This window comes from Primulina eburnea, chromosome 12, assembly GCF_022965805.1.
Source record: "Primulina eburnea isolate SZY01 chromosome 12, ASM2296580v1, whole genome shotgun sequence".
NCBI classification, from domain to species: Eukaryota; Viridiplantae; Streptophyta; class Magnoliopsida; order Lamiales; family Gesneriaceae; genus Primulina; species Primulina eburnea.
Genome location: NC_133112.1, coordinates 7763836 through 7908014, shown reverse-complemented (window position 1 = coordinate 7908014; position 144179 = coordinate 7763836). Strand labels below are relative to the sequence as shown.

The following is a 144179-nucleotide window of genomic DNA, read 5'->3' as shown; positions in this document are numbered from 1 at the left end:
TTAATTTATTAAAGTTATATTTGTGTGTTAAATAATTAATTTTCGCTGCCGTGTTGTGTGTTGTGTTGACAACACCGGGCACAACACTAACTTCTGATACACACATTATAATGTTTTTATTTTAATTTTAATTTCCTGTACAACAATTCCTTACAGAGTTCTGTAAATTTAGTTGACTGATATATAATTTGTTTTATTTTAAAAATAATAGGTTGTATTAGTGGACTTTTATAGTTTATAATTGATTTATATTGTGTAACATTTTTTTAATAAATAGTTATTTGTATGAGTCGAGTTTGGAGTGGAGTTTTATGTACAACTTGTATATGGGTCTTGTTCGAGGTAAAGTTTTCAGATGGGTCGAGTTTGAGGTGGAGTTTTAGGTAGAGTTTTGTTCTAGGTCGCGTTTGATGTGGAGTTTTTGACGTGGAGTTTTGGGTCGTTTGATGTCGAGTTTTCAGATGAGTCGAGTTTAAGGTGGAGTTTTTGAGGTAGAGTTTTGGGTCGTATTTGAGGTAGAGTTTTCTGGTGAGTCGAGTTTAGGGTTATCAGGTTTAGGGAGTTAAGGTTTTAGGGCTTAGGATTTTGGTTTTAAGGGTATATAGATGGATGGAGTTTGAGCCGAGTGTTGGTTGGGTCTTGGTTGAGTTTTACCCTTAGGTCGTCATTGGGTCGCGTCTAGGTCGGGTCTGAGTCGAGATTTACAAATGAGTCATTTTTTGGGCCGGTTATTGATATATATTGAATTGAATGTTAACATATGTATTATATGATATGACTTTATAATATATATGTGATATGTCATATCATATCATATGTTATAATATTTACTCTGTAAGCGATATTGTATGATATGTGTAGGCTCGATCTCCCACTAAAATGCTTAAGACTAAATTCATGTTCTTCAAGTATGGTGGTATAAATTTTAGAGCAATTGAGGCCAGTGAACAAACAATAATCCAACAACAAAAAATATACATGCCTCTTGCAACACACTATCCAAAATTCATCACTCACACTATCATATGTCTGTCTATTCATCAAAAACCACAAAATCTGATTCAAATTCATATATTCTTTCACAAATCTAATTTAATTACCGAATTGAGTTTGTTGGACCAATTGCTCCCACTCATTTTCATTCAAAAATGAACTTATTTTATTAGACATCTCAATGTAGTGAGACCCCAATATCAGCTTACACTCGTAAAAATGATTTCCTTGAAGTTTGGTGGGGAAATAAATCAACAAAAAAAAACAGGAAATTATTATTTGGCATGGAAAAAAAAGGAAAATATGGGTCGATTTTTTCATTCTATGTCATTCTGGTCAAGCTACCCAACTAAAACTGGTATTAAAAACTGGGTTGTGGTTTCGTTTTAGGTCGAGCATGACTTTTATTAAGACTAATATTAAAAACGTAAGTGTGGTTTAAAAAAAGTTTTAGTTGTTTGCAATATCTGGGTCTAGTGTTTATGAATCTAAAACACAACCATATTCATGAAATCTCGACCCAGATTCATTAAATCTCAACCCCACACACAATCATATAAAATTTGGTTTCTCTGGGTCGTGTTTTGATGGGGCTTGCTTAGGTTTTCATAATCTGTGAGTCGAGTTTCAGAACACAACCTAATTTTAAAAAATAAATCTACCTTAATAAGAAAAGCAAAAGGGCGTTGTTGATCATGAATGGACAGGAAATAAATTATGATATATATATATATATATATATATATATATATATATATATATATATATATATATATATATATATATATATATCAGAAGTTAATGTTGTGCTATGGTGTTGTCAACACCAATACACAAAATGCAACAAAAATTAATTATTTAACACACACATAAACTTTAATAAATAAACACCATATTTAAATTATGCACAAGTGCGGATACTTGTACAATGCCTCATGGTAAAAGTTCACTAGAAAATATGTAAAGCGTTTACACAAAACAATACTAATGAGATTAAAAAAACCAAATTCCTTGGGTTCAAGGAATTAAAATGCATCAAAAACTCAAACCAAATACTAGATGCATAAAACAAAAACGTATTGTTTAAAACCAAACGAAATCACTCTTCACCCAACACTCCATGCAGTGTTGTTCTTGAGTGTCGTGAACACCAATCAGCAACACAGAACGTATGTGAATCAATCACACAAACTCTTGACACGAAAATCTTCAGCTCTGAACTCTATGTATGCTTAGAGAAAACTCCAGCATTTGCACAAAGCGATCAACCGATCACACGAAAAACTTCAGCAGCTGCACAAAGTGATCAATCGTTACACGAAAGAACTTCAGAGAAACTATATATCGAACTCTCATAATATCTTCTCTGCAGCCCTCCTCTTCGCAATCACGTCCCACGGGCTATAAGGCACTACATATCCAATACTTGACCTAAAAACAATTCTATAAAATATTCCTAGAAAATATGGAAACAATATTTTTATTAAAATAAAATATCTTAGACATAAATACCATATTAAAAACAAATCTTCTCATAATCTAGAAATAAATCAAGCAAAATCTTATAATCTAAAAAATCAAAATCTTAAATTCATATATCAATTTAGCAAAATAATAAAGGAATCAAATATTCTTTTCAATTTTTCTTTTTTTTTTCTTTTTGGACAACACATCCAAAAATGATAATCTTGGTCATTTCATCATTCAGTTAAGCTCCCCCTTGCATTAAAGTGTATCTCCCCCTGAGTTAAAGTTCTCTCCCCCTGAATTAAACATGTTAGATCACTGGTGTTGTTGACAGTATTATCAACACTAGCTCAGAACACTGGAAAACATAAGTAGTCGTATGAAGACATACGAAATCAAAATTCATTAAACAATAAACATATATAAGAGCGAACCAACAAAAGAAAAAAAACACAGCATTACAGAATACATAAAATCATCTATTCTTTATCTTCTTCGGTGTCTATAAGCCCATCAGTCTCAGCTCCTCCAGATTCTTCAATAGGTTCATCAGTCTTAGCTCCTCCAGCAGATGTTTCAATATCATCTCTCTCTGTTATTTTGGGTTCTTCTGCTCCCTCTTCCTTTTTGGTCAGAATTGAGGACAACTTCCAGTAGCATCCTATACTCTGCCACTTGTTCTTCGTAGTAGGCAATGACATCTTTTGCCTTTTGAATCTATTGAAAATCAAAGTCAATTTGTGACTGTAGACGAGAGGCAGAGAGCATGACATATCCTTCGGGAGTGGAGGCGGATCTAGACGACGTGTTGCCAGCACCAGTGGCAACACCAGTCACTGACCAAGGTAGGTCCAGTTTCCTATTACCCTTGAAATAGGCAAGAGCGGTCTTTAGCGTTTTGCTCACATCAGAAAAGGTCTCATCATATTCTTTGAGAAACCCATGTGATTCCAGTATCCCATTGATCAGAGATGGAAAAGGGATCTTTGTTGACATCAATCCTACTTCGGCAAATTGTAGGACAATGTTGAAAACCAGCTGTCCAAAATTGAAGGGGCGACCAGTACCAATAGTGAACAAGATGATGGCCTGTGGTTGGATAACCACAGTGTTATTGGAAGAAGGAGTCCAATTATGAATAGTTGTCTTGTAGAGGACAGAGTAAAAAGACGTCAAGTTGGCTGCATCAAGTCGCTTAGGACGACTCGAAAACTGAGTGATTAGGCCACCAATAAGGACAGATGTGATGGTGTCAATATCAGGAACATCATCCTCCTCGCCTTCCATCGGGTGTTATAAAACTCATTGATGGTATAAGGCGAGAAATCATATATGGAATTTCGCACAAATACGCGCCCATACTTGGCAGAACTCCCGTTACCAATGCTGAACACCAGATTGCAGGTAAAATTCAAGGAATGGCCTTTTCACGTAGGGCATTACAGAGTTGATTTTTTCGCTTAATCCTCGAGCTTGGAGGAATTCAATTAGATTATGCCTCTCATAAGCCTCAATGTCAATATTTCGCTCTTCGATGAACTCTCTATGGGCATACAATGACCATTGAGACACATCCGACTCAGAGTAGAACTTGGTTGAGAAGGAGGTAGTAAAATCATAGTCTTCAAAGTCGGTGTTGTCCTAAGTGTTGACAACACCAGCCTCAACTTCTTCATCAGTATTGTCCTCGAATTCCACTTCAGATACTTCTGTTTCAAAATCAGATTCAAACGAGGAGATCCCAGATGACTCAGGACGATTCTCTTAGAATTCTCGCATCATCTCCTCATCGGGTTCATTGTCATCAGAGGAAGTTTTATTTGCATACTTTTCTTCCTTCAGATGAGAGAGGAATTCAGCCAGTGATTTCTCGTCTTCAGAGGAGTAACTGGGATCACCCAAAGCATCCTTGTCTCAGCTACGGTCGGTGATGGAACTGCAGAAGAGGAAGCCAATGTAATCTTCGCTGCAACAGAGGGTCGAGGTCTTGCAACCAACTAAAAATATTCGTCATCCGAGTCATCTCCAGATGAGAAGTCAAGGTCCAGAATTTTTGTTAAGAAGGAGGCAGAGCAGGGATTTTTTTCAGGTGCAAAGTCAGGGTCATACCATGCTTGTTGTTTGGAGCGTCTATGCATAGGTTAATGAGGAAAATCCCTTCGATAGGCCTTGCAGTCTGGTGGATTGTCGATGTCAATTGCATTTTTTGGCTCACCAGGAGCAATGGTTTCCAATGGAAAGGCCTCCGGAGCAGCAACAACCATTTGTAGAGGGTTCTTAGTGGGGGTTACTGTTCGTGGTGTTGAGGGCGGTGTTTCCACACTTGAAGGAACACCACAAACACCGCCCTCAACACCACGGTTGGCAGCCATCTCGCTTCGAATATCCAGTGGGTCAAATTGATTGTCAGCCATCTGTAAAATATGAGAGGAGGTTACGAGAGAGTTCAAGAATTACGCAGAAAGAAATCACGAGAGCAATGACTGATTTCCAGAATAAGTGAAAATAAACAAGAGTAATTAACAGGGATTAAACGGTAAAAAAGTACAAACACTCTTACTCTAACGGTAAAAAAACAGACCGATACAATCTTTCAATTCTGAAAAATCTTCATGGTAACGGTAACAATTTGCAGATTTGATTTGCAATTTTTCACTTCACTTCCTCATCCAACGGTAAAATTGATTCAAACTCATGTTACGAAGATTCCAGAAATCCTGTGAAAATCCACGTCGATTATAACTCAATGAGAGAAATAGTCGCTTAAATTCAAAATCTGGGTAATCAAGTTTTTATCAACTGTCATATGTCAGACACTGATATGTTATTGTACATGATGAATTCTAAAAAAAGAAAATCAATATGCATGTCCTAAATATGCCTTCAATATGATGAATTATCGAAATGTTAGGCAGTGTATAAATTGTGCTTGTTGGCACTTGGTGTAGGCAACACCACTGGTTATGAGTCAATACTTCCACAAAAATGTTTTGGTTTAGATGGTAGCTCACAAACTAGAAGAACAGTCTTCAAATGACTCCTCTAGGTAGTTTTTCTATCTCTATTTTGACTTTGAAGTGGTATCTTCCACACTAGAAGAACGGTCTTCAAAGGACTCCTCTAGATAGTTTTTTCCAATTTCTTCTAATCTGATTTTTTTTCCATATTTTTTGTTTCTCACCAAACTGTTCAAGGTTTTTTTCTTTTCAAGTCATCATTTTCATATTAGACATGATCAAGAAGATTTAAGATTCCTCAATTATTTGATGATTGAGATTGCGTACAAAAAACCTACAAACCTTAATTGGAATATTGATCTCTATCAAGGTTCACACTAGGAGATTGTCATCATTTGTACACCTAACACACTAAAATAGGATTATTATGATTATGCAGTATGCCTAGTATCCTAAAAATAGACATGCATGAATGGTGTTGTCATCGGTGTTGGCAACACCAATGACAACATAGGTATGTGATTATTGTATGCACATGCTGAGAGACTTCCGAAAGTTGAAAAATCTCTCAAAGTCCAAAGATTTCGTGAATATATAATCCAGCTGGTTTTCATTCTTAATAAATTCCAGACGAATTATGGATTTCTCAACCAAATCTCGAATACAGTGATGTCTTATGTATGTGTGTTTTGTTCGAGAGTGTTGAACAGGATTCTTAGAAATGTCTATAGCACCTGAGTTGTCACAATATACAGTCATGATGTCACTGTGAAAACCATGATCCTCAATCATTTGATTCATCAAAACAAGTTGTGTGCAGTTGCTACATACTCAGACTCAATTGTGGACAGGGGCACACAATTTTGTTTCTTATTGTAAAAAAACACAAGGTTATTACCTAGGTAGAAACACCTACCAGATGTGCTCTTTATATCATCTAGGTCTCCGGCCCAATCAGCATCAGAAAAATCTACCAAATTTTTGTTTGTCTCTTGTGTTTACCATTGTCATAACTCTAGTGTACCTGCAATGTATTTAAGTATGCATTTCACAACTTTTAGGTGTGATATTAGTGGATTTTCTTGGTACCTAGCACACAAATAGACAAAGAACATAATATCAGGGCGTATAGCATTTAAGTACAAAAGACTACGATGATACTGCGGTACATGGTGTTGTCAACACCATTGACAACATCATGGTGTTGACAACATCATCTTTACACAGTTTTTCACCCCATGGAAGTTTTCATATTGTTAGAATTATCATTTGAGAACTTTTTAACCAGATTCTTAGCATACTTGGATTGACACAGAAATATACTATCGTGCAGTTGTTAACTTGCAATGCAAGGAAGAAATTCAACTCTCCTACCATGTTCGTTTCAAATTGCAATGACATGCACTCAACAAAGTTATCAAGAAGCTCTTGTAATGAAGCACCGAAGATAATTTAATCTACATAAACTTGGCAAATCAAAATATCATGTTTCAATTTTTGAATAAAGAGGGTTTTATCAACTTCACCTCGTTTAAAGCCCAAGTTGATCAAATAATTATCCAACCTACCATACCATTCTCGTGAAGCCTGTTTCAGTCCATATAGAGCCTTTTTTAGCTTGTAGACATGGTCCATGTGATGTGGATCTTCGAATCTTTTTGATTGGGATCAGTGAGACAACACCCAGCAAAGTGTATGTGTGTGTGTGTAAAGACCTGGGCCTGCCCCTTTTGGGCCTGCTTGGACCGAGCCAACGCTTCCCTCATGATAGCCCAAGTACCTTACTCACAGGACTCATCACCCCTGGCAGTGGTGTCTGTACCTCCCCAAGTTTGAATGATCAATGTACTTGTCCTGGAGGTCATTGGATCGAAACCTGGGGAGGCACGTACACCACTTCCAGGGGTGGTGAATTCTGTGAGTAAGGTACTTGGGCTGTCATGAGGGAAGCGTTGGCTCGGTCCAAGAAGGCACGTGTCCTTACACACACACACACACACTTTCTCACACACTCACTAATATTTACACAAACACACATTTTATCACCTTCTTATTTCATTTTTTTAAAGAAAAACCTAGGGTTCTAAGTGTAGCAGCAGCAACCCCTCCCTCTCAAATTTTCCAGCAATTATTATCCATTTTTCTTCAAGAAAATCATGACATATTCGTCTTGCATCAACCCTCACACCTTCCTCGCTTCGGTATAGCCGTTTCAGAATTTTTAAAGATCAAAGGCATGCATAATATTTTGTTTCTGCATCGATCTCATTATAGTATGTGTTGTGATGTTTATTATGCGTAAAAATCAATGTATGTCGTGAAAAGTTTGAGCAAAAACGTTTGAATGATTTTTGGATCAAAATTTTTAGATCTGAAAACGTGTCTGCTGTCATTTCGATTTCGGTGAAAAATCGGTTGATTTTCTGGAAAAGTTTTCCACATATAAAACGTAGAAATTTTTTATATCTTCAATTTGACAGTAAATTAAAAATTTTTAGAAAAGAAACCAATGAGTTATGGTTGTTTTCGTGGGACTGCTCAAACTGCGATTTTAAGAAAAATGTGTTTTTGACGTGTTTGTGAAGTTTATTATTGCAGGCTTCGTTGGGTACCATTGGATGATCCTTGCTGCGTTTAGGTATATTAAGTATTATGTGGGTTCTATTTTTGGTGCTTCGTTTCGTGTAGATAGGCACTTGGTTGCATTAGAAGTTGTAGGAAAAAGCTTTGGTGTCAAAATGTCATATTCATGAGTTGTGTTACATTGCATGTCGTGCTTCATTGTTTCGGGGCATTTGTGTGAGTTCAATCATTGTCATAGTGTCCTAGGATGAGTTTTGAAGTGTTGGTTCGAGTTCATTGAGTGTGGCATAGTGTTTGCATCAAATTTTGTTCTTTGGAGTCGAATTTCCGCAGAGTTAGCGCCGCAGCGCTCACCAGTGAGTGCCGCAGCGCGCGTTCTGCGCAAGTCTAGCGCCGCCCAGCGCCTAGGCGCTCGTCCGTGACAATTAAACCACTATTTTTAGGTTCATGTCTTCCATGTTTGGGAAATGTTCACACTTAATATAGAGATTGTTTTGGGGTTCGATGTCATGATTTATTACGATGATTAAGCGAGGTCAAGTCACGAGTGATTTAGAACTTCATAAGTAAATTGTCATTTCGGGTGGTGAGCATGACTAATACGTCTAAGTTATGGAAGTTAAGTGCTTGAAATCATGTTAGTATGTGCAGCAGTGGTCCCAAGCGAGATCCAATGAATCCCTCAACGCCATGTAAGTATGTTCGACGTGCAAATGAAAATGCTTTATTTTTTAGGTATGCTAAATGCCTTGTGACCAATTGAACGGGTTTGGAAGTCGGTGAATGTAGCCGAGGACCTCAACACCTCGGTAAAGCATGACAGGTTTAGATCAGGATTGAGCTAAAGGATGACCAAGGACCAATCCACCTGGTAAGCATGACCGGTGATCTCATGTATGCGGTAGTGGATCTTTCTTAACATCCCAGTATTGTGGCTTAGTCTGATCAGGCGCATTCATGTACGGGTCACTTGCTTTGAAACATATCTCTACGTAAAATGATGAAAGTTTATGCATGTTCAAGTATGTATGATGCAAGCATGTTCACGAAAAGTTTTATGATGATAGCACGTCTACGTTTATGTTATTACGTTCAAGTTTATTTATGTACGTTATATTTTAAAGATGCACGTGGTTTAATTACGTATTACTTGTTATTCCCAGTTTATACATATTGAGTCTTTAGACTCACTAGACTTGATCGACGCAGGTGAGGACAAGTGTGAGGAGACAAGGGGTGGGGACCAATAAGCCGGCTCGGTCTGCGTAGGAGGATAAACCCGAGGACCGCCTATGTTTTAAGAACTTTATGCATGTTGTTTCAAATACTCTGATTTTCTACGAGATCGTTTACGTTGTTTAAATGTTTACCTTTTTGCAAACATACAAACTATGTTTATAAATGTTTCTATTTCACATTATTTTAGACGAACAGATTATTTTATCGCAATTTGAATTATTACTATTTATTTAAGAAAATTTTTATTTTTCCGGAAATTTTAAAATAGTTTAAAAGTATGGTACATTACAGTTAGTATCAAAGCGGTGTTCTTTTAAAGGGTTATGCCTACTGTCAGTTGCGAGAAGATAACGAGGTCACAACTCAAGTCTGTAAGTTTTAATGTTTTAAATTATTTTATGTAATAAGCATCAAATCACGATTTTAGCATGTACATGTTTTAAGTTCAAATTACGTGCATCTTATGATATTAATATTATGTTCATGCATGTTGGGTTTACAAGTTGGGTATATATTGGAACAGTATGCCTCCCAGACGTAGGATTGTGCGTGAAGCAGGCGATGAGAATAGAGAAGCTTAGGATGGGTAGAGGGCCACTCCTCCTCGTCCACCCCCAGATATGCAGGCTCAGATGCTTGTAGGGATGACTCAGTTCTTCGCACAGTTTGCGGGAACCAGACTGCATTAGACACAGGGGGAAGGCCCAGACCAGAGGCAGTCTACGAGAGGTCTAGGAGGATGGATCCGAAGGAGTTCTCGGGGACTACTGACCCAATGATAGCTGAAAGATGGATTAAGTCCATCTTTTGCATTCATGGAACTACAGGATGCATACCGGTTTAGATGTACCACATCCTTCCAACAAAAGACGCCAGATTATGGTGGGAGAGCGCATCTGTGTCAGTGAACCTGCAAACACTGACATGGGATGGCTTTAAGGAGGTCTTCTACTCCAAGTACTTCACTGAGGAAGTATGATCCAAACTTACCAGGGAGTTCATGACGCTGCGACAGGGAGACAGTAGCGTTGCAGATTTTGTTATGAAATTTGAGAGGGGTGTCACTTTGTGCCCATAATTGCAAATGATGCATGGGAGAAGCTGAGACATTTTATGGGTGGTTTGCGGCCGATTTTGTACCGTGATGTGAGGGTTGCTAGTCCTACCACCTATGCCATGGCCGTGTCTAGAGCCTTTGTAATGCCCGAGATTTAATTATTATAATCAGACGTTGATTAATTGATGTGATTGAGGTTATAAGAACTCAAATGACAAGGCCGGGCGTCGGTGCAATAAAAATGAGATTGTTGTACAGAACTCGTGGCGCCCGAGCGGTAGAAAGAGACCGCCCGAGCGCCAATGCACCATGGATGTGGATTTTGGACAGAAAGTCTGGCGCCCGAGCGGTAGAAAGTTACCGCCCGAGCGCCAGTGTTCCATAAGAACATCACTCGGACAGAACGTGTGGCGCCCGAGCGGTAGAATATTACCGCCCGAGCGCCAGTGTGTGATAAAGAAAGATTTCGGGCAGAAACTGCCGCGCTCGAGCGGTAGTTTCTTATCGCCCGAGCGCGAGGCATGCGAAACAAGAAATTGCCACTTGGTCACTTGTATGCAAACGTGTATGTATATAGATATATATATGTACAAACATTGAAAATGCATTCGGGAGAAATTGAGAGAAGCCACGAGGGAAGCTTCAGAAATCCTTACGTCTTTTTATTTCAATCCGTCCGTCAGATTTTGAATCTGAGTACAGTATCGAGTTCCTATCAACGTAGGCTAAGTTTTGCTACGTTTTGACATGTTTTGAAATTATGATGTTGTCAGAATTGAATAGAATTCATATATGATGTTCTTGTCATGTTAGACATCATAGAGTCGAAGTCAGATTGAGAAACAGACTGCTTATGAAATTGTTATGATTTTTGAAGTCGATTTGACTGAGAATTTATATCAGATGCATATGGTTATTGAGATTATAAGTGATATCGATATTGATTATGAGTTCTGGTATTATATCTGTGATGTTTGGACTGACGGGGTTATCCAGACAGTATTGTTATGACGTCGAGACATCAGTTGATTGATATTGATCAGATTCAGTAGTGATTTCGATTATATCGTGATATCGTTGATATGGATTAGATTGTGTCTTGAATTGACATTGATCAGATTATGTGTTGATTTGAGTATTGATCAGAACAGGTATTGATTTGAGTTGTTTATTGATATTATATCTGTTCGGTATTGTTATTACCAGATTGAGAATGGACCGAGATAGAGTCGGGAATTCTTCTTCTTCGTCAGATCATGAAGACAAAGGTATAAGTCAATGTGGTATTGGGAGATGGACTTGAGTCAGCTGAGACTTGAGTTTCCCTAAATCACATACTGTACTTTATTGCATTGATACTTGCATTGATTGATTGATGTACTTGTTTTCTTGAGTTATAGATTACAGGTATTAGAAGAGTAATCTTATGACAGAAGTGCCGTTAGTGGTGGGATCGCCACGGGCACATTGCACGATGTCATAAGATGGTGTATTGGCGGTAGTGCCAAAGTCTGTCATTAGATGATGGATTATCGATGTGGGTAGACTGATAACTTCTTCTATTACTGTTAGTTGATATTATATCGATGTGGATAGATGTATAGCTTATTCTATTACTGTTGATTGATATTATATCGATGTGGATAGATTCATCGTTCCTTCTATTACTGTTAATCGATGTTATATCGATGTGGATAGAATCAGACTTTGTTCTATTACTGGTAATCGATATCATATCAATGTGAATAGAATCAGGGCTTGCTCTATTACTCGTAATCGATAATATATCAATGTGAATAGAATCAGGGTCGTCTATTACTGTTAATCGATACTGTATCGGTGTGGATAGAACTGGAGTCTTTTCTATTACTGTTAATCGATACTATATCGGCGTGGATAGAACTGGAGTCTTTTCTATTACTGTTAGTCGATATATGCAGACCGACGTCTGGAACCGGGATCCCTAGACTAGGATTGAGTCTAGTCTGAATTTTGTAGCTACGAGTATTGTTGACAGTGTGTTATTGATTATGTTTCAGATTTGTCACATATTGTTGATACCTGATTACATGCTTTATATTTGTTTATATGATTGCATGTTTCATTGATTTATACTGGGAGTTATTCTCACCGGTTTATCCGGCTGTTGTCTTGTCTGTATGTGTACTTGACAACAGGTGGGACAGGTTCAGGGTCGAGGAGATGAGGAGAGATCGAGTTAGAGTGGAGACTTCGGACTTTGATCTGAGATAGGGTTTGAACACTTGACATGAGTTGTTAAACTCTAGTTTGAATAAATGTTTTGTAATACAGGATTTGTATTTTATATACTGAGATGTATATATATGTTTTATTTCACTACGTTCTGCAATTTAAAAAAGAAAAATTTTTAGACCCTGTTTATAATTGATTAATTAGTCTCAATGATGATTAAGAACTTGATTAGCGTCCGGGTCCCCACAACAGGTGGTATCAGAGCATTAGGTTTCAGAGCCTTAGGTTCTAGAACTGTAGGTTCTTGGACTAAGATAGAAGCTAGTGAGCGGGGTAGAATGAGTTTTCTTTCCTTGCATGTGATTGCTAGCATGTGATTGATTATAATGTGGAATTACATTGTGTATGCTAGCATGATATTATGATTTACTGCCTGGATTTACATGGCATATGATTGAATATAATGTTGAAATTACATTGTATATGCTAAGATTTCAGTATGTTTTTACTGTATATCAAGCTACATGTTACCTGAATATCTGAGTTGATTTGGTAATATGTATTATTTGAAACTGGATCAGAACCAATTCTTGATCAGAGGTAAGCTGATCAGGATTGGGATTGAGACGGATTTGTCTCTTGTTACTACTAACGTCTGTGATTATCAGATATTCCTCCTAGAAGGATTCCAGAAAGGGGTAGTACATCGTATGATCAGATGGATGTGTCTGAAACTCTGATGGAAACACAGATGATAAGGTTTCAGTCGTTTCAACCACCGAGTTTGAGGGGTGTTGAGGCACCAGCTGATTGTGAGACTTGGCTGGAGGAGATTGAGATGCTGTTTGAATTTCTGGGATTCACCGATGAATGCAGAATTAAATTGGTTGGGAATCAACTACGGGAAGTCGCTAGGAGTTGGTGGCTGATAACCCGGGAATCCATAGCACAACGTGGTTTCACGATTACGTGGAAAACTTTTCAAAGTGGAATTTTATCAAAGGTTTGTACCTCTATCATATCGAGAGGACAAAAGTGTAGAATTTACAAATTTGAGGCAGGGTCCATTGAAGATTGATGAATATTTGGCCCATTTCTTTACCTTGTTAAAGTTTGGTCTGCAAGTTGCTAGAAATGATACAGCTGTCGCTGATCAGTTTATCAAGGGTTTGAATCCAGAAATACGCACCTTGGTAACTGTGAGACAACCGAGTAATTTTACTGATACTCTGAATCGAGCCAGAAGAGCATAAACCATTCTAATGAGACAAAAGGAAGCTTTATATGTTCTTCCAACACCGATACCACAACAACGGCCTTCCAGAATCGAGATTGGCAGTAGCAGTGGTGGAAAGAAAGAGATGTTGAAAGTTCAAAAGAAGCAATTCAAGAAGTTTGGGAGCGGTTCATCTAGCTCCAGTGGGGCTAGTCCGAATTATACTGGAGTTTATTGCAGGAATTGTGGTGGGAGACATTCCCCGAAGCTATGCCATGGAGTGACTGGTCGGTGCAACTTCTGTAAACAGCAAGGACACTTTGCTAGAGTCTGTCCGCAGAAAGGTTCCCGAAGATTTCAGGGAGCAGGATCATCTGGGGGTGGTGATCGAGGAACAGACCCAGGACATACTGGATGATACAGTGACAGGTACTGATCTTTTATGATTATATTGCATATGTATTGATATATACTAATGCATTATTTACGATTATCTTTGACTGAGTTGCATTGATATACGTTGTACCTGTTGAGTCTGTATTTACTGTAGTATTGATTCTTTACCAGTTTGGGGAAAGAATTTGATATCAGTGATATTCTGTAATATAGTGTATACTGCAGTAAGTTGAGAATGAGATTGAATTAGACTAGCTTGTACTTGTAGTGTCTGATGATGACTGCATGATTGATATTGATATATCGAACAACTACAGAGCTATTATAGAGTTTTTCCAGGAAATGGTAAGATTCGGACCTGAAATAGCCAAAGAATGAATGATATACGGTAAGGATTCTTGATTTTGAATTCCTTGATATCCATATTATATAAGATTCGATGATTATCGAAAGGAATGGAGTAATTCCTCGTATATTCAGTTGATTACTGAAGATGAGCCTATCAGGGATTGATTTACTAGTAGCAGGAAGTTTGTTATAGTCTTGCAGATGAGATTTCAGGTTTGTCCTGTATCAGGGAGACTGATTTCAACCTTGATTTGATTCCAGGTATTGGTTTCATTTTAGAATTTCTTATAGACTGATATTGATTGAATTGAGAGAATTGAGATATCCGTTGAAAGATTTACTGCCTGAAGAGTTAGAGTTACATCTGATTATATGTTTCTCTGTAAAGTACTTCAGTTCCAATTATGGGTTGATAAATCCTGTGCTCCGAGATATTCTCATGATATATGCTCGTTTTATCTATGATATTTTGATATATTCGCAGCGTATGATTGATTGAATCGAACAGTTGAAAATCGTATTGAACATTCTGGGAACTTAGATTGTTATATACAGAATTGTTCGGATATGAATCGGGATCAGGAACTGGGATATCTGAAGATAGTATACTGATTGATTGTGCACAGTAAGACCGTGATCAGTGGCTGAGAACGATATTGAATATAGCAGAATTTTCGAAATGTCAGAAATTGCGTTCTATGCAGTTATTAGATCAGTATTGCGTATTGATATTCTGAATCTGATCTGATATGATTATCATTCTGAGTCCGTGTTTGATACCGATTGATATGAACAGTTGAGTTTATATACAGTCTAGTCGATTCAGAACTGATTTTGAAGATTAAAGCAGTTTAGAAATTTAATCAGACTGTTCAGAATTTGATTTTGATAGTCAGAACAGAATATCAGGTAGGTATTTTTCTTTAATTTATATTATTAACTGATTTGTTTGGGTCAGATATGCGAATTTGAAATGACAAGTATTGTCAGATGCACACAGTAGTAGATTTAGTATTATTCTGGTAACAGAAAAGGTGTGATAGTTCGAATAGATAGTTTTGATATAAACAGATGAAATCAGTTGTGTCAGAATGTGTATTGAAATGTCTAAATCGCTGACAGATGAAGACAGAAAGATAGAAATTGTAGATTAATGATCTTGATTATTGATTTCTAAATAAAAATGGGAGTACATTTCTATGGACTGTATGATGACACTACTGCAATCTTGCCAGGATAGTGGTTTTGATTGAATGATTGTTCAAATCTGTATAGGTTATATTGTACAGAATGATGTACAAATATGACCAGAAGACTGAGAGATATGTCAGAAAAGGAGTCAGATTGTATTAAATGCCAGAGTTGATTTTATCAGACTGTGATTTTAGTTTGATTTTATACTTTTGGCGGAATGTATAACCTGATTTTTCATCTATGATTTATAGATTGACGGATAGTCGGAGTGAACTATCCTGATACTGGAGGATATCCAGGAAATGTAGTGCTGGATTATAACACTAGTTGACATGATTCATTGTCATTCTTGAACTATTGTACGATAATAGCTACCAGATGAATATGGGAATAGCATTAGTCAAGGTATTGTACAGTGAGAACGGCAGATTTCCTTTGAAGAAGGATGATATTGCGATAATACCTGAGATCGGATTTGATAAGATCAGATATCTGATACGAAAAAAAAATGAAACTGATTCAGAAGCAAATGAAGTTAGCTCGAAAAATTATATGAACTATGCTAACGTCGGACGATGACTGTTAGTATTCGAAGCCGAAGATTGAATATATCTTTGGCTAAAATTAACAAATTTGGTAGCATATGCAAATACTGATTTGTTATGAACTGGAGATTGGCATATACGGATGTTGTATAGCTATTGTTCTGAGATTGATTTTATCACAAGTGATGTTGTTGATATGAGTTTATTGCAGTCTTGTATATCTCCTTCCTGTATCTGATGTGAGATATGATATGATTATCCGTATAACACGAGTTGAGTGTTTGTGATTTCGGGGACGAAATCATATCTTAGAGAGGGAGAAATGTAATGCCCGATATTTAATTATTATAATCAGACGTTGATTAATTGATGTGATTGAGGTTATAAGAACTCAAATGACGAGGCCGGGCGTCGGTGCAAGAAAAATGAGATTGTTGTACAGAACTCGTGGCGCCCGAGCGGTAGAAAGAGACCGCCCGAGCGCCAATGCACCATGGATGTGGATTTTGGACAGAAAGTCTGGCGCCCGAGCGGTAGAAAGTTACCGCCCGAGCGCCAGTGTTCCATAAGAACATCACTCGGACAGAACGTGTGGCGCCCGAGCGGTAGAATATTATCGGCCGAGCGCCAGTGTGTGATAAAGAAAGATTTCGGGCAGAAACTGCCGCGCTCGAGCGGTAGTTTCTTACCGCCCGAGCGCGAGGCATGCGAAACAAGAAATTGCCACTTGGTCACTTGCATGCAAACGTATATGTATATAGATATATATATGTACAAACATTGAAAATGCATTCAGGAGAAATTGAGAGAAGCCACGAGGGAAGCTTCAGAAATCCTTACGCCTTTTTATTTCAATCCGTCCGTCAGATTTTGAATCTGAGTACAGTATCGAGTTCCTATCAATGTAGGCTACAACTGGACGTAAGTTTTGCTACGTTTTGACATGTTTTGAAATTATGATGTTGTCAGAATTGAATAGAATTCATATATGATGTTCTTGTCATGTTAGACATCATAGAGTCGAAGTCAGATTGAGAAACAGACTGCTTATGAAATTGTTATGATTTTTGAAGTCGATTTGACTGAGAATTTATATCAGATGTATATGGTTATTGAGATTATAAGTGATATCGATATTGATTATGAGTTCTGGTATTATATCTGTGATGTTTGGACTGACGGGGTTATCCAGACAGTATTGTTATGCCGTCGAGACATCAGTTGATTGATATTGATCAGATTCAGTAGTGATTTCGATTATATCGTGATATCGTCGATATGGATTAGATTGTGTCTTGAATTGACATTGATCAGATTATGTGTTGATTTGAGTATTGATCAGAACAGGTATTGATTTGAGTTGTTTATTGATATTATATCTGTTCGGTATTGTTATTACCAGATTGAGAATGGACCGAGATAGAGTCGGGAATTCTTCTTCTTCGTCAGATCATGAAGACAAAGGTATAAGTCAATGTGGTATTGGGAGATGGACTTGAGTCAGCTGAGACTTGAGTTTCCCTAAATCACATACTGTACTTTATTGCATTGATACTTGCATTGATTGATTGATGTACTTGTTTTCTTGAGTTATAGATTACAGGTATTAGAAGAGTAATCTTATGACAGAAGTGCCGTTAGTGGTGGGATCGCCACGGGCACATTGCACGATGTCATAAGATGGTGTATTGGCGGTAGTGCCAAAGTCTGTCATTAGATGATGGATTATCGATGTGGGTAGACTGATAACTTCTTCTATTACTGTTAGTTGATATTATATCGATGTGGATAGATGTATAGCTTATTCTATTACTGTTGATTGATATTATATCGATGTGGATAGATTCATCGTTCCTTCTATTACTGTTAATCGATGTTATATCGATGTGGATAGAATCGGACTTTGTTCTATTACTGGTAATCAATATCATATCAATGTGAATAGAATCAGGGCTTGCTCTATTACTGGTAATCGATAATATATCAATGTGAATAGAATCAGGGTTTCGTCTATTACTGTTAATCGATACTATATCGGTGTGGATAGAACTGGAGTCTTTTCTATTACTGTTAATCGATACTATATCGGCGTGGATAGAACTGGAGTCTTTTCTATTACTGTTAGTCGATATATGCAGACCGACGTCTGGAACCGGGATCCCTAGACTAGGATTGAGTCTAGTCTGAATTTTGTAGCTACGAGTATTGTTGACAGTGTGTTATTGATTATGTTTCAGATTTGTCACATATTGTTGATACCTGATTACATGCTTTATATTTGTTTATATGATTGCATGTTTCATTGATTTATACTGGGAGTTATTCTCACCGGTTTATCCGGCTGTTGTCTTGTCTGTATGTGTACTTGACTACAGGTGGGACAGGTTCAGGGTCGAGGAGATGAGGAGAGATCGAGTTAGAGTGGAGACTTCGGACTTTGATCTTAGATAGGGTTTGAACACTTGACATGAGTTGTTAAACTCTAGTTTGAATAAATGTTTTGTAATACAGGATTTGTATTTTATATACTGAGATGTATATATATGTTTTATTTCACTACGTTCCGCAATTTAAAAAAGAAAAATTTTTAGACCCTGTTTATAATTGATTAATTAGTCCCAATGATGATTAAGAACTTGATTAGCGTCCGGGTCCCCACAGCCTTGGTGGCAGAGCAGGACTAGAGGGACATAGAAGTTGACAGACAGGGCAAGAAGCCCTACCAGGCACCTCAGCAGCAGCAACCGCAGCGACCCCAGTTTAAGAGGTCTTTCCAGGGACAGCAGGGGAAGAGGCCATTTCAGGGACCGCCGAAAGACAAAGGTCATATCCCTCAGCAAAAGGCTCCTCAGAGGCCGGAAGAGCACCTGGTGTGCCCGAAGAGCAATCGTCAGCACCCGAGATAGTGTTTATGGGGATCGGGCAAATGCTTCAAATGTGGAGTTAGCGATCATATGCTGAGAGAATGCCCACAGTGGAGGCAGCCGACCCAGGAGAGAGTGTTCGCCATGCAAGAAGAGGAGGCGAACCCAGACACGACCATATCTTGACTAATAAATTATTTTATTCAACACCGGATTATCTTTGGTATGCATGTTTCGAATTTTTATTTAGGATTATTAGTGTGATAGATAGTATTTTGACGACTTGGGTAGAGATTTTCTACCTTGCATGAGGTTAAGGTTAGAATTTTGGGATATAAGTTTTATGTTTTGTTCTAATGTCTCTCAGGAAATATTTTTATTAAAAGAGTCTCCACGAAGGCCCTGATAGATTCTGGGGTCACTTACTCTTTTATTTCTTAGACATTTTGTAGAATCCGTAAATCAGACTACGTAGAAGACATGCATAATTCTAGTATTTAAATTAAAATAACTTTTATTGCTTGAGTATAGGGATGGCATTGGTCCGGGGAGGGGGCGGGTTTGCCAACCCCATCCCCATCCCCGAATGCCATCCCCACCCCCATCCCCGTCCCAATCCCTGCTTTTTCGGGTTCGGGGAATCCCCGAACCCGAAACTTCGGGGATTAACTTCTCATCTCCGCCCCCATCCCCGTTTCAAAAATATTAATATGGTAAGACGATGACGGATTCGGAGATTTTCTCAAACCAAAAATTATTATTATCTATTATTATTAGAGATAATTTTCATATTAATATCAATATCAATATTAATAATAATAATATTATTAATATTTTAAAAAATAATATTATTATTATATTATTAATATTAATAATACTATTATTTTATTATTGATAATATATTTTCGGGGCGGGTTCAAGGATTTCGGGGATGGGGATAATAATCTCATACCTGCCTCGAAATACATCGGGGATTTTTTTAAATCCCCGAACCCGAAAAAATCGGGGATCCCCATCCCCGTTTCGAGTTTTCCCCGCGAAGCCCCAAACCCATGGGGAAAATTGCCATCCCTACATGAGTATTTAAATTCTTTTCTTTAAATTTATTTATTTTACGCAGTAGTTTAATTGTTATCTTTTCAGTTAAATAAGTGAGGCCGGACTGGAGATGGAGTATTGAGATAAGTTAATAAAGATTTATTTAAGAAGTGGTAATTTAGCATGTTAGTAAATATAATTTAAAAAGTTGGCATGTATGCAAGTTATTTAACTTCTTTGGTATTTTATTAAATTCTTTTAAAGCATAAAATGCATGTTTATTTTATTAATTTGTGATTAATTGTATTCATGCATTTTATTAATAATTATTGCATGATAGAGATTTATTTCATGAATTTTATCACTTCGTACATTAGGGTTTCTAGATGCATTTCACGCTCGAACGAGGAACGGAGACCGGAGGATTTTCAGGAAAATTATTTTATTACATGATCTATTTTATAAATTTATTTAATGCGTTTTTAAGTGTATTTTTCGGAAATAGGATTTATTGAGTATTTTACCCGCAAAATTTTATTATTTAACAGTACACAAATTTTATCGAATCGGAGGACTTTTTAAGGGTTCGACTAATATTTTCACAAACTTTCCAACACAAAATATTTTTTGGGAGTGTGTTTGGATTTAATGGGCCTACTTTTAAGTTTATTGGACTTAATTATCTTTTTAAACTTTTAACTATTAAGTTAGGGCTCATTATCTATTAGTTTATTATATAATTATCACCTAAACCTCATTTAACCTAAACCTAATGATTGCATCAGCCGAAACCCTACATTTCAGACAATTCCCCCTTGATTTTTAGCAGCAGCACTCTCGGTTTCAGCAAATCTCATCAAGGAAGCCACAGCCAAGCTCATTTCTTGAAGGAAAAATAGTCTCCAGCACTCGTTCTTCGGCCTATAACATCAAAGGCATGCTTTGTATCATCCTTTCTTGCATCATACACGTTTATATGCTGTTGTTTTGGTTTCATTTACGAAAATTTTTTATCTAAGCTTTCCATGAAATATTTTCGGTTCTCATGTGCTTTCTTGCATCTTCCAATTGTTGTTCACGTTTTTCTGAAATTTCTGTGCAAATGGCGATGGGTTGCTGATGCTAGGACGTTGAATCATGTCACGGTTTAATGAACTTGGTGCTAGAGCCGAGTGTGAGTGCAGGTAGCCATCGGGTTTGGAGTGTTACGTTTGGGCCGTAGCTTGTTGTAGGCAGATCGGTTGTTTGGAAAGTCCGGCTGTTCAAAGGGCGTCCTAAGCTCTGAACCAGGTCCTAAAGGGTCCGAATCTTGGCCTGGGAGGACCCTAACACCGCTGGTCGGGCCCCTAGAGCAGCACGAAGGAGCTAGACGCAAGAGAGTTGCGATTGGGGGGTCTTGGTTCCTAGAGAGTGTGTTCTGTGTGCAGGCTACATGGGGCTGGTGCTGTGAGTTCTTTGGAGTCTGGTCTAGGTCCACAATAGGCTGGTTCATGGTTGGCACGATGGGGGTAACTTGAGGTGTGAGTTTTTGAGAGATATGTACACATGAGGTGGGGTGATGGGATAGGACCGAAAGTGGATTTTAGATTCTGGAAGTTTGCAGCCGTGGGGTAGCAGCTTAATGACATTTGTTTAGGGCCCATTAAGTGTTTTATAAAATATGGTAAAAGTTGGGAAAGATTTAGATAAATTTTGAATCGAATCGGGTTAAAACCGGGACCCCGGTCCACGCTTTAATACGAATCAATTAAGTTTGAGTATGAGCTCGAGTTTACGTCTAGGAATGCTTTTAAATATGTTTTGGGACATTTTAAGGAGTTTGGTAAGCTTCGGGTCAATTTTAGAGGTCCAGGGTTGAAACGATAATTTTTGGGTTTCCAGAGGCAAAATGGTCATTTTGCACCTGGGGTGAGATTTTGGTGCTGGCAGCGCCCTGAGCACAAAATCATGATATTTTTAAATGTTCATGCATCACGTTTACCATTTTTACGCTATTATAATAATTATGGTGCATGCTTGGTTTAAAGGATTTAAGAGAGAAAAAGTGAGAAAGTGAAGAGCACTCCGTCTCCGCCGCGCCGCGTCGTTATTTCATTTGTTTTCTGTCAAAACAAACCAAGGCATGTTTATATCTTCTTTCACTCTTCAATCAAGCCATATAGGTATTTTTAAATATCGCAAGTACATGATTTTAATGCAAGAAGATCGAAATTGTTCATATTTAATTATGTTGGTTAATTATATTACGTGAAAACATTCATTAATTTGAGATTTATGCGATATTGCTTGTGGCCATCTCACTATCATGGGAGCATTATTTCACCCGGTCGCCTGTTACCGGTCAGTTCAGTTATGTACCACCCTGTATACTATGGCATTAGTCTGATCAGACGTTCATTACTTCACCCGGTCGCCAGTTACCGGTCATGGGAGCATTGTATTATCCGGTCGCCAGTTACCGGTCAGCTCAATTAAGTGCAGGGGCCACTTGCGTAGACCATAATCTCAACAGAAAATTTACGACATGCTATTTTATTACAAGGCTCCAAGGAACAAACATTTTCACTATGATTTTCAGTTCAGTTATGCACGTATTATAATTGCTCATGACAAGTTATTTTCACATTATGCCTCATGACATGATATTTTTACCCCATGCAAATTTTACTATATTATTTACTCGTTATTTACGGTATATGCATGCTGATTCTTTAGGCTCACTAGACTTGATTGTTGTAGGTACTGATGATGTCGGGGCCGAGGGCGGGGACCAGTGAACTAGCTTGGGTCGGCAGTAGTGGAACCCGAGGACCTCATTTACAGTACTTGCCATTTTTATGCTCAAACATTTCGCTACTTCCACGACCCCCGGTATCACAGGCCTTTTTTATCAGTTGTTGGATACTTTAACTTGTTATTTTGGCGAGTAATAATTTCTTCCGCTGCTATTTTTAAACATGATACATTATTTAACAGTTTATTTTATGAACTTGATATTTCATTTAGTTTAAAAGGAAATTTAAAATTTTCCGCAAATTTTCAAGTAAGGATTTCTAGGCCTTTACACGTTTTCTAATCATCTAGACATCAAGTCTATTGACTCGACGTGATCTATTCAGTGACAGTCCCGTCAGGGAAGAATTATCAGCTACTAGCGTGGTCAAAGACATTGATCTTGAACTGCAGAGCCACCTAGTGTATGTAGATCTAGTTGTTTTGCCGATGTCAGAATTGGATATCATCTTGGTAATGGATTGGCTGACGATGAACATAGTTCTTATTGACTTTCAGAAAAGATCAGTGTTGGTAAGACCGTTGGGCATGGAGCAGTTTCTCTTTGAGCCAGATAGATAGAGGAGTTGTTGCGTGTTTTCTTAATTGCTTGCAAGTGCACAACGTCAAGTTTGTAATAAAATGTATTTTTGAGTACAAGTGTCGATCCGACGAGGAGTATGTATTTAAATGTATATTAATGCTTGCAATTAAAATAGTCTCAATTTTATTTAGAAAAAATCAATTAACAGATTTGTTTTCACCAATAACTAAATTGAAAATAAATTTAATTATATTATGACACCAAACTTTTTATAACAAATAACTATGGAATAAAAGATCTAGAGGTCCGATTTCACGCAACTATCCACCATGTGTTATTTTGTGTAGCTATATTATAAATGTCCTTATTATACCTTAGCCAAGAATTCTAAATTATCTACTCCCTCTCCCGAGTGCTAAGTAGATACTAATTATCTAACAACAGATTGTAACGTCCTCATCAACAATCTATAATAAAAATAACACAACAAAACATAAATCTTAAACAAGACATATCAAATAAAAGTAAAAATAAAGAAAGAAGAACTTAGAACAAGAGATTTGGAGTGCAATGAAGTTTTTGTCCAAAAGTGTGCAAGAACTTTCTTAAGGAAGATGAACTTGAGCTTCAATCTCTTCTTTGTAGCCTCCACTCCTTTCCTTTGCTCCCCCCCATGACCTAGATGATGAATAATAGAAACATTTTATAGTCCAGACAAGCTTCCCCACGCAGCACATCATTTTCCTCTACTTTTATTCAAAGTCCACAAAGTTACAGATTTTTCGGACTTTGTTTTGCATGGACCGCAGGTGCGGTGTAGATGGCACCGCGGGTGCGGTGCTGGTTCGGGGGACTTCACACTTTGCAACTTCGAAGACCGCGGGTGCGGTAGAGATGGCACCGCGGGTGCGGTGATGCTTCGGCAGAAAATCTTTTATTTCTAAGTACTGGGACCGCGGGTGCGGTGATGTAGTGACTGCGGGTGCGGTCTTGCTTCGGCAACATTTTTCCTTTGCACTTTCTAATTCATCAATTTACTACTCCAAATTCTCATTCTAAACTTCCAAACTACAATAACAAAAACAACAACAAATCACATCAAACCTGCTCAAGCATCACAAAATTCCAAGTTAAAAACAAGTAATAAAAGTACAATAAATTGCACTTATCAGGAGTTTCTCTCGCATGATCTCTTGCATGCAGGCACAGAGACTTATTCATAAAGGGTGTCAAGCTTTCTTGGCCAGCATTGTTTCAGTGCCTTACGCACCCATTCTGTTGATATCTGATGTACCGATTGTCAGAGATTTTCCTGACGTCTTCCAAGACGACGTCACAGGCCTTCCACCAGAGAGAGAGGTGGAGTTCTCCATTGATCTTATGCCAGGAACCGTGCCAATCTCTAAGGCACCATACCATTTAGCTCCAGCTGAGATGTTAGAATTCAAACAGCAGATTCAAGAGCTTTTTGACAAGGAATTTATTCGCCCTAGTTTCTCACCATGGGGCACAACAGTGCTCTTTGTAAAGAAAAAAGATGGGAGCATGAGGCTGTGTATCGATTATCGAGAACTGTACAAGGTAACAACCAAGAATAAATATCCACTTCCAAGGATCGAGGACTTGTTTGATCAGTTGCAGAGAGCTACAGTGTTTATAAGATAGATCTACGATCCAAGTATCATCAGCTGAAGGTAAAAGATGCAGATGTTCATAAGACAACTTTTAGTACCAGATATGGGAATTATGAGTCCTTAGTGATGTCGTTTGGAATGACGAATGCTCCAGCAATTTTCATGGACCTCATGAATCGAGTATTTCAGCCCTACCTAGATCAGTTCGTCATACTGTTCATTGACGACATTCTTATCTACTCGAAGAGCCATGAGGAGCACAGACAACATTTGAGTACAGTTTTGCAAGTCTTTCAGAGTCGCAAGTTGTTTGCAAAATTTAGTAAGTGTGAATTCTAGTTGGAGAAAGTAGAGTTTTTGGGTCATATAATTTCTAGCAGTGCATTGAGGTGGATCCAGCTAAGGTAGCAGCGGTTAGGGAATGATTTGAGCCAAAGAATGCTTCAGAAATCCGCAGTTTCTTAGGCTTAGCAGGCTACTATCGGAAATTCATTCAGGGATTTTCTTCGATAGCAGTGCCACTCACTTCACTGACTAAGAAGAATGCTAAATTCTTATGGAGTTGAAAATGTCAGAAGAGCTTCGATACTTTGAAGCAATGTCTTATTTTAGCGCCAGTGTTAGCCATGCCAGCAGGGCAAGGCAATTTTATACTATACACCGATGCTTCTAAGCTCGGGTTAGGCGCAGTATTGATCCAGCATGGTCGGGTTATAGCTTATGTCTTCAGACAATTGAAAGTGCATGAGAAGAATTATCCGACTCATGATCTTGAGTTAGCTGTCGTGGTCTTTGCGTTAAAGATATGGAGACATTATTTGTACGGCGAGAAATGCCAGATATTCACTAATCACAAGAGTCTCAAGTATTTTTTCACGCAGAAAGAGCTGGATATGAGACAAAGAAGGTGGTTGGAGTTAGTGAAAGACTACGATTGTGAAATTAGCTACCATCCAGGGAAAGCTAATGTTGTTGCAGATGCCTTGAGCAGAAAAGTTACAGTCGTAGCACAGCTGTCAGCGCAGAGATCTCTTCAGTCAGATATTCAGATGTTTGATTTAGAGGTGTATCCTAAGGGCATAGCTCCTAAGCTGTCTAATATGACAGTACAGTCTTCGTTGCTAGACCGAATCCGTAGTGGTCAGACTTTGGATGAGCAGTTATAGAAATGGAGACTGAAGGATGAAGCCAATGGCAGTGTACTCTGCACAATGTATGATGGTATTGTGAGATACATATGGAGGATGTGGGTGCCTCGTGTTGATTCGATCAGGGAGGATATTTTGACAGAAGCACATACATCTCCATATTCTATCCATTCAGGAGGTACCAAGATGTACAAGGATTTGCAGATTTTGTATTGGTGGCTAGGTATGAAGCGAGACATCCGTCAATTTGTGTCTGAATGCCTCACTTGTCAGCAAGTGAAAACAGAGCATTAGAGACCAGCAGGAATGCTTAAGCCGCTCCCTATCCTCGAGTGAAGATAGGAGAACATCACCATGGATTTTGTTGTTGGCTTGCCGAGGTCAGTTAGAGGATCCAATGTCGTTTGGGTTATAGTAGACCGACTTACTAAGTCGGAGAATTTCTTGCCAGTGAAGACGACTTTCTCCATGACTCAGTATGCAGAGCTCTATATCCAGGAGATTGTCTGATCGCACGGGATCTCAGTTTCTATTGAGTCCGACAGTGACCCGAGATTCACATCTTCCTTTTGAAAGAGTTTACATGCAATCATGGGGGCGAAGTTGCTATTCAGTACTGCATTTCATCCTAAGACCGATGGCCAGTCTGAGCGAGTGATTCAGATTTTGGAATATTTGCTGCGAGCTTGTGTGATCGATATTCATGGGAATTGAGAATCAAAGCTACCTCTAGTGGAGGTTACCTACAACAACAGTTTCCAATCATCTATAGATATAGCTCCCTACGAGGCACTGTATGGGAGGAAGTGCAGATCGCCGATTCATTGGGATGAAGTCGGTGTGAGATCAGAACTCGGTCCAGAGATTGTTCAGCGGACTGCAGATGTGGTGGTCAAGATTATAGACAGAATGAAGACCGCTCAGAGTCGTCAAAAGAGTTATGCTGAAAAGAGAAGAAGAGATCTTGAGTTTGCCGTAGGTGACCACATCTTCGTGAAGATAGCACCTATGAAGGGTGGTATGAGGTTTGGGAAGAGAGGCAAGCTCAGTCCGATATTTATTGGACCGTTCGAGATACTTGAAAGAGTTGGGACTCTAGCTTATCATGTAGCCCTGCCGCTGAATATGGCCGGGGTACACAACGTATTACACGTCTCGATGCTGAGGAAGTATCTAGCAAACCGTTCACATGTCTTGAGCTTTGAGACATTGCAGTTGGCTCCAGATCTATCGTACAAGGAAAGACCTGTCCAAATCTTGAGAGGCAAGAGCGGATGCTTCGGAACAAAGTAACCAAGTTGGTCAAAGTCCGGTAGCTGAATCAATCAGTTGAGGAAGCCACTGGGATGCCGAGGCAGACATGAGGAATCGCTACCTGGAACTATTTGGTAAGACTTAATTTCGAGGACGAAATTTATTTAAGTGGGGGAGGGATTGTAGAGCCTAAAATCAATACACGTTAAACTCATGCATTTATTTAATTGATAAATTATTTAATTAAGTTTAAAATAATTTCAGAGATGCATTATTTATGAATTTGCATTATTTTTAAATCATTTATGTTTATGTGTACACGTTAAAATGTTTTCTTGAGTTTCATGTTTTATGCGATTATTCGATGCAGGATCAAGGAAAAGAGATTGGCGACGATTTTGACCATTTTAAAATATGGTATTTTATTTTACGTTAGGATTGGAGCATTTTAAATGAATTATTTAATTTTTAGCATTTTAAAATCCTAATTTAATTATTAGGTGATTTTATGATTTTAAACTTTTAAAGAGTTGTCACTTGTACATTTTATTTTAAATTAAGAGGTCTTAGAATAGTTAGTAGGGGTTAGCATTTTAATTAGCATTTTTATTAGCATCTTAATTGTGTAATTAAAAAATTTATACCTTTAATTATTGTTTAAACTCACGCAAACACACACTTTCTCACACACTCACTCACGTTTACACACACACGTTTCATCACCTTCTCATTTCATTTTTTTAAAGAAAAACCTAGGGTTCTAAGTGTAGCAGCAGCAGCCCCTCCCTATCCAATTTTCCAGCAGTTCTCGTCCAATTTTCTTCAAGAAAATCGTGCCATGTACGTCCCGGATCAACCCTCGCACCTTCCCCGCTTCGGTATCGCCGTTTCAGAATTTTTAAAGATCAAAGGCATGTATAATCTTTTGTTTATGTATCGATCTCGTTATATTATGTGTTGTTATGTTTATTATGCGTAAAAATCCATGTATGTCATGAAAAGTTTGAGCAAAAATGTTTGAAATGATTTTTGGATCAAAATTTTTAAATCTGAAAACGTGTCTGCTGGAATTTCGATTTCGATGAAAAATAGGTTGATTTTCTGAAAAGGTTTTCAACATATAAAACGTAATACTTTTTGATACCTTATATTTAACAGTAAATTTGAAATTTTTGGATAAGAAACAAGTGAGTTATGATCGTTTTCGTGGGACTGCTCAAACTGCAATTTTATGAAAAATGCGTTTTTGACGTGTTCGTGAAGTTTATTGTTGCAGGCTTCGTTAGAGACTGTTGGATGATCGTTGCTACGTTTAGGTATATTAAGTATTATATGGGTTTGATTTTTAGTGCTTTGTTTCGTGTCGATAGCCGCTTGGTTGCATTAGAAGCCGTAGGAAAAGCTTTGGTGTCAAAAAGTTGTATTCATGAGTTGTGTTGCATTGCATGTCATGCTTCGTTGTTTCGGGGCATTTGTGTGAGTTGAATCATTGTCACAGTGTCCTAGGATGAGTCTTGAAATGTTGGTTCAAGTCGATTTGGTGTGGCATAGTGTTTGCATCAAATTTTGTTCTTTGGGGTCGAGTTTGCGCAGAGTTAGCGCTGCGGCGCTCCCAGCGCCCGTTCTATGCAAGTCTAGCGCTGCGGCGCCAGCGCTAGGCCGCAATGTTAGGCAGTGCCGCAGCTCAGCGCCTAGCGCTCGTCCATGGCTTTTTAAACCACTATTTTTAGGTTCATGTATTCCATGTTTGGAAAATGTTCACACTTCATAAAGAGATTGTTTTGGGGTTCGATGTCATGATTTGGTACGATGATTAAGCGAGGTCAAGTCACAAGTGATTCAGAACGTCATAAGTAAATTGTCATTTCGGGTGGTGAGCATGACTAATACGTCTAAGTTATGGAAGTTAAGTGCTTGAAATCATGTTAGTATGTGCAATAGTGGCCCCAAACGAGATCCAACGAATCTCTCAACGCCATGTAAGTATGTTCGACGTGCAAATGAAAATGTTTTATTTTTGAGGTATGCTAAATGTCTTGTGACCAATTGAACGAGTTTTGAAGTCGGTTAACGTGGCCGATGACCTCTCCACCCCGGTAAAGCATGACCGAATTTAGATCAAGACTGGGAAGCGGTAAAGCATGACCAGAGACCAATCCACCCAGTAAAGCATGACCAGGGATCTCATGTATGCGGTAGTGGATCTTCCCTACCAGCTCAGTACTGTGGCTTAGTCTGATCAGGCGCATTTATGTATGGGTCACTTGTTTTGAAACATATCTCTACGCAAAATGATGAAAGTTTATGCATGTTCAAGTATGTATGATGCAAGCATGTTGACGAAAAGTTTTATGATGATGGCACGTCTACGTTTATGTTTTTCGTTCAAGTTTATGTATGTTCGTTATACTTTAAAGATACATGTGCTTTTATTACTTATTACTTGTTATTCCGAGTTTATATATGTTGTGTCTTTAGACTCACTAGACTTGATCGATGCAGGTGAGGACGAGTATGAGGAGAAAAGGGATGGGGACCAATTAACGGGGTTTATCTGCCCAGGAGGCTAAACCCGAGGATCGCCTATGTTTTAAGAACTTTATGCATGTTGTTTCAAATAATCTGATTTTCTACGAGATCGTTTACGTTGTTTAAATGTTTACATTTTTGCAAACTTTGTTTATAACTGTTTCTATTTCACATAATTTTAGACAACATATTATTTTATCGTAATTTGAACGATTACTATTATTTAAGAAAATTTTATTTTTCTGCAAATTTTAAAATATGTTAAAATTACGGTATGTTACATTTTGGTTGTGACATCTTCACTGGAGGATCAACTTTCAAAATATTTGAAGAAACTCTGATTTGTTTCGGCCTTTGTTCCGAGACTAGCTTTAAGATTGGAAGAGCCTTCACATGAGGGTTATCCATTAAAGGGAACAAATTTTCTTCACTTCTTTTTACAAACACAATTGATTTTTATCCGGAGCTAGAAGATTCACCATGTTCATATAAGCTTTCAATATATCCAAGACCAGCTCTGTTATCCTTTCTCATTATTAGCATTGAGTCAAGATTTGATGAACTTGAGTTGAATTTTGTAAGGGTTTTTCAGGACCTCTCAAGATCATCATTGACTTTGCAAGTTCAAGATCTTTTCTACTCAATAAGATTTCAAGTCTAAACCAACTGCTTTTAATTAAATATTTTATTTAGAAAGCATCGAATTTTCTCATTTCTTTTAAGTCAATCATCGTACAGCTCTTCATATATGATCTGGACAATTTCTACAATAAGCTCTTCTTGGTCATATTCCTGAATTTTTCACAGTTCGAGTTCCCAAGATATTTTGCATTAAGGCACAATGACTTTGATATGGTGTTGCGGCCCGGTGTCGACACCAGTGAACAAGATTTTCATTAGAGATAAAATATCTTGGAGATAAATATCATATTGAAAACAATTCTTCTCATAATCTAGAAATAAATCAAGCAAAATCTTATAATCTAGAAAGACAAAATCTTAAATTGATAATATTAATTTAACAAAATAATAAAAGAATCAAATATTTCTTTCGGAAAAGTTTGAGGTTATACCAATAGATGATCTCACACTCTTATCTTCCAACTAAATATCAAAAAATTATCTCTTCATTTTTCTCGATGAAAATAGTTCACAGTAGACTCGGAAATGGCGCTTAGTGATAGTGAAGAACAAACCACTTATTGTGCTTAATCTGGAATGCGATAGATTTGAAGAATACGAAGAAATCGAGAAAATTCAAGAATGATCCAAAAAACTATTAGTTGGTTCATATTTGTAAATTTTTTAATATTTTGAATAAATTAAGTTTTAAAAATTATTTTGATTAAATTCTATTTTAATTGTTCCTGATTGTATTGTTATGATTAAATTGAGTTCTAATCGTTATATGCAAAATGATAAAATACACACGCTCTAGGGTCCGCATTGCATCATTTCCCCTCCAAATTATCATGGCTCTCAACTACCGGGAGTTGAACACTGTCAGCATCACTACCAGTTCGTCAATGGTTTTCGTAGATTTTATTAAAATAATTTCCTACCCAGTTAGGTAGCTGTAGCTCAATAAATTTAGTGAATTTCACCTCTCACTGCTTCACCATCTGCCGTCTTAAAAATCAAGAAACTTGAGGTATCTAACACAGTTGAGACCCAAAAGGGATTTTATAATTTTGTTGGTTTGATTGAATAAGGGCGAAATGGGTGAGTCCTTAGGGGAAATTGTTCAAAACAAGCAAGTAATATTCAAGGGATACATCGAAGGAACTCCAAAAGAGACAGATATGGAGTTGAAGTTAGGAAGTACGATCAAGTTGGAAGCTCCAAAGGGTTCTTCCTTAATATTGCTCAAGAATCTTTACCTCTCCTGTGATCCATATATGCGTGGCAGGATGCGCAACTTTCATGGCTCTTACATTCCCCCTTTTGTTCCTGGTTCTGTAAGAATACTTTTTTGTTTCCTAGTTATCAGTTGCTTTTATTTAACTGTTATAAGCTGTATATGTGGTGATGTTAAGTCTTTTATATTTTGTATATTTTTTACTTGGCCTTTAGAATTTGTGATTCGAATGCTGGCTCGATGGGTTGGAGAATAGCCGCTCGGCAATTGGTCACGAGTTGATGTGGACACCTGATCATGTCCGTGGTTTTAGGACCGAAGCATATTACCAACGCTAATCTGATAAAAGCTCGTTCTTGGTTGTTACTTTGATCGACTTTAATGAGATTGCCAATGATATGTTATAAGCCTGAGAGAAAGACTTATTGCCAACAGATTAGCCTCTCCCTTCGACCACTTTGCCATTTTGTGTGTAGCTAATGTGGAACATATATCAATTTGTTATTGCCATTGTGAGGCTCTAGTAACTTCAATTGGTGAAGCAGTGCTTTTAAAATACACACGAAATTTGAATACATTTATTTTCCAAGCATTGCATTCTCCACCTTTCTTATTTCAAGGTCAAACTATGAATTAATGATTTAAGGGAAAGTAAATTGTTTGTTGTTTTGAAGTAGTTTAATTGTGATGTTAGTCCATGGATATAAATGGATATGGATGGAGCCATGATTTGATTTTACCTTTTTTTTCTGCGAAGTTACGAATTAAATTAAAGGATATAAGATGATCCTTCTGATCAATCTTTTGAAAATAGAAATAGATACTCCATTTGGATTCCAAGCCTCACCACAAAGCAATTATAAACGTATTGACTTGGCTATATGGATCAGGTTTTTTATTTATTGGTAAAATTTTTTGGGATAAAAGATTGTATTTATATTATTTTGATATGATTTCTCTTTTCTCCATAGAAAGAGGATGCAAGTTTGGTTGTGGGTAGAGGACAACATAGCAGGGTAGATTTACTGATTGCTGAATTTTGCTTAACCAATGGTTCTTTTGGAAAAGGTCATTGAAGGATTAGGCGTGTCTAAAGTACTAGACTCTGATGATCCAAACTTCAAGCCAGGCGACATAGTCTCGGGTTCAACAGGTTGGGAAGAATACAGCTTAATTTACAAACATGAGCATTTGAGGAAAGTTGAATCAGATAAAATGCCATTGTCATACTATACTGGCCTCCTCGGTATGTATATTTTGCTTCATTTGTGTATGCATTCTGTTGTTGATCGTAACATCGTGGTTTTTGACTCTCTTGTTTCCTGTTCCGCATAAGCATGAATTTATGGTGTAATCTAGTTCTTTTTTAAATGTATATGCCCACTTTTCCAGGTTAAGATTTTTTGTGTAAAAGATGTAGGGACTGCCCTATAGTGCTTATGACATGATTGAGCTTTGTTTTTTTTTTTTTGGAAACAAGCATGTTGAATTGTGTTAGAAGAAGCATAAGTTACACGATCCTTCCATAAATACCTGCCATCATTCATGACATGTTGCCATGCCCAGAGGGCTAGAACTCTTGTTAAGTTTACATGTTAGAATTACACAGTTATGTATTGATAATATATATCCAGATATCGTAGGAATATGCACCAGTTTGAAAATCACAATGAGTTCTCTTAAAAAATATTTCATAATCTTAATAAAATCAAATCTATTTCCATTACATGAATATATTTTTTTATTTCTGATTGAAGTGATTGATTAAGAACTTCTTGTAGGCATGCCAGGCTTCACTGCTTATGTTGGATTCTACGAAGTTTGTGCTCCTAAAAAGGGTGATTATGTTTTTGTATCTGCCGCATCCGGAGCTGTTGGACAGCTTGTTGGCCAACTTGCTAAGTTACATGGATGTCATGTCGTCGGAAGTGCTGGGAGTGGACAGAAAGTGAGATATTTTGTTGAGTTTAGAAGGATCAGTATATATAATGAGCATTGATTTGGTAGTTTTATGCAAATTTTACTGATTCTTGATCTTGTTGTAAGGTTGATCTGCTGAAAAGTAAGCTGGGATTTGATGACGCATTCAACTATAAAGAAGAATCAGATCTTGATGCAGCTCTTAAAAGGTTCGTTAAACTGTCAAAAACACACATTTGTTCCTTCTTCGGCAAGCTTAGGATCATTTTTTAAACATTTACAGAGTTACTAAAGAAAACTACATCAATGCCCCTTTTTAGACCTGTCCTTTTACATTAAAAAAGCTGTGATAGCCCAACCAGACACTTAAAAAACCTTTTAGTTGCTCTCTTTTTTTTTCTTAAAAAAAAGAAAATTTAAGTGCGTTTTCAGACAAGAAATTCCATCCAGATACTCTCATATGGCATAATTTCTGTATGATGTTACAAACAGATACTTTCCTCAAGGCATTGACATATACTTTGAAAACGTCGGAGGAGCCATGCTTGAGGCTGTGCTCCTTAACATGAGGATTCACGGTAGAATCGCCGTTTGTGGAATGGTTTCTCAGCATAGCTTGTCTGATACACAAGGGACTCGTAACTTGTTCAATCTCATCATAAAACGCGTGAAGATGCAAGGATTTCTGCAGAGCGATTATCTCCATTTATATCCAAAGTTTCTTGAAGATATCTCTGGACTTTACAAGCAAGGGAAGATAACTTATTTGGAGGACATGGCCCAAGGGTTGGAAACTGGTCCTTCTGCATTTGTTGGACTGTTTTCTGGACAAAACGTAGGCAAGAAAGTAATCTGTGTAGCGCATGAATAATAGCACGTAGATGAAGGGAAAACTACCAAAATCTTTGTGTAGGTTATGTCGTCAAAATTCAGTCTCAGTCCTATGAGGTGGCTTTTTCGCTTTTAATGTTTTCTCGTTCGGCCGTCCGGTTACACTTGACCAACTCGTGTCTCATATCAGTGATATTGTGTATATGGGATGAAAATTTGGTGTAATATGACAAAAAGGAAAAAATCAACTTGCTGGACGATAATCAAATGTATAAAAGACCCAACTCTCGATAACTTCGGCTATTTTCCCCCTAGTTGAGCAAACAAGAGTAGTACGAAATTTTTAGCGTCTTAGGGATAAGATATTATTTTAACTGTGATTAAATTTATATTTTTTATTTTTTTAATTTAACTTTTTACAGATTAGGATCCGTGACACGATCTCACATGAAACCTACTCTTTTGATGGCAAAATCTTTTGTATGACGGTCTCACGGGTCGTATTTGTGAGACAGATCTTTTATTTGGGTCATCCATGAAAAGTATTATTTTTTATGCTAAGAGTATTACTTTTTATTGTGAATATGGGTAGGATTGACTCGTCTCTCAGATTAAGATCCATGTGACGGTCTCAAATAAGACCTACTCTTTTTTTATTACTAAGTGTGTGCCTTTTTTTTATATATAACTTTAATTTTTCATCCCCAAAGACAAGACAAAACAAAACATAGGGGTATAATGTAATTTACTTTAGTACAGGGGTAAAAAGTGTAATTGTAATAAGGGCTTTATACGTAATATTACTTTAGCATAGGGACTATATGTAATTTTCTCTAAATAAAGCCTGTGGATCTAAATTGTAATTTTCGCTCAATAAATCTGTGCCAATTGTTTCAGCATTAAAATAAACGACAACGAGCAGACCACATTTGAAGTTTTCATTGTCACTCGAAAATCGTTAGAATCTCTCCCCAGAAAATCGTACGATCTGTTTATTTATTTATTTTGTTTATCCGCTGTAACATTCCATTTGTATATCAAACAATCGAGACTTGAAGGCAGGGGGATAAAGCGCTGGGCGGAATTTTCGAAGAAATTCTAGCTGAATGATGTGTTTTATTTGTTATACTATCCTTTTCTTAAATTGAATTCTGTACAGTAATTTATAGAGGCTCGTTCAGGTACAATTCGTGGAGTAATTCGTTCACTATATGCTTTCACAAATAGTTGGCTCTTATGGCAAATTTTTTGCTTTGTTTGTAGTTATCGGGATTCGGTGTAGTATAGATTGGAATGTTTTTCTATCCTACTCTGAGTGGTTGGTGTGTTGATTTGTACGTTTTGTTGCTGGGTTTGTTTGGTGTTGTTTTTGAGTTGGTCTTGCTATTTATTTATTTTTGAAAACAAAGTTGTTTCGTTTAAGCTTCTTACGATTGATTGATTTTTTTTTCTTGGGATTCTTGGCGTATATGTACGGTTTTGTGATGGAGTTTTTTTAATGCTTTAGGCATATTTTTTATTGTTTGTTTTTCGTGTGCAAATACCAGTGATGAGACTAGCCTATGGGCGAGAAGGAATGAGTAGGATAACTCTATGCAGAAAGAAGAGTATTTAGCTGGAAATCGGGAGCTGATTTCTGGGTTGTCTGAAATTGGATGGATTGAATTTTGGTGGATTGGTTTAGAGAAAACCGGGAAAGAGTATCATGTTGGAACAAGAATTCTGGAGGGAAAGCAAAAAAATGAGCGAAGTGGGGTTTGGAGATGGATGGGTACTGTCTTGGACCCTTGCTGTCGTACTCCTCATATTTATTTGCAGTTTGCTTAGATCTGGCTTCCGCGGCTTGTTTTTCAGAGGAGGAGGAGGACCAATAAAATCTCAACCACCCAGTCACCTACTTGCACCACTCCGGTATGTATATATCTGTCTCTCCCTTTCTCAGAACAGAAAACGGAGCTTTTGAAGTTGCCTGCAACTTTGTATTTTGTCACAGAGGTCCAGCGATTATCTCAGATTTGGATCTGAAGAATCTCATCGACGATCTGGATGATAATTCCCATTCACTTGATAATGTCAACTGGGAAAATGTTTGTGACAAAAGAAACAATCATCTTTCCTACAAGGCCAAGTTCTACAAACCCAAGGTTTTTGCATTGCTCTATCGGTTCATTAAGCTTTTGCTGAAATTTAAAGTTCCTTGACCTCCATTTGTTTATGCATTACAGGATGGGCCTTTGAAATATCTAAGTGTCACTACGTTTGAAAATTGCTCTGTCGAGCTGCTGGTGAAGTTTTACATGGACAACTGTTATAGGATGTTATGGGACAAGACAGTTGTTCGACATGACTCATTGCAGGTGGACCAGGGCAGTGGTACTGAAATTGGCAGCACCATTAAAAAGTTCCCATTCTTGACACCCAGAGAGTATGTATTGGCTTGGAGACTCTGGCAAGGAAAGGATGGATCCTTCTACTGCTTTAGTAAGGTTTGAGAGTTTATAAGTTCTCTTTAAAATTTTATCTGTTTTACCGTCATCCTGCTTTTGTAATATCTTATTGCCACATACCCTTTCTGCCTAGATTTGAAAGACGGATGGCTAATAATAAATATAATCTGTTAGTTTGTCCATGATTTTATGCTGACTGCCCTCGGAGCATTTTCAGATAGGAGCTTTAATTCCGTGTTTGATTTATAAATGCCACATTCTGATCTTCTCCCTAGTTATGCTCTCATTTGTTCTTGTCATTTGATTTCACAGCTGGATGAAATCATTACCCATGCTGACCACTAGGTTGCACATGGATCAGATATCAAATTCACATTCTATTTTTGCCATACGGTCCAACATTGTCAAATAATACATTTTTGTATGAGATGTTCATATCTGTGGATATCTGCTTTCTTTGGATTGTATCCAATCTGAATAAATTTTTACTTTATGATTTCAAACTTTAAAAGCATTGTAGATAAAAATAAAACCCAACAAGTAAATTGTCATTCTTATCCATTGGGTGCTCATAAATTTTCATAGCCGTACTTCAACATCTCTTAAAGGTTTAAAATATATCAAGAATAAGTGAAACTATTTCAAACAATTTACCGGCCATTAAAAATTTCTCAAGCATATCTAAAATTCAAACAAGAACTAGCCATATCAAATTCCTCAAAAAATTCTAAAACCCGATCTTCAATATAGATTATCGGGTATTTTACTAATACCGGATTGGATCAGATATCATGGGTATTGGATGTTGATATTTGTATCTGATACGGTAGCATCGAAAACATATCTGGAAAAATTACAATAAGCTATTAGTGGATATTCTGTCGCTAGGAATTTTTTGGCTTTGATGCTTAGATTCTTGGGTTTTTTCAACTATTCTACTGGACAAGTGAAAATGATATAAAGTTGGTCATAAACTTCTTTTTTCTTCGAATTGCTCATGTAGAAGAATGAACTGCATTAGTTTATCTCATCCATACTTCGAAGGGCCTCAAATTTTGGAAGCATGATAAATCAAACAGAAGAAGTAAGTCAAGCTGAAGCTAAATGGTAAAAACAATGCAACCAGTCGATTGACCGTGCTGTAATGACTGGAACTTTGTGGTGAACCAGATTACCGCTGTTGAATATTAATGATGAAGCATAACTCATTTTTCAGCATAATTTAGTTTCGTGTTCTTAATTTGTCATTTTTTTCCACATTCGTCTCCTTGGTTTTGTCTAATCTGATCATGTGTGTGACCATCATAAGGAATGTGAACATCCTTTGGCACCGAGACAGAGAGGATATGTAAGAGTTTCAGTTTTCCGATCTGGCTGGAGAATCAGGAAAGGTAGGTTACTGGACACCTTCTCCCCTAATAAATTAGCTCGACCTATTGATTTTTTTTCAAGAAACAAGTGTAGTATTGAACTGTATCTCACATGTCATGCAACCACCACATCAACCTCTCTATCTTCACCTTTACTCTTTTTAGTAATTATATCCTTTCCTTTTAACTGGGATAGAACCTGTTTAATACCTGTCTATCACCTGAGCAGGTAAAACCTTTGCTTCTAGAATATAGATTTGTTGGGAAAAAGGTGCTTTTTAGTTGTGGACTGAATACGTGGATTAAAATCAACTGGTGCACTCATCATGTGGAGATTTTTTGTTTCTCTACTTTTTATGTCACATGGGAAGAATTCAATAATTAAGTACTTCACCCCATAAAACTTTTATCTAATTTTTCTTTTTGTTTAGTTCCTGGTAAAAATGCATGTGAGATCAAAATGGTGCACCAAGAAGATGCTGGTCTGAACGTGGAAATGGCAAAACTGGCCTTTGCAAAGGGCATATGGAGTTATGTGTGTAAGATGGATGATGCACTTTGCAAATATTCTTCTGGGCAGCAACTTCAGCAAAACTCCACCGCTAGTGCCACCATGTTGGTTGAAAAGGTTAGTACTGGTTTTTTTGTATTGCTTGCATGGAGTATCATTCTCCCCAAGGATGAGTAATTAAAGAACGGTTTCTTCAGTTCTGCCTGTGTTAAATTCAAGTATGTTTTAGTTATGAATTCTTCGAGAGAAAGTAGCAACAAAATTATTGACAATGAATTGTGCACCATTCACCTTATTATACTTCGGGTTCTAGCCGTGATTTAAGAACCATAACTCTTATCAACAAATGTTCTCTACAGAGTATTAGAAGGCATGAATTTAGTATCTCAATAATAAGATCTGTTCTCATTATCCAATAGGCATGAGTTGACTAGAAATTTGCATATGGTGTCAGGAATCCTGAGATTCTGTCCTAAATTGTTGAACAGGGTATTACGTTGCAGGGAATCTCAAAGACAGTATTGTTTAATTCATTTACTGCTAAGTTAAAACATTCTTCTTGCTCAAGCTGATAGTTTACTTGGATTTTTATCCTAGATACGTAGTATTTTTAGATCAATGTTGTTTAGTTAGCCAGATTTTCCGTATCCCTTCACTCAAGCAATTTTTTTGTGGGCGAGCTCTCCCAGATATGCCATTGCATACTCACATAATATGTGATTTTGCAAAAACAATAGGCCCACATCTGAAGCAAGTTTCACTGGTCCGGTTTTTAGGGCACTCACAGGATCATGGCTATCGGCAGTATTGAGTAACAATAAAATATGCTATTAAACTAACTAAATAATGAAAGCTGAAGTGCTTTTAAAACTGGTTTTGTAATATTAAAATAACTCATTAGCAATAAAAGAACATATACATTTTCCTGAGCTTTTTTTCTCATTTCCTTGTAGCATGTCCTGAACCGTATTTTCTCGAAGCTTTCTATTTGAACATACTATCCGCTCATCTATGTCTATCATCGTGCTTGCGAAATAAGGCTTTTGCCATTCAAGCAGTTTGAAAAATCAAACTCGCGTTCATTGTTTGAAAGTATGGTATAACATGTGGTTTAATCCTTTTCTTTTTTGTTATTCTTTTCAAGATATAGCAAAAGCGAAATATTAATTAATGAATGTTGGAATAAGGATGTGTAGTTCCTTTTTCTTACGAGGACAAAGAACAAGTTTTTAACAGTTGGAATGTTATGTTTTATCTCCAAAATAGTTTTCAATTCAAACATTTGAACTTAGTTTCCCTTGAAGGGTGGACATTGTATCTGTTATTTTTCTTCAGGCTTCACATGTATCATATTAGTAGGATCATAGCACTTGGTAAATTTTTATTTGGTATAGAGCCATACAAATTTTACTTATTGTTGGCATAAACGGAATGAGGATCTGTCGTTTTTTTAGCCGCTTTCCTATTTTCCCCTTCTATTGATCGTTTCCTGTTTCCCCTTCTAGTGATCGTTGCAGATTTATGTATTGCTCTGTTTGTATTTTTTTTCCTCAAACCTAGGTTCCACCTGAATTTGAAGTCGCAAACAGTACGACCAGCTCGATACATTCAGATAACTCAATGGCGAATGCCATGCAACACGTAGGGACTCGCAAATCCAACATGATGAAACTCGTAAAAAGGCCTTCGAATAAACTGATATCAAATGGTTTAATTCTTCTCGGTGGTGCTATCTATCTATCTAGGGGCCATTCAAGCTTAGGTGCTAAGGTTGCTGTTGCTTATATGTTGAGCAAGCTCACGAGACGCGATGATTCATCCAAGCAAGCTACAAGGATTCAACGCAATAAAGGTCCTTAAAACCATCTACACCCACTGATGATGCATGAGCATGTGATACTATGTAGCTGCTGCAAATGTTTATATCTGAGCTCAAGCTCAGTACTTATTGTCTTCAATGGTGGGTATAGGTGGGAAAAGCGTCAGATTCGTTGTTTTTCATGCGTCTTGCTTCTGCTGGATTGTGCATTTCACTATTGTATGTCAAAGTAGATGATACTTGTCAAATATGATTAAATTTAATATAGTTTATCCAATATTTAATAGTAATAATGTTAATTTTTTAGATGATACTTGTCAAATATGATTAAATTTAATATAGTTTATCCAATATTTAATAGTAATAATGTTAATTTTTTTAAAAAAATTAATAAAATGAAACAACAATAATAAATAATAATATTATCAAAATTAGGGATGGAATAAATTTCGAGTAAATCGAAATGACCGACAGGCGACTGTACAGAATAAATTCGAAAATTAGGTTTAATTAATTCAAAATTCTGATTTCTCTTTTTCAAAAAAAAGTCATACAAGTCAGTTTATTCGGTTTGATTTGGATAATTTTTATAGAATATCTATTAAACCGAATAAACTGATTTTCTAAATAAACTTCGATATTTTTTTAACTTTTTATTAAATCGATTTTTTTTTTTTACTAAACGAAAGGTGTCACTTTGTTTTCATAAAATACTAAACAAACGACTGAATTGTTTCCTCTCATTGGGTCTTAATTCTCGAAAATCTACGAAGATGAATAACTTCTTGGCGGCTGATGAAACATATTAGAGATGGGAATCTGGTTCCAGCTCTGCTTAGCTGGAAATCCTCGATGGAAGGGATCCTCAAAGCAAGACTAAAGACTAAACTTACATGTTTCCAACAACAAATGATGTCTCAAATGTAGTTGATATGAAAGGTGATGGTTCACTAGGTCATCTTCTCCTTATATGGATAGAGCTATTGGTGATCTTCCTCATTGACTAGGGGGGTTCGAGCGATGGCTAAAGGCGGAGATTCTTTTTATATCGATATGGTCAACACTTGTTTATCTACTTTTCTGTCCAAGGGACAGTTGAGTTTATCTTGCCAGTTTGTAGTGTCGAATATCGCCTTCACTTACAACTCCATAATGATTTCTTTTTTTAAGAATGTTCGAGTACCGTTTTTTCGGCAATGTCTACTACTCGTTTTTTCTTTAAATATATTAGATTTTTTTTTCTCCTTTATCTTTCGGCCGAAAATACACATACATATACATATATATAATTCTGCCATTAAAATAACCGTCCAACCTATTATTTGAAAATCCAAAGAATACAGTGCAAAATATAAAATCGTAAACCGTCGAACCAAACCTGAAACTAACATTTTCAAAAATAGCATAAACATCTTAAATCCTCTTAAAAACCACTAATAAGCATAAAAGCCATAAAAGTCGTGAAATCTTTAAAATTATACTAATGTAGAAACTAACAAAGGTCATCGGGTTATGTGCATCATCAGTCCAGCTAGTTCAACAACAACAATCAAGTCCTCCAACATCATCAAAATCATGCTCACCTGCATCGATCACACCTAGTGAGTCTAATGATTAGCAAACATTAACAATGATAGCAAGTAATATATATACATTCACATGCAACAGTAAAAATATTTTTAATACAATAGTTTTTCTTGAATAAGCATATTTTAAAACTTTTTCCTTTCATCAAAAAAATATACATATATATTTCCAGTAAGTGAATTTCGTTCATTAATTGTGACCATCATTTCATCATTCGGTCAATCGATCAATCTCAACTGTAACAAAGGTACCAGGCGACGAGGCAACATTAATCACTTTTCCGTTTTGTGTCTTCACCTTAGATATCATCATATCATTTCTTGTCATAGTGTTTAACAAGAATGATCCATTTTCCGAACTTTGATAAAACTTAAATGGAAACTTGACTTTGTCCATCTCGGTTAGACAAACCCATAGACCCCATGCTCTTCTGGTGGAAATGTCATCTTCAGTTATTGTTCCAAAAGGTGAAATCGCTCACCTTAGGTGCCTCTCACCCCCGGCCCGACAGGATTGTGAGAGGAGGTAAATCATGGTGACTCAGCCAATCAGCAGCAGCTAGACCTTATGCTACGCCGCGCACAAGGAGTTCCCCCTCATTGGAGAGAATTTAACTCCCACACTGCCGCTTGCGAGACTCGATCCCTGGTCATTGTTCCAAGATTCACTGCTGCTGACCAACTGAGGTAAGCCCATGCGGCCATGTCATCTTCAGTTATTGAAGCAATAAGGGGTGTTTCTTCTGTCGGAGGATCCTTGATAAATTTTTAAATATTTATGTATGGTGTCCTTAACTTGATAAAACGAAAGACGTCGTAAGAGTCTTTTTCTGTTGGTTCTGGTGATGTCCTGAAAAAATAAAGCTCCAGAATATCTCCTCTAGACAAATATTCGTTATTTCCATGTTTCATGAACTGCTTCCTGAATCCATTTAGGTAATCCAGAAATTTCTCGGAAGCTAAGTGATGTAGTATAAACCGAAGCAATAGCCCCGAATTCATATCATGCATTTACCTCCTTTGGATATAAATTTGGTTTCATCCATATCCTAAAATATTTTTCTTTTAATTTCTCCCAATTTTGTTGATATACTTGTAATGGAGAAATTGTAGCTTCATTAATACCAACCTTAGATTTACCCTTGTTTGTATTTGGTCTAAGATTGATCTTTTCCTCTTCAATCCTCAAGATGAAGGGTTGACTTGAATACTCGAGACAGGAATCTGGAGTTTCAATTTTTGTTTCGGCCGACTCATCTAGACACAATCCCGACTTAACACTTGTGCTAGGGGTATTTGAATCCACTGCTCCAGGTATAGAGTAATGTACTCGAAAACACTCCATTTAGGAAACCATTGTCTTCTCAATGCCTTGGAGGATAGGACTTAGCATTACAGACCATAACTGAGTATAAGTCTGTAAACATTCTGCAATTCGATCAGAGACAATTCTCTTATCGGCTTGTTGTAGCATACCCGCAACTTCTGCATTTAGGGCAAGCTTGTTGGACTCGTTTTGAAGCATCTCAAGGTGTTATCCCAAATGCATCTATTTTTTAATGATGGCATCGATATCAATGTTGTCCATCTCTTGTTAAAAAATCCGCAAGAATATTTTTATGAGATTTAATAATCACAATATCAAAAATATAATTTTGACATAGAACTTGCCATCTTAGTAATCTAGCCTTTTCATGTTTAGAATCTATTCTATTTTTCGAGAAAGCTCTTACTTGTGTACTATCAACTTTGAAGTAAATTTCTTTGGTAGTAAAAATAATGGCCATTTTAAAAGCCTTTTTTACGCATAAAATTCTTTTTCGTTGATATGTCATCTTATCGCTTCTGCATTTAAGAAAATTCCACTGCAATATCTTCATGGTTGTTCTCCTTCTGGTGTGAGCTTGGTTAAAACTGCCGATAACCAATTATCACTGACATTTGTATATAATACATGATCATCTTCATCTTGAGGAATAATCATTTCGGAAGATTTTTACAAATCTCTTTTAATTGGCTAAGTCCCTTTGTGTGTTCTTTTATCATATAAATTTTGCAAATTTTTTCAGTAATGGACTAAACTAATGAACATTCCAGCAAAATTAACAACTCCTAAAAAACTTTGAAATTGTTTCTTTTCTTTCAGTTCGTTTGAAAATTTTTGCACATTTTCTACTATGTGATCTTGCTAAATTATTCCCGACTCATCGATTTATATTCCGAGGAATTCATTCTTTCTGGTGGCAATGACTATTTTTTTCCGGATAAAACCAGTCCTCTTTTTTATAAACTTTAGAGAAAATCTCTAAATTTTTTATATGTTCTTTCATATTATTAGATGCTATTAAAACATCATCAATATAAACGAACATAAATTTGAAATAATCTTTAAATAGATTATCCATTTTTTTTTTAAATATATGAGGTGAATTAGCCAATTCCATTGGTAAAACTTCCCAAATATAATGTCCTTGTGATGTTGAGAAATCTTTGAATTTCTTGCTTTCTTCGTGCATCCGAATCTGATAAAATCCACTTACAATCAAATATAGAGAAAATATTAGCGTTGCGTATGCAACTAATTAGACGTTCTCTGTTAGGTGCTGAATACCCATCAAATTCAAAGATCTTATTAATTTCTTGATAATTAATAACTAACCTTGGTTTGTTCTTTTTTATCACACTGTGATTTCTTACAAGAAAACCTGAACTGCTGTATGGTAAAATTAATGCTTTGATCAAACCAAGGTCCAGATGTTCCTTAACTATAATCTGTATATCCCTTTGATCAACTGTAAGGCCTGAGATTTTATCATTTTAATTCGAGATTATTTAATTTATGAATTTTGGAATGTTGAGTCATATTCCATGGTTTTACAATTCCCTAGGATTGAAATTGAATGAAAAAGAGTTGTCAGGACCAAATTGTAAATAGTGAAGATTTCAGGGGCTAAAGTGCAATTAATGAAAGTTGAGTGGGACACTTGTCTTTCCATGCATGGAACCATGTATATAATGTATTTCCTTCAGATTTCTAGCAAGAGAGAAGACCGAGAGTTCATAGCTAAATTCCTCAAGCTTCATTTTGGTTTCAAAATTTGATTGTGCAGTACCCGGTTATCAGAATTTTGATTTGAACATATTTCCGTGCTTCTCTTGTCAAGGGCTACACAAGGATGTAAGTTTCATCGATTTCTAACATGATTTGAAATTCATGTATTAGAGGAATTATGATTTGATATATATTATGTGTTCTGGGAATACTAGACTTCGTAGAATCGAAGTCAGATTGATTTTGGAATTGTTATGATTTTTCAGAGTATAGTGATTAAAATTGAACAGATTTGGATTATTGACTGATTCTGGATTGTATCGGATATTGGTTATGATTTGTAGTTGATATCTGTTGATATTTTATTGACGGGGATATCGGGATTGTGCCGTTATGCCGTTAATTTTGAATTAGATCCAGATTGATCGGATTTAGTATTGAATTGGGAAAGGAATATTGATATTATTATTCTCGATATATCATTTCAGATTGGTAGAGACAGTCTTGAATTCAGAACATCCAATTCGTCAGACCGAGACTACGAAATAAAGGTATAAGTCAATGTGGTACCGGGAGAACGACTCGAGTATGATATACTTGAGTTTCCCTAAATCACATATTTATTGTTATTGTGTGCATTAATTTGAATTGATATGCTTGTTCTATTGATTTGTAGATAGCATGTATTAGATGAGTATTAGACTAGTAATCTTGTGACATAAGTGCCAGATAGTGGTGGAATCGTCACTGGCACATTGCACATTGTCACAAGATAGTGAATTGGCGAAAGTACCACAGTCTGTGACGGATAGGTCAAGACACCGGATGTCTGGTTATATCGAAGTGGATAGAATTGGAGTTTCTTCTATTACTGATACTCGATATGGAATGCCAACGTTTGGAAACCGGGATCCCTAGACTAGGATTGAGTCTAGTCTATCCTAGTCTGAGACGTGGAGTCACGAGTCTGAGTGACGATTTTATATTGATTACGTTTTCAGATTTTGATACGTGTTACTGATATCTATTCTATGCTTTTATATTGATTATATGATTGCATGTTTGTTGATTTTTACTGGGATATATTTCTCACCGGATTTTCTGGCTGTTGTCGTGTTTGTATGTGTGCATGGCAACAGGTGGGATAGGTTCAGGGTCGAGGAGATGAGAGATCGTGATTCGAGTGGAGACTACGGACTTTGACGTTGCTGTAGATAGGATTCAACACTTGACATTTAGTTGTTGAACCTTAGTTTAAGTTTGATGTTGTTCTACAAGACTTGTACTTTAGTACTGACATATATATTAGAATGACTTCCATTACGTTCCGCATTTGATATTTGTATAAAAAAAAATTTGACCCTGTTTATTATAATTGATTAAATTATCCCAATGATGATTAAAAACTTGATTAGCGTCCGGGTCCTACATCAACTATGTTCATCGGAATATGTTTGCATCAGACAAATTCATACTCTTTTCCTTCCTTGATTTTAAGGCAGACTTTGAGTTGATTTTTATCTCACATTTCCAAGGGATCTTTATTGTAATTTTCTTGATCCTCTTCTTGACATATTCCAATGAAACCTTTAATTCAAAATCTACATCATTATGTTGTAGAGCTATCTTGAGGAATTCTATTTCTTCATGTTGGAGCTTCTTATCTGCTCTTAATTGGAGTATTGTTTCTCCAAACCTTCTAGAATCCTTCATTTTTGGGTTGGAGTTCAGAAGTTTTCCTTCACTACCAATTTTGTTGTGAAACTGAATTGACAATTTTCTGTAAAATACCTCTCTTAGTCTTTGGACTATAACTTTGTGATCATATGGTATTGTGAACACTAATCTTCTAGTCTCGTTTTCTGTGTATATGACTTAAATATTTGTAGGAAATTATTTCCTAACTGAATGTCAGCTCCTTATCATGAAAATAAATAGGCGGTGTTTGTCCATCACCTCCGATTAATATTTCTGTCATCTTAATCTCTTTACATAAGATTGATTCTTTTAAAGAAATCTCTTCCAGCAATTTTAGGTAATTCTTCTTCCAAGTTGTTTGGAAAACCTCCTCTTTTTGATGTACAGATTTCAGTGCCTGAATCAATATAATCAGCAAATATTTTGTCTTATATTGTTCGTATAACATTCCTACTGGAATGTATATCGAGAATGATCTTATGGTCATTGGATTTTTGACATTCTATCCTCAGTCATAAACTTCATTCCATGTTCTAGACGTTTCCAAGATTTATGTTCCTCGATAAACTCTAGCCCATTAACCAATCGATCTGGTTTTTTCTTGCAATTTCTTTATTGAACTTCCAATTCTCCGATGTTGATCATTCCTTGGTAAGTCCCTATAATCGGTTATTCTAAATAGTATATGGTATTATAAAGAAATCGATTCTTTGTTTTATAATATCAAATACTATTTCAAATTCCTTCCAACCTTCTGGACATCTAAGTTTTCCTATTGTCGAAAAGCTTTTTAAAATCTGTTGGGATTCTTGGACAAGTAATTTTCCCCACCTGTAAATTTTAATTCTATCTCCCTGAAAAGATAGTCTTTTTGGTTCTAGTTTAAAACTTTGATTCCTTTGTAGAATTGGTTTGTCATGAATATGGATATATGTTTCATATATTAATAGAAACTCAATTCTTTCTGGATAAATTGGATGAGCAACTTTTCCAAATATTTCAGGTATTTCAATGAACTCATTTCTAATAAACACTTCTGAATGATGTGTATTAGATAGATCATATGAAATCTGATAGGTAATAGAATATGGTCTGTTACACTCTTTCATCAGCCTGTTTTCTTTGATGTTCTGATTCAACATCAAAGCTCGGCTAAATCTCGATCTACCAGGTTGTAGGCAATTCTTGGATATATTATTCTTTTAATTTTTCATTCATAGAGATTTCCTGAGATTGTTCTCAGTACTGGATCTTGAATGTAATATCCGAAAAACTAACCTACGTAAACCGCATGCATGCAAAATTGTTTTAATTGCTTAATTATTTTATCTAATTGATTTTAAATGCTAGCATGATATTAATTATATGAATAAATGTATGATTGCATGATTAAATGATAATATTACATGATTACATGAAATTTAAGGATTTTACCCGAATATTCGATAATAGGCAGAGGAAAAGAGATCGAGGACGACCAAGACATAAAATATGTATTTTTCTTTAAATATCTGCAAGGCTTCCTAATATGATTAAAAATAATTTAATTTTACCAAAAATTTTGGAGTTCAAATTTATTTTACGAGTCGAACTCGTTTTTTCCCGGGAAGCCGGTTTTGGGCAAATAAGGAGTTTTAAAAGATCAAAAATATTATTTTTGGGAAACTAATTTTATAAACTTTTATGTTTTTGATTAAATAAGTGTTATTGGGCTCAATTTAATTAATTTAAGTAGGTTCAATTACCCTTAAGCCTGCAAGCCCAAAACTCAGGCCCATTAGCATGTTGTTTAAATCTACAAATAATTTATCTAGTCTTTCAAAACACCATATTTTAATCTATTAGCAGCCGAAATTCACCCTCACACACATCTTCAATTTTCAAAAATAAGGAGGAAAGAAAAGGCTTGTGTTCTTCGTCGTCCGGTCGTCCAACGTCGCTGATATGCTTGATTTAATTGTTTATGCATGAAAAAAAATTAGGAGTTCAATAAATTTTAAGGTAGAACGTTTATTTTCAAAAATACGACGTTTTTACGCTTATATGAAAAACGTATGGATTTCCATCAAGTACGCTGTCAATACATGATAAAATATGAACAAAACATGATAAATTTTAAAGAAAACAAGCTGGAAAAACCGTGGGAAAATACGAAAGAAGACCGTGGTGTTGGTGGTGGTTTGCATACGTTTAAGGGTCGGTTTTTATGCATGGGAGCAATTAGGCTTGGCCAGGTCTGGCTAGGGCTCGACGGGGTCATGGGTGAGGGCCTTGTAGAGTCCTAGCATGGCTAGGACTCGGGTATGAGGGCTGGGGAGGAGTCCACGAAAGTCGGGACTCTCCCCAAGCAACTCCCGATCAGCTGTTGTACAAGGGAGCCGCGGCTTGGTAGGGGCGCGAGCTAGGTGGTCTAGAGGGTGCCTTAGGATGGTCCAGGGAGAGTTGGGAAGGGCTGGGCTCAGGGATTTGGCTCGGTTCGGTCCTGGCTCGTGGAAAACACGAGAAAGCATGGAGGCACGCATGCTGCTATCTTTGGTTCAGGTGGCTCGCTTCTGGGGCTGGGTAGCTTAGGGTAGTTCAGTCAAGGTCCAAGGGAGGTGGTCTAGGGTCGGGCCAGGGGTTGTTGCAGGGTGTCTCGACGGTGCTAGTGGAAAAACGTGAGGAAGCATGGAGGTGCGCGGCTACTGTTTGCTCAAACAGATGGCTCGTTGCTTGGGTTCAAGGGCCTGGGCTGGGCTTGTTTGTGTCTGGGCGTGGTCCAAGGTTGGTTAGGGTCAGGTGAGCTCGGTGGTGGCTCGGCTGAAAGTGTCCTAGTTGGCTAGGAGTCTTGGTGAAGAGGAAGCTCACGCACAGAATCTGGTTGCTCTGTTGCAGGGCTAGTGAGCAAGCTAGGTTTAGGTTATGTGGGCTGGACTTGGTCAGGAGTTGCCTAGGTGGGTTGGCTTGGGTTTGGCTTGAGGTGGCTCGGGAGTGGCTCGAGTAAATTGGGAGATGGCTCGGGTTATTCACTTATGGGTCAATTTCGAGATTTATGAGAATAAAATTGGAACCATGAGTTCACGGGTCTGGTTCATGACTCAAAAGGTTAGTTTAGATAATAAAAAGGTTAGGTTTAATATTTGGGGTCAAAATATTAAGTTTTGAATTTATTCAGGATTTTATCGCCTCTTGAATAATTAATTAAAGAATTAATTGAAAAACCTCGAATTAAAAACTGAATAAAAATTATGAAAAATTATAATTAAGCTTAAATAATTATTTGAAATAAACTCATGTCATTAAAAGTAAGAAAAATATAAAATCGAGAATTTTTACGTCTAGAGGCAAAACAATAATTTTACACTTAGGAAAATACTTAAGCACTTGGCAGCGTCCCGAAGGATCATAATACATGTTAAATGATATTTTATTATTTAAAATGACGATTTTGATGAAAATATGATATTTTATGATTTATGGTAAAAGATGTACAATTTTCAATGTCTAAAATGCTATTTTTGGAAAATTTATAATGCTTTATGTTTTTAAAAGAAAATGAAAAATATTTTGAGGGATGTGAATTGACTGTGACAAATGATATATGATTTTGTGGAATGTCATGAGGGCCAAGGCCCCAGAGAGAACCCATATACGGGCCAAGGCCCCAGAGGACCCCGTTTATGAGAAAAGGCCTCAGAAGGACCCCGACGATCATATTTCCATGGTGGTACATAGTGCCCACCCTCATGGACCATGTGGAGCTAAGACTGCAGTCGACCGAAGGATAAAAGCTAGTCATTTTAAAGGATCAAACTTCACCCAAAATGATAAAGGATTGAAAGCTTTGCAATTAAAATGATTTATGTTTAAAGCTATTTTTAAATGATTTATTTATGATTAAATGATTTTAAATGGTTTATTTATGTTCAAAAGTTATTTTAAATAAAATATGATTTTTAAATGCATGTGATTGTATATGTATTATTCGCTACTCATATTTAGAACGTGCTGAGTCATTAGACTCACTAGGTTTGTATGATCCAAGATTTGATGATTTTATGGGAGGCGCTGACGATTGAGTGGATCGAGTGCAGCAATACACTCCTGAGGGACCTTTATGTTTCCGCACTAGATTGTTAAATATAAGATTTAAAAGATTTATGTTAATGATTTTATTAGAGATATTTTTATGCTTTTATTATATTGTTAGTCGATCTTTGTGAAGGTCGATATAGGATTTTGGTTAGTGGATGATTTAGGTTTATTTTATGCACTTGAGATTTTAAATGATGATTTATTATGGTTATGAAAATATTAAGTATTTTAAATTAGTATTTTCATATTATGTTTTTTTTAAAAATAAAGTCAAGGTCGTTTCATTGAAGGTTTCACATTCATTTATCGCATATAACGATATCAATAGGTGAATCTATTCCTTCTTTAAAATTAGCCTTTATTATAATCTGGATTTCTCCGATATGAATCCATGACATTGTTCGTGTTACTTCTATATTGAGTTTTGTAATTCCTCCTTAATTTTTTCGAAAGGAATTAACTGCATCTCCATTCTATTTCCTGTAAGTTCCATTGGAATTGTCATTTTCCTTTTGAAAACTTTATAGATTAGATGATATTTTCTATTTCTTAGGCCAAGGCTTCATAAGAATTTTTCTACCTGTCCAGCAAAGAATCTCTGATACCTCTGAAGACTAGTATTTTCTCTCATGATCTTTTGGACCATGTTATGGGATATTGTTGTCTGACTAAAGACACCAAACAAATCTTCATGTGTTCCATGCCGAAACACCTCGTCTTCAGTCATATTCTGATTCCGTTCCATCAGATTCTTTCTGACTTAAGATTTCCTCTTCTTGTATATACTTTCGTCTGAGACAATATCTTTAAACCGGTATACTTGAATAAGATCATGATAATAAACTGCTTCTTGAATATCCGGGGTCGGCTCTAAGCTTTTAGTTTCTCTTTTTTCGTTTTTTGGATAGTTGGTTGAGATATGACCTCTTGCTCCACATGTCCAACAATTACATTCCTTAAAGCTTTCATTAGCTCAGGTGTGAGCTCTTTTGAAATTTTTTTTCGTAGGTCTTCTTCCCGTACTTTGAGATGTACTCGATGCTTGGGATGATGTTCTACTTCTTGATGGTCTGTTCCTTTGCTTAGATTTGTAAGATCTGGCCTTTTGTCTGGACAATATTGTTCTTGTTTTCCAAGAACTTCTTCCACTTCTGGCATAAAGATGAGTTCTAAAACTTTTCTTCTTATGCCTTTGTGGTTTACTTCTAATAATTGTTGGAAGATCATTTTCTTTACAACACAAAATAATACGTTTGTTAATACCTCTTAATCGTTTGTAATTCTTTTGTAATGCTGCCATATGACACAATTCTGCCAATTTTCCTTTGAGAAAAGATGCTCTTCATGCAAATATATCTGGATTGCCAGGGACATATTTCCTTATAAGCATTTCTGTGGGGACCCGGACGCTAATCATGTTCTTAATCATCATTGGGACTAATTAGTTAATTATAATAAACAGGGTCTAATTTTTTTTTAAAATTGCGAAAGGTAATGGAATCAAACTCCTACACATATCAGTATAAAAGTATAAATCTGATACAATATACAATCATACACATCTCAGGTTCAACAACTAATATCAAGTGTTTAAACCTATCTCTAGTCCAAGTCCGTAGTCTCCACTCTAACTCGATCTTTCACCTTTGTGACCCTGAACCTGTCCCACCTGTTGCCATGCACACATACAAACAAGACAACAGCCGGATAACTCCGGTGAGATATAAATATCTAAGTATAAACAATGTAGTAAATGCAATCATATAAAACATATATAAAAGCATAAACAATTATAAAAACATGCATCCAATCTGACTACATGAATCGATACAAATCTGTACCTAAATCTAGGACTCTTTTCTAATCTAGGGATCCCGTTCTAAATTTAGACTTTGGTATGTTGTATCGAGTGTCTACAATAGACGTCGATCTACATCTAAAGCTCATCGATACACCGTAAGTCTAGAGTTTTATCGGTTCTGAGAAAGACTCGGCGGTTCTGCCCTAGCTAGGCTGATCTGCCCTAGACTCAAACTCTGGCTCTGCTATCATTCAATAGACTAAACATATCAATCTAATAATCTGCAAATATCAATGCAACAAAATAAAGTATGTGATTTTGGGAAACTCAAGTCAAACCTAACTCGAGTTGTGCAATCCCGAATCAACATTTATTTATACCTTTCTTGTTGTCGTTCTGATACAATTGAAGTCTTGATTCAAAGTCTGTCACTGTTCAATCTGGCAATGACAATATCAATATTCTGTATCAACATTCTAATCAAATCACAACATTTCTGTTTAATCAATTTCTGACGGTACAACAGTACAATTTTGTGATACTGATAATACTATATCAGTCTAAACCAGTTCCAATAATTTACAATCAAACACTGTACAAATCTGACATCAATTCTAGTCAATCTCATTCTGAAAATCATAACAATTCCATATGATATCCGTTTCTTAATCTGACTTCGATTCTACGCTGTCTAACATGTCCAGAACAACATATATGACGTGTATTCAATTCTAACAACATCATAATTTCAAAGCATGTCAAAACGTAGTAAAACTTACGTCCCGTGGAAGCCTGCGTTGATAGGAACACGGTACCGAAATCGGATTTAAAATCTAACGGACGGATCGAAATCTAAAGGCGTAAGGATTTTTCTTAAGAACTCTCGATTTCCTCTTTTCTTTTCTTTTGATTTCTGAAGGAGATATGTATATATATATTCCAATTGCATGTTAAGGCAACGTGTCTTCTTTTCTTGAACTTGGGTCGGCGCTCGAGCGGTGATAAACTACCGCTCGGGCGCGGCAGTCTCTGTCCAAGCACTCGGCGTGTTACATCTTGGCGCTCGGGCGGTCAAAAACTACCGCCCGGGCGCCACATCCTCTGCCCGAACATTTTCTTATTGAACACTGGCGCTCGGGCGGTCAATGATTACCGCTCGGGCGCCAACAGTTCTGCCCCAAAATTATGTAATTCATATGTTTGGCTTAATTTGGTTCCGTAATAGCCCTGCTATAATCACATCAATTCAATTTTCAATAATCTCCGCTTAACGTGATATAAAATCTAGGGCATTACAATTTCTCTCCAAGGACTTGACATTTTAGAGAAGAAAAGTTACATTGCTATATCTTCTTCGACCCCTGAATTCCATATATATTTAGTGAATAACATAATATATTCATCCACTAAACACATATTATGTAACTCAAAACTATTTAGAGCTTGAGTATATTTCTATTTCTTCTCCGTATCTTGACTGTTAAAATAGTCTATCCCTATAAATTGTGCTTTAAATAGGGTATTCATTCTTCCGGTTATCTCACTAAGAGATTCTCCAGTTAGGACTGACTCTTTGGTTTCTACCGAATTCATGTCCCAAGCAATTTTAACTGATCACATAAGACACATTTGTAACAGTTTAATGAATCTTTTTCTATTGAGATCAAGTGTGCCTATTGTGATTCTCATAGCAGATTTCCAATCATCTATGAGATCTTCTCTGTTTTGGAATTCTAATATATCTAGGTTATTCATAACCCCATTAAGATTTATATGTTCTAAAACAGATTTTCCATAGGATGTTTGGTGCAAGGGAATTTGACTTCTTCTTGACCTTGTTCTGTTGGGTGTGATTATCCACTAGTATAAAAGTCTGGTTGTGTTTCTCTCATATTTATATTATGGATCTCACACTTTCTCTTGGTAGTTCCTGAGTAGATGACCATATTAAGATGGGTGGTCCCCACCTCTAGTTGTGTTTATCTTTAGATCTACAATCTTGAGGTTTGCAAAAGATTTTGCAAGGTCTTGGAGACCTCCAGACCAATCTTTTCTAACATTGTCATCATATTAATTTCTTTTCTGAGACTGTTTTGATTAGATTGATCATTTTTTCTTTTTCAGTTAAAGATTTTGGCATCACTTTGGCCTTCCTTCTTTGGTGTAATAACCAAAGGATGGTAGTAATCTTCCTCCTGAAGCCTTTTTACTAGAACTTGGTTATATTTTGAATTCTTGTTTTAATATCTTTTAATATTCCAAGAATTTCTTCCTGGTTTTCAAGGAACGATTTTTGGTACATAATACAACATATTGTCATAATTCTGCACCATCTTTTAAATTTCTCTAAGATCTCCGGAAAATTTAGAGGAATTCAGTATTATTTCTAGTAACCTATTATTTTGAATTATAAATTTATCTTAGTACTCTGATAAGTTTTCATGTTTTCTTGATATCTAACATTGGTTAGATTTTCTTGTTTCAAATATTCCAAAGTTTTGGAATAAATCATGCAAATAATTAATCTCGAATCTGTGTTTGGATTCATGTTATTTTAGAAAATTCCCCTCCTCAAATATTTAATTACTCTGTAATAATAGCTTTGTATATTGGAAATAATTTTATCTTAACTCTAATATCATTTACGACCCAATAATTAATTAACATATATAAACATATTTCTTTTTTTTAATATTATAGGGAGTGGAAATAATTTTTTTTAGATATAAGGAGTTAGAATAAAGTTAGATATGGATTTAAGAATTTATTTTCAATTTACTCCTTATTTTACTATTTTTTTATTTTTATTCTCCGTGGAATTATCTACTTCTAACAAACTTCCAGAGTACACAACCAGAAGGAGAGTGGACTGCTCTGAGGGAGAGTACTAACGTCACGCGCTGTCATGCTTTAGTCCGAAAGCCCCACGCAATCCTTCGGCTGTCCAAAAGCAGGTAACCCAATCCCGAAATCTGGACCGTTGATTCTCGACCAAGACAGCATCTGAAGAATCTCAAGCATACACTTGCACCAGTCCACGCTAATGACTTCCTAACTCAGAATTCGAACCTGAAGGTCCCTTCGTTTCCAAAAACACTCGAATGATTTTAGCAGAAAGAGATTGTAAACGCTGAAAATCAAAATTCGTTTGAAGTTCCCTTGGATTACACCAGAATCCAAGTTTCTCTTTAGAGTTCGCACTTCGTGCTGTCTTGTATACAGATATGCATAGGATTATTTGCGTATATACGTTTTTGGGTATGCATAAACTGCCTCGGGTTCGATCTTGCTTGATTTGGAGATTTGGTTTCTCAATTTAAGCTTATCTGTATTGTTTGAGCTCATAGTTTTGATGAGTTTTTCCGTGGAGCCTAAGCTTTTGCCGTTTCGAGGTTTTTTGAGTGGGTATTTACCTGTAATGCGTGGGTCTTTATGAAGAATCAAGGTGGGTTTCTGTAGTTGGAATTGAGTGCTAATTGTGCTTAATTTGACTGACGGGGGTCCTGTTCAAGCCAAAAGATCGCTTTTTTTTTTTAATTATTTATAGTTGAAATTAGGGTTTCTCTATTCTTGGTTTTAAGTGTTTTGTATGCATCGAGTATAGATAATTAGAAGTAAAACAAGATCTTGGAGTGAGTAGTTTGTATGAGTGAATGATTATTAGTTCGTGCTAGAAGAAAAAAGGAAGAGAAATGTTTTATTCGCAATTCATATTGGCAAAGAAAGGGCCGCTGGGGACCATATGGATAGCGGCACATTTGGAGCGGAAGCTTCGAAAGAATCAGGTTGCTGATACTGATATTGGAGTCTCCGTGGGTAAAGCTCTAGTTTTTATTTAAAATGTCCCCCTTTTTTCTCAATCTAATTTATACCATATATCAATATTTATTTTATGTATGTTCTCATTGTATAATTGACAAGAATCAGATTAAACATGCAACTTTGTATTTTTGAAATGCATATTTTGATCGATATATTTAAAATAGAATCTCTGATGATGTTTTGGATAATTGGTCGTCTGTGAATTCAATGGAGTAGAATAATTGCTATCAAATATAAGTTGGGAATTTTGTTTTCTTATATCCAGAATTTGAGGAGAAAATGGCAGTCTTCATACAACCAGTGTCTTATTATCCTATGGCTAATTTAATGTGCGTAAGAATGCACTATGCTTATCCGTTATTACATGAATAAGAAGTTAATGCAAAGCTAATGCTTATTATAATGTGTGAAATAATTGCAAATTATGAGAGTATTTGAGAGTATCGAGTTTACATTGGATGGTTGAAATCTTAATGTACTATGAATCAAAGGCACTCTATTCTTTTCATTACTCATTCCATCTGTCGTGTCCGATACTAAAGAGGTTATTAGGCAACTCAAAAATTATTTTAAAAGAAAATATTTGGCAAAGTAAGCAAGAATTGCATTTCTCATACTTGTGAGAATATGATTTAGTTTATCGTTTTTGAGTATGTGTGGTTGTCTCGATATTTGTTGGCTCGAGAAGTTACCTTGCAGACTGCAGTAGACAAGCCTGATTATTCCTTGAACCTGAAAAGAAAATCACATGATTTGGCAATTGATAAATGAAGTATCTGAATCAAAGGGGCTGTAAAATTGAGCTGAATAGATTGGGACCCCATAACTCAATACTGAATCTAAACTATCTATCTGTTAAAACAATGTCCGCCTTTTAGGAAGATCGGGAGAGACCGACAGATGTTTCAGGAAAAGACAATTTTCTTCTGTTCTCTTACCATATAGCTGTTTTGTGATTGTCTTACAAAAGCATAGGACAATCGTAATCACGTCAATCTGCACCTATTCGTTTGATGCTACATATTTCTATTCATAAATTGAGTCACTAAAAGGTTGTTGATTGTTATTTCCTTTTTTCCTTTTATTGTGGGCAGTTTGCGAAAATATATGTTATTTGTATTAGATCAGAATTATTATTTCTACTCCCAAATTTTGAAATTGTTTATCTGATTCATCTCCTTTTTGTGTATATAAAAATTGGAACTTCTGTACGGTTCCTTTCTTACTGTTATGGTGGTTTTTTTTTTTTTTTTGTCATTGAATGATCTGATTATCTTGTGCAGATTCTATAATTTTTCCTGAGGTTCCTATTGCGCTTCGGTTGTCCAGCCATCTTCTGCTTGGTGTGGTGAGGATATATAATAGAAAGGTGAACTACCTCTTTGATGATTGCAGTGAGGCTTTACTCAAAATCAAGCAGGCTTTTCGCTCTACTGCTGTGGATTTACCTCCAGAACAATCAAAGGCGCCTTATCACTCCATCACCTTGCCAGAAACATTTGATCTTGATGATTTTGAGCTTCCAGATAATGACATTTTACATGGGTTAGTTCTCGTTTTTCACAAGATAGCTATGATATCATTTAAACGAGCTTCAATCTTCCGAGAAGGAAAAAAATTATTAATAAATACAATATGAAAAAATAAAAAATAAGACATCATTCCAGCTAAACTTAAGAGCAAAACAAAATTACTGCTCAACTTGGATGAATAATCTTTGCATGAAATGATAGTTAATATAGGTTTACCATCCACTTGATAAAAAACTAAATGGAATTTTTTTTGAAGATCTGTCAGGTATTAAATTTGAAGCCTACTACTTGTCAATAAGCGCATTGCATATGCAAAGTTCAAGTAATTGGCTTAATAATTGATTGGAACAACTGTCTCTCTGGAATAAAGATAGAGGGTTTCTAACTAGATGAGATGCATAACATCATATGAGACACCAAGACATTCATAAAATATGGTGGTTGACTTGATCACTCTGATTTTTTTTACAAGGACGTTAAGAAAATATTATGTGATTTGTTTTTGAAGTGCGAGCATTTTGACCGGTTTTCAATCACATGCCAACTTTTAATTTGCAGCAACTATGTGGATCATCATATTAGTTCAAGAGAGCAAATCACCCTTCAAGATTCAATGGAGGGTGTCAGTTACTCAACATCAAAGTTTGGTCTTGATGGTTAGTGCTATCCTTGCAATTCCCCAATAGTGTTCTCTATTATCCATAAAAAAATACCGTTCTGTATTAGCTTTTTTAAAACTTTTGCATCATTTTCCTTATATTTATTATGAAAAAGTAATCCCAGCAACCAAAATATGAAGTTATTTATTATTTTCATTAAACTGCGATGTTTCTACATGCATTCTCGGTCCTTATTGTTTCTTATTTTGTTAATAGAGAGATTTGGAGATGGTGATGCATCTGGATTGGACCTTGACGAGGTACACTACTCTCTAGATGCTGTTATTATGTTTTCTTTCTTTTAATTTTGAACTGTTGTAGACATGTTATGATCTTGTGATGCTAACTGTAGAACACCTGGATTACTTTGATTTTATTTTTTATTTTGATAGTGGGATGGGACTTGTTTTTTGTTCTATGAGTCTCTATCTATAAAACAGAGTAAATTTGTCCTCTAGTGTGAGCTAACTTCAAAATTTGCAAAATCTTCAGTGATATGCTACATTTACACTTGGGATTGTCTAAATAATTCATATTGAAATGCACTTTCTTTACTCCTGAAACTGTTTGTGAGTGAAAGAAATCAGTGCGGGTTTGCTAATTTGCAGTAACATCTTGATTTTAAGAAGTTATTTGCTAAATATTTTTTCATTTTGGAGTGAGTTTGACGGAAGTGACTTGGCTGATGAAATCCTGAGACGAACAGATCCCCAAAATTCTTAAATTATGTTTGATTGTGTTAATATTTCGTTTGATTGTATATTCTTCCCTATTAGAGCAAAAATTTAATGATTAAAATAGATCTACACTCCGTGGAGGTGATACAATTGTATCACCATGTCATTGTGTTGGACACACTGATACATAAAAAATCTATTGAGTTTTTCATGGCTGCGTATGTAATGTATTTAGCTCTTACAAATATCTTTCCACATTTTCTTTCTAATATTTGAACATTTACATGCAGGAATTGTTTTTGCACAAAATTGGCTCTGCACATCATGCTGATTTGAGGTTGGTTCACTACTTCACTTTTACCATTTGTGGTGTTGGTCAAGTGATTTCCTTTCTCTATTCAGTTATATTGGTGTTTGGAATTTTTTGATTATCAATCATATTTCATGGTCTGTTGGTTGGTTATAAAAGGCAACACTCATGTACCATTTTTTCCATGGAATGTTTCACAGACTTGAAGTGATCGATAAGAAGCATGATATATTAGTCCATTTTACGTAGTGTTATTGTGGCGTTGGATCCGTGGATTGATTCGAGATAGGTCAAGATTAAATTATTTTTGGTTCCAAGAAATGATAGACATAACTTAGAAGTTCAGAACTAATTTGTGAACAATTATTAAAATTCATGAATTCTAGCTAAATGCCATATTTGAATTTTGCCTGTCTGACGTAAGAAATTGTGATCTGCTTTTCCCAAACCCAATAGTTCCTGTCTTGCCACGTAAACCCTTGAGTCGATCATTCTTCAATGATATTTTGGCCATGACTTGAGCTTTGGCGTCATACAAAATGTATGGGTTAGGTTGAGCATGTTTGAACTGGTGAAACAGTGACGTTCAAATGGAAATGGGATTAATTGTTCTTTAGTGGCTTTAGTCATTAGTTTGCTTCCATGCTTCATAATTTCCACAATACTGATGATTGATGTTTGGACATGTATTTTTTTTATAATTGTTCTTTGCTTGACTATTGGTTTTTATTTTGGTTTCATTTAATTATTAAATAATCAAGTTGGTTTAAGTATTGGAATTAGGAGTAAAACGACTTATCCACTCAGATACCCTTCAACCCAACCTATTAATTACGCAAAGTCTATCATAATTTTGGTTTATTTCGAAAAGTTGCTTGCATTGGTTCTATTTCTTTTTATGTACACGAAGCTTGTTCATCATTTAATCTCTAATTTTAGGTTTGGCGGGGATTTATGATGGTTGTCTCTGAATGTCTGTGTATAAGAAAAATAAGTATACGTTGAATTATCAAAATATAGAAACGGAGAGAATTGTGCTAATACCCTTCTTTCTTCATAATTGCTAGTTGTGCATTATCATCTGAACAGTCTTTTGATTCTGTTATTGCTCTATCTGAAATAATTTATGTGAACCTTATTGGCCGTCATTCTTCTGTCTTGAAATATTCGATTTCATATTATCAGCTTCAATCAGCTTGTATTATTTAGTGGTGATTGATGCTTTGATAAGTTCTTTACTTTATAATGCATACCGATGACGCATAACACCTTTGTGATGCCAGTGCTGAACCCCAGGCCACTTTTGGATCACTTGCCACTCCTGAACAAGATGGGCATTATGAAGATAACAATATCAATTTAGAAAACAAGGTAGCTTTCGGAGCTCTATAATTATTTTGATAGATAGCTTGTCTCCTTGTCTATCCTTCATTTTGCATTTCTCAATTCTCATTGATGTTTACGGTTACAAAAAAAAATTGTTTAACGATATTGCTCTTGTTGGTTAGTTTTAGTGCACATGTTAAAATGTTCACCTTGTAGAAATTCGATTTTTCTTGATGACTTTCTCATTCAGGTTGGTGGTGCTGATGAGTTCACTGATCTCGTGGACAATGCTCATGCTCCTTGTACTCCTGGACTGGTAGAGGAATCAAATCTCTCCAGTGTTAAAGAGGCTTCAGCATGTGATGATCATCTGGAATCAGAATATCATTTAACAGAAACTACTTTGCAAGATAATTCAAAAAATATTGTGTGTGAGAATAAACAAGAAGCACATTGTGCTTCACACGATGGTACAAATTGTGTTGTAACTAATCATGTGCCACTAGCAGAGAATGGGTACCGATCAAATGTTTTGGAAATCAAAGACTCAAATCAACTGGGAGAATCTACCTTCATCGAGGCTAATGCAGCACATGTATCGATAGATGAGTCCTCATCAGTGTATAAGCCCTCTTCTGAAATGGCTGATCAGATCGAGGCATCTGATGTTAACTATAGGGTAGATATACCGAATGAAACTGTCAATAAAGTGAAAACACATTGTCGTGTAATGGATGAGCCCTGTGATGATCAAGGTCTCAATACAATTGGATCTGAGAGTGTTTCGATAAATGATCAATCGTCAGTTGGGGTTGAAGTTCCTGGAAGTGTCGGAAGTGCATGTAATCATGATAAATCATATCTCAATACTCAAACTCAGGCTTATCAGGAACCTACAGATTCCTCTGTTTTGAAACATGATGTTCTTGAAAAAGTTGCGGAAAGAGAAACCCCATTTCTCAGGCCATGTAATTCAAACTTGGAACAACCTGATGTGACAAATTCTGGATGTAGCATCTCAGCTGATGCTGATGTACTAACCGACATCACTGCTTTGGCTACGTCTGGAAGGGAGACAGCAATAACAGGTTGGCTACATGATAATCTATGACAGTAGAAATTTAAAATTACACCCTGATTTATCTATACTGTTAATCAAGTGAGAGCATATCATGATAACTGTCTTTGGTTTTTCTTCATACGACCTTTCTCGGTTTCCAAAATTATCGCTCAGAATAACTACCTGTACTTTGTTATTTTTTGGTCTATTTTCTATAAAACTTCTTTTATTTAATAATGATATAATAAATAAATTCATATTTTTAAAATTGCAAGAATCATGAAATTTAAATCACTTTTTGCAACAAAAGAAAAAACGAGATCACTAATATGCATGCGTGCAATACGCGTGTGTTTGATCGATAGTTTCCTTCGATATTATGTCTATTAATTAATTTGGCAGTTAAGTCAACACAGGCACTTTCGGAGTAGTCTTAGTGTTTGAAATAAGTGCAATTTTTTAGTTAACTATGTCTCCCTATCTATTTGATGCTATAATATTTTGTGTTATTTGTGTGCTTGAAAGATCAACTTCTTCTGTCCCACAGGCTCATACTTTCTTAACTCCCTGAATCTTCGGAAAATTTATTAGTTACAACTCATTCAAATAAGTCTAGATAGATTGTTAAAAGTAGCCAGGAGTGATGTAATAGCCATGTTTTTTTAACATCCAATAAGCAACCGACAGTGCAGCAGATTTGGTTGTGCATAGCAGTGATTGTCTTTTCAATGTGTGAATCTCTTTGATTTGATATTGATGGCCTTAATTTCATCAGGTAAGGCATGCCGTGTAACTGATAATTCGGAACTAAGTTTGAAGGCAAATCACATGCAAGAACAAGTATCGCGTAAAGATATTGACATGTCATCCGGACAACCTGATGGTCAAGTGTGTAATGCAAATTCTCAGGAAACGCTACTTGAAAATTTAACTACTTTTGAAGAATCTCAGATACCTGCTCCCGAAAAACTGCTTTCAGTAACAGATGGGTGTGCAGATCTACATAGAAACATGCTTGAAGAGGTTTTGCCAAAGGACTTTGAAGGGCTTGATGAAGGTGATGCTGGCAGCAAAATCTTAACGGGCAAAAAACGCAGTTTTACTGAAAGTACTCTGACAGAGCAGAGTCTGAATTCAGCTGAATCTTCGAGACTAGTTCGTGTTAAAAGAACTGCAGAGTCTATTCCTGATGATGATGATTTGTTGTCTTCCATTTTAGGTATATAGTACTTTCTTCATTAAGTGGATTTCTATTGCCTCGATTCTAATTTTGTCAAAAATTTAATTTTTCAGTTGGAAGAAGATCTTCAGTCATGAAAGTGAAGCCCACACCTCCTTTTTCTGAGGTGACGTCTATGAAACGTAATCGTTCTGCTCCCCATTCAGGTCCTCCCAAAAGAAAAGTGCTAATGGATGATACCATGGTTTTACATGGAGAGTATGTTCTTTCTTTTGGACTTGATATTATGTTTTACTTTATCGTCATGCCATCATCCTTGATTGCATATTAAAGTTGAACATGTTGCATGGCTGGATTGAATGTTTGATACTTGACTACGTATTTTAAGATAAACTGGATGGATTGTTGCTTATCACCTTTGGTGATTTCATATTCTTATTTGCGTTTTTTATTTTTCACACCAGTTTCTTTCTTTTTCTAAAGATCATCTAGATGTAACAGGAATTTTATTTTTTTGTATGATGCATTTTATTGGTTCTTCTGGTACAGTGCCTAAATACATATTAATTAATCAGATTTGCCGCCTGGTTGCTCTGAACTATCAAGTGTTTGTGTCTGACTTTTAGTATAAGATAGTTGCTTGCTTTTCTCATTATTCTTAAAACTTTATCTTTGCTCCTTGAAAGTACTATACGACAACAGCTGACAAACTCTGAAGACATTAGGCGTGTAAGAAAGAAAGCTCCTTGCACACGCCCTGAAATTTCAATGATTCAAAAACAGTTTTTAGAAGATGAAATTTTTCGGGAAGCAATAGTTACAGGTGAGATTATTGTAGCAGTATTCTCTTTATTGCGTTGTATTTATGTTGTAAATTCAAGTATTGAATAGATATTTATTAATCTCTATATGGTATATATCAGGACCTGTCAATCTTATTGTGAGCCTGTTATGCACAAGCTCTTTTCTTCAGAAGATCAACTTTTTTTTTAGTTTGGCATCATATTAGTTCTTCATTTTCTAGTTGAGACATTTAATAAGGAAAAGTTTCCTTATAGTGTACTTGTTTCATGACTGATTCATGTTCTGCTATATATGATGAGGTACTGACAAAATGATGTGGCCGGTTTCACAAACCTGGTCAGGGATCTAGTTTCTTTGAAGTTTCAACTTCTCTTTTTTATAACATACCAGTAGCCTATTTTGGTCTTTGGATTTCCGCCTATTTTAATTTTCTTCCTCTATTTATTACTTATTTGGGGAATTTTTTGACAAGAGTGAGTATTCGTTTCTTGACAATTTAATGTTTTCCTTTACCGTTTATTTGTGCCTCAGTAGAAACTTCAGAATGTTTAAGGGCATTCTTTATGCTAATTTGCTTTATATATTTAGGCATGTCGATCGAGTTGGCAACTTTGTACAGTCAAGTAAGAGATATGAGTGCGATCAGAATTTGCGAGAATGATGCAATGGGTGCTTCTGTTGACATTGTGGCGGAGTCGAGGCTACCTTCTCAAAATAATGAAAACTTTGTTTCCCTTGAAACTGAGGCTGAGACAAATTTAGATTCTTATAATGACAAAAATGATACCTTTCTTGAGACTACATTCGAACCACATTTATCTTTCCGAAATACTGAGAATGTTTTGAGCCCATATGTAGAAAGTGATCATGGGTTCAATGGTCTTAATGTGGCAGACCACGGTGGAATGGGGGCAAGCTGTGAACCGAGTTTGGTCACCGATAATGAGATAGCTATTCCCTGTGAGAATCCTCCACTAAGTGATAGCAGGCTGGAGGAAGGCGACGTCGGTCAAGACCAGATTGAGGCTATTCATGTTGTGGAGACCAAGGTTTCACAACAGGAGCTTGTTATGGATGTAGCTGGTGTGGAAACAAATGATATTGCGGTTGATGCTGATGTTATTGCTGACCCTGAGTCAATTGAACACACCGATCGGAATAATGATACAACTGGTAGGCTTCAGGCAGGGTTAAATGAGGTCTTTGAGAAAAACTTTTCCTTTAATGAGGATGAGCCGAATGTTTTACTGGAGCAGAAGGCTGATGCACCTACTGTTGAGTTGGATCCTTCAATGGTGGATTTAGTCAATGGACCAGTAATTGGTGGAGATGAAACTGAAGAGAAGAATGATTTTATTAATGAAGTCAGTCCCACGTTTGGCCTTCATGGTCGAGATGTAAGTTTCTCCTTCTTTGCCATAATTTCTTATAACTAATTTTTTGTTTATGTTCGGGCTGCAACTGCAACATTCCCCATGTTATCCATTATCCTGCATTAAGTGCTACAATGCTTTCCCCCTTAATTATTCAAATGTTAGGTCCCAGGAGATGAATTCTTTTAGGAGTTGTCATTTTTATAATAGGAAAGTGGGTTAACAATAAAAAGTGTTTGGACAACTTTAATCGTGTTGGAGAGTTTAGAATGTCAAGAAGTGGGTCGTTTTGTCTTCGACTGTTTCAATCTTGGATTCCTTTTGGCATTAACACTTGGAAATTATACATTTGGTGGTTATACGTAAGAGTATGAATAGATTTTGTACTAATGTGCTTTGTAGGAAAAAATGAAAGTAATTGTTCATTTACTTTCATTTTTTTCTCTACATCTTTATTTGAAAATTTTCAACTGCTTGATAGGAAAATGCAACATAAATGACTTTCCTCGACAAAATCATAGATCCAAATACAGTGCGACTGTGAACAATTTCATTATATATGGCTTCTTTAGAAGAATATATAACATACCCCTTTTGCACCAAATATCTTCTATCCTTGAAATACGCTTGATCAATCAAAGTTTTACAAGATCTTTTTGTTCCTTTACTGTGTATATGATTCACTTTGTATTGACATTGATATTAGGTGATAAGAGTCTTACTCTTACCATAGCTGGAACTTGAGTGTAAAATTTAATCTCCCTAATTTAATCCTTTGAAGTGAAACTTATAAAAAGTTATGTGTCAACACCTTGTTTCCAAATATAATTTTAACTCTTGTCATTAAGAAACCATTCTACGGTTATTTTTGTCTGTATATTTATGAGTTACCGTTATTTTTTTCTGTATATTTATGAGTTGAACATTTCTGTTTGAGCTAAAGCTTCCTTTAACTTTAATTTCTGGTCAATTTTATGCAGGAATTTTATTTGGCTTCTGGAAATGACACAGGTGTGGTTCTATCTCCGTAACATAATTCATTTTCTTTCCTGCCAATATGTTAATTAGAGTTGGAGCTACATATTACATGGCTATTGATGTAAAGAAATACGATAAATGAAAACTCTTTTACATAAAGGGCATGAGTAGTAGTGAACATCAGAAACATTAGCAAGTCCAGTTACCAAATAGAGTAAAATGTGCTTGCTGTTCGGTCGGATATAATGCAGTTACACCATCACAAGTGAATGTTGCCAGAACATACCTGATTCACCTTGGGCTGTGGCAATGTCAAGTTGTGATTGTCCTTGCAGTTGTAGCAGATTATTGTTTATAGTTATTCCATGATCATGTCTTCACTCTTTGGAATTTAAGCTTGTGTCTTCATGTATTACCAAGGTCTGACTCATTTTTCTTTGATGTTTCAGAGTTTCTAAATGTTGATGACGATGAGCTTGACGACTTAGCTGATGAATATATGCCTGATGGTGAAGAAACACGAGTCACTGACAATAGTGGATGGTCTTCACGTACTAGGTATATGCTCTGGTTGATGCCTATTTAGATGTTTGACAATAAGGCATTTCATAAAGGATCTTGGCGTAGTGACTTTGAAAACATTTGTCACAGATCTCTTTTTGAAATACCTTTAAGGCCAGCTGTTTCTGCCTAACCTTTATGAGGGAAACAATTAGAAACATTGATGGTGCTCGAGCGTTCATTGTTAATATTTGATACGAATAAGTCAGATCTCATGACCTAACGTTTCTTATCAACAGTGTTTCTTATTTACAGTTTCTAAAGGGATCTTTCAAAGCACTTACTAAGAATGATAATAACGAGTTTGAATTCTCTACTTAATTTACCAACCCTACCTCCTTATATTTTGTGTTTCTAGTCAACCATGAAGTCGAGGATCTTAAGAAACTGAGTGCAAATTGTCACTAGTTAAGTAATTGATGTGAGTACTTTGCTTTACTCTGATGAAACTTAAATGCGTGCTTGCAGTGTTGAACAACTTGGTTCATACATTCTAGGAATTTGTAATCTGTGGGCTTAGAATGGTTGTAAAAAACTTTCTTTGGATGTTATGTGCACAAGATTTGTAGCGATATTATTTGGTATGTCTTGCTGAGTGGAATCTTAATATACTGCTTCTTTGCGGGTATTGCTAAATGAATTATTAATTACTAATGCCTTTTGAGAACTAGGAATTTGATGATCTTGATTTGTATGAGTGATGACAATGGAGTCCATATGTTGTGTAAAATTTTATTTATTTGAACCTGATAAATGGTATGGATGATGTTCTTTGCCTATAAATGCTATTTTTCTTAGGACCTTCCTAAATTCTTTCATTATATTTTGTAGAGCTGTTTCCAAGTATCTCCAAATGATATTCGCTAAGGAGGAAGAGTTTGGAAGGAAATCTCTTTCTATGGACAGTCTGTTGATTGGTAAATCACGTAAAGAAGCTTCAAGATTATTTTTTGAAGCATTGGTAAGTTTCAACTTGTTTCAGAAGAAATTCCTGAAAAATCTTGCTAGCTTTAATTTTTTGTTCGTTTGGTTATCTTTCATAAATACAAAGAATAATTTGTTTGATATATTCATTATTCGCTCCTGAAAGGATTGTCAATGAATGACTCTAATTTGAGTGTACAAAGGAAATCGTTGTTTAGCAAAATAAACCTGAGGTCAGGAAATTTAGAGAGCGTAATGGAGAGTTCGTCCTTTGTAAATTTTTGGATATGGTTCTTAGTTGAGAGTTCGCCTCTATAAATTTTTTGATATGGTTCTTAGTTGATACGGTCAACCTTCGGGGAGATTTCTTTCCTTTGTGTTTTTTCAAATATACCCGTGCGTGTAGGATCTTGAATTAAATCGGATACAAAATGCTCAGTTGTGGACTAATTGCTGTTGGTATCTAGCGAAATAATTAATGGCCATTTTTTATCTTTCAAATCAGATTGTTAACAAAGTGATTGGGACTGTTCTGCTTGATGTAGAATTCTGTCATATCATGAGAAACACGCTTATAGTCATTTTTTATCTCTTTCTTCCATTTGCTGACTTCGCATGATCTATATTTTAGCTTTGCCAAAATTATTTTCCGGAAACTGGCCTGGTAAAAGTGGTTTTCTCGTTCCCGACTTGGATGAACTGTTCCTGATCTTTTTATTTTGATGTGAAAATGTTCTAGGTTCTGAAAACAAGAGACTACATCCATGTGGAGCAGCATAATCCTATTGATGACATTACCATAAAACCTCGTACGAGGCTGATGAAATCCGAGTTTTAAACATTACAACTGATGTAGGAAACCTTAAACAATGCAAAGAACACGATACTTTTGGAATGCAGACCGGTGCAGTTCATCATTCAGGGAGATTAGGCCCATTTGATTTCCTTGTAACGCTTATGAGGGTCCATAGTTGAAAAATCAGGTAGTTATTTCTCGTTTCTGCATTTAACTTTGTGGATTGTTTCCTGGTATAAGATCATCATTCACAGTGGTAGTTGTATGATACGTATCTTGTCTGTATGTATTTAGCCTGTAAAATGAAACTTTATTTGGTAATCTGAGCTGATATTTCTTTGCTTTCATGATCCAAGATTTCTCTATCCTGAAACAGTGCAAGAAGGATTCATAATCGGCTGTCTGTATCTTAAGTTTCTTTCATATATTAATAAAAAAGTTTAAGCCCATTATAATGAATTAAAACAACACTTTTAATATAATAAGCAAGAATGGAGCTGAAAATATTCAATGGGAACAGATAATGCTTATATTGAACAGAAGCTACTAAACATATTCAAAAGAGTAATTCTCTCGGCCTAAAAATCTTCGGTAGAAGAGGTATGAAATTCAAACAAAGTTTGTCAAATAAATGCGTTAAAATTTATCTTTAACTTCTTAATCCACAAAACATAACTTATATTTTTACTGATTTTGAATCCCACTTGCGTGACATGTTTAATCGTAATTAAAATCATGTTGTCCAGAAGTTTAAAGGGTGTAATGAATACTGACTTTTCCACGAATGGAATTAATATATTTATTTTATCTCGTCGGCAACAAGTTGAAAAGACAAAATTAACCATGCCTCCTCAGATAACATGCATTTTGAATTGCAAAAAAAAAAACGGGTGGAAGGAGGCCATCGATACAGTTAGTGTAATGCCCGAGAAATTATTTAACGTAATCTGAGATGATTATTGATTATGAATGGATATAATTATAGACGGGCTAGTACGAGACCAGATTGGCCAAATCATATGAAGGGTGCAATTTTTGGACAGAACCATTGGCGCCCGAACGGTAGAAAATGACCGCCCGAATGCCAATGTTCAGTAAGGTAAGCTTTGGGCAGAGGATGTGGCGCCCGGGCGGTAGTCTTTGACCGCCCGAGCGCCAAGGATGAGTGTGGAGGACAGAAACTCCCGCGCCCGGGCGGTATGTTTTAACCGCCCGAGCGCCGAGCAAGCGCCCGAGCGGTAAAGATCAACCGCTCGAGCGCGAATCATGCAAAACGAAATCGAGCCACTTGTCTTTCATGCACGAGATGTGTATATACATATATATACATATATCAATTCATTCAGAAGGAAAGGGAGAAACGAGAAAGGAAGCACGAGAAATTCTCCAGAAAATCTTTACGTCTTTATATTTCAATCCGTCCGTCTGATTTCAAATCTGACTTCAGTATTGAGTTCCTATCAACGTAGGCTACAACTGGACGTAAGTTTTGCTACGTTTTGACATGTTTTGAAATTATGCTATTGTCAGAACTGAATAGGATTCATATATGATGTTCTTGTCATGTTAGACATCATAGAATCGCAGTCAGATTGAGAAACAGACTGCTTATGAAATTGTTATGATTTTTGGAATCGATTTGAATGAGAATTCATATCAGATATGTATGATTATTGAGATTATGACTGGTATCGATATTGATTATGAGTTCTGGTATTATATTTGTGATGTTCGGACTGACGGGGTTATCGAGACTGTATTGTTATACCGTCGAAACATCAGTTAATTGATATTGATCAGATTCAGTAGTGATAGTGATCATATCGTGATATCGTCGATATGGATTAGATTGTGTCTTGATTCGATATTGATCAGATTATGTTTTGATTGTCTATTGATCAGAACAGGCTTTGAATTAAGCGGTATATTGATACTATATCTGTTCGATATTGTTATTACCAGATTGGGAATGGACCGAGATAGAATCGGGACTTCTTCTTCTTCTGAGCGAGAAGATAAAGGTATAAATTAATGTTGAGTTGGGATTGCACAACTCGAGTAAGGTTTGGCTCGAGTTTCCTTAAATCACATACTTTATTTTATTGCATTGACATTTGCAATTAATTGACTGATGTACTTGTTTTCTTGAATTATAGATGACAGGTATTAGAAGAGTAATCTTGTGACAGAAGTGCCTGATAGTGGTGGTATCGCCACGGGCACATTGCACGATGTCTCAAGATAAGATATGAATGATAGAACTACAGTCCATGACGGTTAGGTCAGGACACCGGATGTTTGGTTATATCGAGTAAATAGAATTGGAATTTCTTCTATTACGGAATTCGATATAGGAACACCATATTTGGTTATATCGTAATTCGATATAGGAACACCATATTTGGTTATATCGAGTAATAGGACCAGAGTTCCTTCTATTACGGAATTCGATATAGGAACACCACATCTGGAAACCGGGATCCCTAGACTAGGATTGAGTCTAGTCTAAAACGTAGAGTCACGAGTTTGAGTGACAGTTATATCGATTGATATTGATGGATGTTGAATTATGTTCCTGATATTGGTACATGCTTAGAATAGAATTTATTCTTGATCTTGAATTATGTTCCGGATTAGGGTACATGTTTAGAATATGATGTATTCTTGTTATTGATTCATGTCATGATTTTGATATGGGGTATGATTTTCTATTATATGCTTTTATATGATTGCATGTATACATGATTTATACTGGGATATTTATATCTCACCGGAGTTATCCGGCTGTTGTCTTGTTTGTATGTGTGCATGGAAACGGGTGGGTTAGAAGCGGGGTCAAGACAAGAATGAGGCTGGACTAGATAGCGTGGAGATTCGGACTCAGAAGCAACTTAGGATTCAGCACTGACATGTAGTTGAACCTAGTTGGATTATTGTAGATGATACAATAATTGTATGTTTATGTTTAATATGTAATTTGAATTTAATTACATTACGTTTCCGCTTTGTATTTTTAAAAAAAAATTAGACCCTGTTTATTATAAATGATTTAATATTCCTAAAGACGATTGAGGAATTGATTAGCGTCCGGGTCCCCACAGTTAGCATGAATTAATTTTATCCGAAGAATAATGAATTAATTTTATCCGAAGAATAATTTCTTTTGGAGCCAAATGTTTAGTTCTTAACTTAATTGATTTCCAGTTAACTTACTATAATACTCTCCCAAAAATACAATTGCTCTACTGGTTTATTGTAAATTATGGGTGATACTTGAGAGTCCTCAGCTGACATTCCTAACATTAACTTCACATTGCATGTTCCACTTATCGGAATGTTGCTTTGAGTATCGTATTATTTAAATCATTTATAAGGTGTTTGGCTCTGATTTAACTTTGTGTATATAACATCGGCTCTAACTATTTCGGGTTTTAAGTGGGTATAGCCATTCTTGTAAATTACTACGAAATGATCTTCCACCTTTTCAGATCGTCAAATAAATTTTATAATCAGCAACTTTGTTCCTTGTATAGATCACACGAGAGATCTAAACGAAGTTTACGTAGAGATTGGATCGAATGAATTTCAGAGATCAGATGGTGGCGCAGAAGAAGAGTGGCCGAAATATTCCCTAGAAATATAAGGGTGACCGAAAATTTTGAGAAGGAGATAATTGAATTTTGTGCGTAAAAGTTATGTTATTTCATTTAATAGTTAATGAAACTGTAACATACCGTACTTTTAAACTATTTAAAATTTGTGAAAAATAATAATTTTCTTAAATAGATAGTAATCATTCAAAATGCAATAAGGATAAACTATTCAACCAAAATATTTGCGAGAAAAATGTCACAAATATTGTTTGCTAAAAATAACTTGTTCAAACAACGTAAAGCAATCTCGTAAAAATCAGAGTTTTAGAATCTTCATGCATAAAATCTTAAAACATTGGCGGTCCTCGGGTTTAGCCTCCTGCGCAGACCGAGGCGGCTCATTGGTCCCCACCCCTTGTCTCCTCATACTCGTCCTCACCTGCATCGATCAAGTCTAGTGAGTCTAAAGACTCAACAAGTATAAACTGGAGGTAACAAGTAATATATAATAAAACCACATGCATATTTAAAGTAGAGCGTACATACTTGAAACTTAAACGTAATGACATAAACATAGACGTGTCATCATCATAAAACTTTTCATTAACATACTTGCATCATACACACTTGAACATGCATAAACTTCATCATTTTGTGTAGAGATATGTTACAACGCAAGTGACCCATACATAAATGTGTCTGATCAGACTAAACCACGGTACTGGACTGGCAGAGAAAATCCACTACCACATACATGAGATCCCCAATCATGCTTTACCAGGTGGATTGGTCACTGGTCATGCTTTACCGCTTTCCAATCCTAATCTAAACCCGGTCATGCTTTACCGAGGTGGAGAGACTTCCAAACTTGTTCATAATTGGTCACAAGATATTTAGCATACCTCAAAAATAAAGTATTTCTTTTGCACGTCGAAAATACCTACATAGCATTGAGGGGTTCGTTGGATCTCGCTAGGAGCCACTGCTGCACATACTAACTTGAGTTCAAACACTTATCTTTCATAACTTAGACGTATTAGTCATGCTCACACCCAAAAATGACAATTCTCCTTATGAAGTTCTAATTCTCTCTGGACTCGACCTCGTTTAATCATCGTACTAAATCATGACATCGAACCCCAAAACAATCCTTATATTTTTTCCAAACATGGAAGACACAGACCCCGTGTAGACATCCGGGTCGAGGTTCGTGTAGCTCTACAATTTAACCCACGGAATTAACAAAGGCACGGACCACGTGTCAGGGTCTGGCTAGGGGTCCATGTAAACTCTGGAAACTTCATGTACGGAACTAACAAAGGCACGGACCCCGTGTCTGGGTTCGGCTAAGGGTCCGTGTAGACTCTGAAAATGTGAACCAATGAGAATCACTAGACTAAAGACTTAACCTCCTAACTCAATCATACGGACCGTGAACCAACAACTCGAGACCCATCCTGGGATGCTATGGCAACGATTCAAACTCCCATGACGCCTCAAAACGACGATACAATTCATACAACGCAACTCAAACCGTGAACACGACATTTTGACACCAAATGTTTCCTACGACTTCTAATGGAATCAAATACATATCGACAGAAAACGAAGCATCAAAAATCATCCCAACATCATACTCACAATACTTAAACGCAGAAGCGATCACCCAACGGTTCCCAACGAATCCCACAACAAATAACTTCAAGAACATATCAAGAACACATTTTTCAGAAAATTACATTTTGAGCAGTCCCACGACAACGATCATAACTCACTCGTTTCTTATACAAAAATTACGAATTTACTGTCAAATCGAAGGTATGAAAAGGTTCTACGTTTTATATGTTGAGATTTTTTTCAGAAAACCAACCAATTTTTCTTTGAAATCGAAATGACATCAGACACGTTTTCAGATCTAAAAATTTTGATCCAAAAATCATTTCAAACATTTTTGCTCAAACTTTCATAACATACATGGATTTTTACGCATAATAAACATCACAACACATAATCTAACGAGATCGATGTAGAAACAATATATTATACACGCCTTTTGATTTTTAAAACTCACAATACGACGATACCGAAGCGAAAATGATGCGAGGGTTGATCCGGGACGATTTGTGGCTCGATTTTCTTGAAGAAACCAACGTGAATCTACAGAACTTTGACAAGAGAGGTGGCTGATGCTGAAAGCACTAAGAACCCTAGGTTTTATTTTAAAAAAAAGAATGAAATGAAAGTGTAAAGAAATGTGTGTGTGTGTGTATGTGTGTGGATCGGTTATGGTGTGTGACCTGAGTGTATGTGTGTAGGTGTGCGTGAGTTAAGTGATTAATTAGGGGAAAATGCTTAATTAGCAATTAAAAATGGTAAATAAAACTCAATCCCCACTAACTTTTGCAAAAACCCCTAATTAAAATAAAATACACAATTTATACACTTTAACAAATTTTAAAATATTAAAATAACCTAATAATTAAATTAGGCTTTTAAATTGCTAAAAAATAAATAAATCATTTAAAATGTCATTTTCTGGACTTAAAATAAAATACCCATTTTAAAATTATCAAAATTGTCGTCGGTCTCTTTTCCTCGATCCCGCATCGAATAATCGCCTGAAACATGAAACTCGGGAAAACATTTTAACGTGCATCGCCTAAACATAAATAATTTAAAATAATACATTTAAATAAATCATGCATCTCTAAAAATCATTTTAAACTAAATTAAATAATTTAACAATTTAAATAAATGCATTTGTTTTACATGTACAGAATTTGGACTCTACAATTCCTCCCTCAATAAAATAAATTTTGACCTCGAAATTAAGTCCTACCAAACAACTCTGGGTAGCGGTTCCTCATATCTGCTTCGGTCTTCCAAGTGGCCTCTTCCACTGCTTGGTTCAGCCACCGGACTTTGACCAACTTGGTCACTTTGTTCGGAATTCTCCGCTCCTGTCTGTCTAAGATTTGGACATGTCTTTCCTCATACGACAGATCTGGAGCCAACTGCAATGACTCAAAGCTCAAAACATGCGAAGGATTGGCTAAGTACTTTCTCAGCATCGAGACGTGGAACACATTGTGTACACCGGTCAGATTCGGCGGTAGGGCTATATGATAAGCTAGTGTCCCAACTCTGTCAAGAATCTCGAACGATCTAATAAACCTCGGACTAAGCTCTCCTCTCTTCCCAAGCCTCATAAAACCCTTCGTGGTTGCTATCTTCACGAAGACGTGATCACCTATGGCAAACTCAAGTTCTCTTCTTCTCTTGTGAGCATAACTATTCTGGCGACTCTGGGCGGTCTTCATCCTGTCTCGGATCTTTATCACCACAACCGCGGTCTGCTGAACAATCTCTGGACCAAGTTCTGATCTCTCACCGCTTCATCCCAATGAATCGGCGACCTGCACTTCCTGCCATACAATGACTCATAGGGAGCCATACCTATAGACGATTGGAAACTGTTGTTGTAGGTAAACTCCACTAGAGGCAGCTTCGATTCCCAATTCCCGTGGAAATCGATCACACAAGCTCTCAACAAATCCTCCAAAATCTGAATCACTCGCTCAGACTGGCCATCTGTCTGCGGGTGAAATTCTATACTGTAGCAACTTCGTCTCCATGGCTGCATGTAAACTCTTCCAGAAGGACGATGTGAATCTCGGGTCCCTGTCGGACACGATAGAAACTGGGATTCCGTGCAATCAGACTATCTCCTTGATATAGAGCTTTGCATACCGAGTCATGGAGAAAGTTGTCTTCACCAGTAAGAAGTGTGCTGACTTAGTAAGTCGATCCACTATAACCCAAATGGCATTGGATCCTCTGACTGACATCGGAAAACCAACAACAAAGTCCATGGTGATGTTCTCCCATTTCCACTCTGGAATAGAGAGTGACTTAAGCATACCTGTTGGCCTCTGATGCTCTACTTTCACTTGCTAACAAGTGAGGCATTCAGACACAAATCGGCGGATGTCCCGCTTCATACCTGGCCACCAATATAGGATCTGCAAATTCTTGTACATCTTGGTACCACCTGGATGGATAGAATACGGAGATGTATGTGCTTCTGTCAAAATATCATATCTGATCGAATCAACACTAGGCACCCACATCCTTCATCTATACCTCACAATGCCATCGGATACTGTGTAGAGAACACTGCCATTGGCTTCATCCTTCAATCTCCATTTATGTAATTGCTCATCCGAAGGCTGACCTCCGGTCTAGCAAAGAATACTAGACTGCCCGATTAGACAGCTTAGGAGCCCTGCCTTGGGGTACACCTCTAACCCAAAACTATGAATCTCTTGCTGAAGGGATCTCTGCACTGACATCTGTGCTACGACTGCTACTTTCCTGCTCAAGGCATCTGCCACAACATTAGCTTTTCTCGGGTGGTAGCTAATTTCACAATCGTAGTCTTTCACTAACTCTAACCACCGTCTTTGTCTCATATTCAGCTATTTCTGCGTGAAGAAGTACTTGAGACTCTTGTGATCAGTAAATATCTGGCATTTCTTGCCGTACAGATAGTGTCTCCATATCTTCAACGCAAAGACAACGACAACTAACTCAAGATCATGAGTCGAGTAGTTCTTCTCATGCACTTTCAATTTTCTGGAGGCATAAGCTATAACCCGACTGTGCTGCATCAAAATTGTGCCTAAACCGAGCTTAGAAGCATCGGTGTATAGCACAAAATTGCCTTGCCATAATGGCATGGCTAAAAATGGCGCTGTAATAAAAGTTTGTTTCAAAGTATCAAAGCTCTTCTGACATTCATCAATCCATATAAATTTAGCATTATTCTTAGTCAATGATGTGAGTGGCACAACTATCGAAGAAAATCCCTAAATGAACTTCCGGTAGTAGCCTGCTAAACCTAGGAAACTGCGGATCTCTGACACATTCTTTGGCCCAACCATGCCTTAACTGATGTCACTTTGGCTGGATCAACCTCGACACCACTGCTAGATATTATATGCCCCAAGAATGCTACCTTCTACAACCAAAATTCGCACTTAATGAATTTTGCAAACAACTTGCGACTCTGCAAGACCTGCAAAAATGTACCCAAGTGTTGACTGTGCTCCTCCTAGCTCTTCGAGTAGATGAGAATGTCTTCAATGAACACTATGACGAACTGATCTATCTAGGGCTAGAATACTCGATTAATCAGGTCCATAAAAGTTGTTGGAGCATTCGTCAGTCCAAACGAGATTACTAAGAACTCGTAGTGCCCATACCTGATTCTGAAGGCTGTCTTATGAACATATGCATATTTTACCTTCAGCTGATGATACCCAGATCGTAGATCTATCTTAGAGAACATAGTGGCTCCCTGCAACTGATCGAACAAGTCCTCGATCCTAGGTAGTGGTATTAATTCTTGATCGTTATCTTGTTTATTTCTCGGTAATCGATACACAGCCTCATGCTCCCATCTTTCTTCTTTACAAAGAGCACTGGTGCGCCTCATGGTGAGAAACTAGGGCGGATAAATTCTTTACCTAGGAGCTCCTGAATCTGTTGTTTGAGCTCTAACATCTCAGCTAGAGCTAAACAGTATGGTATCTTTGAGATTGGCACAGTGCCTGGCATAAGGTCGATGACAAACTCCACCTCTCTCTCTGGTGGAAGGCCTGTGACGTCATCTGGAAAGAAGTCGGGAAAATCTCTGACCACTGGTACTTCAGATATTGACGGAGTGGGTATGTCAGGTGTGGAAACAATGCTGGCCAAGAAATCCTGACAACCCTTATGAATAAGTCTCCGCGCCTGCATGCAAGAGAGCATGCGAGGGAAACTCCTCCATCTATCTGGCTCAAAGAGAAACTTCTCCATGCCCAAAGGTCTTACCAACACTGACCTTTTCTGAAAGTCAACAAAAACTCTGTTCTTCGTCAGCCAGTCCATTCCCAAGATAATATCAAATTCTGGCATCGGCAACACGATTAGATCGGCATACACTATGTGGCCTTGCATTTCGAGATCGATGTCTCTGACCACGCTAGTAGCTGATAACTCTTCCCCTGATGGGACTGTCACTGAATAGCTCACGTCGAGTCCAATAAACTTCACGTCCAGATGATTAGCGAACGTCTCCGAAATAAAAGAGTGATTGTCCCCTGAATCTATCAAGGCCTTCGTAGCTACTATCTTTATGAAAATATTGCCTTAGAGACGTTGGTACAACACAAAAAAAACTTTTATCCCAAAACTTTTAATCTTAACCTTATGCATAGTAGGAAAATCTCTATACAAATTCACCAAAAATACTAACTAGCACACTAATAATCCAATAAAAAAATTCGAAACATGCATATCAAAATAATGCGGTGCTGAATTAAGTAAGTTACCAGTCAACAAAGTCGTGTCTGGGTTCGCCTCCTCTGCCTACATGGCAAACACTCTACCCTGGGTCGGCTGCCTCCAGTGTGGGCTCCTTCAACATGTGATCGCTAACTCCGCATTTGAAGCACTTACCTAATCCTCATAAGCACTGTCCCGGATGCTGGCGGTGGCACTTCGGGCATACTGGGTACTCACCAGGCTTCTGTGGAGCCTTCTGCTGAGGAATGAGACCCTTACCTTTTGGTGGTCCTTGAAATGGCCTCTTCCCTTGTTGTCCTTGGGAAGGCCTCTTGAACTGGGGTAGCTGTTGCTGCTGCTGCTGAGGTGCTTGATAGGACCTCTTGCCCTGCCTATCACCCTCGATGGCCCTCTGGTCCTGTTTTACCACCAAGACTCTCGACACGACAACTGCATAAGTAGTGGGACCAGCAACTCTCACATCGCGACGCAAGATCGGCTGCAAACCATCCATAAAATGCTTCAGCTTCTCCCGGGCATCATTTGCAATTAGGGGCATAAAGTGACACCCCTCTCGAACTTCCTTACATCCAACATCCGTCATCACATTCAACTTCTCTTCATTCCCCAACCAACATCCAGAAAGAAAATGTCAAATTATCACTCACTGAATATAAATCGGAGTCATCGCTTGCATGAGCAATAAGTAAACGTGTATGTGGGAAAGGGTCGATTGAAGTTCAATGCATAGACGTGTGTGGGAAAGAGATCCGACTGAAGTGTAATGCAGAAATGCTAAGGATGGGAGAATTTTTTGCGAGTGAATGCACCATATAGTTTCAAGCATAAGGTCAAAATTACCTATGTTGCAAGCTCATCTGTATATATTCAGCTCTAGAAACTTGTCATACATGCGCAACAGTCATCGGGGAGTTCTATGTCCTGTCAATACTCGTCTTAGTAACATATGCCACCAACAAAAAAGGCAACGGAAACACTCTCATCATGCAAAACATTCCAATCTATTTGTGTCACCAATAGAGTTCATAGATTCGTGGGTTGTTCAATGTTTCAAGGGGTTGAGACCAAGACAGTAGAAAAATAGGTAGCCATGAAGAAAAGATAGTTCGTACAGTCTTCAACAGTAGCAATAGGCTTTGGAAAAGTTCCCGACTCAATTGGTGGTTGGCTAGAGTTGGATGCACCTACAGCAAAGAAAATGACATATCGAACTCTCCCATAAAAAATGATGAGAAAATGTGCAAGAAGGCGAAAATAATGGCTTATGATACTCACATACACTATTTGAACAAAGTAAACAAGACAAACATCTACCAAGGCAAGGCTACCCACATCCGCTTCACAGGCTGTTCAACGTATACATGAACTGATACCCTATCAGTGTCATCAGTAGATTTCAAGACATACATATTTTAGTAGATGCAGTACACTGGATAAGGAGAGTGGCCAAAGCAGAGGTAATAACAAACTTTATAGCTCTAGAAGAATTGGCATGAATGACGGGGGACACAAATGTTGTAGCAACGTCCAATGGTGAGTTGGAAAAGTCGACATGATAAAAGAAGTGGAAACTTATCTAGACACAGATAAATAAACAAAATAGATATAAAGTACGTGAGTAAAGCAATTCTTCACTAAAGGAAAAAAAAGCAGCAAATCCATACTTATTCCCATATCCAGTATATTTATTTGAACTGTAAACGTCTGCCAAGTGAGTAAGCCTACAATAATGGGGGAGTCCACTGATAAATAAATATTAAAAGGCCAACTAATGCCCTAAAGCCACAAGATCATCACCTTCAAAACCTAATGGAAGATTCAAAAGCACGCAAGTGATTCCAAGAAACCAACATGTAGTAGCTACGAATGACCAACAATGCACATAATGAGTCAAATATTAAGGCGAACAATTTTAAGGGAAAAGAAACAAAAGACATTATCTACCGCATTGTGAAGAAATAAGCAATCGAATCCTAGATGTCGTGCAATGGGAGTTACGGCACAAGAACGACAAAACTAGATAGAAAATGGAGCAGATGCAAGGAAAATACCCTGGAGTGGGAAATCATGGTCATGGCTACCAGAGGCAATGATTTAAGAAACCCAGACAACAAATCATGCAAGTCCAAAGCGGCGAGCGTAAATGGAATGCATATGCGGGAGACAATAGAATACAGTGGAGTCGCGGGGATGAGTGAGTAGATGGAGATTCGATGATGACAATGGCTTTTGTTTAGACCATTTGATGGAGTCATGAGTAGGGCAGACATTGGTGACTCGTGCTTGCAGCTTGGGCGACGACCTCGGTTGGATAATGGATCGGAAGAACTATGACATAGATGTAAGAAGTAACGGCACAGACACGACATATGCGTGATGGTATCACAAGAAGGCTTCATGATTGGAACAAGTTTGGGTTTGCAAATGTTTCTGTACTTTTCATTGGGACAAATTCACAAACACCATTAAGGCGCGATGATGAGCAAAGTGTCTTCTTGGTTGGAACGCCTAACGTAAGATGCATCAATTACCTGGCAGGAATTGACGGTAGTGGTCATGGTCGACAGAGAGTTAAGCTTGGTGGAATTAAGCTTGGTGGAATAGATAGAGTAACGATTGAGGAGTTGAGGAAGTGATGAATTTCGGTTGTGAAGAGTACGGGAGATCAGAGCTTATTCGTGGGCTTTTTCTACCAAAGTCAAGGTCCAATTATAAAAGTAAGTTTGGATCTCATTATTGTAAAGTCAAGGTCCAACATACAAGTAAGTTTGGATCTCATTATTGTAAATGGATATAGTAAGATAGAATATGCCTTTACAAGTATTTTGGCCCAATGGGCCAATGCTTATGGCGGATATTTGTCGGGGCTATATTTTTATTTAGGCTCAAAGTTGGACAGACGAAAAACTTAATTAAGCCCAAGAAAAGAAATAAAAGAAGCATATAAAATAAGAAAGCCCATTGATTCAAAATTGGTTTGAGTAGGTTAAATAATAATATATAGATAAGAGGAGATCGTGAGAAAGAAACATGGGCAGATCATGAGTCATGAGAAGAGTGGAAGAAACCGCACCGTACAGTGAAGAAAAGAGGGGAATCAGCCAACACAGAGGACACATAATCTCTTGCACAAATTCTAGCAAACTCTCTGCAGAATTTTCATAGCTAAATCAATCATTTTCATTCCAGCTTTCATTAGTTCAAGTCATTTTCTTTCAGATTTCCACAACGTTCTTTGTTTTATGTTACTATTTACTGAAGTCATATGTTATATTGAAATATAGATTATGTTAGGAGTTCATCTCTCAAATTCCAGTAATATTTATCTAATTTTCTTTGTTTATAGCATCATAGTTTAGAAGATCATAACAGACTGTCAAATTTAGTATCTACAATCGTTGTATTTTTAAAAGTAAGATTTTTATCATTTTTATTCAAATTGATACATCTTTGCACCTGAAACACTCGCAAATCGAAATGTTGTGCAAACACTAGCGAGTAATATCATATGACCAGTCAGTCGCCTTAAGCTGACGAGACGACATTCTATAGTTCTTTATATATAAAATTTATAATGGGGAGAGAGGTTGTTCATACAACAGTCACCAAACTTGTCCCTTTTTATTGTTTATTTATTCATGTATAACAAGGCTTGATCAGTTACAGTCGTAGAGGTATAGTTGCAGATCACACACACAGACACACACACATATATATAGTATAAGCCTATAATTACTGCTGAAACATTATGTATTAAAATATTCATCTCCTCCTTCCACCACTGCCACTCTCCCTCTGACAGTTATAATAGACAGCAGCCACCGGAGAGCCAAGATTGTAGAGCTCCGCGAACTCCCTCGTGTTGAAGTTCTGGCGCCACCCCGGAGCATACACTGTCTGCCGCCCCAGCTGCCGGAAGAGCACGAACACAAATCTGTGGATCCCCATGGACGGCCGCGGGCTCTCGTAGCACACTATCTCGTTTCCTGCATTCACGTATACATCGAACAATTATAATATAATATAACATAATTTCTTGGGAAAATTGCGATTTTTGTGATATAAGTTATCTGGTTTTTGAATTTCAGTCTGGTAATTACTTGAAGTTTGGAATTTTCTGGTTTTCGTCATTTTCTCGTCGTACATAGTCTCTATCATGACCTTATGTGACAAAATTAAGTCATATTATACACAATAAAATATATATAAATAAAAATAATGGAGACATGACTAAAATTCAAAATAGGACAACTTAGAGGACTAAAATTTTAATTTTTCCTAATTATTTAATCCTAAAAATTTTCTTTTTTTAAAAAAATTTTTGTACGATGAATCGTGAGATCGACAAAAAGCGAGTTCGAGCTAGGGTTGGAAGTCTGAGGGTGTCAATTTGGGTGGATCGGGTGGGTCGTGTCGAGTTGAGCAATTGTACTATTCAAAAATTGTTCAACCCGAACCTACCCGAACCCGAGCCAACCCGAAAATCTCAACTCGAACATGAACATGAGTCAACCCGATCAACTCATCCATCCAGGTAACCCCATTTTGAATTTTTTAAAGAAAATTAAATAAAATTCAATAATAAATTTAAACACATAATAACAAAATCTCCCTCATATATATAATTTAAATTTGAAAGTCTAATTTTAGAAAAATAAAGTATATTTACTAAATCAAATAAACAATTATTTAAAAAATAAAAAATGTTCAAAATTAATATTAAATTATGAAAATTTATGATATAAATATACAATAAATATTTTTTCAGACATGCATATATAAAAATGTAAGCAATATTTTATTATTTATATTTTTAAAAAAAATTAAAATTTTGGGTCAACTCGGGTCGATCCGAACCCAACCCGATCATTTTTTCGGGTCAGCTATCGGGTACAACCTAATCTGATCCGAACCCGAAAACCCCAAACCCAAACATGATTTTTTTTTTTTGAACCGTTTCGGGTTGGTAGTCGTATTTGATTTTGACACCTTTAGTCTACACGCTAGGTATGAGAAGGAGACAGTGCTTCCACTTATCAGATTAAAAGGAGATGAATTTAAAGAAAAAAGAATCAGTAATTTACTTGAGTCGAAACTAATAGAGGAAAAAATAACATATAAAAAAATTACGAAAAGTCATAATAAATTAAATGTAATTCAACTACAAAAAAGCTTGATTTTGTTGGAAATGCAAGTTCTCGCACCTACAAAAATTAGTGGGAAAAAAAACTTTTTATGGAATTTTCTATAACATCTTTTTTGCACATGCAAAGTATATATTTTATTGATTTGGAACAAATAATTAATGTAAAAGAAAGTAAATAAATATATATCGAACAATGAGACAACTCACCGAAGGTAGCTTCTGTAGTTTCTGGAATATCAGTGACCAACCTGGACCATATATAAGTAATTAATATTGAGGGATATATGATTTGAATTATTAGAAAATTTGTAACTAATGGATATGCAACGAAATGTCTGAAAATTCTAATAGTAAATTGGTAATATAATATTTGTATGTATTTATATGTAAATATATAAAAAACTGAATATATTTGTATTACCACAAAAACTCTTGTGATAACGTTTCACTAGTCAATTTTGTGAGATATATTTCTAATCTGATCAAATTAATGAAAAAATATCATTTTTTATGTCAAAAATATTTTTTTTTAATGACAATCATGGATAAAATCAAATGGTCTCACATGTTAAAATGTATGGGTAGTCACACAAAAATGTACTCATTATATATATATATATATATATATATATATATATATATATATATATATATATATATATATATATATATATATATTATTGTCACTAATGTCGATGATCCATAAAAGACCAAGTAAAGAGGCTCTGCCAAGGTACATTTGTCTGTGCGCAGAGGATTTTGAAAGGCACGTGCAAGTCAATTCAGTCGAGTAAAAACGGGACGTCACTATATATATTTGTTCGAGGAATCTTAAAATATGGGAAATTACATGGTTTTTTAAATTATTTAACTCGCATAGTGTTGTTATGTTATTTGTTAATTTATAATCTTAATTCATTAATTTGTATTTTTCTCAATTTTATTCTTTCTTTGTCGAAGCCTTGACACGTCAACAATATCCGTCAATACGTCAACATTTTCTGGTACTATGTCAACACTTCAATAAAAAGAACATTAAAGGGCAAATTATATTTGTGAAACAATACAATAAATTGTTTACCTGTTGTATCTACGAGGGCAAGAATTTGGTTAACTCTTATAATTATATTCTATATGATTTTTATTTGTTGTTTTGTATTATCCGAGCATAAGCCCTTTATTTCTAATTATAAATCTTATTTTTTTTTCAAAAAATAAAAGTATATCGTGGTCTATTTAAAATAATATTTTCTGAACAAAATCAATTTATATTCCATGATTTCTTCTCGATGACAGGAAGAATACAATTTCATTTTTGACAGTCAAGGATTAGATGCATGCATGCATGTGTGGGTTCCCAAGAAAACATGGTGGGCAATAACCAAGTTTCTGATTTCATAACAAAATAAGAATAATAATGATGATAAAAAGAGAACCTAAAATTTTATTTTTAGTTATTCTTTCTATACATGTTTTCCCGCTCCTAATTTTCCTAATCAGTCATGGGTTTTCAGCAGTAGATGGAACCCTAGCTACCAAGTAATTAAACATGATAAATATATATATATATATAACATAAATTAAATACTCACCAGTGCAAGTATTCCCTGAGATTCGGATCACTAGGACTTGGGGCATCAGGGTCCACCATCACCTGTTTGCATGCCAATACAACACATATATCCACTTCAATTCCTCTACTAAATGAAGGAGGGAGCTAGTTAGCAGATTTTCGTTCAATTTCTTCGATCTGCTTGTGCTATGATATATATATTGTAAATCTGATAAATGGTTATACAAAGATGTATGTATACACGCATATGTGAAGACGAAGAAACGACGCATACGAGAGTATAGAAGGTACGCAGATCTTCCCCTCCGACCTCAACCCTAGGCTGGTGGAGCAATTGTGAGGGCCTGAACTCACTCCCATTGTTGACTTCTCTATGGCCATGACTAACTCTGAGTCCAAGGGATCTTGTGAATGGATCCAACACGTCGCCTATTACTCTTCCTACAACCAGAGGATCTCTATCTCTAGGCATTTTTATATGTTTTACTCGTGCGTATAAATTTATGGATATCTGGCTAGTCCACTATATAAAAGGGCTATTTATAGTTGGTAGAAAGACACACACATAAATGTATGTATATACTATCCCCACATATTTTATGCATTTATTAATTGTAGACCAGAAATGACATCAAAAAGAATCTGTCACTTTTTTAAAAAATAAAAAATAAAAAACAATTTTCCTTTCCATACAGCTTTAGATTTGGGGATAAAAAAAAGGGTGTGTGGTTTTAAGTTCAAAGGTGAAATATGTTAGAGTAGGTGTTCAACGAGCTAACTTGTGGCTTGAACTTTATCAACTTTCATGTAAAAAAAATCTTTGTTTTATACAATTATAGCATTTACTTTATTTATATACTCATAAAAACTGCATATATAAAGTTCTTGAATATATAATAGGTACCATGAGGTCTGTCTCTCAATAAAAGATCATGAAACTCATTAAGAACCGTAATATATATTATAAACCGATTCATAGTCGATTCAGCCTCATAAAATAATGATAAATGTTACTCGAGTTTGATACTAATATTTGTGATGTAAATATCGCGTTTCATTGGTAAGAGCATGAAGATATCCATTCATACAGATGGATGATCATTTGATGCTGCATGAGACAACCCTCCCTTAGAATTTCCAAAGGTTATCACTTATCAAGTGGAAGAGCCCGCAATTATAGTTTTACACCATTAGTCCTATAACTTGAGACAACGTGAAAGCTCTACGTACTAGCATTCACTTTGATCCATTTATTGATTCCACTGAAAGTCATCACATGGTGTGGTTAGGTTTAGTTTCGAAATATGTCGGAGCCAATGTATAAAGTAGTAGAAAAAAAAAGATCTCATTTTTTTCTTATTAAATATAATTTATTCAATGAACTTATAAAAAACGGAAATCTTTTTGACATAAAAAAATAAACTATAAATTAAAAATAAAGTTACGAGTATAGAAAATTATTTATACGATATCCAATCTACAGAAATATAGATAATCCGAAAATTGAGTAGTTCCTCCCTTCTTATAACTTGTAAAGCACCCATAGATACTATCAACGAGCAGGTGAATCAATTAACAAATTTCATTTTTTCAAAAAGATTAGTTGGGGATTCACCGCTCACCTACGGGTGAAGATATTTTATATGATCTGATGAGTTAATAGTGCAAAGAATATCTGGTGTACATTTTGGAAAAGCTTCCCCTCATTTGTACATACCATATCACTATTATTACTCAGAAATACATCACATCGTTATCAAATTCATTTGCAACTCTCGATATACCAATGACTGTATATTTGATCGGGGTATATGATTTGAAAGAACCGTACAGTACGCTAATCATAACTTAAGGTTCTTAAAGGCACTGTTAATGATACATATAAAATCATGAGACGATGCTATTAGACGCTCTTGCCATGGTCCAATGGATAAAATCAGACTTGTGTTCTGATGTTTTTTTATCAAGGGTTTGATGAAAAGAATGAGGCTAATTAGAGTAAGACCGAATTGAAACAAATGTTGTTCTAAGTCAAATGAAGTTGTGAACTCAAGGCAAGCTGTATTCATGAACCATTGAGCATCACATGATTATTAGATTATGTGTTCTTGTTGAAATAGTCAAGTTCAAAGAGTTGAATTTGGCTATTGTAGTTCGATCAGATTTATAATGATTTCACAATTAATTTATTTAGTAAATTGAGAATATACTAGTTAAATAACAAATTAATAATAATGACTATTAAGTACAAAATTATCATGTAAAATTTAATTTAACTTTGCGTTTAAGAACACTAGTGATCCTCTAAGGTGAATATATATTAATCTCTTAAATGCAGCCAATTAATTTTGTGATCGCCAAGTACAATTCAACAAGAAATAACAATGATGCTTTCAGAGAATTGTCAAATGACTAAACTTTGATAATCAGATACATATTTTATGGTAAATGTCACAGTCCCTTAATTAATTACAAGACTACATGTCGAAGAATTTTTTGTATAGAAAAGAAAGTTTTGCGAATTCTTCCCATAACTGGAAGATAATTTCGAGATCTTCGAACATATTCGAGGCTAGCAAAAAATATGAACAAGTTATTATTTATATAGGATAAGGAGATCGCCAGGAAAAATAAGAAGGAATATACAGTTGAAATTGAAGAATAAAGGTGACCCGATAACCTTTGATAGAAACTTGACTCTGATCGCACATAGCATACAATCTAAACATGATATGTCAATTAATTGTCTTAGTGAAGAATATGAAATGATAGGATGTTAATAAATACAAACTTAGGTTCAAATCCAAGTTAAATCAAAAAATATAATATTTTTTAAAAAAAATTGTCACTCTCAGAACCTTCCCAAAATAGAAATCATTCTCCTGAATAAAAAAAAAAAAGAAGCATCCCATGATAAAATCGAAAAAGAAAGGATGAAGAAAGAACAATTTCAATAAAAAGATTCTTTTCTTACAAATAAAAAAAGCAAGACAAAAACTTGTGTGAGACGGTCTCAATGGTCGTATTTTGTGAGACGGATCTTTTATTTGGGTTATCAATGAAAAAATATTACTTTTTATGCTAAGAGTATTACTTTTTATTGTGAATATCGTTAAGATTGACATGTCTCACATATAAAGATTCGTGAGACCATTTCACAAGAAACCTACTCAAAAAACAATTGGATGTTTGAGAATTTGGTGCCCGGAAACTTCGGAGGTATACTTTTAATGACTTCGAAAATTTCCAGGTTGTCTATCTATTCTCGTTGATCATTAAGAACCAAGCATGTTAAAAAAAAAAAACCGAGCATGTTAAGAAGGGGTTCGGGGTTAACAGGAACTGGAACTGGAACTGAAATCAGCCCAGACCACTTAAAGTTGTTGGGGGCTGCCTTTTAAAAATAACAAATAAAAAAAGAAAGATATGCTCACGCATTTTTGGCCAAATCAGCAAATATTAAATTGTAGATTGACCTCCATTTTGGGAGCAAATCTAGAATTTATTTTAATTGTAAATTAATCCAATTTTTTTTATGATAATATATGTTCATTTGTTGTAAATTGTGTCATTCTCTCAACTGAAATTCTTTTATTTTTAAATTCAAAGTTCTAACGATTCTTGCAATTTTATATAATTTACTTCAATTTTCTTCCAATTATTATCTTTTTTTTCCACCGTATAATTTATTTATTTTTATACTAAAAATAATTGACTATCTTTTGCGATGACCTCTTCTTCAAGTCATAGTGGTGTTGGTGCTCGTAGAAGTGGTGGTAATGTTAACATGATTCTCGAGTATGAAGAAAATTTGAACTTCTAGAATTATGTTGGTGACGATTTTGATGGCCAAGATGAAAATAGAAACATTTGGCCTGCGACGACGGAGGAATTGGAGATGTAATTGGTTTGATTGGTACAATCGTCATGGTTGAGAGTATGGCGCCTAACGATGCAAAACGAAACAAAATTTGGGATTACTTCGAAATCCAATTTAAAAAAAAAAACAAGGTATCAATTATTTTTTTTGTATTTTGTAAAGTATGAAAAATTTCTTATGCATATAAAATGGGTGCTAGTGTTGGCACGGGAACATTCAAAAAACACTTTGTTATGAAATATAACTTTGATGAACAAACTTTGCAACCAAGTGGCAGAGAACAAACTCAACAACAAATAATTCCAAGAAGTGGACCAAATCTTGTAAAAACCACTGAAATTTCTCGTTGAGCTCTTGTTAGATTTGTGGTTTGATGTGAACTACCTTTTATTATTTGTGAGCATGATGGTTTTGTCGAATTTACCACCACTATCCAACCAAGTTTTCATGATGTCTCTAGTGCTTAGGAAATATTGTTTTGAGATTATATTTCGAAAATTAAATGCAAAGTTAGTTGGACGACCGATATTTTGTATAATGTTAAAATGAATATTATCTTGTCATTACATATTGATACCCCATGGATAGGCCCACTACCCTGATCCATCCCTAGCCCAAAGGGAAGACAGGCCCACCAAGAGCCCTAGCCCAAATGGAAGACAGACTCACAAAGGGCCATGTATTCTCCTATAAATATCAGGTTTGAGTGTTCAGTTGAAAAATTCACTATGTTGTTTTCAGCAGCACCCTTAGCTGCTCCCCCTATATATCCTCAGTCACTGACTTGAGCGTCAGAAGGGCTATGCCAGGACACCCTCTTGGCCCCCTCTTAACGGTCTTTCTCGTGATTTCAGGCTCGAGACAATTTCAAAATCCTGCGTCTGTACTAGTGACACTTGCTTTGAGCAGACCCCAAATTTCTCGTGAGTATCATATATCATTAGATTGATAATACTCGGTGTTTCCAAAAAATAATTTAAGCTCTAGAATGTTAATATAAAACACACCATGGTTACACAATTGATAGATATATCATAATTATTTGTAGATATAATGATATTAAGAATAAAATTTTATGTTCATCACATAATGCATCAAACAAAAGTGACGCGATAAGACTATTAAAGATCATTCTTAAACTGATGTTAAATTTTGAATTATTTCATGTTAGATGTGTATCTCATGTAATTAATTTATGTGCTATAGATGGTTTCTTTGATAATAGTTATAATTCGATAGAAAAATTCAAAATTTGTGGCAAATTGATGCGTCAAAAAAAATTATATTAAAGAATTTTGAAAGATATGATAAATTAATGATGTTGAACATAAAATGTTTCCTACTGATAGTACAACTCATTGAAATTGTTTTTATCACTTACTTAATAAAATGTTATTATATAAATATTTGCTCAATCCGTTTTATAATTCTAATGTTGTGTTTTTTTTTTCAACTTAAAGAAAATGATTATGATCTTATTACTAAATGTATTGTTTTATTAGAAACATTTAAGGATGAAACTGAAAAAATTTCTGACATCATTATCCTACCACTTCCCTTTTCATTTCTCTTAACTATTTTCAATATGTTTTATAAATTTTGTGAATATATAGATGATAATATTTTGTCCCAATTTATATTAAGCATGAAAGAGAAATTTAATAAACATTGAAAGGTAATCTCATTTGTGCATTGTCTAGCAACTTTACTAGACTCAAGTCAAAGTCAAGGGTCATTAGAAATATTTTTTTGAATATTATGATAATTTTTTAGTGAATAGTGTCCACGATCAGAGTACTTAAGTGATGCAATCTTTTAAAAATATATATATATATATTTGAATTGTATTCGTGTGAACAAAGATTGGAGAAAGAGTCAGAGTTGAAAGAAAGTTCAGTTGAGAAACCAACTAGAATGAACTTTCTACGCTCTTTATGATGCCATTAATATAAAAGAAAAGAGATGTTCACAATCTCATCAAATGAACTACAAAATTTTTTTAATAAGAATTTTCAAATAGAAGATAACTTCAATGTCTTACAATGGTGGAAAAAAAATTCAAGATGATATGTAATCTTATCAACAATTGTAAGAGGCGTATTTGCAGTTCAATGCTCAAGCATAGCACGAGTCAATCTTCTCAACACGCGACCGAGTAATTAGAAATCATAGGTACAGTCTTTGTTCAGAGTCTCTTGTCATACTTCTATTACTACAAGATTGGTTTAACGATGAAAAAAATGAACAGCAGTCACTATTGAAAAATTTGTCAGCCAATACTATAAAATAGATTAAAAATATTGTAGAACTATTTTTTATTAATTATCAAGAAAATTGATAATTAAATTTTAAATGTTATTTTAAGTTGAAATTTTAATAATGAATATTTGTTTTTTAGATATTGTTTGCAATTTTTAATATAATCTTCTTTAATATCCAAAAAAATATAAAAAAAAATACATATTTTTGTTCATAAAATAAATAATAAAAAAGTGCCTACCTTTGGGCGCCTAAGCACTTATACCGATGCCGTGAGAAAAATAAATTTGAAGTATAGGGATCCCGATCCCCTGCTGTGCACAGCATCATGCTGTGCACAAATTGACTTTTTTTATTTTTTTTAATTTTTCTTTTTTCTTTTCTCTTTTTTTCCCTCTCTTTTCCTACTTTTTTTCCCTCCATTTTTCTCTCTTCCACAAACATTATTCACACACTTTTATATGAAAATAGTATAAACATTTGTTTTCATCTCGTCTTCTTTTTCTCGTTTTTCCTCTCACTCAATTTTATTATTATTTTTTTTGCAGGAAATACTATAACATACAAGGTTCGATTTTTTCTTCTTTTAAATGTCTAATTTTTTTTCTAATTGTTTAGCTATCTATTTTTTTATTTGATTTTGTTGGTTTCTATTTTTATGTTGCTATTGATCTGAAATAAGACAAAAATTTTATTGATACTTTCAGATTCTTGATGGATTATAATTCAAATATCGAATTCAAGCCTAAGATTGGTATGGAATTTGATAGTCTAGATGAGTCTTGGAAGTTTTGGGTTGAATATGGTGGGAAAACTGGATTTGAAGTTAGGAAGCATTATTTCAACAAGAACAAGAACACCGGATTTATAACTTCGTATAAATATGTTTGTTGTAAGGAGGGTGTTCGTAAAAATGACAAAAGAGAATCATCGACACTCAATCCTCGGCTTGAGACTCGAACAAATTGTAAAGTAAGAATGGGTGTCACATTTGTGGATAGTAAATATAAAGTTAATGAGTTTATCGAAGAGCATAATCACTCACTCCATATTCAAGAAACAGTTTATATGTTGTCTTCCCAACGTAAAATTACAGAAGTTCAAGCCTATGAGATTGATTTGGCAGAGGATGTTGGGCTTAAACAAAAATCAAATTTTCAGTTGATGAGTAAGCATGCAGGGGGAATAGATGGTCTTGGTTATACAAGGTTGGATGCTAAAAATTATATTCGATCCAAAAGACAAAGAAGTATGGTATATGGGGAAGTTGGTTGTCTGATGCGATATTTTCAACAACAATTATCTAAAAATCCATCATTTTACCATGCTAATCAGATGGATGTGGAGGAACAGATAACAAATGTTTTTTGGGCTGATGCGAGAATGCTAATCGACTATGAGTATTTTGGTGATGTTGTGTCACTAGATACCACGTATTGTACGAACCGTGCATACCGACCACTTGCTATCTTCTCAGGTTTCAATCATCATAGAGGAGCAGTGATTTTTGGTGCAGCACTTTTGTATGATGAGACTGCTTCATCATTTAAATGGTTGTTCGAAACTTTTTTAGAGGCACACAAACAAAAAAAGCCTCTCACTATCTTCACTGATCAGGATCAAGCTATGGCAAAGGCCTTACAGGAGGTGATGCCTGAGGTATTTCATGGATTGTGCACATGGCATTTGATGCAAAATGGTATCAAACACTTGTTCAGCACCTCCGGTACCTCATGCATGTCTTCAAACAACTGGAGGTCAATTCAATTTCACTGAATTATTAATGGTATGAACTTTAATGATATTTAGAAATTTTTTAATTGGTAAAAATTTTAAGCCAAAAAAATATTAATTCTTATATGGTAAAATTGATTTTATAATATTTATTCTTATTTAATGTAGGCACAATTTGATCATCCTCACCATTCTCTTGAAGCCATGGATTTCAATGGAAATATATCCAATAATGTTCTTGAGTAGTTTTTTATTTAAAGAATAGCCGATTAACATTGTTAGTTGATATTAAGTTTAAAAATGTATGAATTATTTATTTTTTTATGGAAATGTGGTGTTGAATTTTAGTTTTTGATATTGCATGATGGAAATGTTCTAAATTTTAATTTAAGCATTAACATGTTAATAGTTTTATATTGTTAAAAATTTTGTTCATTAGAAAAAAATTAATAATACTCATCAAATTCGAAAAAAATGATACGATTTTTCACACGTAAAAATTTAATATAGTAATTTTTAATTACAAAATTATTAATTTAACATAAAAAAATTAAAATGTTTATATTATTTCATATAAAATTTTGTCCAATGTTTGTGGAAGATGAAAAAAAAAAGGATGAAAATAGAAGGAAAACAATAGAGAATAAGAGAGGAAAAAAGAGGAAAAAAAAAGAAAAATTAAAAAACAAATAAAAAAAAGGTCAAGCTGTGCACAGCATGATGCTGTGCACAGCAGGGGATCCGGATCCGAAGTATAGGCGCCTAGCTATGGGTGCCTAAGCGATTGTGCATCAAGACAGACGCCTCCATGCCTGCCGTCCACGCTTCAGTGCCTAAGCCACGGATTCATAATTTCATATTAAAACATGGTCTCGAAACCGGTCCGATGATACCCAATTGGTCTTTCAGTTAGAATTTTACCATGTAATCGGAACCAAACCTGTTTTAGATTAATTTTAAAACCTTGGAACTGGAATCGGAACCGGAACCGAACTGGTTTTAGATTAATTTTTCTTCCAAGTTTCTTCATTTTACGGAGTTTATGTTCTAGTTTTTCTTAATGAGGGAATGATATCTACAATCGGCATGCTATTGTCACTTTAGACTTGATCTTCAATAAGAAACTAGAAGAATGGGGTAGACTAATCATGACATCAATGAGGGAAGTGATGAATGCATGTTTGGAAAAAAACAAATTTACCATACAATGCTGTCAATTAGCGACTTTTGATAATTTTTCTAATTTCAAGCTCAGCTTATTTTCTAATACGTTTACTAGCACTGCATTCACTTGGTATGCTTCATTACCCGAAAATTCCATCATGACATAGCATGATATGGAGCTACAATACCATACTCAAATTTTATAGGACAGAGTCAAGAATAAGAAAAGCAGAGTCGTCAAATGTGCTTTAAAATCTAGGGGAGTCTGCCGATCATTTTTTAAAAAATGAGAAATAAGTGTAGAGTGCTCCCAAAATCTGAATATGTGAGCATGGTTCTGCTAAAGTTTCAGAATATGAATCATACAAGAAAAACGATTGTGGTAGAGGGTGTCGCTTAGGCCGAATTGTTGAACTTTGGTTCTTGCATGTGCCCTGCTAAAATGCAAGAGTGAGGAATCACCGAGAAAGAATAATCCTCTAGTCTTGGTGTCATATACATTCAACGCGTCAAAGACTTGGGAAACATTCCATTATTTGGTGAGAAATTTGTAAATTTTCTTTCTGCTCATAATTTTCTAACCAAATAAGAGGTGAAAGGAGGTGTAACATCAATCCTTATTGGATTTTTAAGAATGTGTAATGACTCAAATTCCAAGTTGATGATTAAGTGACAATCACGTGAGTAACCGGTAAACACGTAATAAAACATGTTTGAAGCCATTTTAAGAACTAAGTGATTAAGCAACTATATAAAGAAAGCTGTAAGGCATAAATCAGACTTCGGAGAAGAATTTGGGATCAATAGTCAAGTGATGTCATGCATCACGCGCCATATGCTGCACATGGTTGTAGAGGATCTCACTTGAATGCTTCTGGAAGTTAGGAGAATACTCTTCTATTGTAACATATTAGTTTTATCCTATATTTTCTTAATTCTTTTATTAACATCAATTGTACATATAAAAAAAGACTCCTGTATTCATTCAAGGATATACGGAAGATTTAATATTTCCCACAACTCATCTTCTTCCCTTTTCATAACTTGGTATCAGAGCTATATCAATGGCGGAAGCTACTTCGACTCCTGGGTCTAGCACCACCACATTTGCCAATTTATCAGGTAACTTTACGATGATAAACCCAGCTAATCAGATCAATTCCGTCAAGCTCAATGACGAGAATTATCTGTTCTGGAACCTTCAAGTTCTAGCTGGTATCAGAGGTCTGGGTCTCGAGCTTTTTATTGATGAATCGTCATCCGTCCCACCCAAAACGATTCTCAGTGAAGAATTTGTGGAAGGTTTGAATCCATTATATGTTTCCTGGAATCGACATGATCAACTTCTATTTTCTTTTTTATTAGCATCCATGACTGAAAGAATCCAAGGTCAAATGATTGGTTGTCATACATCAGCTCAGATCTGGAAAAGAATTTCCACATTATTTGCCACCAGATCCAAAGCCCGTATAATGCAATATAAGCTTCAATTGCAGACTCTAAAGAAGGGTAATCTAAGCATGAAGGATTACCTTGGCAAAATGAAGGGCGTTGTGGATACTTTGGCAGCATGTGGTCATTCAATATCTGAAGATGATCATATTCTCTACATTCTTGGTGGAGTAGGGATGGAATACGACTCTGTTGTCGTACATGTGACCTCTAGGATTGATACACTATCATCCTCCGAAGTGGGAGCTCTGCTACTCTCACATGAAGGCCGCATCGAGTCTTACACAATCAATGTGGAAGGTACGGCACCCACAGTCAATTACACCACTATAACTCAATCAAAGGATCAAAATAATCCACAAGGACAAACTAATCGAAGAGGTCGTGGTTATGGTAGACCTTATCGTGGTGGAAGGAAGGGCTGGTCTGGAAACACCAACAACCGTCTTACTTGTCAAATATGTGGCTACACTGGTCATGTAGCTGAGAAATGCTACTACCGGTTCGACAAAGACTTTGTTCCATCACAGCGGAAGCAAGGATCTGGCTCTATCAATTTCTCTCATGCTCGTAATATGTTCGATCAAAGAGCTACTACTGCTGGGACAATAACACAATCAAAGATAGTTCTTGATGAATGGTGGTTCCCAGACTCCGGTGCCTCGCATCATGTCACAAATGATCTCTCTAATTTATCTCTTGGAGATGATTATAATGGAGGAGGTAAAGTTCACATGGGCGATGGAACATGTTTGCCTATCACTCACATTGGAAACTCTCAATTCTTATCTACTTCATCATCCCGTGTTCTTCGTTTAAATCGTCTTCTTCATGTCCCACACATTACCAAAAATTTACTTAGTGTTAGTAAATTTGCTACAGACAATGATGTCTTTTTTGAATTTCACCCAACCTTTTGTACTGTGAAGGATCGATCAACCAGGCAAATCATCCTCAAAGGCATGTTGCATGAGGGACTCTATCGATTCTCGATGGGAAAATCAGTTCCTCCCTCATCTTCTACAACTGTTTGCTTAATAGCCCAACCTCTTTCAACACACTCCTCCTCCAATCAAGTGCTCTAGGCTCTTCCCAACGTGTGATCGTCCACTCTTAACCACTGGCACAATAGACTAGGACACCCTAACTTAGCTACTGTCAAGAATATCTTACATTATTATAATGTTCCTCTTTCAAGAAATGACAATTTTAGTTTCTGCTCTTCATGTGAACTTGGTAAAAATCATCGGCTATTATTTCATTCCTCTCATACAAGTTACACCGAACCATTACAATTGATTTACTCTGATGTATGGGGACCTGCCCACACTATGTCTATCAATGGTTATCGATACTATCTCAGCTTTGTTGATTCATATAGTAGATTTACATGGATCTTTTTCCTCAAAGCAAAGTCTGAAGTATTCCAAATTTTTCATCAATTCAAAACTCAAGTTGAACTTCAATTTGACACAAAAATCAAAGCACTACAAACTGACTGGGGAGGGGAGTTTAGACCTCTTGTTTCCTTCTTTCAACAATGTGGCATTGTTCATCGCACTTGTCCCCACACCTCCGAACAAAATGGAGTCGTTGAATGAAAACACCGACACATTGTTGACATGGGTCTTTCTCTTCTTGCCCATGCTCACATGCCTATCAAATTTTGGGATGACGCCTTCGCAACTGCCGTTTATCTTATTAATCGTCTTCCTACCACTGCCACGCATGGGGCAGTCCCTCTTACATGACTAACAAACACTGCTCCAGACTATTCCCTTCTTCGAATTTTCGGGTGTCAATGTTTCCCATATCTTCGGCCATACAACTCTCATAAACTAGAATTTAGATCTCAATCATGCACGTTTTTGGGATATAGTGTTCATCATAAAGGATATAAGTGTTTAAGTGATGATGGTCGTATATACATCTCCTGCCATGTCAAATTTGATGAATTTTCGTTTCCTTTTGCACAAAATAAACCCTTTCCCACTACCAATACCCATCCCCCTTCTCCTCCTTTATTTATTCCTTCTATCTCTCAACCATGTTTACCATCCCTCTCTCAATCTTCTGCTGAGCCTATACATCATGATATTGTACCCTCAGAGTCACCTCCTACTCCTGCTCCTACATCATCTGACTCTATTGCTTCTCGGCAACCTGAACCAACTCATGTGAATGTCCATCCCATGCTTACTCGATCTAAAGATGGTATATATAACCCCAAAGTTTATGCTTCACAACTTCTTCATGTTCATGAGCCTACCTCTCTGAATGAAGCTCTTTCACATTCCGAGTGGCGTCGGGCTATGCAATCTAAGTATGATGCCTTGATCCAAAATAAGACATGGACTTTGGTTCCTGCTCCTGTCGATGCCTCAATTATTGGCTACAAGTGGGTTTTAAAAATAAAAACACACGCTGATGGTTCTGTGGCTCGCCATAAAGCTCGTCTTGTAGCTAAAGGCTACTCTCAGACCGCTGGACTTGACTACACTGAAACATTTAGCCCTGTCATTAAGCCAACAACAATTCGGGTTAATCTTACTATTGCTCTATCTAAAGGATGGTCTTTACAACAACTCGATGTCAACAATGTTTTTCTTAATGGGTCTCTTCAAGAAACCATTTTTATGCAGCAACCTCCTGGTTTCGAAAGGCTTCAATCCGGGTTGCCACTTGTGTGCCGTCTTCATAAATCCATCTACGGTGTTAAACAAGCCCCACGTGCTTGGTTTGATAACTTAAAGCTGCTCTTCTGTCAAAAAGTTTTGTCCAATCCAAGGCCGATGCATCTCTGTTTATCAAGGCTACATCATCTTGCCTGATTTATGTTCTTGTCTACGTTGATGATATTATTATAACAGGTAATGATACATCTAAAATCAAGGACCTCATTTTACAGCTGCAAGCGCAATTCTCTCTCAAGCATTTGGGTGATCTTTCTTATTTTTTGGGTGTTGAGGTCTCCCGACCAACAAAGGATACATTGTGTTTGTCTCAAACTAAGTATATTCATGATTTACTTGCTCGCACCAAGATGGATAATGCGAAACCTCTTCCCACACCCATGGTCTCCGGTCTAAAACTATCTTCAAAAGAAGTGGATCCATTTGACAATGGAACACTCTATAGGAGTACTGTAGGTGCTCTACAGTATTTGACCATCACACAGCCTGATATCGCCTATAGTGTGAACAAGGTGTGCCAATTCATGCAAGTTCCTCTTCATCCACACTGGAAGGCAGTCAAACGAATCCTTCGCTACTTAAATGGCACGATGAACTTTGGTCTTCAACTTACTGCCTCTGCACCCCTATCTCTTCATGGGTATTGTGATGCAGATTGGGCCAATGATCTAGATGATTGTCGTTCTACCTCGGGTTTTTGTTGGTTTTTAGGGGGCTCTCCCATTGTTTGGTGTTCTAAGAAACAACCTGTTGTCTCTCGATCAAGTACAGAGGCTGAATATCGTAGCTTAGCAAATGCCACTTCAGAATTGGTCTGGCTTCAGTCTTTGCTCACCGAGTTACGTATTCCACCATTCCAATCTCCTGTCTTATGGTGTGACAACCTCAGCACCATCTCTTTGAGTGCAAATCCAGTGTTGCATTCCAAATCTAAACATATTGAGCTGGATCTTTATTTTGTAAGAGAAAAGGTTCTCTCTAAAACTCTATGTGTCCAACATGTTCCCTCGATTGATCAAGCAACCGATATTTTAACTAAACCATTATCCTCCGTTGCCTTTCATCGATTAAGACTCAAGCTCTGCCTTGGTTTAAATCCCCAGCTGAGCTTGCAGGGGGAGTCAAGTGATGTCATGCACCACGCACCATATGCTGCACATGGTTGTAGAGGATCTCACTTGGATGCTTCTGGAAGCTAGGAGAATACTCTTCTGTTGTAACAGATTAGTTTTATCTTCTATTTTCTTAATTCTTTTTTAACATCAATTGTACATATAAAAGACTCATGTATTCATTCAAGGATATATACGGAAGATTTAATATTTCCCACAACTCATATTCTTCCCTTTTCATAACTTCAACGATGGAAGTCCTGAGCTTTCAAGCATTTGGACCTTCTGAACTTAAGGATCGAACTTTTTTAAGAGTAGTTCAGATCTTCTGAACTCAGAATGGACTTCTGATCCTATGTGCATATAAGAAACCAGAGCATGACATGTTACCAAATTATCGGAGGTTTCGAACTTGGATAGGAGCTTCACAACCCTCTCATCTAACAAGATTGCAGATCGATCAGTAAGAACTTGACATGTAGCTAACGTGCTGTTCGGAACTTCTGAAATAGAGATGAGAGCTTCTGAACTCCCCGAATTTCAGCTATAACTAGATGACCGAATTCAGTTGTTTCTTGCACCTCAAATACATCCTATTTTCTCTATCGAAAATATTAATGTGGTATAGGTTAAATAGGCATTTCTAAAGGTAGGTTGTAGCAGTGAGATGATTCTGGAGTAGGAGACGACTTGAGGAGCGGTCGAAGAAGGACTGGACATTGCAAGAAGAAGAATCCCCAAATGACTAAGGGCATCTCCAACCCACCATTTTGGTGCAAAAATCTACTCCAATGGCTGCGCCAAATTTGGCGCAAGAGGTAGCCTCTGCTCCCAATTTGGCGTAGAGGTAGCATTTTTTTGTTTTAATTATTGTAAATATGTATTAATTATATTATTTATTTTTAAATGTAAATATTATTTTTAATAATTTTATTATTTATTTTTAAATGTAAATATTATTTTATTATTTTAGTAATGAGATATTTAAGCATAAAAATTAAAAATAATAATAATTTATTTTTTAAATATTTATTTATTGATTTATGTTAACTATTAATAATTAAGGAATAATTTGATTTAATGATTAATAAATAATATAATTTAATACAAAGATGCTCATTTAGGACCACAAAATACTTTAGTTGATCATTTTTAGGATGAATATAGTCATTCAAATATTTGAAATTGTATTCTTATTATATTTGAATTAGTATTCATATTTTTCAATTTAAATAATTTTCGTATATTTATTAATATTATATATAATTTATTTTATATTATATAATTAAATTACAAACTTAAATATTATTATTTAAATTTATTAATAATACAATTTTGATTATATAATATAAACATTAGTCATAACTAAAATATATTAAATAAAAGATAATAATTAATATATGTAAAATAAAAAGAATACTTCGAGAATATTCTTTTTAGTGTAAGATCTGAAATAAATGGGTTGGAGATGGATGTTATATTTGATGCAGAAATCGTACTATTTTAATGTAAAATTTGCACCAAAATAGATTTTACGATTGTAGATGGCATAACGACGGATAGAGTTATAATATCCAGCATTAATAATGCATCTGCTGTAAAATAATGCAAGTCTTCTGATTTGACTGGTGAAAGGTAATTATATGGAGATCATGGTAGACCGATAACTTATTAAATTAATATAATTAAGTAGTAAATGATCCATCATGGTTACTATTGGACAAATACTGCAATATGACAAAATGAGTAAGTACGGCACATAACTGAGATACCATGAGAACTTAAAGAGTCTCGCGACTAGGTGCTTGGATGAAAGGTGACATAGAGTTACTTTCTTTGTGCATAGGGAACCAATGGACTAGGGAGGTATGTCTAGACCTAGAAGTTTTTGCTGTTAAGTACCGACTAAGATGGCTAGCTAATTATGCGTTCTTATGTGTTTTGTTTTACTTGTCAGTTGTCACGTATTAGGGAAACTTTGAGATAGCAGTCTCAGCTTTGAGACAATCTCGATATATTAGGGCCACTTAACCCTCTTTATTTGTATGATTGGGTACTGCTAGTCATCATATCTGATGAGACAAAATGGTACAGTAGCCCGAGACAATATATGTCCATGTTTTGATGGGGTGTGAGATCCACCCCTACTAATGAAAGCTCAGAGACTACTCTCGACTGAGTATGAGTTTTAGTACTTGATCCCTAATCACTCAAACATACTTACATACATGTTTCATATAATTCTGTATACTCATAAATTACATACTAGGCAATTAGGTCTCTCACATCTTTGATTTTATATTGGACACCCTATTCTCGTGGGGGCAACTCTCAGGTTTGACGGGCCAGCCGAACAAGGAAATGGATAGAGGATACTGGTACTACCAGAGAGGGTTACACCAATTGTTTCTTGACAAGGTTTATTTAGTTGTTTGATTACAGATATTTGATATGGTTGTATTATTTAGGATTATCGCTGGAAAGGGGGGGATATTGTGGTTTATTGTATTCCACTGGCTTTAGTACTTTTTCCACTAAGTCATGGATTATAATATGATTATTATGTTCATGCTTTGATTAAGTTTTCTTATTGCAAGCTAGTTATGATAACATAGTTGTTTCGGGTAAGGGCGTAAAAGAAGTCTTGTTATAAAAAATCAAAAAAGGAATCTCGAAGTGGATGATGATCATTTCCCTCCTTTCGCAACTGTGAATGCAAATACCACTGAATTTTGGTCGTTAACCGATGAGGAAGGATGAATATATTTTGCAAGGAATAATTTGCCCCAGAAATGCGATTAGGAAGTGTTGGATTCACCATAATATGATTTCCGATGCTCGAGTATACGGGATTAATGTTTTGAGATGGAGGATCATAATTATAGATGGGAAATGCACATGATAGATGGGGAAATGTATAGTTGGAGATTCATGGCAAAAAGACCAATAAACCGGTACCTTGGAAGATTTTCATCTTATGGATCAATGAATGATAAAGAGACAGAAATCCGACTATGCATTGAAACAGTCACAAGGGAAAAGTTACCTCCAAGTGCTCCGAGTTTTATTCCCACATGGTCAATAACTAGCAATCAACGACAGTATGTGGTACATCCTAAATTTATAAAACTTCTCACCCGGTCACAAAAGATGAGAGAGAGAGAGAGAGAGAGAGAGAGAGAGAGAGAGAGAGAGATTTTGAAGGTATGAAGGGAGTTGAGGAATCACAAAAAGGTAAAAAGAAGTTTGAGAGAAAGGTCATTGAAGATGCAGTTGAGGTGGATGAAGACTGAGAGAAAGGTCATTGAAGATGCAGTTGAGATTGACGAAGACTTAATATTAGAAAAAGGCTAGTGAAGTTAAACGTATTACTTTTGAAGTATGAAAAATTATGATATCCTTGGACTGTGCCATTGGATTGCTTATGTGGCCTCATGAGAGTAGGAACCAAGTTGGGAAGATTGTAGAGGTAAATGGGTAATATATTATTGTGCCTTACTGGCTAATGACCCTGCCTATAAATGATGAGATAAATGATTAAATATAACAAAGATGAGATGGAGGTGGCTGCAATATCTAAATGGAAAGCCAAATTGCAACAATTGATAAGTGAATTTCAATATCAAGAGTTATGGGATATTGATAGTGCAGAAGTGATATCAAGAAGAAGAAATGTATTTGAAGTAAGAAGATTTGTCTATATGTCATACTCGTATAAAGGATCATAATCGTCTATGTGTTTAAGGTAATTAAATTTTAGTGGCAATTTATATGAAATTTTGACAAATATATTTTGGAAAATTAGGCTTTAAAGCAACTTTCTTTATGAAATTTTTTATATGTCCAAATAACAAACACGATTTATTATCTAGCATATAACATGTTTATATTTGGTTTGATTTGAGTGTAAATTTTGAATTTTGTTGTGAAGTAGGAATTAGAGCAACTTTGGAGTATAGCTAATTGTAGAGTTGGCTATTTATCAACTTTTTTCATATATAAATGATGTGCAGGCCGAGATATGGCCTTGAGTTGTTGAATCATGTGTTTTCTCTCAACGCCCAATATAATAATCGATGTGGTAATGATATGACAACAAATTTGCAAATTACTGGAAATTTGGTTGGTGTGGTGTGTGTTTTATTTGGGAATATCGTATCAAAGTGAAAATATTCTCAGAGTTTTTTTAGTATGATGTTAATGTTGGTTTTATGGTGATCGACATATCATATTCAGTTAAAATATGAGAGTGTTTTTAGATTAAGAAATATCATGTGTGCCTGGTGAAATGTCATGTAATGGTAGAAATGAATGTGTGTTGGTTGTGAGATATATTGGATAAAACAAGCTATTTGGCAGTTTTTACAAAAAAATAGACAGAGTTTTCATTGAAAATGTTGCCTCCCGTGATATCAAACACATCAAAGATGGGAATATAACAAACGAGTTCATCCCAAAATAAAAGCTGACCATTTGACTGCACATTCATTACAAGTCAAATGAACTACATGCCAAACACGATGACACGAAAAATTATTCCAGATTACAAATGCTAGCCTAAGGGCCGCTCGATACATCAATATGCCAAATTCATCGATCTAGTTTGATATGAAAAAATGTAAAATATTGTGTGTAATGACAATCACTAGCTATCCAAGTTCAAGGTGTTGGTCTAATGTTTTTCAAGGTGACATGACACTCCTTTGCAAAGCTTGGTATGTAGTTTCTAGCTCAAAATCACTAGCTTGGTTGTCATATGAATGAAAGTGGTGGTTGTTCTTGCTAAAATGAAAAAAAAAAAATAGAAAGTGATGCATCAAATGCTTGGCTTCGTGGATTGGTTAGCCTTAAGCAATAGAGGAAATTGAATTAGAGCAATGGCTGGAAGATTTGGTTTTGGGAGAATTCGGTGAATTGACCATTTCTACATCATAAATGTAAACATATTAAAATTCCAAATAATGGTCGCAAGAATGGTAATGTATGTTCGAAAGAAGATCACAGTGGAGCTAATCATGGAATGAAAATTCATAATTTATGATTTTTTTTAGGTTCAGTGAATCAATGGCGTAATTTGAAGTAGGCCATGAAGTAAATATGGAATGGCAAGATTCAGTTACAATCATTCCTAGATGAATCTAAATTATTCTAAACACAAGTCTGTAAAGGCAAGTTGAAATTTTATGCAATAAAGAAACAAAAGAAGGACGAGGAATTTACCAGATTCCTTGGAGTGTTGCTTCTGGAAACACAGAGAGCCGTGGCAACGTGAACTCATTGGAAGCAAGGTGGTGTCATTTTGGTGGTGATGCAAGCAGAGATAGACCCAATACTAACGTGAATATTCTCTAATGGTTAGATATAGGTACTAAAAGGTGTTGAAGTTTGGGAACATTCATGTGCTGGTAAATAACCCATTGAAACATATTCACAAACACCTTTAATACATATAAATCAAATTATATGTACAAACTCATAGACATCACAGTGGTGTGAGATGTACCTCGTCCTTGGCTTGGAGAACTTTCTATGGACAGCCTGGTCTTTGGCGGTGGTTGACACAATGGAAGAATCTACTTGTGGAGCGTTACAAATATGGGGATCACAAAAACTAAAGTGTATGGTGGGTCTAGAAATCAGCAACGAAAATGGTTGTTCATCTTGGCAATGACACAACGGTTATTGCAAACATATGGAATCCCAATAAATTAGCATAGAAGGATAAATGCATAAGGAATAAAATTGAAAAAAAATAGTTTACAAAAGAAGCTGTTGAGTTACCATATAAAAGTGATGGCCAAAAAAAGTTGGAGGAAGATGTTGGAACATGAAAGAATGTTTTGAACTTGTTGAACAAAGTAATTTATGACGACTAGCAAAAAGAGCTGGGAACATGATTTAAATTTCTACCTTGGGTCTCAAACAAGAATCAAGGTTCTAAAAAGCGTGAAGCGCCCTAATACGCGGATGTTGAGCTCCAAGCTTTTCAAGCTTAAATGAAATTAGCACAAACTTAAGCGTGAAAAGTGTCTTTTATTTTTAGTGTAATTGAATTATCTCAAACCAATAAATAGATAAAATAATACATAAAAATGATAAATTTAAGTTTGATACATTAATTCTCATAATTATAAAAGCATAAAAATCTCAAAATTTCAATTTTTATTTGTTTTTGCAACTAGATCATATTGAAAAATTCTAAATATTTGTCAAATCATTATCAGACATGTTTAATCATAATTAAAATTTAAAAATAAACATCTAAATTATAAACCTAATTTATTATTTTTTTAAAAAAGACATACCTTCAAAATAAAAAATTTAAAAATAAATAGTTGCGATTAATTGTGCTTAAACACACTTAATTAAGTGTTTTAATTACACTTAATTCGGTCAAACTACATTTTAACCGTTTTTTTCCGCTTTTCTCCGAAGCGGGGCGTTTTTGTCCAGCTTCCAGCTTAAGCGTGACTTAAGCGGACTTTTTAGAACACTGACAAGAACTACACTTGATTTGCATATTAGAGCATCCGCAACTCATCAAAAATCGTAGGGTCCACTGCCACATACTCATTATAAAAACACATCTATTTACGGTTAAGTCGATCTTGGGCTTAAGGGCAGTGCCCTGAGCCCTTCAATGACTGACATGTGTCATAATTTATTATTTATTTTGAAATTATTTTATCTTGTAATTTTCCAACCATGGTTTAGACTTTAGATCTCACCCTCGATCTAGATCTATGTCCATTCAAATTTTGGGACTCCCACCATTTTTCTTAAAAAAATTCACGGTAGCTCTCAAATTCTCTTTCAAACTTCGACCAACAAATTCGAATTTCACCTCCCCATCTCAATACGTCGCCGACAACCCACCACCCACTGGGGGAGGCCACCGTTCATCAGATCTCCGTCACCGCAACAACGAGCATCTCTGTCCTCGCCGACGTTGTCCTTCTCCCTCGTCCTCGCCACCATGTCGCCGTCACCACATCGGCGACCCCCCACCGGGGAAAGCCACTGTTGCGGCCATCACATCCCCGTCACCACAACAACGAGCATCTCCGTCCTTGCCACCGCTATCCTTCTCCTCCGTCCTCGCAACCATGTATCTCAGAACGTAAGGATTTAAGCAAGTGACAACTTTCAAAAGCTTTTATATATATGATTCAAGGACTTGTCTTATGATTTAATCATTCCAGATTATTTTTTATATTTCTTAGTATGCATTTGATGTTTTTTTAAGGCAAGTGATAACTTTCAGAAGCTTTCATATATAGGATACAAGTACTTGTCTTAGCATTTTATCATTCCAGATTATTTTTAAGTTTCTTAGTAAGTAAGCTAGATATGTATGTATTGAAAATATGCTTGAAATATTCAATTGCTTGGAATGTTCCTGCAACCAACTTGATGTTTATTGTTGTAGTCGAATCTGTGTTGGTTGTTGTAGGTTTTTTACTTGACAATGGAAGATGACAACCCAACTGAAGAGTTGGGGGGGGGGGGGGGGGGTGGGGGGGAGAATACATTGAAGGAGTAGAATTGTATCATATTTCACAAAAGCAATGTGGAGTTCCCTGATTTATCTATGCCAAAAAACATTGAGGTACTAACTGAAATCTCGGTTGTCGATGTTTTGGAGAAAACTAGCAGTGGGTAGCAAACTAGCAGCGGGTTCAATTGTGAATAGTGTTGAAGAGGCATATTTGTTGTATTGTCAATACGCGCATGCCGAGGGATTTAGTGTGAGAAAGGGTGATCAACGTTGTTTTCCCAAAACTAATGAACTTCAATCAAAGGACTTTAATTGCTCATGTGAAGGTTCGAAAGATGAAAAATTTTCTAGTAAAAGAATTCCAGTTTATCAAAAGTTGATCACTAGAACTAAATGTAAAGCCAAATTGAAAATTACATGGGAAAAAAAGGGTGAATGGCGGGTGAATATATTTTTGGAGGAGCATAATCATGAGATGTTGCACCTGATCAAACTCACCTGTTAAGATCGACACACAATTTATCACATGCAAAAAATCCACTCTAGAAGCTATGGTTAATTTTGGAATATCTGTCTCTAACGCAGTTTCTTTTATGGAAAATGAAGCATGTGGGCCACAAAATTTAGGTTTTATTAGAAAAGATGCATATGACCATATGATTCGGCTAAAAAAGCATACCAAAGTTGAGAATGGAGATGCAACTGCACTTATCCAATATTTTATTGAGAAGGCGAACAAAAGAGAATTACTTTTACTGGAATGTGCAATTGGATGATGACGATAGAGTGATGAATTTTTTCTTTAGGGAATACAAATGTGCAGTGGATTATGAATATTTTGGTGATGTGATGTCGATTGATACAACATATAGATCAAACATATACAATTTGATTTGTGCTCCATTTATTGGTATAAATCACCATATGCAAAATGTGCTGTTTGGTTTGGCTTTTATGTCAGATGAGACCGAAGCTTCTTTTGATTGGTTGTTTACAATATTTCTTGATTCTATGAATGGAAAACAACCTGAAACTATATTTTCAGACCAATGTCAGGCCATAATGAATGCCATCTAAATGGTTTTTCCACATTCACATAATCGTTTATTTCAATGGCATATAAATCAAAATTCTCCTTCACATTTTGGGAATTTAAATGGCAATTCAAATTTCAAAAAAGTGTGGTATAAATGCACGACTTACTGCGAATCTAAAGATGAATTTGATGCCACATGGACATATATGATCGATACATATAATTTGTGTCGTCATAAATGGTTGAATGAGATGTATAAAATTAGGGAAAAATGGGCTACTGCTTTTAGCAATGGAAGATTTAGTGCAGGAGTTTTGGCTACCTCAAGGAGTGAGGTCACAAATATGGTTTTGAAGAAAGCAAGTAATAAAATGTGTTCTTTGTATGAATTCGTGATGAATTATACAAAAATTCAAAATAAATGACGGGAGAAGGAGAAGTTTGAGGATACATGTTGTCGTCATGGTAAGCATGTACATATTTTAAAAAATCACTCGTTGTTGATTCATGCTGCTGATGTCTACACTATTTCCATTTACAAGTAATTCGAAATTGAATTGGTCAACTCTTTGAATTGCAAATCTGTTCAACCACCATCGTGTTTTGGTAATGATTAGAATTTGATCGAGTTCAGAGTAAAATCTCACAATGAAAACTCAAGGGTCGGAAAAGTGGTGTTCAATAAGCAGAATCGTGAAATAAAGTGTAGTTGTTGTAAGTTTGAGACAATGGGGATTTTGTGTAAGCATGTTTTGATGGTGTTTAACTCTTTGGACGTCACTGTTTTACCCAACTGTTACATTTTGAAGAGATTGATGAAAATATAAAAACTAGAGTTGACAATGACTTCAAAGAAAGTGGTGGTGGTGGTGATCAAATCTGAGATGGTGTTTGTGAACCAAATAATAAGATCGATGTATGATCTAACTCAATTGAGCAAACCTCATGAGGATGCGAGAAAAAGTTTGTATAAGTTGGTTGATATAACAACAGATGAAATATCCAACCTTGTCCAGAATTTGAGTGTAGATGATGAGACGTCGTGTGATGATATTCGATGTGACGGTCACATCGATGAAGTATGCATACATAATCCATTTATTGTTAAAGCAAAAGGAGTTACAAATGCAAATATTACACGACACTGGGATAATAAGAGAAAAAAAAAAGAAATAGAAAAAGAAAAGAAAAAGCTGAAATTCCAAGTAAGTTTTAATTTATTCAAAATTGTGTTCATATACTCGTTAAACAGTTAGATGACCATCTTCTTTGGATGTGCTAGGTGCAAAAGGAGGCAAAAAGAAGTGACAAAGTTCACAAGATGACACCACCGCACGGGAAATAAACAACATACCATCCCAACAACACTTAAATTTAACATTCTCGCAGAATCCATTTTTACCACCTCAACATTTTTTCCAGTACTCAAATCAAATGGTAACCTGTTTTTTTTATTTTCACTATTAAATCAATCCGTTTTGTATCTTAGATAGTTTTAATGTCTCGTGCAGGAAGGTAGTACAAATTTGTATACAAGTGGTCAAATGAATTTATTCCCTTATCAGTTTCAGGGTCCTCATTCATCACAAGTAAGGAATAAGGTCCTTGTCGAGGTAATTGTTTCTTGTTGTCATATCTGTTATCTGTATTTTCTGTGGTTTTTGAACATTCAATTTTCGAACTTTGTAAAATTTTACCAAGACTTCTTGAAGATGTTTAGATTGCTAACCATACATATGAACTTAGAAAAACATCAGATAACCCAAAATTAACCGGGTGGGTTGTAAGGTGGAAAAGATGGATGATTCCCTATAAACCTTCTTTTTTTTATATGTATGTGTTCGTTTCTTAAAAAAATGTCAGATTATTCGGAAACCAGTGGAGGGCCAGTGAAGGACGAATGAGGTCTGGATGCCTTCATTTCAATCGTGACATGACCACCAGGCCCGAATCCAGAGCAGTTGGTGCCAAATATTAGCTCACCCATTTTGGTGATGTGGGGTGATAGAGATCCTCTGACCCCAATAGATGGACCGGTGGGGAAATACTTAGCATCGTTGTCGGCTCGACTACCAAATGTGAATCTGAACTTGTTGGAAGGTGTTGGGCATTGCCCTCATGATCATAAGCTTGACTTGGCCCATGAGAAGTTGCTTCCTTGGCTGGCTAATCTTCCAATTTCTTACTGTATGTATGTTTTAAGGAATCATATTCTTGATTTGACAACTGTATATATATTACATATTGTATGGGGATGATGTTCTGTTTTATAAGATTTTTATATACAAAGCTGAAATAGCTTAACATACCTGTACGTAACCAAAGAATTACCAACTTCATAACTACTTTGGATTTGTAACGGGTGAATGATGAAATTGAATTTTCAAAAAAAGTTGTGAGTGTCTTCAATATGAGAAATTGTGTTCACTTTGTGATAAAGGTTGTTCATAGTAGCACCAAAACCATTCACCATCATCACTAGACTATTCTTTAAATTGATAGAGAATCAATCAACCAGTAGCTCTTCTAAGCGACAAAAAGTAAGCATTCATAAAATATATCTTAAACAAAAGTAATAAAGCATTAACTTAAATATATATTACACAAATTCTTGATAATATTAGAGAATTTTAAGCTACTGCTAACTTAATTATATCTTACATATTACAATATTAAAGAGGACACCATAGCAATACAAAGAAAAACTTAGTCATCATCATGATGTAGAGATTCCAGCAAGACTTTCAACTCTTTGGATAACTCCTCCATTCTTAATGCATTTATCTGATGCTCATGTGCTAACTCTACTTGAGCATCAACCAATTGAGCTATTTTCTTGTTTTGTTTTTTTTTTCAAACTCGAACTTGGAGCGGACGTTGACTCGAACTTGATGCGGACTTTGAAATAGAATTTGGAGCGAACATTGCACTCGAAAATTGGAGCGGACGTTGAAATCAAACCAGCAGCAACGAAAGGTTTCTTCAAGTATTCATCAAATGCTCTCAATGCCTCTTATTTATTGTGATATCCCTTGTAGCAAGCACCTCTAAAACCATTAACTTGTGCTTGAGCCTTTTCCCAGCGCTCATAAACATCGGGTTTTCTCCCATTAAAAACAACATATGTTTTCTCCTATATCAAAATAAAATTTTACAAAAAATTCAATAACTAAGCATGATATACAAAAAAAAACAATAACATAAGTTCTAATTAAAAACGGGTAAATGAATATAGAACACGAAATTAAAAAATTTACCATCGCAGCAGATAACTTTGTCGTGAGGGGATATAATAATTTCGACTAAAACATACATTGAAGATAGCACAACAAAACCATGAAGAAGCACAGTAAGAAATTAGTTAATTGTACCAACAAGATCGACGAGGTTGGCAGGCTTCTAGATTGGAAAATTTCTCATCTCAGGTAATTTAGAAATTTACGGTCATCCTATAATGTTATTCATTTTCGAACACTCCAGCCTCCAGATCTAGCTTCGCCACTTTCCTCTGGAAGATGAAATTGTGGGTGGGACAATAATATTTACCACTCTTATCAACTGTGACCGAACCATGGTTTGTGGGGGGTTAATATTTATTACAATTCAAGGAAAAAAATTATTCCTACCCATAAGTCCAATAGCTGTAAAGCAATACCACGTATCGGATGATGTATGGGTTGGGGTAATACCCTTGTGGGTAGCGTCGACTCAACCCTATTTTACCCACATTCTTTTTAATATTAAAACTCATTATTTATGGGTCTCACAGTCCACTCAATCATTTTAAAATTTTTTCATATTAAATAAATATGTTTTAAATATATTTTACATTATTTAAATCATTATTCTAATTTTAAAATAATCTTACTTTTTAATAAAATAATTTTATTAATTTCAAAAAATAATATAAATGTTTTTTTAATATAGTTATTAAATAAAGTAGATGTTCGAAAGAAATACCACGACGAAAGAAGAATTTAAACAAGAGTGTAGTGAATTGGAATGAAAATATGTGAAAATATTTGTGAGTATTTATATAAAAGAATTAAAACTAGCCATTAACTAGCCGTTATAAATTTTTGGGATTTTTCATAATTTAATTCGAATTTAATTAAATATTTCAAAAAATTTCAAATACGTGTGGGGCCTGCGTGAAAGAAAAAAAAAAATAAAAAAATTTAATCCAAAAAGCGTGGGGTCGCCCCACACGTTTTGTGGCGAGTTCCAGCACGCGCCAATTGCAAAAATAAGAGAGAGGGGAACGCCCCTCTCTCTTGTCAGTGGACATTATAATGCCCACTCACAATGGAGGGGGTGTTAAATGAGCATTAACACCTCCATTGTGGGTGCTCTTATATAGTCAAATTGGCCTCCAGGGCCAGATTGATTAGGCCGATTTGATCACGGTGGCATTTGTTGTATCAAATCTAAAGTTTATGAATAGGGATCTAAATGAGCCGAGTCGAGCCGAGCCGAACAGTAGCTGGCTCAGGCTCGGCTCGTTTAACTATTTTTTCGGCTCGAGCTCGTTACGAGCCTTAGGTTTGAAGCTCGGGCTCGGCTCGTTCGGAAATTATGACGCTCGGGCTCGGCTCGTTCATGGCGGTTCGCTAATAGCGACGGATTTGGAGTAAAAGCGTCGCTAATAGCGACGGGTATTGGAAAAAACGTCGCCGATCTAGATCGGCGACGTTTTGCTTAAACCGTCGCCAACAGCGACGGTTACGCATAACGTCGCCGATCTAGATCGGCGACGTTTCACCGTCGTAAACCCGTCGCTAATAGCGACGGGTTTTATAAAACGTCGCTAATATCGCGACGGTTTGAACAAAAATCGTCGCTAATTTTTTTTTTAAATGTTATAATTATTTAAATCTGAAATAAAAATATATTGTACTGTATAATCGAAAAAAAATTAACAAAATTTGAAAAATGTAATCATATTATTAATCTGCAAAAAATAATACAAGTGTTTCATACAAAATGAATCAGCCATGTAGCGCTCTATCTCTTCCTGTGATGTTGATTTAAAATGAATCAAATTGAATTTTCTTAATGTAATGTTGATGAGAATAACGAAATTTAATAAACTTACGTGGAGCAGGCGGGATCGCGTGTCAACGAAAGATCCATCTGCATGTCGATGTGTGTGAACGTATAGCTCCCATGACGTTGGATCTCTGCCATGTCGTGCTCGCTAAAATAAATTCAATAATCGTAAAACATTAACATTTATAATTAATGAAATATATATTTTTTCCAAAGTACAATTCAATAAATGTCACGAACATCGTCGCTCGAATATTGAACCTCTTCTGTTTCACTTTCAGTTCAAATCAATTTCGTTGTCGTGCATAACATTAACATCGACTAGATTTTGAGACGATAAAAGAAATTGAGTTGAGATGTCATGAGGTCCACTTTCGTTGTTTTGAAATGCATCGTTCGCATCAATTTGATTATGCTCAGTATTTGGCTCAACATGAGTGACATAAGCTCGCCTACGTAGAGTACTCACATGCATCCAATCTGATTCTGCTCTCTTCGTTGTTGGATAAGTCAAATACACAACTTGCGAGGCTTGCGTAGGAAACACAAATGGTTCATAGTATCCAAGACTCTTTTTTCGATTGACATCAACAATTTTGTACTTTTATTAGGAAACACAAATGGTTTGTAATTTCGTCTAAATATGGTTTGTTCTGACATTTTTTTCGATTGTAAGGACAACGGATATATCTATTTAATAAACACTCAGGATGACTAAGTGCAAATGTTACAAACGACTCTAAACGCGACAATTTATAGACAGTTTGCTAAAACCCTAAACCCTAAACCCCAAACGCGACAATTTATATTAATCGGCGATGGTTTATTTATAACAGTCGCTATTATAGCGACGGTTTGATGTAAACCGTCGCTATAATAACGACTGTTATAAATAAACCGTCGCTATAATAGCGACGGGTTTTTATAAACCGTCGCTAAATTTAATATGCGACGGTTTTAATGCAGACCGTCGCTATATAGCGACGGTTTAGTAAAAACCGTCGCTGATATTTCCGTTTTTTTCGCTCATCGACCACTTAAACGAGCCGAGCTCGAGCTCACGAGCCAGCTAAACGAGCTGAGCTCGAGCTCGAGCTCACGAACCTATTATCGAACATGTTCACGAGCTAACGAGCCGAACATCAGTAATCTCAAGCTCGGCTCAACAAAATTTTCGAGCCCAAAATAAGGCTCGGGCTCGGCTTGATAAGCTTAACGAACGAGCCCGAACGAGCTTTTTAACGAGCCGAGATCCGAAAGCTCGCGAACAGTTCGGTTAATTTACATCCCTATTTATGAGCAAGACAAAGCTCATTGAATATTTGGCAGTTAAAGCACAAATCTCACATGTTAATAGGGGCAGTTGGCCAATTGATGGTGCAAAAAGAGTTAATTAATTGCCCAAAATCCGTGAATAAAGAAGATGGATGGCATCATGATAGAGCTCATACAAAAAATTCATCATCAATAATACAAGCAAAAATGATCGCTGCACATTTTTAGTATAAATTCAAGCTAGTCAATTTTAATTTTAATACTTTAAATTTCATTTACATTTTTATATCTTATAGTTTCAACATATTTTATTTCAATCTTTGTGTTTTCTTCTATGTGAAAAATGTTTATTCCATTTCGTGCAATATAATTAATATGGTTGTTATTATGAATTTTTCTTCCAAATTTCTTCATTTTAATAAGTCAATTTCCTAGTTTTTGTCACTTACCTATGAAATTATAACTAAAAATCGATTCGATATTCACATTGTTTGCAAAAAAGAGTCAGATTTCAAGTTTGACCCGATCTCGTACTTGCGCCGACTGACATTAACAATTGATCGTCTTATATATCAAATTGCAACTGTTTGTCTAATACAACATATTTAAAAAAAAAATCAACACACAAATAAAAAGACAACATAAACTATAAATTTTAGTATCATAGAGAATGTCGACTGAAATGTTACACACTAAAGAGGAAAGACGTTGATTTTTGAGATATCTATTTCCACGAGCGAACTCATGATATACACTACAAATAATATTAATACGTATATGTAAAACATGTATAAAATAATTGACTAATTACTAATTAAATGTCGATATTTTCCTTCATGAATTAAATTCCAAGTGTAAATAGTTGTGTTTGTCATGAAATTTGCGGGCGTGTCATGCACGTGTTCGTGCCAAACTTGTAGAATAACCTGACTTTTTTATCAAACGTTGCGACTCTCGATTTGATCGTTCGTTCTAATTCCCTCGAAATGACTCCAAAAAATATGAACACGGAATGAGGAATATAATGAAATTAAAAGGGGAATCCATAAACAACATCAGCATTCATTATGTTGTTATAAATTCGAACAAAGTTTTTACATGAAACGTGGATGGACATACTAAAAATCTATTGAAGAAAATAGCTGGAAATAGAAGTAAAAACAGACAAATGAGAGAAACTCCGCAGAGCGTTGCTATGGATTTTTTGTGTTGATTTGTCGGTCCTCTTCTCTGATTCTCTTCTTTCCCTTTTGTCACTTTCTGTACATCAGTTTCTTCTTCCCACGATCACCCCACGATCTTCTACCCTGGGTAATGGTCATAACTGGCAATAGGGGTGAGCAAAATATCGGTCAAACCGAGAAAACCGAAAAAACCGAAAAAATTTAGAAATTCGGTTCGGTTTAATCGGCTTAATCGGGTTATTCGGTTTAGAAATTCGTTTAATCGGTTTATTCGGTTCGGTTCGGTTTTCTTGGGAAAAAAATCGGTTAGACCGATAAAACCGAATATATATATATATATGTTGGGCCTCAAATTTGGATAGGATGCATTTTTATTTTTATTGGGCTTTTTACACTATGAAAAGTTAGAAACCCAATTCTATTGAAATAAACCCAACTATGAAATGAATATACCCACTTTATTTCAAATCCAAATAATTCGATCCAAATATAACATCAAATAATTTACCAAAATAATGCAACCAGGGTGTATTAGAATAAGATACAAGAGCATTTTTTATAATCCAAATAAACCTAAAATTGTGTTAAATTGTCTTCGTTTTCTTAATTGATCAAACTTAGGCTAGGTGAATTGATTATCTCTGTATATTTGAATCATGTATTAAATTCAGTTGTAGTTTTGTGTAAATATGCTTAAAAAGTTTATTTAATAAAAAAATCGGTTATTTCGGTCGAAAACCAAAATAACCGAATTTTTATCGGTTCGGTTTCCTTGGTTTTCTTTTCAAAATTTGGTCGGTTCGGTTTTCCAAAAAAAAAATCGGTCGGTTCGATTTTCGAAAAGTTCGGTTCGGTCGGTTCGGTTCTGACCGATTGCACACCCCTAACTGGCAACACGTTTTTTCGCTGGGCCAACTGTCACTTTACTTGAGCTTTATCCATTGGGATGTGGTTTGAGCTTCAAGGATTTTTGGCTAAACTGCCCCATTATTTGGATTATTGACCAATCAATTGAGCTAAACAAGTTGATTTAATTAATTTTCAACCATTAATAATTTATGTAATAGCACACGAGGCCATATATTCACAAAAAATAAAAGAAAAAAAACACGAGGTTATATATTATAACAAAAACTTATGTGAGACGATCTCAGACATATCTCTTATTTGAGTCATACATAAAAAATACTATTTTTTATACTAATAGTATTACTTTTTATTGTGAATATCGGTAGGGTTGACTCGTCTCACATATAAATATTCGTGAGACCGTCTCACAAAAGAACTATTAATATATTTATTCCATTACATGAATAAATCTCTGCAAGGGAGATTCAAGCGAAGATCGAAATATATACTTGTAAAAAAAAATTAAAGGATAATTTGTAAAGGAAATAATTAAATGATAATTTGTAATTTAATTTATGAGTATTTTTTGACGTGCACGAATCAACCATCTTTCGGCAAAATCCAAACATCAAATCAAACTTCCATCTTTTCAACTTTTAGCGTTTGTTTGGTTTGTGTTTTTTTTTTTAATGTTTGAAGGTCATTTTTATATATTTTTTAAAATGACACGTATTTAAAAAATATATGGTCTAAGTAATTTGATATCAATTATTTCATGATAACATTACGTAACAAAAATATTAATTAATTTTTATGGGAATGTTTTTTGTTTTATTTTTATTAGACAAGTCTGACCTGATTCGATCTATAAAAAATATTATTTTTATATCAAAAATATTATTTTTCAGCATAAAAATAGATCAGACCGATCGGTTTTTTACATTGAATTCAAGCGCACTAGTCATTTATTTTATTTATATAATTATTTTTTTAGAAATGACATATTTGTATGTGGAGAAGTAGGCCTGGTTCAGAAATTTGAAGCAAAGGCAAGAATAAAATTGGCGTGTCCACTATTTTATAATAATAATAATAATATTTAAAAAAAAGAGAGGAATGGTAACCATGTTTCTTGTACATTGTGCATCGATAGTTGAACCTTAATTTTCCCCGTGATCGTAGAGAATCAAGGAATCAACTCCAAATGGAGTTTTTATTCTCTTTCCGAAACCCAAACGTCTCTCAAATTCAGTTCAATTAGCTTATCATATACTGAAAAAGGTAATCATTGCCTAAAAAAAGTGGGATTAATTTCGAGGGGGGAGTGTTGGGGATGGAATCGGAGGATGAGATGGCAGTGACGATGACGGAAGATTCCAACGACGATGAGGATTTTTACGGCGGTGGAAATGATGACGCTGATTCCGACTTGGATGACGTTATCATGGACTGTGATGGATTTATGGACCATGATTCAGATGATTCCGATGGTTTCTCCTCCTCTCATAACCAACTCCAGCTCCACCACCATCGGTCACAGGTTATTGCTGTGATTTATCTATATTGATCGTTTTTGTTAAAAAAGCATTAATTTTTTAGTGAGCGGTGCACGCTTTAGCTAAGGATATGTGGTTTAGCTAGGTGACTTTAAGCGTATTGATTATTTAGGGATGTCCTCTGCACGGTTTGGATTGGATAGTAGGCGAGGTTTTGGTATTTTATTTCTGTGATCGTTGGAATTCTTTTTCCTGTTGTTTCTTTGATCTGTTGCTATTATTATATTGTTCGGCTAATGCTACTTTTTGAGAAGTGTCTCATTTAATGTGTCCATTGTAATTTATGGCATGTTCTTTAGGATGTGGTGGTGGACGAAAAGAAATGAGTCTTCCATCTCAGATTGTTTCTGTCATTTCCCTTGCCTTGGCGGCACGGGGTGGAGCCAGACCTGAGGTTTAGGGTGTATATTTTCAAGCATTTCTCAGGGTCAGAATCTAAGTTATGTCTAAGGATTTTTAAAGTCTTAAAACTTGTAGTTAAAGTAAATAAATTTCTGGAAGATGAGGCTGGTCACTTGACCCCTCCCCCCCAACCCTCCTGTAACTCCTTCCCTGCCCTTTCTGGGGCCTACGGTTTGGCTGAAAATTGTCTCTTGCTGAAGTCAAGGGTGAATAAAATGTTTGATTCATGACTGTATGCTAACCCTATCAAATGTTGGACTGTGATAATTATGGTATCCTTTGAAGGGTGGAAAACGCCCATGTTCTAGCTTTTAAGTGTCTTATCGTTTCGTGGATAAACTTTTTTTAATTTGTTGTGAACTGAAAATCAAGGTTTGCCAAAAGGTATATAGCACTGAGCGTGTGAAGGTAAAAGTTGAGTGACCCAAACTGGAGGTTGTTTCAATCGATGGCTTCATTAACCTTCTGCATTTGTGCCAATATTCACATGTCTAAAGTTCTGTTTATTTTAAAATTATAAGATTGTTTAGAACTCTTTTTTTACTCTCCAATCTAATCAAACCTCTTATCCTGATTATACAAAGCACTGACCCATTCTGCATTCTTACACTTGAGCAATCTTCATTATGTTTTCTGAAATAAAGCATTTGAACAGTTTACATGGTTACTAATTGTTTATACTCCCTTCTTTAGAACTATACCATTTTGAGTGAAGATGAGATTCGACAACATCAAGAGGAAAGCATTGCTAAAGTTTCTATGGTTCTCTCAATCTCAAGGGATGCTGCAGGAATCTTGCTCCGGCATTACAACTGGTAGCAAAAAAATTTGAGTGGGCTCTTTTAATGGGTTGTTTGGATTAGCTATAATTTTAACCATGTATTGTGATCATACATGATCACACGTTGTGAAAGTGGATTTGAAAGTGATATGGTTTGTTAATCTCACCTTGTTGTCAATGGAAAGTGGATTTGTTGAAGTAAAAAACTGCATTTTTTTGCTGATTAACTACTGAATGTGCTTAACTTTATTGAGTTGGTTATTTTATTTATTTGGTGAATAATTCCTTCACGTGTGCTCTTGACTCACAGGAGTGTCAGTAAGGTGAATGACGAATGGTTTGCTGATGAAGAGAAGGTTCGTAAGGCTGTTGGTTTGTTGGAGAATGACATTCCTCTTCCTAATGCTAAAGAGGTTATCCTAATATGTAGAAGTTTTGTTGATTTTTTATTGTACATATTGATAACTATAATCATTTTATGAAAAAACATTCAGCCTACATTACCTTCACTGAGCATCCATCGAATTAAATCATACAAATCATCACAAGTGAATCAATTAATTTCAAATTTGTGTATGCTGTATCTTCGTGGCGGGGTTTCTTTGATTCCAGTGACATACGCCCCCCCACCCCTCCCTTTTCCTCTGCTTCTCATCACCATAAGGACTGACTATAACCACTGGAGTAAAAAATTTATGTTGCTTTTGTATTTTGTGGAAGACTTACCACTATAATTTTGAACTATAGCAGGAGAATTTTGGACAGAGAAATTGATGAGCTAAAGTCACCACTGCAGTCATTTTTACCTGGTGCATCTGTGGTTCAGAATTAGCGATCCCAAACTCACTATGATACCATGAGGATATGAAAAAATATTCAGTCTATATTACTCATTCTGCAGTATTTCATAAATAATGTCGCTTTGAAGGTGTAATGCAACAAAGATACATGTTTTATGGGATGCATAATCACCAGTTGTGGAAAAATAACAGAAATAGATCCCTAACATTAAATATATTATTCATATCAATATTCTCAGAATCTCCAGTACTCTAAGTCTCGGATTCTTTTACTTTCGTTCATGTAAACTTAGCCTTTCACTTTCTCTGCAGCTGACCTGTGGAATTTGCTTTGAAAATTACCCTTGTGATAGGATGAGTGCTGCTGGTTGTGGCCATCCCTTTTGTTTCATGTGTTGGCAAGGTTTGTATTTGTACATGTTCCCATTATTATTATTATTATTATTATTATTATTTTTCTGCTTCTGTTCATTAGAGATGATATGATTTTCTTCTGATTGGCCTGAAGGGATGATTTGTCAACTGTGGAATTCTGCTCTATAAATCATTTTATGACATCTGTTTTTTGTTCTAAGTTTTTAATTGTAATTCATTGTGTAGGTTATATTAGCACTTCCATAAATGATGGCCCCGGATGTTTGCAGTTGCGTTGTCCAGATCCATCCTGTGGAGCTGCTGTTGGCCAGGATATGGTGAATAAAATTGCTTTAAATGACAATAAAGTGAAACATAATCGCTACTTTTTGAGATCGTTCGTCGAAGATAATAGGAAGGTAAACGAGTTCATGCAACTTTGTTATCGGGACATACTTTTTTAACCGTAGAATACATAGCATTTTTTCTCGTGGAGGCTCTTAATACTCCTATTATGGAGTGCTCCGGATGTTCAGATTTTTTTTGAAAGCTTAATTCGAAGAGGCTGCTGAGACTAGTCGTACTTTCATTACTATTAACGAGAATGACCAAACAGTTTAAGTTAAATCCGTGCACTTTTTTTGTTGTTTCAATCTGTGAACTTTCGTTGTTTGTTTTTCTTTCCATTAAAAATTGAAATCTAGGTTGTGGCAGATTCTCGATATCCATGGACTTTGCGGGTTCATTTTTTCTTCATAATGATAGGAAGTCACCTTCTGTTTTATTTCAATATCATGATTGGGACTTTGTTGGAGCACCGTATATAGCTATGTCTTGTGCTCAAATTTTTCCATCTTTCTTTATTCCATTTCATCCACAGATGAAATGGTGCCCAGCACCGGGCTGTGATTTTGCTGTAGATTTTATTGTTGGTGGTGGAAGCTACGATGTTACTTGTCGCTGCTCCCACTGTTTTTGCTGGAATGTGAGTCTTCATTCACTCTTCTAGTCCTTTTTCCTTCATTTTGGACTAACTATTATTAGTATATTACAATCTTTTTTGTTCCAGAATAAAGCAATTAATCTAGTCCATTGCAGTGTGTTGAGGAAGCTCATCGCCCTGTTGATTGTGGAACTGTGGCCAAATGGATATTGAAGAACAGTGCCGAGTCTGAAAATATGAACTGGTATATTTCACAATACTAGTTAATTGGAAATCATGGGTGTCAAAATTAATTCCTTCATATGTTTTTTCCATGACTTTGCAACATTGTTTTGACAGAACATGGCAATTTCTTATTGCTTTTAAATGGTATTTATAAATTTTCAACACAAAGAAATGGTTGTGTTTAAATATACCTTGAAGATAAATTAGTACTAACTAAAAGTACTCATTCACACATTTTATTTTCTCGATTGATATTATAGTTGCGACTTACCAGCGACACCCCCCTCCGAAAAAAAATTATGTAATATTATACAGTTTGCTTAATATTGTCATGACTAAATGACATTGGTCTGGTCTTATTTCAGGATATTGGCTAATTCTAAGCCGTGTCCAAAATGCAAGCGGCCTATTGAGAAGAATCAAGGTTGCATGCATATCACGTGCACGCCACCTTGTAAATTTGAGTTTTGCTGGTATGTTTGTTGCTCTGTTGATGAAAGACAAATGTCCCAAGGTTTTTAATAAGCCATCGATTATAGATTAAATTTCACTCTATGTACATATTGGATTTAAGATATCGATGACTCTGTAGTGATTCTTTATTTTTTCCGCCATACTCTTTTGCATGCTAAGATGATGCAACTCACACAAAACACAAGCTGCAAAATTTTTGTTCTCATCTGCCTCTGTCTTCCATGTTTTGTGGAGTCTGTAGAAAATTCTTGTCATCTCATTTCATATGATGGGACACACTTGCAGGCTCTGCCTTGGAGCATGGTCTGAACATGGCGAAAGAACCGGTGGATTTTACGCCTGCAACCGTTATGAAGTTGCCAAGCAAGAAGGAGTGGTGAGATTATAAGTTTGTTACTTTCTCATGTGTTTCTAACAGCTTTATCTTCATATCATGTCTCTATTAACTTAATCTTCCTGTTGTTTACAGTATGATGAAGCTGAAAAACGTAAAGAGATGGCTAAAAATTCTTTAGAAAGATATACACATTACTATGAAAGATGGGCTACAAATCAATCGGTATGCTGATTTTTGCTTATTTTATCATGTTGTGGTTTGGCATACTTTTCTGATGGTTTCTCAAGTTGATTGTAGTGGCCATGATGTTTGTGAAATATTTAATTTACGTTTTGTCTTCATTCTCAGTTAATTCATACCTTGTGTGTTCAGAGTTGGATTGCGACACTGCATTATTCACATCTAAACACCTTACAAGAATCTTTTCTTTATTTCCTTGACATTGTTACTCTTAAACATGCAGCGGGACATGTTAGAAATAAGAGGAAACTTTTTGTCGTCTCTTTCGTATCATATGCTTGAAATATTGTGAAGTGGGCATTTCTTTTTTTTATTACAAAGGCAACTCACTATCACATGATTAACAGATTCAGGAATTTATGTATTTATCACAATGCCTCAAGGATTAATTGAAGTGGCACGTGCTCAAAAATCCAATCTAGTAGTATGATTTGGCTTGCTATCGCATCTTCAATTTGGTTGTGATAAATGCATATGTGTTCTTATTCCCGAGATGTATAATTCTGTACTTGTACCATCATTTGTGATACCATATTTCGTATATGTTTTGCATGGCTAAATCTAAATTTATAATTTTTCTTTTCTGCAGTCAAGGCAAAGAGCACTTGAAAACCTGCACCAAATGCAAACAGTACATGTAAGAAACATACTTCACTCTGAAGCTCACTAATTCTCCACTTTGGAAGATTTGTACCGTTCCTAGCACCTTACTGTAAATGAGACCAACAAACCCAGTAATGTTACTAGAATAAACTTCTGGCCAAAATGTCTTCACTTGAAGGACCTTTTTCCGTAATATAAACCTTTTGTATGTATCAGAGTGTTCTAATGATATATTAGTATCTTGAGCATAAGTACCCTGAATTATTTTCAGAGCTGAAGAAGTATATTGATGCTGACTTTATTATGCAGCTAGAGAAACTAAGCGACAAACAGCGTCAACCTGAATCTCAGCTTAAGTTCATCATAGAGGCCTGGCAACAGGTAAATCTTAGTTTCATCATTTTTTTTATAAAAAACAATATTTTATTAATAATAACTTTAGACAAGGTACAACAGTAGACAAGTGATCCACTGTCATCAAGAAGTACATGATATGAATTTATCTCAATGATACGCATCATCCCAATCTCTCATCAAATCTAAAATCGAGACATTCTTAAAATCTTGATGAACTCCAATCCACATTACAATGTTGATCTTTATTTTTTCCCAGCATTCATCATTTTTACTATGGCTAGAGCCTAGAGGGCATTGTTTTCATGGATGTGTCATGCATTGGCCGCTTCAACTCGGAGAAGAGTTTGCGTGGACTGTCAATACACATGATAGATGTCATTTAAAGCACTGAAAGGTATAATCATGCTAGGACTTGCTTCTCGAGCAAAAAAGGCCAAAAGAGATGGTTTTGAAGAAGTGAATTTCAATTTATCAAACTGTCTATTTTTTCACTTACATCTCACCAGAAAAAATCAGCTCAAAAACCATCTTTAATTGTTGCCTAGTAATTAGAAGAGGTAGAAAAGAATTTTGAACCTCCTCTTCATCTACTTCAAGAACTAACTGTAATTTCTTCTATTGTATCGCCAAGTAACTTGTATCTATGTGCTATTTGGTAGCATTTCACTATGAATTTGATATTTCGTCCTCCGTAGCATGTGCTCTTTGTTTCTATGGGTTAGATTATACTGAACGTGTCTAGGAAGTAGGCTACGAATTACAAACTATAGACACATTAGGACATGGGACTTATGTTGATCATCCAAGCTCTTAAAAAGTACACCAGTTTTTTAGCTTATTTGCTTGCATTGGCCTTTTACAGATTGTTGAATGTAGACGAGTTTTGAAATGGACATATGCATATGGATATTATCTACCTGGGGATGAGCTTGCTAAGAAGCAGTTTTTTGAGTATGTACAAGGTCTGCAATTTATCCTACTTCGAATATGTTGATTTGGTCTTTCATTCGCATTTTACCCCTTTATCTCTGTATTCTTTAGGTGAGGCAGAGTCTGGTTTGGAACGGCTTCATCAATGTGCAGAGAAGGAATTTCAGGGCTACCTAAATTCTGAGGGTCCATCAAAAGAGTTCAATGAGTTTCGAACAAAGTTGGCAGGATTGACCAGGTGAACCCAACTAACATTCTCTCTTCTGCTTAACTTGCGTACTCCATATTTAATATTTGATGATGCGTTGTGCCCTTCAAACATACCGATCCTTGTTCACCAAAGGCGCATTGTTTAACCCAATTAATTCGACACCTTGTATTTTCCTCAAACAAACCCAGTTTGTGCCCATTCTTCCATGAAGAAAAAATTGTTCTGGATCATTAGATGTTGAATTGATCTCAACTTTGCTCTAGAATTATGTTTTTCAAGTAGTCCTGGTTTACAGATAATTAACATAGATAATTATGTTCTCCGGGTAGAGTTATGAGTGCAGGAAAAAGTGCTTGTCACTCTTTAACCAAGTGAGAATTGTGATGTCTTCTTCCTTTCACTGAGAAGAATTAACAGGGCCTCTCAATATAGGTTTTTCCTCTCTTAGATAAATATATGTTTTCTAATATTTAACTTGAACTCATTCACCTTCCTGAATTTCAAAAATTGCAGCGTTACTAAGAATTATTTTGAGAACCTCGTTAGAGCTTTAGAAAATGGTCTATCAGATGTAGACTCTCATGCAGCAAGCAGCAGAGCAGGTAGCTCCAATAATCTGGGAAGTGGCAGTGGCAAAGGAAGAGGCAGTCGGGGAAAGGGAACTGCGTCCAAATTAAGCAGTTCTACAAACTTAGATGACTCGGATCACTGGTCTTGTGATTACTGCACACTTGTCAACGATAAATCAGCTACCATTTGCCGTGTGTGCCAGCAGCGCAGGTGAACAAACCAGGTCATTCCTTATTGTTATATTTAAAATGAAGCCGCTAGTATTGGCTGCTTCTGTGTCAAGCACCTGGTTCTCAGTGCTAAAGCCATCATCTGCAGAAGACTTAGTAAAGGAATATGATTTGTACATAATCGTTTCGGATGTGTTAGATGCCCGAAAACATTTCTATGTTGTATATCATATTTAATATTTTCTACTGTTAGGAGACAAAATAAATTTATGTTGTAAGGTTTGTAAGTAGAAACCTAAGCACTGGACTTGATAAATTTGTGAATTATAAACGACAAAATTCACGTTTCTATTTTTTTCACGACATATTGTTCAGTTACTTTTGAGTTGCGACTACCATGAACTCTATTTTTGTTTGGGATCCATAGTTATTAGTTTTTTATACTTATTAAATTGCTTGCCCACGAAACAATTCTCCTCGGTCTGTTTTCTTTTTGTAACTGTATTTATATGACAAAATGTACCTCTATTAACTTTGCTGATTTCAAAAGCGTGTCCTATAATTACACATCCGAGTGAGATAAGTTTTGCCTTCAAAAATCAAGAAAGCAGAAAAATTCCCCATTCTTTGTATTTCAAAGTTCAAAATTACAAAGCCTGGTATGTCAGTATGAGAGGACATAATCACAGGAGACTTCACAAAATTCATAGCCACAATGTGATCGCCGGCTACGGAGCAACCTCTGTAATGTCCTTACAATGTATTTCGTTTGCAGCAAGCCGCAAATATTAGAGAAAAACATGTGTAAACCAGATGAAGAATCCTTGTCCAACTAGAATGTTTCCTACTAAAAATCAAGAAAGATCAGATCAAACAACTATAAGTTAGATCTATATACGCCGTTCCTGAGATGTTACTTAAGCCAGGGACTTCTATGTGTCGTTCCAAACGGAAAAATTCGAAGATCCTAGATTTGACAGAGAACTAGGAATATAGATATGGCAATTTGATCCCTGATCATAAATAGCACTTGACTTTACTACTCCACTTGAATGATACAAATTTCTTGTATGGGGATAAACATCCGTTGATCCAAACATTCCCTCTAGATTTCCCTCGCCGTGCCCCAAGAAACCATTTTCCCGATTTTGATTCTCGTTTCCAACGATCACAGTGCCCATATTGATCGGCCCCCCAAGAAAGCTGTTTCCAGTGGTTGTAGCATTCCCATCTCCATTATTCCCATACATAACGGAATTCGACCCCGAGCTATGCTCCATAGAAGAAGAATCCAAGCTCATCAGATTGTGCAACACGTGAGAAGATTGAGAGAGTGCGTTTCCCAACTGAAGCCGATGCTGAATATTGTTGTTATCATTAAAACCATGACTGACTATATCTTGATTTTGCTCTTGTTTGCACCACATTCGGGTTTGATTTGCATAACCGTACATGTTCAATGGCTGAGCTTGCTGGAATCCAATTGCAGGCCACCCGTAGCCATTTGCAAGATTATTCGGCCAGCAGTTTCCTTGCTCGGACCATTGGATTTCTAAGGCCGATTCTTGGTTTTCAGCTTCCTTTAAACGCTTAGCAGCACTACCGATTGGTAAACTGTTGCTTTCGAGTATGCTTTTGACATCATACCGATTGATTTCGAAGTTAGTCACGGCATTTAGGCCACGGAATTTGATTGCTGCTATGTCATATGCTTCTGCTGCTTCCTCTTGTGTGCCTTTATAAGAAATCAAGATATCAAGAACAGTATAATGCCATTACTTCCGAGAAAATGAATGAAAATCAATAACCAAAAAAATTAGATATGAATTTAAATTGAAGTATTGTATGGTTAGATTTATTTTCCGTAATTCTGAAAAATGTTTCATGTGCACCGACTCACCAAGTAGTTTTTTTTTAAAAAAAACTATACAATTATTTTAAAATTTGACATAATATGCACATATTATGCACTGCATCTCATAATTATAAACTGTTCGAGTGATTAAAACTAGAATTTTAACTAATAACTATATGAGTGGAAATATACTTTTGGGGAAAGAATTAATTTGAGGATAATGTGAGTGCTTGGTAAACATTTTCCAGAAAAATAAATAAAATATAGCCCAATAACTTCATGCAAGAAACTTACTGAAAGTTCCCAAGTAAAGGTCTTTGTTCCCTGCAACTCTTCCTATTCTTGCTTGCCATCTTCCATGCTGATGATGCCTGTTAAATTATTACACAATCTTCATTTAATTTGCCAAATAACATGTAATGATAAATACTGCATATTATTTATCAAGAAAGTATTATTGTTTACAAAAATGTCAATAAGCTGAAAACTATGTTGAATCTTGACTAGCTCCATATTCATGCCCGATATAACACGTACACATGATATAATACAGATCATATAGATTTACCTTGTAACTCCCCGATAAATGGACGCGCCGCGAGAGAAACCGCTACTTTTTCTGGATTAAAAATGTAGTTAAGTGATTTGCTCAACAGATATATACAGATAACAAAACCATGATATGCTTTTCCCATTAATTCTTATTGATATATAGTTTCAGATTACCTTCTTAATGATGCTACATATTCTTGCCTAGTCATGTGCTTCATTTCCTCCACTTCTTTCTCATAGTTGCTAATCTGAATTAAAATTTTGGAGGTAGTACTCAATTATTATTAGAAATACAAATATTGGAGTATTTATATTTAATCCAAACACTTTATAAAGCAATTGGCAATCAAGATCACTGACAGGAAAATTTGTAGTGGTAGTGGTTCCCCAGTATTTTAAAGCTGCTAAATCATAAGCTCGAGCAGCCTTTTCTTCCTTATCATAACCTCCTACATATATATACAGAAAATCATACGAAGTTCTGAAGCAGAAACTTAAAGAAAATGGGAAATTTTATGTAATACAAAGTTACATGAGTTGTATTAACATGACTTACCCAAGTAAACTGCAGTAAGATTGAATCATTCAACAAGAAGTTCATAGAAAGGAGACAAAGAAACAAGTGTTAAACAAATAATAAATAAATCTTAATCATGATTAATAATTAAAAAATTAGAAAAAATAAATAATGGCAGACACTTTATTCATATACCTTGCCTTCCTTTCCGGGTTTGTCCTTCTCTTCTGCAACTATTATCCCACAAATGTGATTCATATCTTCCAGTCCATCTATGCCTGCTCAGATTCAATAATGAGTATAAAAAATTACATCTTTATACTATTTAAACAAAACCCATAAAAGAACTATCATGAAATACAAAAAAAAAAAATAATAATAATAACAAGAAAACTTTATAATCTACCTCGTTACACCACGGTAAATGGAGGTCCTTTGTCCAACTGTGTCTAAATTTTTCCTGGTCACAGACTCTATTGCACCACTGGACGTTTGACTGTCAACTGGTTGCTTATCCTTATCTGATGCACAACTATCCGCTGCACTGTTGTTGTTGTTGTTGTTACCAACATTCACAAGTGGTAAGTTTTGAGAGCTCGACTGCGAGCATGTGCTCATAGAAAGTGACAAGGTCTGAGCACCGGTAGCTACCGGTGCCGCCTTGGTACAGGCCTTTATCTCCGCCGTGTGTGGTGGCGTGGGGTTGTTTCTGAGCCAGCTCTTTATCATGGAGAGGCCGATAGTAGTGTTATTGTCGGAGGGATTTATACTTTTGTGAGAGGTGGCGTCTGTTTCTTGGTACATGTTGTAAGAGTTAGCGAGGGTGCTATTGGTTTGATAATTTGTGGGATTTGTAACATTACGCTTCTTGAGCTGTTGATGATGATGATCGGTGGTGAAAGAGTGCATCCCAACTCCGAGAAAGTTTTCAAGTTTTGGGCTCTCTTGAATCTCCAAGTTATGGCTGCCGCATGAGATTATAGTACTCATCCCCGCTTCTCCCTTCATAATCCAATCTTCAAGAAAAGAAAAAAATAACAAAAAGACTCTTAAACTTAACCCCAATTTTTTCTGCATGAAGTGAAGTACTTCATCATCATCATCAAAACTAGAGGGACAGCACCAGAAATTTTACTTTCAAGTAAAAATACAAAAATCTGCTAGCGACAAAATGGGCACAAATCTACATAGCTAAACTCATGTTGTTCTTTTTTCAAAAAAGAGAAAAAAAAAAAAAAGGACTAACGATGAAGTTACCATGAGATTGAGGATCCGAGTTAGCAGTGTTGGCGGTGTTGAAAGCTTCTAAAATGCCGAAAGGAGGTGGAATGACTGAATCGGAGGGCTGTGTGAGACCAAAACATTGATCAGAGACTACTGCAGATTGTTGTCGAGGTGAAAGAGAGAACTCTAACCAGTTATTCCTCGAACCCATTTTCACAAATATACTGCAACGACAATAATTAAGATTTGATTTTGAGATGCTGGCAAGATATTTTTTTCTGCTAGCATATATTATTGATTAATAATATATGTATGATTATAAGAAGCAGAAGCTGATGCATGTACCTAAACGTGAAGTGAATCTAAAGCAGATTTTTAAAGAAATGTTGGCAAGTGAAGAAGATATATATGCAAGACTCGGTAGTGCTTAGTCACACATCTCTCGAACTATCCCGTTGGGGGGTGCGGTGCTGATCCCAAGAACCAGTCTGAATATTTCAGCTAGCCAGTTCCGGGTTTAATCAGGGACATAATTGTCATTTCGCTTTGCACCTGAAATAGGACTGATGCCGCTCTAGAAAAGATGAAGACCCTCTTGAGTGTAAATGTTGCCAATTGGTTTTATTTAAAAAAATTATAGGAAAAATGATGTCCTTTTAAAAAAGAATTGCCGGGAAAAAGCCCATCTTAGCCTCTATGTTGGTACGCCCCTGGTAAGACGCAAGCGGCACCGGATTGGGTGTGTCCGGGCGAAGCTAAGATTCCGGACCGAATGGTGAAATATTAGTAATTTCTATGATATTTGCGGGTTTGCACGTATGTATAATGTTGATCTAAAACTGGAGACATCCAGAACTAGGTATGGATCCATGCACCATTGGGGCTTCTGTATTCTAGTTAGTTCAATATGGCTATGAATGGGGCAAACCTCGGAATAATCGCTGTTTTATGAAGCATGAGCCATCCTTGCACGTACATAGTTGATTGTGTTAGAGTATGTGCTGAGCGAATTAACTTGTGGTTTGGGTTTTATTGAATCTTATGTAAAAATAATCTTTATTTAATAACATTTTACGATTTTATTCATTTATCACATTTAATTTATCTGTATACTCATTCAAGCTACGTAGATAAAGTCTTTGAATATTTAATAGGTAACATGAGGTATGCATCTTAATGTAAGATTATGACAATCATTAGGAGGCGTACTCTATATTCTAAAATAATTCTTAGTCAATTCATCCGCCTAAAATAAGGATAAAAGTCGCTCGAGCTTGAGACTAATATTTGTGATGTAAATGTCATGTTTCATTTGTAAGAGCGTGAAGATGTCCACTATACAGATACTAAACAACCCTCCTTTAAACTTTTCAAGTGGTTATCACTTATCGAATGGAATAGTATGTGGTTATGGTTGTACATCATTAGTTCTTTGAAACGAGAAAACGTAGAAGCTCTACGTATTAGTACTATGCACTTTGAGCTGTTTATCGACTCCATTGAAGGTCGTTAGGTGACGAGGTTAAGTGTACTTTCGAAATACGTAGAATAAATGCATTGTAGTTAAAAATTCACCTCTCACCTGTTGATACTGAAGATATCCTATATGATCTGATGAATTAATATGCACGAAATATTTTGTCAGAGTAAGAAATGTACATTTTGGAAAGATGTTTCCTCGATTGCACATATCATATCACTATTATTATTCAAAGATACATCACATCGTTATAAAATTCATTTGCAACTCTTGATATGCTAATGGTTGCAGATTCGATACTACTAGATGCTCTTATGATAATATAATGGGTGCAATTGGACTTCAGTTCTCACGTTCTTGATTGAGTTGTATAGGAAAAGAATGAAGCTAATTGGGGTAAGCTTAAAAAGGAACAAATGTTGTTCTGAATTACATGATGATGTGGAATCACAACAAGCTTTATCCATGAACTATTGTGGGTCACACACAAGTATTATATTATGTGTTTTCATTGAGATAATCAAATTTAAAAACTTGAATTTGGATACTGTACTTTGATGGAGATCAAATAAATTGCTTACAAATGAGTTTATAAGTTATTAATGTAATAGAAGTTAGCTTAACTATTAATTAAGTGAATATAGTGGAACTGCTTGTTTTAGTTAAGAAGTTTACAAAACTGGCAGCTACCAAAAATGGATTAGTGGAAATTTTGTCATTCAAAATTTTCATTTTCATTATGTGAAAGAAATTTATATCCTAGATACATTGGTCTTATCTAATTATCGATTGTAGTTATGAGTTCACAATTATTTATTTAGCAAATTTAGAATATATTAATTAAATAGTGAACTAATAGTAGTAGTGACTATAAATTGCAAAATTCTTATTGAATATTCTAGAATATATTAATGAATTAATAATTAACTGATTAATTAAATAAATGTTATTTAATTTAAATCGGAAATATGTGTGTGTGTATTATATTATAAAAAGTACATAATAATTTAATTACGCATGATATTTTCAAGAGTGAGAAGTACATGCATGATAGTGTTTGAATAATGAAAATACAATATTTTGATTCAAAAAGAGTCCTGTTTAGATTATGAATTAAAATCTATAAATATTTTATTAAGAGTTATATGAATAACATAACATTTACAAACAATTTTTTACATCAAAAATTAGTCCACCAAACTCTCTCCCTCCTCAGAAAATTCGACCACCTCCTTCTAAGGATTTGGCCGACCACTTTCCACCACATCGTCGTCGTGCTTCGTCGCCTGCAGCTATTCTCGATAAAATTTTCGATAGATCTCTAGAGCGATCTATACTAGGGACACCGTTTCTGATCATGGACTTCATAACGAGGAGAAAGATTGGGTAGATCCGTTCGTAAGAAATTACAGTATGGACTATTACTGCTTAAAATCTGAAATAGTTGGAGTCGATGTTAAGTACGCAAAGATAAATTATTCTAACATTCGATGGATTATTGAAATCATATGACGCTCAAAAATATTTTGAACATCAAAACAATTTTTTTTAGACTTTCGTTGTTCCTTGGGTGCGAGAAAATGGTACACCAACAGTAATATATGAGACAAGTTTCTCAATAATATTATTTTCTATTGTTTATTGTTTGAATTTATTTCTCACCGCATAAAAAAAATATTTCAAAAAATTACCGTCCCTGAAAAATATTGCGCCCTTCCCTTGAACAGTTCTGAATAGCGGCTCTACCGAGAGCATTTAAAAAAAAAAGATTCTTTGCAAGGCAGTATGTTGTCCGGCGCCTCGAACTATTTGGGCAATTGGACAAGGTGCCCTAGACAGTCTCGAGCAACCCTACCTCTTTCAGTCCCGAGTTCAATTTGGCCCAAGACAATTTTTTGAGTTTCCAAAAATCTATATTTTATGAAAATATTGAAATATACACTACTCATATGCTTAAAAAATACGAATTGTTTTTTAAAAAAACCTCACATACAACAGTGAAATATTTTTATGTAAAATAAAATTTTCATACATCACAATATTGGGTGGTGGGACTTCCGTAATAGTATTAGGGGTCGATGGATCCATCTACATGTAACCACAATATTGGGCGGTGGGTACATCAACGACATTTTGACCCGTCAACTGAACATTGACCTTACGTATTCACATATCATTGTATTCGTATTAGTCACAATTACTCCACTTCCTTCAACATATCATATTTTCATGACTTTATAAAATTCGTGCATATATTAATTGTTTTTCTTTTAAACCAAGCATGCAACATATCTTTTAACGCCAAACTTTTATCATAAAATCCATAAACATTTAAAATTATCATTTTAACATACAAAACAGCATTCAGGACAATGCCACGACGTTTACTATTTTTCAGGTGTAAATTGACCATTTTACCCCTCGACATAAAATTTCACGATTTTGACTTTTTCTTAATTCCGTTGACTCTAGACCATCCCAAATAATTATTTAAGCTTAAATTAAATTTATCATATTTTTATTTAGCTTTAATTCGAGGCTTTTTGATTATTCTTTAATTATAAATTCATAATGTGTTTTAATCCCGACTTAAATTCAAACTTTATTATAAAATTCTCAAATTTCAAACATAGAATTTTTAAGTTTAATTTGCCCTCGTGAACCATGATTTGACCTTCATTGAACCATGTTTCAAACATTAACCATTTCAAAACCCTAAGGCCGAACCCTAAGCTAAAACCCACGAGCCAACTCCCGGTTTCCACGAGCCAAGCCCGAGACACCTTGAGCCAACTTCTGACCAGACCTCCCCTAGACCCTACTGAACCCCCTGGATCCCCAAGACTTGGACCTAGCCCGCCCGAAGCTCCTTGCACCAGGTGAGTGTTGCGACCGAGAAACCTTACTAGACTAGGACTCTTCGCAGCCCAACCAGGACCCTCCCCCTCGAGCCCACACCAAGCCCAGCCCCTCGTCAACCTTCTCAAAACCCTCACCGATCTAGCCTAGACCCATGACCCCAGCCACGAGCCCTCCTGCACTACTGTCACTCTCAGGTAGCTTGGGGAAATGTCCTTGTTCGCTTGGACTCTTCCCTAGCTGACTAACTTGAGTCCTAGCGTGGATTGGACTCCTCTATTGATACAACCATGTCCCAGCCCAGCCCAGCCTTGGTCGAGCCAAAGCCATGCCATGCGTGGTTGTCCTCATACCCGAACCCTTGGTGATAAATACATGCAATAATCGGTTCCATCTTGTTTCAAATTCGTGTGCAGCCTATCAACGTGCCATCTAAGACCCTTAACTTGTGGGGTAATTAACTCCTAATCATTATTACAATATAATTTAATTAAAGTTAATTAATTACAGCGAAAAACGGATTAAAATTTTCTTTACAATGAGCTCAAAATATCTTGTTTGAATACTAAAAATAGTATTTTATCTCATATCATAAAACATGCCCACACATAATCAAAACCAACCACATACAAACAAACTCATATCCCCGAGACATGCCTCGGTATATACATACATACATACATATATATATATATATATATATATATTAGGAAAAAAAACATAAAATCACATATCAAACTGTGACTCTCTCCAGAAGCACCATTTCGGCCTCCTGATATCCTGGAGTACATGTCATTATCCACATACAGAGACAACAACAGCCCCCTATGGGGTGAGCAAAGATCAGTCTGAAACAACCACAATCTATACCACAAGTATCTAAACAATGATATATGATATGCAATGCATGTATGTCGTGGAGGTATCAGGTCATATGCCAATCAACTGAGCACATGTCAGAATCAAACGAATCGCTATCAAATCAATGCTCGAGCTGGCACACCGGCCACAATCAAGGATACTCGTATGATAACGTCGACAAAGCCCTATCAGATCCCAAATCTCAGTCAATCATCGGGGCCACTAATGTCTATGATTTAAAGGTCACATAATGCCAAACACAATATCGTGTTCACAAACCCCAGAATCAAATCCAATCATAATAGGTATCTAAGGATCATAGCTCAACGTGTATGTCATGTATGCCACATCAACTCAACAAATAAGGCATATATAAATATATTCTCAATCAAATCAATCAAACATATATCATATGATACAGATACATGTATTATGTTACTCGATCGCAACATACTTCAATTCTTCTTTTCCAGTCCACTGTAGCTTTAAATTTAAGTATAAAAATCTATCTACATCCATAACGTATTTATTTCAATCAAAAAATTCATTCAAATTCAACAATATAAGTTATATAAATCCTTTGAAACTTTGAAAGTTTATATCAAATCAAAATCATAATTTAATCCAATTCTAAATTCAAAACTTAGTTTCTTGTTAGTTATTCTACCACATATATGGATCTTGACTTCAAATACATGTTATTCCAGCACTTTAATAATTAAAGTTACTGAAAATAGAAGAAGCTTACCACAAAAGAAAGATCTTGACGCGAGGATTCCGAATAAATAGTTTTTTTCAAGTTTGGATAACGTTTTGAGGTAGATTCGAAAGATAGAATTCGGTTTTATTTCTTCTCTCTCGAAGCTTCAGCAAAGGAAATGAAGAAATCTATACAAAAATTTATCCTTATCATTCTTAAATCGTGTGCAACAGGGCGGTGCACGATAGAGATGTCAATGGGGCTGGTATGGGGCGGGTTTGGCTAAACCCAAGACCTTCCCTATGAAAAAAATTTTGCCCATTACCCGCCCCACCCCGGTTAAATATTTTTCGGACCCACCCCACCTCGAATACGAAACGGGACCGGGTAGACCCGTGAGACCCATGAAACCCGAATTTTTTTAAAATAAAAAAGTAATATTTCTTCTCACATGACTAAATTATGTAACAAACAAGCCTTTAAATACAAAATTGTGGAAAATTAATTCATGTTTTTAACCACATTTAATAATAACAAACAAAGTATTTTCACGACATAAAAAATTACATAAAAAAAGAGTTACTAGCTCTCCAAAAAAATCTTGACATCCTCAAAAATAAGTCATAACATAATTTAAACAGATCAATATAAAATCAGCGAGTAGGAAATATTTAAGTCTAATAAGATGAGGACCAACTATTCTTCCATTATTGTTAAAAGCATATTCAAATGCAACAGTTGACATAAGAATAGCTAAGATCGTTATGGTTGAAAATTACTAAAACTAAAACCCTAGAATATTTATATCTATACATGTGGGGCAGGTATGGGGCGGGTATTATAGAACCCATGACCCGCCCCATATCCGGACGGGTCTGAAAAATTAGACCCGAGACCCACCCCATGACCCATTTAGTATGCCAAAACCCACCCCATACACGCGGGTCCATTGCGGGTCTGGGTAAAACCCGGACCCATTGACATTCCTATGCACGCATGTGCGCGCCTTGTTCTGCCCACGCGTAGGCCTGTGCATGTACGCATTTTGTTCTGTCTGAAATGCTATTTTAGATTCCGAATTTGTAAAATTGGTAAACACACTATGTCTGGGCTTTCATTTGCCATTGACTTTACTCAATTTGGATATTGGACGCGAGAGTTATGCTCATAATCCCAAAATATGTCATTGCAATGGACAAGTTACACTTTAGGATGATTTTTCCCCTAATCTCAGATAATTACGCTAAAAACCGTAAAATGTGTCACTTTTATATTACGGTTCAGTACGCCATTTAAGCACAAATCAATTTCTAATACAATATTTCATTATCACCACTTATTTTCTCACTTCCATTGTCATGATACACATCATATACGTAATCACATGATAATTTCATGATTTATCGATAATCAACATAAGATTTACGATAATACGATACATGGTCCTTACATTTCTCTCCCACTTAAAAGATTTCGTCCTCGATATCTCAATTGTCCATATATACGTAACATTGGTAAATATATAGTATGTCACCATTTATAGTACACATCAAAACTAAAATCAGCAAAGGGATCATTATATATGGAATACAACGGAACATGTGAAATAGAATCAAATATATGCGGATATGATTCCCGCATCTTGCTCTCCAATTCCCACGTCGACTCTTCCACACCATGATGTGTCCATTGTCCTCGAACTAGAGGAATCGATTTGTTACGCAATATCTTTTTCTTCCGATCCATAATGCAAAAAGGTTGCTCAGCATAGGAAAGTGAAGGATAAACTTCAACCTCATCAGGTTGAAGTACATGTGAGGGATCTGGTTCATACTTTCTCAACATAGAAACATGAAATACATCGTGAATGACAGATAAAGCTGGCGGTAATGCTAGCCGATAAGCAAGATCCCCAACTTGATCAAGGATGAAATGTCTGCTTAATCGTTTTCTTAAAACGTGCTAGAATTTTTTTTCCTCTTACTAAATCGGCCGAATACATATATATATACTTTAAAAATACTTTATCATTTTAAAAATAACTCAACCAACTATAACTTGAAAACCAAATGAAATATCATAAAAGCATCCAACATTTTCTAAACCTAAAAATAACATTTGAAAAGTATAGCCCATATTGTAACCTCTCAAAAACCACTCATAAATAAATAAAAGTCATAAAGATATATTTAACATTACTTAAAATCATAAATCATAACTAGTGCGAAAAACTAGCGTTGGTCCTCGGGTTATGTGCATCTTCAGCCCAGCAAAGTCAACCATCAATACCTCCATTAACATATTCATAATCAATATCACCTGCATCAATCACACCTAGTGAGTCTAAAGACTCAACATGTCATATTCTTGATAACAAATACTACGTATACAGATCACATACGACAGTGAAAAATTCTTGTACTAAAAATATCATTTTCATGAAGATGCATAAACTTTAAAACAATAACATTTTCATAAACATTTTCATGATGCATAAACTTTAAAACAATAACATTTTTATAAACATTTTCGTAAACCTTTTCGTAAACATTTTCGCATCACCCTCAACATATTCATATGAACATGCATACTTTAAACCTCAACATTTTCTTTTTCCTCATTCATAACATGTATCCTTTCATCATGATCATAAACATTTCTTTTTTATTGAATTCAGATAGTTAATTTTGACTTTCCTCATCCTCAAAAGTCGATGGATATATCTACATGTAACCACAGTACTGGGCGATGGGGACATCAACGACGATCTCTCGTCAACTGGTCCTTGGCCTATCCTCATCGAATGGAAATACGATCGTCGGGCTCCCTCTGCGGCCTTATCCCATAAATGGGCTCCCTTTGGGGTCTTTTCCCCCACGATATCCCTATTCATATCCTCATATCCTCGATAGTCATAATTACTTCACTTCCTTCATCGTTTTACATTTTCATCACTTTATAAAAATCATGCTTTCAATATCCTTTTCCTTTTAACAAGCATGCAACATATCATTTTATCTTTATCGTTTCATCAAATATTCCATAAATAATCATAATATTTCATAAACATTTAAAATCATAATTTAACATGTAAAAATTCATAAACATTTGAAATAAGCGTATTAGCATATTAAATCATAAAAATCCTTAAACCTTTAAAATAAACATTTTAACATGTGAAAATTCATAAACTTTTAAAACAATCATTAAAGTTTGATCATAAAATTTCATAAACATTTAAAATAAGCATTTTATCATATATTATTGCATTCGGGACACTTCCAGGACGTCTACCCATTTTTCAATGTAAAATGACCGTGTTACCCCTAGAAGCATAGTTTTTCGTATTTATCCTTAAACCTCTAAACGACGACCCAAATAATTCCAAACTTAACATGTAACCTTAAAACACTCCTATAACTATTCCTTAGGCTTAAAACTTAGCTTTTAGATAGATTCCTCGATTCGTTTTTAAACTTAGACGTACATCCCGGTTTTGACTCGTATGGACTCGAAACTTAACCAAACTTAAACCAAAACTTTATTACACATAACTAAAGCATATTCAACCCAATTCAAGCCCATTAAGACCCTCGATCAACCTAGGATACCTACTGAAAATTTCTGCACCAAACCCTAGCTCCTATTCTCGACCCTAGCCATCCTAACCATGAAAGCTTCGACCCTAGTCCTTGTCCACTATGACCAGACCCTATACCACCCTCCCAGGACCCTAACCGTGCCCACAGCAAGCTGAGGTACCAATCCTAAAGTCCCAAACGAGCCCAGCCCTTCAAAACCGCTACTCATACGTGCGTACGTCTCCTATCCCCATGCAATCGTCTCACCCTTCGAGCCACCCCTTGTGCAGCCACCCTAGGACTCTCCTATGACTCTCTTAGGACTCCTAGCCATGCCCTAACAGCGGCCACAGCCATGACTCGCAAAGGACACCCTAGCCGAAGAACCTTTGCCCACAAGGACTCTTATTACTTTATTTTTCCCGTGCAAGCCTTCTTCCCTACTAGTGCAGCCTTCGTCCAGCCTCCTATGGTCCCTAAAAACGTTGGAAAAATGTTCCTCCAAATTACCCTACCATGGCAGTCTCTTTGTGCATCAATAGGAGGAGTTTTGAAAAAGAAAAACTCTTGTCTTTTGCATGTATAGCCATAAAACGAAAATATGGAAAGTGTATCATGTTTTCCATGCAATCATGTACCAAACACATAATATAGTATGAAATATGAGAAAAAAGAGATTAAGGCGTGCCTTTGCGTATTTTACACACGAATTCTCGTTGACGAATCGAAGAACGGCAAAGCACGACCTTGGCTTGATTTTCCTCAAGAATTTTCGAAACTTTCTCTTCCTTTGCTTGTGTGTACCGTGAATTGTATTTTATGAAGGATTTTGGATTGAATAAGGGAGGTGGGCGTGAGTTTATGTGAGTGGGGGAAGAGTTTTAACATATTTTATAGTTAACTAATCCTTAATTAAGCTTAGGCCCATTAAGCATACAAATTAGGCCCATTAATGCTAAATTAGAATTTAATTAAAATATTAAAATAATTTTATTTAAATAATTTTGTGAATTTATTAGTCGGGTTGTCAAAAAGTTTGTATTTTTGTTGAAAAACCAACACTGATAAATTTACGTCCCGGCGTATAAAATCACCTCAAAACCCCTTATTTTCAAAAATATGAAATACCATCACCCATATTTTAAATAATTAAAAAATATTTAATATAAAAATTTTCCTTATTCAGCCTTCGGTCTCCGTTCCTCGATCGCAACTCAAATCACATTTAAATATACATTTTAATGCAACCATGTGGAAAATTATATTTTAAACATGTCAACATGCACCACATAATTAATTTATACAATAAAAAAATTAATTGAAATACACAAGTAATTTAATAACTTGTAAGCATGTGGTTCGTGTGGACCTTCAAATTTTCGGACGTTACAAAGGATCTCATATGGACCAACATATCGAGGAGATAATTTCCCTCGCATGAAAAATCGAACAGTGCCTCAGAAGGGAGATATTTTCAAAAACACTTTATCACCTTTCTGAAATTCTAAGGGTCGTGTTCTTTTATTCGCATAACTCGTTTGACGATCTTGAGCAGCTTTCATTTGCTGTCGAATCAAATGAACCTTAACATTCATTTCCTGTATCATTTCAGGTCCAGTCATTTGTCTTTTACCAATTTCATTCCAGAATAACGGTGACATACATCGTCTCCCATATAAGGCTTCAAATGGTGACATACCAATACTCGTTTGAAAGCTATTATTGTAAGAAAATTCCACTAATTCTAAGTCATCTTTCCATCCCATTCTGAAGTCCATCACAACATGACGTAACATATCTTCTAATGATTGAATTGTACGCTCGGTCTGGCCATCAGTTTGAGGATGATAAGCAGTAATCATAGCCAAACGCGTACCCATAGCTTCTTGAAAACTTTCCCAGAATTTAGAAGCAAACCTGGGATAACGATCTGATACAATTGAGACTGGCACACCGTGCAATCTCACAATATTCTCAATATATAAACGGGTCATTCTCTTATAAGGATAAGTCCGCGCATAGGAATACAATGTACAGATTTCGAAAGCTGGTCGATAATAACCCAAATAGCGTCACAGCCCTTGGGCGAACGAGGCAAATGAGTCACAAAGTCCATAACAATATGTTCCCAATTCCATTTCGGAATTTCGAGACTATGGAGTAATCCTTCAGGTTTCATTCTCTCGTCTTTCACTTGCTGACATACAAGACATTTCGAAATAAATTCAGCAATGTCTTTTTTCATACGTCTCTACCAGAATTGGGGTGTCAATGTCAAATACATTTTTCGACCTCCAGGGTGTATTTGCTACAATGGATACCATGCGATAAGGATACCAATGGAATTTTATCTTGAGAACCCCTGCTATAAAAATTCCACTTGGGTCCATCAATAGGTCAAAATCGAACCACCCCATGAACACAATCGACAGTAGCTCGATTTGTTGTCAAAATATCAATGCCAAAAATATAATCAAAGTTGTGCATTGGAAGGACAATCAGATTCAGAAATATCACGCAACTTTCTCAGACAGAATAATCTTTCCTGCTGGTGTGGCTATTGACAAAGTGTAATACAATGGAGTAGACATAATACCATGAGATGCAACAAATACATGAGATATGAATGAGTGAGATGATCCTGTATCAAATAAAATACGTGCAGGATAATCACAAAGCATGCAAATACCTGCAATCACACCACCAGGAGCTTCTTTTGCCTGATCCTCAGTTAAGGCATACACTATCACTTGAGAAGGGCCTTTGACAGTCTAGCTACCAGGTACTCGATATCGTGGAACATTCGATTGATGGAAAGAGGGAACATGAGTAGCAGGTGTCATTGTAATAGGGCCACCTCGAAATCCTAAATGGGGTTGGGACGAATTCGCACCCCTATTCGGACACACTCGAGGAAAATGGCCTTCCTGTCTACACTGATAACAAGTACCAAACATAGCTCGACACTGCTCGATAGTATGTTTGCCTCAACAATGAATAAAATACAAGAATACCTCCTCACCTTAGTCTAGCTTCAGCGACCTTGGCTCTTTCGACTGTCTCTGCGTAGCTCATAGGCAATCCTGAAATGACAAAATTAAATATAGCAGGATGCAGTCCATTCACAAACCTGTTATACTTCGCTTTTGCATTTTTCGCTACATGAGGCGCGTATTTCAACAACATAGAAAACTTCGAAGCATATTCTGTAACGATCATCGTTCCCTGTTGCAGGCTATTGAATTCATTCTCTTGGGTAGTACAGTAAGAAGGAGGGGAATACTAATCCAAAAACTGGGCCTTGAAGACATACCATGTGACTTCAATCCCGGCCTCTTTCAGTTCAATCTCAGCGGCTTCCCACCAAGATTTTGTTCGGTCCTTCAACTGATAAAGAGCAAGTTTCATTCGCTGAGCCTTATAATATTCAACAATATTAAACAAGTGCTCGATATCCTTCAACCAGGCCTCTGTTCTATCTGCACTCTCGGTGCCAAAGAACCTCGGTGGTTTCAAATCTTGGAATCGAGCCATCACTTTGTCCATGGACATTCCTTAAAATTGTCCAACTATCCTCTCAGTACTGATACTCGCAGTTTCATTCGTGGGATCCATCTACAAAATATAATATGAATATCACAAACAAATATCAATTTCGCATCATCATCATCATCAGATCATATCATCAATCTCATCCATGCTCGAGTTGGCACACCGGCCTCAATCATGGATACTTGTATGATAACGTCGACAAAGCCCTATCAAATCCCAAATCTCAATCAATCATTGGGTCCACTAAGGACTATGCTTTCAGGGCCAAATAATGCCAAACATAGCATCGTGTTCACAACCCCAAAATCAAATCCAAGGATCATAGCTCAACGTGTATGTCATGTATGCCACATAAACTCAACAAATAAGGCATATAGACATATATTCTCAATCAAACATATACCATATGATACAAATACTTGTTGTATGTTACTCGGTCGTAACATACCTCAATTATTCGTTTCCAGTCCACTGCAGCTTTAAATTTTAGTATAAAAATCTATCTACATCCATAACGTATTCATTTCAATCAATATATTTGTAATGCCTAAGATTTTATTTTGTTAATATGTGATTATTGATTTATGAATTGTTGTGATTAGAAGGACCGCGCCGAGACAAAAGTTGAGAAAGCATGTATTATGTGCGAAGACTTAACACCTCGCGCGTATGCGCGAGAAGAGGCGTGCATATGAGCGAGTAAGGCAGAAGACCTCGCGCATATGCATGAGACAAGGCGCACATATGCGCGAGCATGTGAAACTTCCAAGTGCCGAGACAGCAGGTCTCGCGCATATGCGCAGGGACAGGGCCCGAATATGCGCGAGCAGAGGAAATGTTGTGCGTCGAGACAGTAGGTCTCGCACATATGCACCGGTGATGGTCGCGCATATGCGCGAGACGTGCTGCACAAAGAAGTGAGCCACGTTTCTTTGGCATGAATGATATATATATCAAGCCTTCAATTCCTCCAGAATTGTTAAAAAGAACAAACCGAGAGCCCTGGAGAAATTCTCAAGTCCTTGAATCTTAAATTGTTGATTTTGGCAAGATCTGCCCATCCGATTTTCGATCCGACTTTATTTCCGTGTTCCTTTCGACAAAGGCTTCACAATGACATAAGTTTTCTCATGTTTGTTATGATTTGAAAACTTGATATTGAGAGAACCGGAGTTTGATTTATATTATGTGTTCCTGAGATTGTTGTAACCGTATAATCAAAATCGGATCGAAGAA

At 35.9% G+C, this 144179-nt stretch overlaps 7 protein-coding genes across 9 annotated transcripts; 5 read left to right on the top strand and 2 right to left on the bottom strand.

Annotated features, from left to right (window-relative positions):
* The first annotated feature begins 31436 nt into the window (after nt 1-31436).
* On the top strand, nt 31437-34895 carry LOC140807480 (2-alkenal reductase (NADP(+)-dependent)). Its single transcript, XM_073164335.1, has 5 exons — nt 31437-31950; nt 32919-33096; nt 33632-33798; nt 33897-33979; nt 34263-34895. Exons 1-5 carry the CDS (start codon nt 31711-31713, stop codon nt 34639-34641), a joined length of 1047 nt encoding a protein of 348 aa, XP_073020436.1. The 5' UTR covers nt 31437-31710; the 3' UTR covers nt 34642-34895.
* Nucleotides 34896-35477: 582 nt separating this feature from the next.
* On the top strand, nt 35478-41003 carry LOC140806972 (uncharacterized). Of its 3 annotated transcripts, none has more exons than XM_073163557.1 (7): nt 35478-35582; nt 36149-36512; nt 36595-36745; nt 36827-37087; nt 38358-38439; nt 38850-39046; nt 40490-41003. In XM_073163557.1, the coding sequence occupies exons 2-7, from the start codon at nt 36307-36309 to the stop codon at nt 40787-40789; spliced, it is 1197 nt and encodes a 398-aa protein (XP_073019658.1). In that variant the 5' UTR covers nt 35478-35582; nt 36149-36306; the 3' UTR covers nt 40790-41003. The 3 variants fall into 3 exon arrangements, with proteins under 3 accessions (XP_073019658.1, XP_073019659.1, XP_073019657.1); XM_073163558.1 differs by having other exon boundaries at nt 35509-35782; nt 36161-36512; XM_073163556.1 differs by having other exon boundaries at nt 35509-35782; nt 40490-41002.
* Nucleotides 41004-55826: 14823 nt separating this feature from the next.
* On the top strand, nt 55827-69282 carry LOC140807822 (sister chromatid cohesion 1 protein 4-like). Its single transcript, XM_073164787.1, has 15 exons — nt 55827-56775; nt 58065-58326; nt 58872-58969; nt 59189-59232; nt 59940-59986; nt 61243-61330; nt 61536-62373; nt 63121-63564; nt 63639-63783; nt 64212-64348; nt 64918-65726; nt 66683-66713; nt 67130-67238; nt 68073-68202; nt 68905-69282. Exons 1-15 carry the CDS (start codon nt 56652-56654, stop codon nt 69001-69003), a joined length of 3405 nt encoding a protein of 1134 aa, XP_073020888.1. The 5' UTR covers nt 55827-56651; the 3' UTR covers nt 69004-69282.
* Nucleotides 69283-82491: 13209 nt separating this feature from the next.
* Nucleotides 82492-86130, bottom strand: LOC140807560 (protein VERNALIZATION 3-like). The gene is made up of 4 exons (XM_073164469.1): nt 85899-86130; nt 85644-85705; nt 84259-84299; nt 82492-82891 (listed from the first exon to the last, which is right to left on the bottom strand). Exons 1-4 carry the CDS (start codon nt 86094-86096, stop codon nt 82668-82670), a joined length of 525 nt encoding a protein of 174 aa, XP_073020570.1. The 5' UTR covers nt 86097-86130; the 3' UTR covers nt 82492-82667.
* Nucleotides 86131-91658: 5528 nt separating this feature from the next.
* Nucleotides 91659-93980, top strand: LOC140808303 (protein FAR1-RELATED SEQUENCE 5-like). The gene has a single exon (XM_073165393.1). It carries the CDS (start codon nt 92478-92480, stop codon nt 93537-93539), a length of 1062 nt encoding a protein of 353 aa, XP_073021494.1. The 5' UTR covers nt 91659-92477; the 3' UTR covers nt 93540-93980.
* Nucleotides 93981-117966: 23986 nt separating this feature from the next.
* Nucleotides 117967-126113, top strand: LOC140806962 (probable E3 ubiquitin-protein ligase ARI8). The gene is made up of 15 exons (XM_073163534.1): nt 117967-118349; nt 119461-119582; nt 119859-119961; nt 120661-120751; nt 120949-121121; nt 121583-121687; nt 121801-121889; nt 122236-122343; nt 122630-122720; nt 122814-122903; nt 123511-123558; nt 123834-123905; nt 124744-124843; nt 124923-125049; nt 125536-126113. Exons 1-15 carry the CDS (start codon nt 118143-118145, stop codon nt 125804-125806), a joined length of 1797 nt encoding a protein of 598 aa, XP_073019635.1. The 5' UTR covers nt 117967-118142; the 3' UTR covers nt 125807-126113.
* A 354-nt stretch (nt 126114-126467) lies between these two features.
* LOC140806964 (AP2-like ethylene-responsive transcription factor BBM) lies at nt 126468-130260 on the bottom strand. Its single transcript, XM_073163535.1, has 9 exons — nt 129944-130260; nt 129093-129702; nt 128882-128964; nt 128726-128734; nt 128530-128618; nt 128344-128417; nt 128186-128236; nt 127912-127988; nt 126468-127497 (listed from the first exon to the last, which is right to left on the bottom strand). The coding sequence occupies exons 1-9, from the start codon at nt 130119-130121 to the stop codon at nt 126695-126697; spliced, it is 1974 nt and encodes a 657-aa protein (XP_073019636.1). The 5' UTR covers nt 130122-130260; the 3' UTR covers nt 126468-126694.
* Nucleotides 130261-144179: the final 13919 nt, after the last annotated feature.

Coding starts and splice junctions, on each gene's coding strand:
- LOC140806972 (XM_073163557.1), top strand. CDS start 36,307: ATGTTGGAACAAGAATTCTGGAGGGAAAGCAAAAAAATGAGCGAAGTG. Junction 36,746..36,826: donor CCAAGTTCTACAAACCCAAG/GTTTTTGCATTG, acceptor TATGCATTACAG/GATGGGCCTTTGAAATATCT. Junction 39,047..40,489: donor CCACCATGTTGGTTGAAAAG/GTTAGTACTGGT, acceptor CCTCAAACCTAG/GTTCCACCTGAATTTGAAGT.
- LOC140807822 (XM_073164787.1), top strand. CDS start 56,652: ATGTTTTATTCGCAATTCATATTGGCAAAGAAAGGGCCGCTGGGGACC. Junction 59,987..61,242: donor GCACATCATGCTGATTTGAG/GTTGGTTCACTA, acceptor TTGTGATGCCAG/TGCTGAACCCCAGGCCACTT. Junction 68,203..68,904: donor GATTATTTTTTGAAGCATTG/GTAAGTTTCAAC, acceptor AAAATGTTCTAG/GTTCTGAAAACAAGAGACTA.
- LOC140807480 (XM_073164335.1), top strand. CDS start 31,711: ATGGGTGAGTCCTTAGGGGAAATTGTTCAAAACAAGCAAGTAATATTC. Junction 31,951..32,918: donor CCCCTTTTGTTCCTGGTTCT/GTAAGAATACTT, acceptor CTTTTGGAAAAG/GTCATTGAAGGATTAGGCGT. Junction 33,097..33,631: donor ATACTATACTGGCCTCCTCG/GTATGTATATTT, acceptor AACTTCTTGTAG/GCATGCCAGGCTTCACTGCT.
- LOC140808303 (XM_073165393.1), top strand. CDS start 92,478: ATGGATTATAATTCAAATATCGAATTCAAGCCTAAGATTGGTATGGAA.
- LOC140806964 (XM_073163535.1), bottom strand. CDS start 130,121: ATGGGTTCGAGGAATAACTGGTTAGAGTTCTCTCTTTCACCTCGACAA. Junction 127,989..128,185: donor ATTTATCGGGGAGTTACAAG/GTAAATCTATAT, acceptor ATAATTTAACAG/GCATCATCAGCATGGAAGAT. Junction 127,498..127,911: donor CCTTTACTTGGGAACTTTCA/GTAAGTTTCTTG, acceptor TTTCTTATAAAG/GCACACAAGAGGAAGCAGCA.
- LOC140807560 (XM_073164469.1), bottom strand. CDS start 86,096: ATGCCTAGAGATAGAGATCCTCTGGTTGTAGGAAGAGTAATAGGCGAC. Junction 85,706..85,898: donor TGCGTACCTTCTATACTCTC/GTATGCGTCGTT, acceptor GCATGCAAACAG/GTGATGGTGGACCCTGATGC. Junction 84,300..85,643: donor CTCAGGGAATACTTGCACTG/GTGAGTATTTAA, acceptor TATATGGTCCAG/GTTGGTCACTGATATTCCAG.
- LOC140806962 (XM_073163534.1), top strand. CDS start 118,143: ATGGAATCGGAGGATGAGATGGCAGTGACGATGACGGAAGATTCCAAC. Junction 120,752..120,948: donor TTGTTTCATGTGTTGGCAAG/GTTTGTATTTGT, acceptor TTCATTGTGTAG/GTTATATTAGCACTTCCATA. Junction 125,050..125,535: donor AAGTTGGCAGGATTGACCAG/GTGAACCCAACT, acceptor CAAAAATTGCAG/CGTTACTAAGAATTATTTTG.